This window comes from Haliotis rubra, unplaced genomic scaffold (assembly GCF_003918875.1).
Source record: "Haliotis rubra isolate DU_JTF1 unplaced genomic scaffold, ASM391887v1 Scf268, whole genome shotgun sequence".
NCBI lineage: Eukaryota > Metazoa > Mollusca > Gastropoda > Lepetellida > Haliotidae > Haliotis > Haliotis rubra.
Window position 1 is genome coordinate 98,235 of NW_025766758.1, and position 119,811 is coordinate 218,045.

The following is a 119,811-nucleotide window of genomic DNA, read 5'->3' on the forward strand; positions in this document are numbered from 1 at the left end:
GACGCACCGTGATATAATTAAAATTATGTTAGAAACAAACAAAAGTTACCTTAAACACCAATCACTCACACTACTCTCCAGTTTCCACATGAAACCAAGTTACTGTAATCGTCGGGAATGTTTCAAAGCAGCTCTTTGATATTGGGCCTAGACAGAACAGAGTACACTCACTCGCACACGCAATGATTATGCAATGAAAATCAATAGTGATTTGTACTGGCTAAGTCGAATGAGGCAATAGTTTATTATGTCACTTAATTAGAACGTGTTGTTCTGTGAAAACGTTTTACATTCTTGCGAGATCGGGAATGAATGTTACTTTGCAAGGGACGTGCGTTTTAATCAAGAAAACAAACTCATTCATTTTTAACCAAAAAGACTATCATCTGTCCAGCGAAACTTATTTTTCAGTTTTGTATTGTAAATCCCCGGCAGAGATACATTTGTCGGATGGAAACCTTGATGTCCTTTCAACCACAATTAATTGTGGAGCCAAATGATGCTCCCGGAGGAGGTGGGCATGATCTGCCCACTGCCAGTCTAGGCAGTGTGTAACACGATTTAGCTACTCTGCAGTCATCAAAGCAAACAAAGGTTTTACTCTATCCGTCTGAGGATTACGATATTTCCCATGCGTCGTCTTATCTCCAAGTTGGTTGACGAGGTTGCATTCCTGTTCTGTCATTTCTGAACGTGGTCACTCACTCATATTTGCTTGGCAGTTTCGCTAGTGTTAGACTACATCAAATTCGTACATGGCCTCCCAGCCTTGTCTGGCAGTAGTTAGTGGCTATAGGCCTAGCAGCTTCATCATTGTGAAGAGATTTGCAGCCTTGATGTCAAAGGAACGAGTAAATTATATGAAGATAAAAGTAGCAATTAATTGAGTTCTGATCTTTAACATTATCATTCTTTATAAATCATTCCATATTTGAGAACGATTTTGGTTTAATGTCTGCTATGTACTCAGAATGACCGCATTACAAATTTAATTCATTTGAACTATATTCATTTGTTTTAGTGATGGCCACTACAACTTTTGTAAAATTGTCTTATTTTGTTCATATATGACGCCGTTCACAAAATATTAACAATTGTGATTATGTTACAGTAACACTATGCATTTTATTCTCATTTTAGCTGTCAGTGTGTACTATGTTTATAGAGATTAATTGAAAAGTGTTTAGTATGATTAGGCAAACAAAATGATCAACACAAATTCAAACTATGCATATTCTGTGTTCATTGAACCATGAGCAACTCTCCAACTGATGTGCAACCAAAACCACAAACAGAACGGCATTTTGAGACACTGTGATATGTCAAAAATAGGGATAAAGGTACTGTGTCTGGAAATTAGACGAATGTTAGATCGAATTGATAGTGTCTAAATTTCATTTGAACAGGAACAATTCAACGGATCTCACCAACAATCACTCTTGTACTGATCAAGCAGCGACAATCAAAACTGATTTGTATTAGTTATGTCTGCAATGCGTAATCTCATTCGTGGTTTCAATAAGAAACCGTTCTTAAAGCAGAAAACGTTTGAAATTTCTGCAGTGGCCCTGACGTAGCTAAATAGATGGAGAAATACCCGTTTAATAACATGATACAAATTTAATTATATGAAAAAACATTCTTCAGTCCAGCCTCTGTGAAAGCAATGACAGATTACACTGCTCGGGTAGGAGAGTTCGCTTTCATATCAACGATGGAGATGCCCTTCATGCTAAGGGTAAATCTGTGAAGCCGAAGCAGACCCTTTAAGCGGCATTAATTATAGAACCAAATGGTGGTCCCTGGAGTTTGTTCTGCCAACTGCTGGCTCTTGCAATGTGTAACATGACTCAGCAACTCTACAGTCATCAAAGCCAACGAAACAATTTTATCCAATCACTCCGGGGATTGCATTATTTCCCATGCCTCTCTGTGTCTGCAAACTGGTTGACGTTGTACTTCTGTTCTGTCATAGTTACAAGGGCAACGGCCTCTGGGTGTATTGATGGTCGTGAACATCCCTTGGTTTATATGAACACTACTTGTGATCTTATGGTTTCACAGACTGCAAACTAGTTGGCAGTGGTATTCCTGGTCTGTCATTTTTTAAACATAGTTACTGAGTTTGTTGTGAGTTGGTTTCGTCTCTACCAGCTCGCTACATGGCCACATTGTTCCATATCTATACTTGAAAACAAGATGAATACTCCCAGCTGTAGGTGTGACTCTACTTCTAACCATTTCAAACTTTTGTTTGTGGGTAGAAGACCTGTGATTCTTAAGTTCAAAATCCATCTACGTTCTCTAATATGAGAGGCCTGAAATACACATAATATGTGGCGTAATACCCAACTCACTCACAAACCACACCTGATAGGTTCAGAAAGGCTATATCAGTAAGCACATCCACATATTACCTGTCGGCTTTCTCTCATTTCAACGCTCCCACCATTACAAAGAGATAGGCAGTTAAAGGGACGTGAAAATCACAAATACCAGAAGAATCTTTAACCAATTTATCTTTTATAAAATGAATCCATTTTTAAGAACGACTTTGCTTTAATGCATTTACTCAAAACGGTCGCATTACAATGTTATCTCAACTATATTCACTTGTTTCAGTGATCATCATAAAAAAGAATATAGAAACACTAATTTCGCAAACAATTCCTGTTGTCCTCTTTAACTCCCGTATTATGTGTCATTTGCCTGTATATTGCACTGACTATCTGAAACAAATGTTCACAGCATACCGATTAATTATTGATTACGTCCCATCTTTGCAAGTGAAATACTTTTTTATGGATCCATCACTATATCATTAACAAAGATATACTTCATACGACTGTAACATCAAAAACTTAATCAGAGTGACCTTTTTTCGCAGTGCAATTGTGTTTGACATTCTATGGAATGGAAACGCATTGTAACTTTCAGAATATCGCTCAGCAGCACAACCGTAGATGTAACTTTCACGTCTATGTAAATTAGACATTAACAGATCTCACATTCACACATCTAATTACTGAAGCAAGACAAAAGACATATTATCGTTCAAACTTCCAAAACCACTAAAGATATATATATATATATATATATATATATATATATGTGAGACAATGTATATGTATGTGTATATGTATATGTATATGTATTCAGATTACATATATGTTCTACTGACCCACGAATCCAACATGTATATGCATGTGTACACTGTATTTCAAAGACTGTTCTGGTACTGAATCACTGAAAATATTTGCTTGTCAGTTTCGTGTGAGCTGAGGACTATTGTGAAGCGGGATTATAGAGTTACAACAAAATGATTACTGCTGATGACAGATATTTATTAGTTGTAACCCAGTGGTTAAAGCACTGTTGAACTCCCGGGTTCCCTTCTCAACCATAACGGATAGAGTAAGTCCATTCTTGGTGCCCCACTGTGACGATTTAATGATGGTACTGAGGTGGGCATGGATTATCTGAATCTCCAACGTGCATCGTCAGGGATTCAACAGACAAATGACTGCAGAACCATCAACGTATATTGTCCTTTTATAGGATAAACGTCTAGACACACGACGACAAAACTGACGTTTATAATCGTATGATTGAAAGAATACTCATGAAACGCTTGTATGTGAAATTGGACAAAAGGGACATCGATTATTCAGTTTTACTTGAGTCAGTGAGTCTTCATATTAGATTCATTCATGTTAGTATTCCCCAAAGACAAAAGTAATTTGTAACCCGACATTTAGATAACACAATACATATCAAGGTGATTTAGGCTTTCACCAAAGCGAAAAGAATTGCTGCTGAATACGTTGTGAAGAACAAACATGTAAATATAATCTCACACATGGTAAACAGTCAACTGTGGAACGTCGAAGAAGTAGTAAGCAGTGCAAGACGTTTCAGATATATAAATCTAGAAATTGCCATATAAACATGTAGGGTAATGGTAGATGCATTATCGACTTGTCACAAAGCTACTGAATCGTTAACCACATGAATTGGCCCAATCTGTCTTGCCCATAGTAGTTAGATGAGTAAAGGCGACAGAGAAACCTAGCACTGATCAAGCTGTGTCACCAGGGTCCTGGTTAACTCTCTTTTCCCTCACAGACTGAACTGTGCTGATGATTATTGTTAAAGGAACCTTGCTGGGCCATACCTTTTGTGGTCAGCTGTTTGTTTTTTATGAGCTCTTACACTTAATTAGGTAGTATTGACCATGTACTGATTGATGTGGTTAGGTTCTGCAGCGAGGGGTGAAGCAGAGTGCACTCTTGGGCATAGGTTTTTTATCTAATTAGTCACCGAACACACGACAATGGTTACGCAAGTGATAACAGGCATTAGACGAAGACGTATTTACATCACTGCCCGGCTATACCATTACAAGCTGTCAAAAACGCCACTGTGGAGTATTTATAACTGAAAGTCGAAACTCATCAGCCCAGTTTGCTTCAGGTATCTGTTAGGTCTTACACTTGCTAGTTCATTTGAGTCAGAGAATGTTTCTATGAACCTAATTATGTCCCGCATTTAAGACATTGTGGTGAAAAAATGGTGGTTTGAGAAATAGAATTAAGTTACAGGAAACAATTCTTTATTCAGATAAGTTTAGAAAAAACACCGTCTCAATTTGTATATTTAAATGGTGATATACATTATAAAAATCTTGATTATCAACAACTGTTGGCTTCTTTCATGTTGTTTTGTGTTGATAATGTATATGTTTACTCTACATTACTGCGTTACCCACTTCCACCCACTGGGTGTTAAAATCATCCCAGTGTGGGATAAACAGAGAGCCACAGTAATCAAAGAACTGTTGAAAGTGTATTCAAGTCTCAAGTGTCCAGACGCACGTCTGGGCTATATTTACCTTACCTAAATTCATATCAATCATGTGAAAGAAACATGCACACCAAGCCTATTTCCTTCTAGGAGCAAATATGCATGTGATGGTTCGTCTTTTTCAAGTATGATTCTTTCCCAACAGTTTGGATGGTTATTCAGGTAAACCGATTATCCTTCTTCAGTTATCTGAAAATTTCAATTAAGAAAGCTTTTAGGTTCAAAGTGCAGCAAATTTGGACCTAACGCCACTTTGATCACTGTTTCAGTTGTTTCTCGCTGTGTCAACTTAATAGGGTTTGAATCGTTCAGACATTTTCCAATAGCTCATCACATTGTGTACATAGTTAAGGAATTGGGTAATGCGTCACGCCGATGACCTGGTTCTATCCCCACATAGGTACCATGTTTAGTGTCCCAGAAAATATTATATATATAATTTATTACTCACCCGTTGAAGATATCACTGTTTAATAAATTTACAATGTTATTACACATCGTGTGATGCCATACGTATGACGTCAACGTGGTTTACAGTTATGACGTCACAATGCTAATACCTCTGTCACAATAATATTAGACCTTGCTTGACTTGCGGAAAGTTGAGAGTCATCACACTCGTTGAATTCTTAGGAAAGAAGTACTTTGCTCGATATTATTTTGCTAATGTTGGGTGAGTCCTAAATAAAATACTAAACTATGTCCTGTATAATACCATATTTATGAAACTCGTGAATGATATTGGTATCAAACTCGCTTTCGCTCGTTAGATATTAAACCATTCACTTGTTTCATAAATATGGTATTACACGGGACATCGTTTAGTATTCTTTATATATAATATTGACAAAAGCTGGGTGACTCATTACTCACTAATTAATAATTAGTAATTGCCGAATTGTAACGTGCACTCTAAGTTTAAATGTCTATTATACAAGTCTTATTATCTGCATTAGTGTCTTTCAAGTCATTTTCATTCAAGATCGTCTGCAACCGGCCATATGGGTGAGCATTCTACAATTATATCTCCCCTTTTACAGGGATTGTTCCGTCATCTAAATTGTCATATTTCACTGTGGAGAGATGTGTTCCTCTGTGTTGTCAGAAGTTATCATTGTGGCATCGAATACCACATTTCTCCTCTGATTTTGACTGTTTATGTGTCTATATCAGTTATATCTTTCCAACCACATTACTTTGAAAGAACCCAAGAAACTCATAGCTGGTCTTCAGTAACCAAAGCTTGTAGTACGAGGCGACTTAACGGGATGTGGTGGTCAGGTTGGCTGACTTGGTTGACACATGTCATCGTATCCAAATTGCATAGATCCATGCTCATGATGTTGATCACTGGATTGTCTTGTCAACACTCGATTATTTACAGTCCGCCGCCATAAAGCTGGAATATTGCTGAGCTAAACAACAAACAAACAAACAAACGTTGAAACATTGATGTTACTCATATCCTGATGTTACATGAAACTTATTCACTCAATATCTGGAGCAAAACATACTTGTATTGTTGATTTTCTCCTGTATTTGATTCTATTTCTATTTCTACCACACAGATTGATCATCGGAATATATTGTCCTTTCGAGATTCATTAGATCACGTTAAGATAGAGGACGAAATAATTTGTCAAATTCCCGCTGGAAGTTCTTGAACTTCGATCAACAAACAAAATATGAAATACACTACCTCCGGTCACAAGGTATATATGTGCCCATATATCAGTCCTGTTTATCAATGATTGCCCAAAGATTCAATCGTATTTATATTGGACGTGGTTGTCTCTAATTACAACCGTAAACCGTTCGCAGTGTATCACAAACGAGACTCTTACTTACAAACGAGCCCATCTTGCTCTCTCTGCCTGACATAACGTCTCTTGATGGTGTTAATGCTTTACCTCTGAACAGTAAATCCGTCATTACAACGACGAGTGGGAGAATATAAATCAGGATTACTACCTATAATCATGCTTAGACTGCCAATGACGGCACATTGGGGTCATTTCCATCAGTAAACAATCTGCGTTATTGCTGTATTAAAATGTACGATGTTCAACCTAATTGAATGCGTTTTACTCGAGCAAACTGTAAGCATTTTTTTAAATGCCTGCATTTGTATGAAATCAACTGTTCAAATGTGTCTCGAATTTCTTTGTTGTGTAAATCTGCTGACGTCAGCAATGTATCATCGCACATAGATCATGCATAGATGTGAATGAAGCTGAAGGAAAGATATTCTACACCAGTTCCCAATGTATCTCAGCGACGTGATCAAAGCCAGACGCGTCTACTTGTACTCTGATAATGTGGATTTTACTTTCAGTTACTTTAGTGCGCCTCATAAAAACAGGGACGATGCTGACTATGAATGGTGTATTTGCATGTTCACTGTCACATTCGGGCTGAGCCAAATAAAGAAGGACGTTAAACATGGGCTTTCTTCAGGTAGGTTGATCTCTGGTGTTGATGTATTACGTCTACTTGAACTGGGTCGAATGTTTTTGCCTGTGGAATTAAGTTCTCCAGTTGCAATATAGGCAAGCAGCATTTATCTACCATGCCAGCTCTACAACTAAAGCTACTTTTCACCAAGACATTGTAATACTTCCCCCACTGTGAATACGAACATATTTCTTAAACGTTTTCTTTACTTATAAGTGGTAACATCTCTTGATTATTTGGGGTTTGACCAAAGTCAGTAAATCACTCATTTTCAGTGATCGTTTCATATAGCTTTCAGTACTGGACTGCCATTTCCGCGAAGATTTGTCTTCTTGGAAGATTATAGCGAATGGCTGTTCTCTGGCTTTGACTTTCTATATTTCAGTCACGTGAAGAAACAAGAACTATCATGGTTTCCTGATATTTCGCCAATCAAATGGTAATTAATGTCCCGAAAATGAAATCCTGCGGGTTTTTTATTTTTAGATATAAAGTGTGAAATTTATGAAATCAATACTGAGTTAGTTCCAGTATTTGGCAATGACAATTGTTTTAGAGTTGGATCCTAACGGAATACCCAACTTCATCCCCAAACTCTGCGCTTACAGAAGTATTGAAATATCTAGCCTTTCGTTTAATATCCAAACCTTACGTTGTCTGTACATACGATGTCAGTGATGAGGAAACTGCTTAACCTTAATTCGAATAGGAAACATTGTTCAACACGGATCGAATTCTGTACAAAACGGCTCTCTCTTGCCAATAGAAGAGAAATCATAATATCCCCTAATCGTTTTATATGAAGTAAATGTAAAAATGGTTGTTCTTTGCATCACATTGCGTCACATACCAACGACCGTTTTAAGAGTGATATAATATGTTTTCAACCCTGAGGTTCAGACCGTTCTGTGGTAGCCCTGCTGGAAAACATCTTTGCACTGTCTGTCATGCGTCAAGCACTTCATGGATATTTGTATTTTGAGACAAATGTCCCTTAATGTTTATTCATTGGTTCACAATCATAATGCCCTTTTTAGATTAAGTCTACGTTGACCTTAACATTATTTATTGACACATGTAGAATTAAACCGATCATAATTGAACACTAATTAAGTTTCCACTGACACTGACCAGACTGAGTTAATAATCACGGTGTTTCTTGTAAGCATTTTGTACTGGCGAGCCAGATCATTAGAATACAAGCTTGTTATCAAAGGCCTTTGACATTTTATTGGACCTGACTGACTGCTGCTTTGTCAAAGTGCCCTGAATAAATGAATGGCACTATAACACAACTTGTTCAGTCTGGGGGAATTGCAAACTGTCATTATCATCATTACTGATTTAACACTGTTCGTATTATCGAATTCAACATTGATGAATCGAATCTTCAATAAGTCTTACTAATCGTGCTTTCTTCCAATAAATAATCTGAGGTTATGTTTATGATTTAAACATGCCGATGCCCCAGGTGATGATCTTATATTGATACCATCAAATAATATTTTGTCAAGGAATATCAATGCTGTCAACATCGTATATGATCTCCAGTATTCATATAGGAAGGAAAAATTCATTTTCATGCTAAGTGTAGAGGAGGTCATCATCTCCTCTTAATAATTGTGTCTTAAATTCTGTTGGATCAGGGTTACCTAGACGCCAAAAATAACTATGAAGATTTTCGTCCCTTCGTCTTGCTAGGATCCACCATCATCCGTCCTTGCTTTTGATTATCCACGCTTGATTATTGTTCACACACGAACCTATGAGGTGAACATTTCAGACGTGCGTCCATGGGGCCTCCCTTTCACATAAGATGACAAACATTCATACAATTGAAATTATGTTAGAAACTACATGTACCTTTAACTCACTCACTTAAATGTGCTATTTTACCTAAAATTCAAAGGTAAACCCAACACGTCATAATAGAGTGTTAGGCAACAATCACTCACTTACTCTCCAGCTTCCTCAAGAAATCAAGTTATTGTGATCATTGACAATGCTCCCGAACAGACCTTTTATACTGGGTCTGTCCCTATACAGAACAGAATACACTCACTCGCTCACTTAATGGTTATGCATTGAAAATCAATACTGGCTATATATGTCGACTAAAACAACTATATGTGTAGTGAGTAGTTTCATATTACGTCACCTAATCAGAAAGCGTTCTTCTGTAAGATGGTTTTACACCATTTCAAGATCGTGAATAAATATTACGCAGCAAGGAATATATGCATTTTTATAAAGAAAACAAACACATTCATTTTAAGACTAAAAGACTAATTATAATCTCTCCAGCGACAGTTATTTATGTTCTTGAATTGTAAATCCCCTGAAAAGATGATTTTGTCGGATGGACAACTTGCTGACCTTTCAACCCCAATTAATTGAGATGCAAAATAATGCTACCTAGGGGGATGAGCCTGTGTGGCCCACTGCTAGCCTATGCAAGGTGCAACATGATTTAGCTACTACACAGTCATCAAAGTCAATGATTCAGCTTTTGTAAATCAGCCAAGGATTACGATATTTCCCATGCGTCCCTATGTCTCCAAGCTGGTTGTATTCTTGTTCTCTAAGTTTTAACGTAGTTACAAGGGCAACGGCCTTGGGGTGTATTGATAATTCCCATGTTTATCCTTGTTATATCCCTTGGTTTGTCCGAACAATACTTGTGATCCCTGGTTTCACAGACTCCTCCATCAAAGATAAATATCAACGAGCATATTATATCAAGATAAAAGTAGCAATTAATTGAGTTCTGATCTTTAATAAATTAATTGAGTTTTGATCTTTAATCTTTAGTCATCCCATAAATTCAAATTATGCATTTCTGGGTACTCGGAACATGGGCGACTCTCCTCCAAACCACAAACAGAAGGATATTTTGACACACTGTCATATATCTAAAATACTGTTAAACACAACTCCTTACTTACAGATGACTTAAACTGCTCCATCATCCCAAAGATTGGTGATGCTTAAAGCAACAATTTACACTCAGTATGCCATATTCTTATGAAACCAAGATATAGTTATTATCAACACTGCCAGGCATGTATTTCATGTACATGACCTACTGTCAATTTATATATTAGCCAAAGAGAAGAAACCAGTCAATCCCAAAGTAGGACGTAATTGTGGAAACTGTATCATAGCTTGCAAGTTAAGCAACCTCGTCATCAAACATGTGCTAGAACTAGCGTTTCTCCGTTAGTAATGATATATTTTCATTCTCAATGTATTGACTGATGGCAATCAGCTGTCTCTGCTGCGTAATAAGGCAGCCTTCATGGCGTGGGCAAATGCAGTTAGTCTGTTTGTGTTTGAGTTCTTTTAGTTTTTCAGGGTTTTTGTTTTGTTTATTTCGTGTGTGTTTTTGTCACGACCATCTTGCGTGTGGACTGTGTGAGCAGTCACGTCTGGTCATAGCTTAGTGTTGACATTTCCTGGATGTCACCCATCCACGTACTCTGCAGAGGAAGCTGCCATTGTGAACTCCTGCTATAAACACAGATAAAGCACAGACGTAGCGAGTGTGAAGTCAATTTAAGCATGTATAGGGAGTACTTTTAAAGCTTTACCTCTTTTGGCATGTTTGAAAGAAGCTGTCTTAGATTTGTAAAGGACATTTTAAAAAGCAGAAACAATTCAACTCATCTCACCAACAATGACTCGCTCTCGTAATGATCACGCAACGAAAATGAAAACTGATCCGTATTAGTTATGTCTACAATGAATAATCTCATCTCTGATTTACATTAGAAACCGTTCTTAAAGCAGAAAACGTTTGACATTTCTGCAATGACACTGGCGTGGCTAAATAGATGGAAAGATACGTGTTTAATAGCATCAAACAAACTTAATTAAATAAACAAAACATGCTTTCATTCCAGCGTCTGTGAAGGCAATGATAGCTTACACTCCTGAGGTTGGAGAGTTCGCTTTCATATCAACGATGGAGATGCCCTTCATGCTAAGGGTAAATTTGTGAAGCCGAAGCACACCCTTTAAGTGGCATTAATTGTAGAACCAAATGGTGGTCCCTGGAGTTTGTTCTGCCAACTGCTGGCCCTTGCAATGTCTAACATGATTCAGTTACTTGACAGTCATCAAAGTCAACGAAGCAATTTTATTCAGTCACTCCGAGACTTAAGTTATTTCCCAAGCGCCTACATTTCCACAAACTACTTGGCAGTTGTATTCCTGGTCTGTTATACTGAGTTTAACAGCTCGCTAATTTGTGAGTTGGTTTCGTCTCTACTAGCTTGTTACATGGCTACATTGATCCATATGTATTCTTGAAAACAAGATGAATACTCCCAACTGTAAGTGTGATATATTACTACCCATTTCAAACTCTAGTTTGTAGGTAGAACACCTGTGATTCTTGAGTTCAAAATCCATCTACGTTTTCCAATATGCGAGGTCTGAAATACACATAATATTTGACGTAATACCCAACTCACTCACAAACCACACCTGATACATTCAGCCAGGTTATATCAGTAAGCAATTCCACATATTACCTCCCGGCTTTCTCTCATTTCAACGCTCCCACCATTACAAAGAGATTGACAGTCATAATGTTAAAGGGACGTGCAAATCACAAATACCAGCAGAATCTCTAACCAATTTATCGTTTATACAATGAATCCATTTTAAACAACGACTTTGCTTGATGCATTTACTCAAACGGTGGTATTACAATGTTATCTCAACTATATTCACTTGTTTCAGTGATCATCATTAAAAGAATATAGAAACACTAATTTCGCGAACAATTCCTGTTTTCTTCTTTAACTCCCGTATTAATGTGTCATTTGTCTGTATATTGCACTGACTATCTGAAACAAATGTTCACAGCATACCGATTAATTATTGATTGCGTCCCATCTTTGCAAGTGAAATACTCTTTTATGGATCCATCACTATATCATTAACAATGATATACTTCATACGATTGTAACATCAAAACCTTAATCAGAGTAACCTTTTTTCGCAGTGCAATTGTGTTTGACATTCTATGGAATGGAAACGCATTGTAACCTTCAGAATATCGCTCAGCAGCCCAACCGTAGATGTGACTTTCACGTCTATGTAAAATATACATTAACAGATGTCAAATTAACACATCTAATTACTGAAGCAAGACAAAAGACTATTATCTTTCAAAGCTCCCAAAACACTGTTGATATATATAATGTATATAATTCAGATACATATATATGTTCTATTGGCCCACGATTCGAACATGTATTTGCATGTATACATTGTATTTTAAAGACTGTTCTGGTACTGAATCACTGAAAATATTTGCTTTTCATTTTCGTGTGAGCTGAGGACTATTGTGAGGCGGGATTGTAGAGTTACATCAAAGTGATTACTGCTGATGACAGATATGTGTTAGTTGTAGCCCAGTGGTTAAAGCAATGTTGAACTCCCGGGTTCCCTTTTCAACAGTAACGCAATGAGTAGGTCCATTCTTGGTGCCCCACTGTGACGATATGGAATTAATGGTACTGAGGTGGGCATTGATTATCTGAATCTCCAACGTGCATCGTCAGGGATTTAACAGACAAAGGACTGCAGAACCATCAACGTATATTGTCCTTTTATAGGATAAACGTCGAGACACACGACGATTCAACTAACGTGTATAATCGTATGATTGGAAGAATACTCATGACATGTTTGTATGTGAAAGTGGATGAAAAGGACATTGATTATTCAGTTTTATTTCAGTCAGTAAGTCTTTTATAACATACATTCGTGTCAGTATTTCTCAAAGACAAAGTAATTTGTAACCTGACATTTAGATAGCACAATACATATCCAAGTGATTTAGGCTTTCACAAAAGCGAAAAGAATTGCTGCTGAATACGTTGTGAAGAACACAGATGCAAATATAATGATCTCACACATGGTAAACAGTCAACTGTGGAACGTCGAAGAAGTAGTAAGCAATGCAAGACTTTTCAGATATATGAATCTAGAAATTGCCATACAATCAGGTAGGGTAATATAGTCCGTTTGGCTCAAAAGCGAACCGATGAATTGCAATTTAACTCGAAAACAAATAAACATACTACTCAAAGAAACGCTGATCATAATCAAAACATCAGACCAACTCTGTGATATTTTTGCAGAATTTATGTCCTAAAAATACAAAAGTTGTTTAACAAACCATCATTAAAATTTTGACACAATTCACTATCTCTTACGAAGGAGGAGTGGAAAGAGAGGAACAGCCAGGTGTGCGAGAAAGAATGGAGACGGCACAGCACAGGTAATAGCCTGTCGGCACTTGTGCTCGTGCTTCTCGTACAGCTGGCTGTTCCTCTCTTTGCATTCCTCCCTCGTAGGAAACAGTGAACTGATCCAATCTGTCTTGCCCATAGTAGTTAGATGAGTAAAGGCGACAGAGAAACGTAACACTGATCGAGCTGTGACACCAGGGTTCTGGTTACCTCTCTTTACCTTCACAGACTGAACTGTGCTGATATTTATTGTTAACGGAAGCTTGCTGGGCCATACTTTCTGCAGTGAGCTGTTTGTATTTATGTACTCCTCCCTTTAATCAGATAGCATTGACCATGTACTGATTGAAGTGGTTAGGTTCCGCGGCGAGGGGTGAAGCAGGGTGCACTGTTGAGCATAAACATTTTTTCTAATCAGTCACAGAACACCAGACCGTCGTTACACAAGTGATAACGGGCATTAGACGAAGAGGCATTTACATCACTGCCCAGCTAAACCATTACAAGCTGTGAAAAAATACGCCACCGTGAAGTAATTATTACTGAAAGTCGAAACTCACCAAGCCAATTTGCTTCAGGTATATGTAAGGTCTTACACTGCCAAGTTCATTTCAGTCAATGAAATGTTTCTCTGAACCTAGTTATGTCCCTAATTTAAGACCACGTGGTGAAAAAATCGGGGTTTAAGGAATTGAATTAAGTTACAGGAAACCATTTTCTATTCAGATAAGTTTAGAAAAAGCACAGTCTCAACTTGTGTATTTAAAAGTTGCTACACATTATAAAAATCTTGTCTGTGATTGTCAAAAACTGTTGGTTTCTTTAATGTTGTTTTGTATTCATAATGTGTATGTTTACTCCACATTACTGCGTTTCAAATGTATGATAACCCACTTCCTTTGGGTGTTAAAACGATCTCAGTGTTGAATAAACAGAGAGCCACAGTAATGATATGACTGGATCAAAATCAAGGAACTGTTGAAAGTGTATACAAGTCTCAAGTGTCCAGACGCATGTCTGGGCTATATTTACATTACCGAAATTCAAATATCAATCATTTGAAAGAAACATGACATTTAGAGTTGCAATCCAAACCTTTTTCCTTCTTAGAGCAAAATTGCATGTGATGATTCGTCTTTTTCAAGCATGATTGTTTTCTCAAAGTTTGGATGGTTATTCAGGTAAACCAATTATCCTTCTTCAATTATCTGAAAATTTAAATTAAGAAAGCTTTTAGGTTCAAAGTGCAGCAAATTTGGACTTAACGCCACTTTGAGCACTGTTTCAGTTGTTTCACGCTGTGTCAACTTAATAGGGGTTGAGTCGTTCGTACATTTTCCAAGGAAAATAAAAATGAGCATTACACGAGGGATGAATACGAGATTAGGATTATTTCAGGCAGATCCTGATAGCTCTTCATATTGTGTACATACACTACACGCCAAAAGACACGTTACCCTCGACCTACCTTTATGAATTACTGAAAAACTATCAAAGATATTTTAGAATCACGAAAAAATAATTCTCAAATGCATTCATATTAAGGTGAAATGCATCCTTTTCAGAAGAATTAAATTGTCCTATTTTCGTCCATGTCGAAATAAACCAACAACAGTAATTTGGTGTCCTAAAGAAATGTTGAAATATAATTCTGCTTTGAGACAAAGATAAACCATTTCAAGTCACCATTTTTCAACTGTTAAAACAAGAAACAACTGTAGAGTGTGTAAATTGGAAAATAATCATTCCTACGATTACAGTCTTTTAAAACATTTTCTGCTGATTTTCATTAGTGAATACAAGTAAAATGTGCCTTTGGTATTGTGAAAAAGTGTTTAGGAACATCTGAAATTAGCTTTGTTAACATTTTTGCTTGCAAAGTAACATTTTTCCATTTTCTGTGTACATATAGCAATATCAATCGCCAAAACGCAGCAATATTCAAGCGGTATTTGCATCCATTTCACATGTGAAATAATTCTATAGGGTATGAAGAGACACTAGAATGCATGATATGATACACAAGAACGAGAAATATGCCACGATTAACAGCTGAAGAGAGAGAAAGAGCCATTGGGATGGAGAAGATGGGGTCGACATGCAATGATGCTGCCAACGCCCTCGGATGCCACCGTATCACGGTTCTAAGACTTATTCAGGGCTTGAGTCAGACTGGGTCACCGTAGACAGACCAAGAAGTGGACGTCCACGCATCACAACGCAAGCTGAAGATAGATACCTCCGTCACTAAGGCAGGAGGGTAACGTTTCTTTTGGCGTTTAGTGTAGTTAATGAATTAGTATTCGATGCGATGGGGAAGCCTAGTGGGTAATGCGTCACGTCGATGACCCGGTTCGATCCCCCACTTGGGTATCATGTTTAGTGTCACAGAACATATATGATAAAAGCCAGGTGATTCATTACTCACTGATTCAAAATTAGTATATGTCGAATTGTAACGTCCACTCTAAGTTTAAATGCCTATTATACAAGTCCTATTATCTGCATCAGTGTCTTTCAAGTCATTTTCGTTCAAGATCGTCTGCAACCGTCTGTTTGGGTAAGCATTCTACAATTGTATCTCACCTCTTACAGGGATGGTTCCGTCATCTAAATTGTCATATTTCACTGTGGAGAGATGTGTTCCTGTGTGTGGTCAGAAGTTACCATTGTGGCTACGAATACTAATTTCTGCTCTGATTTTGACTGTTTATGTGTCTACATCAGATATATCTTTCCTTCCACATTACTTTGAAACAACCCAAGAAACTCCGGGTTATAGCTGGTCTTCAGCAACACATGCGTGTCATACGAGGAGACTCACGGGATCGGGTGATCAGGCTCGCTGACTTGGTTGACAAATGTCATCGTATCCAAATTGCGTAGTTCGATGCTCATGATGTTGATCACTGGATTATCTTGTCAACACTCGATTATTTACAGTCCGCCGCCATAAAGCTGGAATATTCCTGATCTAAACAACAAACAAACAAACAAACGTTGAAACATTGATATTACTCATATCCTGATGTTACATGAAACTTATTCAATCAATATCTGGAGCAAAACATACTTGTATTGTTGATTTTCTCCTGTATTTGATTCTATTTCTGTTTCTACCACACAGATTGATCATCGAGATTAATATATTGTCCTTTCGAGCTTCATTAGATCACGTTAAGATAGAGGACGAAATAATTTGTCAAATTCCTGCTGGAAGTTCTTGAACTTCGATCAACAAACAAAATATGAAATACTCTACCTCCGGTCACAAGGTATATATGTGTCCATATATCAGTCCTGTTTATCAATGATTGCCCAACGATTCAATCGTATTTATATTGGACATGGTTGTCTCTAGTTACAACCGTAAACCGTTCGCAGTTTATCACAAACGAGACTCTTACTTACAAACGAGCCCATCTTGCTCTCGCTGCCTGACATAACGTCTCTTGATGGTGTTAATGCTTTACCTCTGAACAGTAAAACCGTCATTACAACGACGAGTGGGAGAATATAAATCAGGAATACTACCTATAATCATGCTTAGACTGCCAATGACGGCACTTTGGGGTCATTTCCATCAGTAAACAATCTGCGTTATTGCTGTATTAAAATGTACGATGTTCAACCTAATTGAATGCGTTTTACTCGAGCAAACTGTAAGCATTTTTTTAAATACCTGCATTTGTATGAAATCAACTGTTCAAATGTGTCTCGAATTTCTTTGTTGTGTAAATCTGCTGACGTCAGCAATGTATCATCGCACATAGATCATGCATAGATGTGAATGAAGTTGAAGGAAAGATATTCTACAACAGTTCCCAATGTATCTCAGCGACGTGATCAAAGCCAGACGCGTCTACTTGTACTCTGATAATGTGGATTTTACTTTCAGTTACTTTAGTGCGCCTTATAAAAACAGGGACGATGCTGACTATGAAAGGCGTATTTGCAAATACACTGTCACATTCGGGCTGAGCCAAATAAAGAAGGACGTTAAACATGCGCATTCTTCAGACAGGTTGATCTCTGGCGTTGACAAATTGCGTCTACTTTAAGTGGGTCGAATGTTTTTGCCGGTGTAATTACATTTTCCAGTTGCACCACAGACTAAGCAGCATTTATCTACTTTGCGTACTCGACTACAAAAGATAATTTGGACGAAGAAATTGTAAAGCTTCCCCAGATGTGTTGAAAAGCAAAGATATATCTGATATGGTTTCTTTACTTATACGTGTTAACGCTTCTCGACCACAGTAGACCTTATTCAATTTAACAGATCATGTTTAATGCTCTTATATCAGCACTTCCGCAATCACTTGATTGTTTGGTTTAGTTACATGCAATAGGTCTAGATTGTTTCTCTATGGCGTCTCGCGGCAACAAACATGAGACACTTACATTTTAGGCAAATTTTGTGTGTTGCAAGTGCTACTGGTAGTACAGGGTATCTGTACTGCTTTCGCGAATAGTCTCTAGTATCGTGATCTACCTTCAGTTGTTGGCGATATATAGCCTGTGTTTATATTGTATTGTCCAAATAGTTCTATTAGTTTTAACTTTCCAAGCTAGTTTTAATTCTAATTGTGATAATCTAGTTGTTTTTCTGTCCTTTGACGACAGGTTTATATGATATCCACATGTTCAGTTTCAATGTCAAATAAGTTCTCGTCCTGAGATGGCTGAAATATTGCCGATGTGACGTTAAATATTAACTCACTCACTCACTTTCGCCAACACCTGGTGTCATCACTCATTTTCAGTGATGGTTTCATATACTAGACTGCCTCTTCCGTCTTTTTCGGAAGTTTATCGAGACTGGTTGTTCTCTGGCGTTAACTTTTGTATTTCAACCACGAGCAGAATCAAGATCTATCATGGTTGGTGGATAATTATTTCTGACTTCATCACGAAGATCGTGGTGCGTCTCCCAGCATCCGATTGCCAATAAGATCATAATTTGTTTACCTTTTGGACATCTCCTCTGAAACCACAAAGCCCAACGCGCTGACATATGGGTCATTCCAGCAATGACTTCCTTAAAACGAACACACAGATTTACAACCTATTTGGAAACATTTGCTATCACAATCTGATTACTCTCCAACAAATTATTCATGCTGATTTCTAACACTGAACTTTATGTTCCAACTGTAATAAAACTTTGTCATGATGAATTTCATATACAAGACATTTATATCACCTGTGCATTGTAAATACAGTTGAGGAGGCTCTTTGCTCTAGTTTCGTAACCCAGATGGCAACGCGAATTGACAACTTTTTCTTTTGTGTGGAATCCTTGTGAATTACCCCTGGCCATTACATCACATTATTCGAATCCTGATAATGTAAAACAAAAATGCAAATGTGTGGTTGCCTAACTGAGTCCAAACGGGTAACGCTACACCAAAAGAATTAAAGAAATTGATTTGAGTAAACATGTACATGGAGTCTGACGGAATGAGTGTTTTCCTCTGATATTCCATGCATGCATATATATTGATTATATCAAGATTAATGATTGTGAACATTCTACGTTTAACTATATTCACTGTTTGAATGTTATTGTTGAAACGTAATATGCCCCAACTCTTATTTTTCACATTACATCAAATTGAAAATATTGAATTCCGAGTACTTACTTGTTAAATGTACTAAAGCGTAAATGACACGTGATAGGTCGACCAAAGGGGGATTCTGATTTCAAAACAAGGACACATTGAACAGGAGGTCACATCTCTCGTGTTTGTATGGAGAAGACACAAGCATCCACTAAACACAGGAGCTCCCCAAAACAGGGTTATTTGCTTGTCATATTACAACCAAGGAATCTCGCTATAGATTCATTATTCACGATTAAACACGGGTATTTTAGTATCAACGTCCGCCATACACAATGCGTTCGCCCACAGAAGAGATAAAAATAATCGAAGTATATTTCAACGTTGTTCTAAGTTCCCATTTTCGTGGAGACGCCTGTTCCCTTAAAACCCAGCAACAAAGGCACTGAACGAGATACGATTAGCCACACACCGTTAAACGTCTGTATTGGGTTCAATTTGCCTTTGATGGTATACTCGGATTGGAACTCGGCGATTCGGTCACCGCTGTAAAAGGAGTAACTGTGTTTGTACGCAGTAAAGGTAATGTAGCCTTGAGAGGATGTTGAGATTTGTGACATCCTGTTGATCAGTTTCTCAAAATATATATGTTTGCCCAACGTGAATGACAACGTACGGAAGAGCCATTGATGGTCAGTAAATGCTTATTCCGTAACATCAACCAGCTTTTACGACATTCAACCCGCACGATTCCCATAGTGAAACGTATATTGCCGGTGTAAAGATGATCCTGTGAGTGGGCAAGCATTCATTTAATACCTTGACAGGCTTGTTACAAGGTACTGGAGACGATACGTGGGGTCACGGGGTATGTCGTAAATGTTCGTTTGTTTGCTCTTGAAGACGATGAGATTGTTTCCCTTTGTTGATGACGTATTTTCTTTTGTATTATGAGTGTAGGGATGGGCATATATCGATGAGTGGGTCAGAGAAGCGGACTAGGACTTACATTAAAGACCGCCATACGTTTACAGTTACTGTTTGTATATCGCATCGCTTTGAATAGGTTTACGCTAAGCTCAAGGATACGATTACTGATCAGATATAATACCGTTGTTTGTAACAGGTGGAATGTACACGTGTTTCCCTATGGCGATGACGTCGATTGTATATTTTGGAGGGAAAGGGTTGTTATAACTCCGTTTGAAGTTGTTTACAGCCCAAGACCTGACTTCAGGGGTAAATGGGTGTGTTTGTCTTTCTTCACTACTGGTTGATATCTATATGCAACTTTAAGCAATACTTCGGCTCAATTAATATATATGTATGACTAAGGTACACTTAAAAACTTTCTTCACTGAGTGTTATCATTGCAACAGGTGTTTCATAATCAAATAAGGATATATTGACGTACTCTACATCATCCAAAGTCTTCCCAGTCTTAAAGTATCTTAGTCGTTTGGTGTCTACATTCTAAAACTGTTGCGATACAATCGAGCTTGCTCTGTCTATTTCAAACACGACTGTTTATCAAAAGTCGTTAGGCTAGGGTTATACCATTCAAAGCACCACTAAAGCGTTTGAAAGGTATCATTGTTGACAAATTGTCATCAGTAACCAAAGTTTTGACTGATGTGATTCCTTCTTTTGACAAGTGAACATTTACCATGCCTTTGCATGTGTTTTGATATCAACTACTGGTGGAAACGCTCACCGTTTTGCTAAAACGTTGTATTTTCACAATGACAGTGATTATTAAAAATACATGGCTGTTGATTATACAGTAGTAAATCGTATAGTAAAAGATGACAGTGGTTATAGAAAGACTTTGTCGCGAAATACACTTCGTTCCGGTTATCTTCAGGTGGTGGAATTTCAAATTTCTCACGTTTCACTTCTGTATGAAACAAATAGGAGTGTTAATACCCCAAAGAATTTGATTTAAAGTTAGCGCACGGAGTGAACATTCAAGCAACATATTGAGTTAGTCTCGGTCTCACGTGTACCCTGGACGGTTGTGATCGAATTTAGATTGTCAATCCAGTGTTGGGAATCGATCAATGTTCATTATAAAAACTAGAAACTTGAATTGTAAATGTTGAACACAGCTGCTGAAACATCCTCAATTTTCCAAACCCCGAATACAATATGTGTAACTTATGTGTTTCTGGCATGGCAATTTGTTTGAAGAACCTGACAGAGAAGAGTTCTGTATGGTGTATGTGACTTGTCCTGTCGAATTGAGAATGATTGTTGACTTAACATCGATAGAGTGAGTGAGTGAGTGAGTATCCTCCTTTTTCGTTTTCGTTGTCCTGCAGACTAATGAAGACAGATTTCCAAATAGTGTTCGAGGTCAAGCATTCGATAGTCTCAGTTTCAGTTTACGAATAGCTCATATCAAAGCTGACGGGTTCAAATTTAAAATCTTACAGTTTCAATTTGCACAGAAAAATATAGCATTACCATAGCATTTATTTTATGCTTAATTTAGTCGTTGCACATAAACTCATTTTACCGAAATAGATCAGCAAGAAAATTTAACAATGACACAATGTTTTTGTCATATGAGCATAAATATTGATGTTACGCAAATGTCAAAGAACATTATACATCGTACATTGTATGTAGTTGCCCTTTCATTGCTGGACGATTACCGTTACTTCTGCTCAGGTGGGCATTTAGTATTACAAAATGCTACATTTACCAATAGTAGATTCATTTAGGTTACTGCACACTGGCATCTTAAAATGTTGAAGTATTATGTTTGTTTGTAATATAACATATGTATGTAGTATTTCACACCACAAATATCTATGTCAAAGCATTTATCATATGGCATAACATAAGAGTTAGGAGCCGGACTGCCATAGTTAAAATCGGAAGGCGGTTTTTCAACAATGTACTAATATCTTTGACTTTGTTTTGTGCTAGAGCGTATACGAAGGGAATTATAGTTGAATGAATTCTCTTCTTCTGGTACACGCCATAGAGGGGGGGAGCGGTGGTGTAGCCTTGTGGTCAAAGCGTTCGCACGGGTTCGATTCCCTTCATGGGTACAATGTGTGGAACCCATTTTTGGTGTCCCCCGTCGTGATATTGCTGGAATATTGCCAAAAGCGGGGTAAAACCCAACTCACTCACTCACTCATAGAGGGAGGTGGAGATTAATATAACTCTTTTAACAGAACCATGTGTTTTGCTCGCTTCATTCTATAGCTAACTTCTATTAGCAGACGTCAAGATAACACAAGACCAATTCCAGTGTGGGATTTGTCGCCGTTGTTTATGAATGTCATTCATATGAATATTTTTGTCAATGCTCAGACGATATACTGTGGAACAGTGTATTGTCATGGATGAACATCTGTGGCATCTACTTGTGGGGCGGTACATGTTTACTTGAATAGATTGAAAAGCTGTGACAGGCATTTGTGGGACAGTACATACATAATTGGAAAGATGAACTACCCTCTCTCCTCTACACACACACACACACACACACACTCTCTCTCTCTCTCTCTCTCTCTCTCTCTCTCTCTCTCTCTCTCTCTCTCTCTCTCTCTCTCTCTCTCTCTCTCTCTCAACAATCTCTCTCTCTCTCTCTCTCTCTCTCTCTAAGCTCTCTCTCTCTGCACAAGATCTCTCTCATCTGCACACACTCATCTTTTAGTTATCAAATTTTGATATGCACCTGCAGAAATATATATATCTATTGCATTGCACCTGCAGAAATATATATACATATATATATATATATATATATATAGAGAGAGAGAGAGAGAGAGAGAGAGATATAGATAGATATAGATAGATATATATATAGGTAGATAGATCGTGTGTGTGTGTGTGTGTGTGGCCACGAGGATGAGAGCGCTGGTCAAAAACGTCATGCAGCTGGTCTCAGTTTACCTGCTTTAATGCAACTGGCCATCACCTTTATGACGACAACAATGCATATTTAACCTACTTCGGTGGCGCCAGTATCAGATGCCTCACAACTGTGGTAGCAGAACGTGAGTAGTTCGGCAAATACAATACAAACGTCCGATTCGTATTCAGCAAACTAGCACCGGTAGTCAAGGCCAGCCGATTACGGAATAAGCCGACTGGACCAAGTGAGTCACATCTGAAACCTTTTTCATATGGTAAGTCGATCCTCTGTGATGAGCAGCCAGGAATATCGCATAATGCAGTATTGTCGTGCCAACGCCTAACTGTACACTGAATCCATCTACGCATGTATTAATCGGATTCGGATAGTATATAGCAAAACATACTTGTATTGTTGGTTTTCTCCCGTATTTGATTCTATTTCTATTTCTACCACACATTTTGATCATCGGGATTATTATATTGTCCTTTCGAGCTTCATTAGATCACGTTCAGATAGAGGACGAAATAATTCGTCAAATTCCCACTGGAAGTTCTTGAACATCGATCAACAAACAATTCAAAATAAGAAATACCCTACCTCCGGTCAACAGGTATATATATAGCCATATATCAGTCCTGTTTATCAACGATTGCCCAACGATTCAATCGCATTTATATTGGACGTGGTTGTCTCTAATTACAATCGTAAACCGTTCGCAGTTTATCACAAACGAGACTCTTACTTACAAACGAGCCCATCTTGCTCTCGCTGCCTGACATAACGTCTCTTGATGGTGTTAATGCTTTACCTCTGAACAGTAAAACCGTCATTACAACGACGAGTGGGAGAATATAAATCAGGAATACAACCTATAATCATGCTTAGACTGCCAATGACGGCACATTGGGGTCATTTCCATCAGTAAACAATCTGCGTTATTGCTGTATTAAAATGTACGATGTTCAACCTAATTGAATGCGTTTTACTCGAGCAAACTGTAAGCATTTTTTAAATGCCTGCATTTGTATGAAATCAACTGTTCAAATTTGTCTCGAATTTCTTTGTTGTGTAAATCTGCTGACGTCAGCAATGTATCATCGCACATAGATCATGCATAGATGTGAATGAAGCTGAAGGAAAGATATTCTACACCAGTTCCCAATGTATCTCAGCGACGTGATCAAAGCCAGACGCGTCTACTTGTACTCTTATAATGTGGATTTTACTTTCAGTTACTTTAGTGCGCCTCATGAAAACAGGAACGATGCTGACTATGAATGGCGTATTTGCATGTACACTGTCACATTTGGGCTGAGCTATATAAAGAGGGACGTTACACATGCGCATTCTTCAGACAGGTTGATCTCTGGCGTTGACAAATTGCGTCTACTTCAAGTTGGGTCGAATGTTTTTGCCGGTGTAATTACATTTTCCAGTTGCACCACAGACTAAGCAGCGTTTATCTACTTTGCGTACTCGACTACAAAAGATAATTTGGACCAAGATATTGTAAAGCTTCCCCAGATGTGTTGAAAAGCAAAGATATATCTGATATGGTTTCTTTACTTATAAGTGTTAACGCTTCTCGACCACAGTAGACCTTATTCAATTTAACAGATCATGTTTAATGCTCCTATATCAGCACTTCCGCAATCACTTGATTGTTTGGTTTAGTTACAAGCAATAGGTCTAGATTGTTTCTCTATGGCGTCTCGCGGCAACAAAAATGAGACACTTACATTTTAGGCAAATTGTGTGTGTTGCAAGTGCTACCGGTAGTACAGGGCATCCGTACCGCTTTCGCGAACAGTCCCTAGTATGGTGATCTACCTTCAGTTGTTGGCGATATATAGCCTGTTTTTATATTGTATTGTCCAAATAGTACTATTAGTTTTAACTTTCCAAGCTAGTTTTAATTCTAATTGTGATATTCTAGTTGTTTTTCTGTCCTTTGACGACAGGTTTATATAATATCCACATGTTCAGTTTCAATGTCAAATATGTTCTCGTCCTGATATGGCTGAAATATTGCCGATGTGACGTTAAATATTAACTCACTCACTCACTTTCGCGAACACCTGGTGTCATCACTCATTTTCAGTGATGGTTTCATATACTAGACTACCTCTTCCGTCTTTTTCGGAGGTTTATCGATACTGGTTGTTCTCTGGCGTTAACTTTTGTATTTCAACCACGAGCAGAATCAATATCTATCGTGGTTGGTGGATATATTATTTCTCACTTGAACCCAGCGAATATCGTGGTGCGTCGCCTAGCATCTGATTGCCAATAAGATTATAATTTGTTTACCTTTTGGACATCTCCTCTGAAACCACAAAGCCCAACGCGCTGACATATGGGTCATTCCAGCAATGACTTCCTTAAAACGAACACACAGATTTGCAACCTATTTGAAAACATTTACTATCACAATCTGATAACTGTCCAACAAATTATTCATGCTGATTTCTAACACTGAACTTTATGTTCCAACTGTAATGAAACTTTGTCATGAAGAATTTCATATACAAGACATTTATATCACCTGTGCATTGTAAATATAGTTGAGGAGGCTCTTTGCTCTAGTTTTGTAACCCAGACGGCAACGCGAATTGACAATTTGTCCATTTGTGTAGAATCCATGTGAATTACCCCTGGCCATTACATCACATTATTCGAATCCTGATAATGTAAAGGATGTGTTGAACAAAAATGCAAATGTGTGGTTGCCTAACTGAGTCCAAACGGGTAACGCTACACCAAAAGAATTAACAGAAATTGATTTGAGTAAAGATATACATGGATTCTGACGGAATGAGTGTTTTCCTCTAATATTCCATGCATGCATATATATTGATTATATCAAGATTAATGATTGTGAACATTCTACGTTTAACTATATTCACTGTTTGAATGTTCCCAACAAAGCGAAAGTGATGTTATTGTTGTAACGTAATATGCCCCAACTCTTATTTTCCACATTACATAAAATTGAAAATATTGAATTCCGAGTACTTACTTGTTAAATGTATTAAAGCGTAAATGACACGTGATAGGTCGACCAACGGGGCATTCTGATTTCAAAACAAGGACACATTGAACAGGAAGTCACATCTCTCGTGTTTGTATGGAGAAGACACAAGCATCCACTAAACACAGGAGCTCCCCAAAACAGGGTTATTTGCTTGTCATATTACAACCAAGGAATCTCGCTATAGTTTCATTATTCACGATTAAACACGGGTAGTTTAGTATCAACGTCCGCCATACACAATGCGTTCGCCCACAGAAGAGATAAAAATAATCGATGTATATTTCAACGTTGTTCTAAGTTCCCATTTTCGTGGAGACGCCTGTTCCCTTAAAACCCAGCAACAAAGGCACTGAACGAGATACGATTAGCCACACACCGTTAAACGTCTGTATTGGGTTCAATTTGCCTTTGATGGTATACTCGGATTGGAACTCGGCGATTCGGTCACCGCTGTAAAAGGAGTAACTGTGTTTGTACGACGTAAAGGTAATGTAGCCTTGAGAGGATGTTGAGATTTGTGACATCCTGTTGATCAGTTTCTCAAAATATATATGTTTGCCCGACGTGAATGACAACGTACGGAAGAGCCATTGATGGTCAGTAAATGCTTATTCCGTAACATCAACCAGCTTTTACGACATTCAACCCGCACGATTCCCATAGTGAAACGTATATTGCCGGTGTAAAGATGATCCTGTGAGTGGGCAAGCATTCATTTAATACCTTGACAGGCTTGTTACAAGGTACTGGAGACGATGCGTGGGGTCACGGGGTATGTCGTAAATGTTCGTTTGTTTGCTGCTTGAAGACGATGAGATTGTTTCCCTTTGTTGATGACGTATTTTCTTCTGTATTATGAGTGTAGGGATGGGATGGGCATATATCGATGAGTGGGTCAGAGAAGCGGACTAGGAATTACATTAAGGACCGCCATACGTTTACAGTTACTGTTTGTATATCGCATCGCTTTGAATAGGTTTACGCTAAGCTCAAGGATACGATTACTGATCAGATATAATACCGTTGTTTGTAACAGATGGAATGTACACGTGTTTCCCTATGGCGATGACGTCGATTGTATATTTTGGAGGGAAAGGGTTGTTATAACTCCGTTTGAAGTTGTTTACAGCCCAAGACCTGACTTCAGGTAAATGGGTGTGTTTGTCTTTCTTCACTACTGGTTGATATTTATATGCAACTTTAAGCAATACTTTGGCTCAATTGATATATATGTATGACTAAGGTACACTTAAAAACTTTCTTCACTGAGTGTTATAATTGCAACAGGTGTTTCATAATCAAATAAGGATATATTGACGTACTCTACATCATCCAAAGTCTTCCCAGTCTGAAAGTATCTTAGTCTTTTGGTGTCTACATTCTAAAACTGTTGCGATACAATCGAGCTTGCTCTGTCTATTTCAAACACGACTGTTTATCCAAAGTCGTTAGGCTAGGGTTATACCATTCAAAGCACCACTAAAGCGTTTGAAAGGTATCATTGTTGACAAATTTTCATCAGTAACCAAAGTTTTGACTGATGTGATTCCTTCTTTTGACAAGTGAACATTTACCATGCCTTTGCATGTGTTTTGATATCAACTACTGGGGGAAACGCTCACCGTTTTCCTAAAACGTTGTATTTTCACAATGACGGTCATTATTAAAAATACATGGCTGTTGATTATACAGTAGTAAATCGTATAGTAAAAGATGACAGTGGTTATAGAAAGACTTTGTCGCGAAATACACTTCGTTCCGGTTATCTTCAGGTGGTGGAATTTCAAATTTCTCACGTTTCACTTCTGTATGAAACAAATAGGAGTGTTAATACCTCAACGAATTTGATTTAACGTTAGCGCACGGAGTGAACATTCAAGCAACATATTGAGTCAGTCTCGGTCTCATGTGTACCCTGGACGGTTGTGATCGAATTTAGATTGTCAATCCAGTGTTGGGAATCGATCAATGTTCATTATAAAAACTAGAAACTTGAATTGTAAATGTTGAACACAGCTGCTGAAACATCCTCAATTTTCCAAACCCCAAATACAATATGTGTAGCTTATGTGTTTCTGTCATGGCAATTTGTTTGAAGAACCTGACAGAGAAGTGTTCTGTATGGTGTGTGTGACTTGTCCTGTCGAATTGAGAATGATTGTTGACTGAACATCGATAGAGTGAGTGAGTGAGTGAGTGATAGAGTGAGTGAGTGAGTGAGTATCCTCCTTTTCCGTTTTCGTTGTCCTGCAGACTAATGAAGACAGATTTCCAAATAGTGTTCGAGGTCAAGCATTCGATAGTCTCAGTTTACGAATAGCTCATATCAAAGCTGACGGGTTCAAATTTAAAATCTTACAGTTTCAATTTGCACAGAAAACTATAGCATTACCATAGCATTTATTTTATGCTTAATTTAGTCGTTGCACATAAACTCATTTTACCGGAATACCTCAGCAAGAAAATTTAACAATGACACAATGTTTTTGTCATATGAGCATAAATATTGATGTTCCGCAAATGTCAAAGAACATTATACATCGTACATTGTATGTAGTTGCCCTTTCATTGCTGGACGATTACCGTTACTTCTGCTCAGGTGGGCATTTAGTATTACAAAATGCTACATTTACCAATAGTAGATTCATTTAGGTTACTGCACACTGGCATAACATAAGCGTTAGGAGCCGGACTGCCATAGTTAAAATCACGAAGGTGGTTTTTCAATAATGTACTAATATCTTGGACTTTGTTTTGTGCTAGAGTGTATACGAAGGGAATAATAGTTGAATGAATTCTCTTCTTCTGGTACACGCAATAGAGGGGGGGAGCGGTGGTGTAGCCTTGTGGTCAAAGTGTTCGCACGGGTTCGATTCCCTTCATGGGTACAATGTGTGGAACCCATTTTTGGTGTCCCCCGTCGTGATATTGCTGGAATATTGCCAAAAGCGGGGTAAAACCCAACTCACTCACTCACTCATAGAGGGAGGTGGAGTTTAATATAACTCTTTTAACAGAACCATGTGTTTTGCTCGCTTCATTCTATAGCTAAGTTCTATTAGCAGACGTCAGGATAACACAAGACCAATTCCAGTGTGGGATTTGTCGCCGTTGTTTATGAATATCATTGATATGAATATTCTTGTCAATGCTCAGACGATATACTGTGGAACAGTGTATTGTCATGGATGAACATCTGTGGCATCTACTTGTGGGACGGTACATGTTTACTTGAATAGATTGAAAAGCCGTGACAGGCATTTGTGGGACAGTACATACATAATTGGAAAGATGAACTACCCTCTCTCCTCTACACACACACACACACACACACACACACACTCTCTCTCTCTCTCTCTCTCTCTCTCTCTCTCTCTCTCTCTCTCTCTCTCTCTCTCTCTCTCTCTCTCTCTCTCTCTCTCTCTCTCTCTCTCTCTCTCTCTTTCTCTCTCTCTCTCTCTCTCTCTCTCTCTCTCTCTCCTCTCTCACACACACACACACACACACTGCACAAGATCTTTCGCCAACAATACCTTTTGCAGACAAAGGAGTTTTGATAAGCAGAAATATCTGGACTCATCTTTTAGTTATCTATTGCATATGCACCTGCAGAAATATATATACCCCTTGTTTACATAATATATATATATATATATATATATATATATATATATATATATATATATATATATGGAGAGAGAGAGAGAGAGATAGATATATATATATAGATAGGATATATATATATAGGTAGATAGATCGTGTGTGTGTGTGTGTGTGGCCTCGAGGATGAGAGCGCTGGTCCAAAACGTCATGCAGCTGGTCTCAGTTTACCTGCTTTAATGCAACTGGCCATCACCTTTATGACGACAACAATGCATATTTAACCTACTTCGGTGGCGCCAGTATCAGATGCCTCACAACTGTGGTAGCAGAACGTGAGTAGTTCAGCAAATACAATACAGGATGTGTTGAACAAAAATGCAAATGTGCGGTAACGGGTAACGCTACACCAAAATAATTAAAAGAAATTGATATGAGTAAACATACACATGGATTCTGACGGAATGAGTGTTTTCCTCTAATATTCCATGCATGCATATGTATTGATTATATCAAGATTAATGATTGTGAACATTCTACGTTTAACTATATTCACTGTTTGAATGTTCCCAACAAAGCGAAAGTGGTGTTACTGTTGAAACGTAATATGCCCCAACTCTTATTTTTCACATTACATAAAATTGAAAATATTGAATTCCGAGTACTTACTTGTTAAATGTACTAAAGCGTAAATGACACGTGATGGGTCGACCTAAGGGGCATTCTGATTTCAAAACAAGGACACATTGAACAGGAAGTCACATCTCTCGTGTTTGTATGGAGAAGACACAAGCATCCACTAAACGCAGTAGCTCCCCAAAACAGGGTTATTTGCTTGTCATATTACAACCAAGGAATCTCGTTATAGTTTCATTATTCACGATTAAACACGGGTATTTTAGTATCAACGTCCGCCATACACAATGCGTTCGCCCACAGAAGAGATAAAAATAATCGATGTATATTTCAACGTTGTTCTAAGTTCCCATTTTCGTGGAGACGCCTGTTCCCTTAAAACCCAGCAACAAAGGCACTGAACGAGATACGATTAGCCACACACCGTTAAACGTCTGTATTGGGTTCAATTTGCCTTTGATGGTATACTCGGATTGGAACTCGGCGATTCGGTCACCGCTGTAAAAGGAGTAACTGTGTTTGTACGCAGTAACGGTAATGTAGCCTGGAGAGGATGTTGAGATTTGTGACATCCTGTTGATCAGTTTCTCAAAATATATATGTTTGCCCAACGTGAATGACAACGTACGGAAGAGCCATTGATGGTCAGTAAATGCTTATTCCGTAACATCAACCAGCTTTTACGACATTCAACCCGCACGATTCCCATAGTGAAACGTATATTGCCGGTGTAAAGATGATCCTGTGAGTGGGCAAGCATTCATTTAATACCTTGACAGGCTTGTTACAAGGTACTGGAGACGATGCGTGGGGTCACGGGGTATGTCGTAAATGTTCGTTTGTTTGCTGCTTGAAGACGAGGAGATTGTTTCCCTTTGTTGATGACGTATTTTCTTTTGTATTATGAGTGTAGGGATGGGCATATATCGATGAGTGGGTCAGAGAAGCGGACTAGGAATTACATTAAAGACCGCCATACGATTACAGTTACTGTTTGTATATCGCATCGCTTTGAATAGGTTTACGCTAAGCTCAAGGATACGATTACTGATCAGATATAATACCGTTGTTTGTAACAGGTGGAATGTACACGTGTTTCCCTATGGCGATGACGTCGATTGTATATTTTGGAGGGAAAGGGTTGTTATAACTCCGTTTGAAGTTGTTTACAGCCCAAGACCTGACTTCAGGGGTAAATGGGTGTGTTTGTCTTTCTTCACTACTGGTTGATATTTATATGCAACTTTAAGCAATACTTTGGCTCAATTAATATATATGTATGACTAAGGTACACTTAAAAACTTTCTTCACTGAGTGTGATCATTGCAACAGGTGTTTCATAATCAAATAAGGATATATTGACGTACTCCACATCATCCAAAGTCTTCCCAGTCTGAAAGTATCTTAGTCTGTTGGTGTCTACATTCTAAAACTGTTGCGATACAATCGAGCTTGCTCTGTCTATTTCAAACACGACTGTTTATCCAAAGTCGTTAGGCTAGGGTTATACCATTCAAAGCACCACTAAAGCGTTTGAAAGGTATCATTGTTGACAAATTTTCATCAGTAACCAAAGTTTTGACTGATGTGATTCCTTCTTTTTGACAAGTGAACATTTACCATGCCTTTGCATGTGTTTTGATATCAACTACTGGTGGAAACGGTCACCGTTTTCCTAAAACGTTGTATTTTCACAATGACGGTCATTATTAAAAATACATGGCTGTTGATTATACAGTAGTAAATCGTATAGTAAAAGATGACAGTGGTTATAGAAAGACTTTGTCGCGAAATACACTTCGTTCCGGTCATCTTCAGGTGGTGGAATTTCAAATTTCTCACGCTTCACTTCTGTATGAAACAAATAGGAGTGTTAATACCTCAACGAATTTGATTTAACGTTAGCGCACGGAGTGAACATTCAAGCAACATATTGAGTCAGTCTCGGTCTCACGTGTACCCTGGACGGTTGTGATCGAATTTAGATTGTCAATCCAGTATTGGGAATCGATCAATGTTCATTATAAAAACTAGAAACTTGAATTGTAAATGTTGAACACAGCTGTTGAAACATCCTCAATTTTCCAAACCCCGAATACAATATGTGTAGCTTATGTGTTTCTGTCAAAGCAATTTGTTTGAAGAACCTGACAGAGAGGAGTTCTGTATGGTGTGTGTGACTTGTCCTGTCCAACTGAGAATTGACTTAACATCGATAAAGTGAGTGAGTGAGTGAGTGAGTGAGTATCCTCCTTTTCCGTTTTCGTTGTCCTGCAGACTAATGAAGACAGATTTCCAAATAGTGTTCGAGGTCAAGCAATCGTTAGTCTCAGTTTACGAATAGCTCATATCAAAGCTGACGGGTTCAAATTTAAAATCTTACAGTTTCAAGTTGCACAGAAAACTATAGCATTACCATAGCATTTATTTTATGCTTAATTTAGTCGTTGCACATAAACTCATTTTACCGAAATAGATCAGCAAGAAAATTTAACAATGACACAATGTTTTTGTCATATGAGCATAAATATTGATGTCAAAGAACATTATACATCGTACATTGTATGTAGTTGCCCTTTCATTGCTGGACGATTACCGTTACTTCTGCTCAGGTGGGCATTTAGTATTACAAAATGCTACATTTACCAATAGTAGATTTATTTAGGTTACTGCGCACTGGCATCTTAAAATGTTGAAGTATTATGTTTGTTGGTAATATAACATATGTATGTAGTATTTCACACCACAAATGTCTATGTCAAAGCATTTATCATATTGCATAACATAAGGGTTAGGAGTCGGACTGCCATAGTTAAAATCACGAAGGCGGTTTTTCAACAATGTACTAATATCTTGGACTTTGTTTTGTGCTAGAGCATATACGAAGGGAATTATAGTTGAATGAATTCTCTTCTTCTGGTACACGCAATAGAGGGGAGCGGTGGTGTAGCCTTGTGGTCAAAGCGTTCGCACGGGTTCGATTCCCTTCATGGGTACAATGTGTGGAACCCATTTTTGGTGTCCCTCGTCGTAATATTGCTGGAATATTGCCAAAAGCGGGGTAAAACCCAACTCACTCACTCACTCATAGAGGGAGGTGGAGTTTAATATAACTCTTTTAACAGAACCATGTGTTTTGCTCGCTTCATTCTATAGCTAAGTTCTATTAGCAGACGTCAGGATAACACAAGACCAATTCCAGTGTGGGATTTGTCGCCGTTGTTTATGAATGTCATTGATATTCATAAACAACGGCGACAAATCCGACAGTGTATTGGCATGGATGAACATCTGTGGCATCTACTTGCGGGACGGTACACGTTTACTTGAATAGATTGAAAAGCTGTGACAGGCATTTGTGGAACAGTACATACATAATTGGAAAGATGAACTACTCTCTCTCCTCTACACACACACACACACACACACACACACACAGATACACACACACACACTGAGAAATATATATACCCCTTGTTTACATTTTATATATATATATATATATGGAGAGAGAGAGAGATAGATAGATATATCGATATATGCGTGCGTGCGTGCGTGCGTGCGTGCGTGTGTGTGTGTGTGGCCACGAGGATGAGAGCGCTGGTCAAAACGTCATGCAGCTGGTCTCAGTTTACCTGCTTTAATGCAACTGGCCATCACCTTTATGACGACAACAATGCATATTTAACCTACTTCGGTGGCGCCAGTATCAGATGCCTCACAACTGTGGTAGCAGAACGTGAGTAGTTCGGTAAATACAATACAAACGTCCTGTTCGTATTCAGCGAACTAGCACCGGTAGTCAAGGCCAGCCGATTACGGAATAAGCCGACTGGACCAAGTGAGTCACATCTGAAACCTTTGTCATATGGTAAGTCGATCCTCTGTGCTGAGCAGCCAGGAATATCACATAATGCAGTATTGTCGTGCCAACGCCTAACCGTACACTGACTCCATCTACGCTTGTATTAATCGGATTTGTAGGCTGCAGAATGTTGTATTTTTCAGAGTTTAGCAGATCAGTTCTTTATCCTAGTACGGATTTCTCTTGTTATTGTCACTGCGCCCACGGTCTTGTGTAGACATTTAAGTCATAGTCTTATCATGTGATGATCTTATCCAGTTCCCACCTCTCACACGTTTACACCTGATTGCCAACCACTACATACATACTTTCTTATTTCCACCCACACTACTCACGCAAGCCTTACAATTCACACCAACAGACCTCTTACACATCCTGTGCCCCACATCAACACTGCTCGTACGCTCCATACACTTCACACAAACAGATCTCTTACACATCCTGTGCCCCACATCAATACTACTCGTACACTCCATACACTTCAAACAAACAGATCTCTTACACATCCTGTGTTCCAAATCAACACTACCCTTACACTCATACACTTCACACCAACAGACCTCTTACACATCCTTGCTCTACATCAACACTACTCGTACACTCCATACACTTCACACAAACAGATCTGTTACACATCCTGTGCTCCACATCAACACTACCCTTACACTTCATACACTTCACTCAAACAGATCTCTTACACATCCTGTGCTCAACATCAACACTACCCTTACACTCCATACACTTAACACAAACAGATCTCTTACACATCTTGAGCTCCACATCAACACTACCATTACACTCCATACACTTCACACAAACAGATCTCTTACACATCTTGAGCTCCACATCAACACTACCCTTACACTCCATACACTTCACACAAACAGATCTCTTACACATCTTGTGCTCCACATCAACACTACCCTTACACTCCATACACTTCACACAAACAGATCTCTTACACATCTTGTGCTCCACATCAACACTACCCTTACACTCCATACACTTCACACAAACAGATCTCTTACACATCTTGAGCTCCACATCAACACTACCCTTACACTCCATACACTTCACACAAACAGATCTCTTACACATCCTGTGCTCAACATCAACACTACCCTTACACTCCATACACTTCACACAAACAGATCTCTTACACATCTTGAGCTCCACATCAACACTACTCGTACACTCCATACACTTCACACAAACAGATCTCTTACACATCTTGTGCTCCACATCAACACTACCCTTACACTCCATACACTTCACACAAACAGATCTCTTACACATCTTGAGCTCCACATCAACACTACCCTTACACTCCATACACTTCACACAAACAGATCTCTTACACATCTTGTGCTCCACATCAACACTACCCTTACACTCCATACACTTCACACAAACAGATCTCTTACACATCTTGAGCTCCACATCAACACTACCCTTACACTCCATACACTTCACACAAACAGATCTCTTACACATCCTGTGCTCCACATCAACACTACCCTTACACTCCATACACTTCACACAAACAGATCTCTTACACATCTTGAGCTCCACATCAACACTACCCTTACACTTATGCCATTAAAAAAATACGTCTCTCACATATCAAAAGCACTCACACATGCCTTACACGTCACACAAACATACCCTAACAAACATCCTTCACTCATAACAAGCACCTTACGCACAACCTATACTCCAAATTCCAAATCCACACGTTGGTTTGTTGGTTGTTGTTTTACGCCGCACTCGGAAATAGTCCAGCTATATGGCGGCGGTCTTTAAAAAATCGAGTCTGGACCAGACCATCCAGTGATCAACTGCGTGAACATCGATCTACGCAATGGGGATACGATGACATGTGTCAACCAAGTCAGGGAGCCTAATCACCCGATCCCGCTAGTCGCCTCTTACGGCAAGCATGGGTTGCTGAAGATCAATTCTAACCCCACACCAAAAATCACCACACACAAACCCAGTACTCCACATCAACACAATACACACACCAGACACACACATCAAATAACTCACACAAACACACACATCAAACACCCCACACCAACACACACATACCAAATACCCGACACCAACACACACCAGAGATATATACCCAATATTCAACACCAGCACACCACACACACCAAATACCCGACACCAACACACACCACAAGCAAACCCAATACTCCACACCTACACAACACACACACCACATAAAACCCAATGCTCCTGACCAGCACAAAACACACACCACAAACTCCACACTAACACAACAGCCACGCCAGACACACACATCAAATACACCACACCAACAAACACAAACCAATACCCCACACCAACACACACCACACACAAACCCAATACTCCACATCAACACACCACACACACACCCAATACTCCACATCAACGCAACACACACACCAAACACACATACCAAATACCCGACACCAACACACATCACATATATATATATACCCAATACTCCACAGCAACACACACCACATACAAACCTAATGATCCACACCAGCACAACACACACACCAAATACTCCACACCAACACACACCACATACAAACCTAATGATCCACACCAACACAACACACACACACCAGATACTCCACACCAATAAACACCACACACAAACCCAATGCTCCACACCAACACAACACAACGCACACACACCAAATACTCCACACCAACAAACACCACACACAAACCCAATACTCCACACCAACACAACACAACGCACACACACAAATACTCCACACCAACAAACACCACACACAAACCCAATACTCCACACCAACACAACACAACGCACACACACCAAATACTCCACACCAACAAACACCACACACAAACCCAATACTCCACACCAACACAACACAACGCACACACACCAAATACTCCACACCAACAAACACCACACACAAACCCAATACTCCACACCAACACAACACAACGCACACACACCAAATACTCCACACCAACACAACACAACGCACACACACCAAATACTCCACACCAACAAACACCACACACAAACCCAATACTCCACACCAACACAACACAACGCACACACACCAAATACACAACACCAACAAACACCACACACAAAACCCAATACTCCACACCAACACAACACAACGCACACACACCAAATACTCCACACCAACACAACACAACGCGCACACACCAAATACTCCACACCAACAAACACCACACACAAACCAATACTCCACACCAACACAACACAACGCACACACACCAAATACACAACACCAACAAACACCACACACAAACCCAATACTCCACACCAACACAACACAACGCACACACACCAAATACACAACACCAACAAACACCACACACAAAACCCAATACTCCACACCAACACAACACAACGCACACACACCAAATACTCCACACCAACAAACACCACACACAAACCCAATACTCCACACCAACACAACACAACGCACACACACCAAATACTCCACACCAACAAACACCACACACAAACCCAATACTCCACACCAACACAACACAACGCACACACACACCAAATACTCCACACCAACAAACACCACACACAAACCCAATACTCCACACCAACACAACACAACGCACACACACCAAATACTCCACACCAACAAACACCACACACACAAACCCACATCCACACCAACACAACACAACGCACACACACCAAATACTCCACACCAACACAACACAACGCACACACACCAAATACTCCACACCAACAAACACCACACACAAACCCAATACTCCACACCAACACAACACAACGCACACACCAAATACACAACACCAACAAACACCACACACAAACCCAATACTCCACACCAACACAACACAACGCACACACACCAAATACTCCACACCAACACAACACAACGCACACACACCAAATACTCCACACCAACAAACACCACACACAAACCCAATACTCCACACCAACACAACACAACGCACACACACCAAATACACAACACCAACAAACACCACACACAAACCCAATACTCCACACCAACACAACACAACGCACACACACCAAATACACAACACCAACAAACACCACACACAAACCCAATACTCCACACCAACACAACACAACGCACACACACCAAATACTCCACACCAACAAACACCACACACAAACCCAATACTCCACACCAACACACACCACATACACACTGGTATACTCATACACAACAGTCACTAAACACCACACCTAAGCTTCACATCCACATTCCTAACGTAAACACTATGCTCCAAACACACACACACACATGCAGTTCACACACACACACTGTACTTCACATTCACACACCTACAACATACACCACACTAATACCTCACACACACACCAAATAATGTTCACCAACATTCCTCACACACCCAATACTCCACACAAAATCACCACACAAACACTCTGCATTCCACACCCACACTGGGATGCTGGGACTGGACTTGATTTGTTTACAAACAACATCGTACAGCTGTAATACTGCTGAAACAAATATATACTCATGATATAGTCACAATTGCACAATCCACTCGGATTTTAGCAGAGATTTCTTATAAATGTGTAAAGGGTAAGGGTCTTGTCGCTTTTATTAAAACAGTTCCCCGTCACCTCTCGTTTTTATCCACTGGTTTTATTACTGAAATCCAGAATATTTACATGCCGCAGTCATTTAGCTGCTGTGCTGCTTACTCGGTGGAGAGGCTGATATCCATGCCCTTTTATTGCTATCGATTATGGGCCAGAATTTCACACTGGTTGAAGATCGGAAACTTCACAAATGAAAGCGGTAATATATGTATGTAAGCGGAAATATGTATCTGAAACAGCAGGTGTCCAGAGAGAATATCGGTGATGTTTATCTTTACACGTTTCATCGAAAATGGAATCAGGTACAGGTGTATGCTATTCATTAAATATTGTCACGCACAAGCAGATTTATGTAAATAAAAACGACAAAACCCTTTCCACATTGATAAGAAATCTTTGTAAAAGCAGAGTCTATTGTACATTTGTGACTATATTATGAGCATTTATTTGTTCCAGCAGTGAAATGCCACAAGTAAGATATGCTTTGAAGTCGTGAACTGTCATCTGCAGCAAATTTTCGGGAATTTAGCCATTTGATAAAGAACGTCAGGTCATGTCTACCCTTTTCGCAAACACCTGGTGTCATCACTGAATTTCAGTGATGCATTTATATAATTTTACAGCTATTTTCCCTCTTAACCAAAAAATATGTCTGAGGGTAGTCAAGACTGGGTATTTCTTGGCACTGACGTTGAGTATTTGTATCGGTAGTAGAAAATTTCATCGGCGTTATATCTATGACAGTAAGGATGGGTTTCTCGGGTGGTCTGGAAGTGGCCTCAACACTTCGAAGGATCAACGCGTAGGTATGTGCAGTGGCAGAACAACCTCATTTCTCCCTGCATCTGTTAACTTCCTGAACCTACAGTATATAGCGTTTATAAAGTAAGTCATCCGGCGTGGTACGTTGATTCCTTCAGGCACAGTTAACTGCTCGAGTCGTGTACATCATAACGCCGCTGAATAAACACTATAGACTATAAAGGGTTGTAACTGGTGCTTACATTACCCCACCAGGCGTGGAGCCTCTGCTCAGGTGAGGAGACCAGTAGGCTTGGTAAATCACCCGCACGTCCAGCTGATCGCTTTATGAGAGAGAGCGCTTGCTTCGATCGCTGCTAAGTCTCATCTCCACAACACGAACGCGGTTTGCAGTGCCAACCGATGTCAGAATCCCGAGTAATTAGACACCGAGGGTCGACCAATCAGAAGACGTGTTGTTAGCGTGATTGACAAGTGACGATTCTTACCTCGTGTATTCTTCTCGCAACAAGCATAGGATAGCGTTGGTTCGATACGAGTTGATTCACATCTGATTCTGTTGTAGGTTCATCTGAGACGCTTGAAAGACAGTACACGGACTTTCTTGAGACAGCTTTAAAGGAAGGTCGACGACCACAGTGAAGTCTACACATACATGGAATACCAAATGAACGTGTTTGTGAACTAACCTATCGCATCATGTTAATACCTCATGCGGATGAGCCACAGAAGAAAAAGTGATACATAATTCTCATCGGATTACAGATCGGAGTAGCTCTTTATCACTCAGCTGATACAGGGTAATATATCGTGGTCGTAAATATTTGTGTTGAGGCCATTTATGAGACACTCTTTTCTCATATGTAAATGGAGTTCAGTTTTATTTCAGTAGTTTGAAAAAGTTTACGTGTGAATAATTGATTCATAAATACTTTCCTGGAGGAAAATACTTCCTATTTCGAGGACATTGCAAAAGACCAAGATGGCAGGAATTACCCTTAATCCTCCGTTGCCAAGCCATCCTGGCGACATGAATATAACTTACATACTATCCACTGGTACGGAAGGGGAGACGGGACATAACATCTCCCTTGACTCTGAAACAAATCCTCAGTCGGACTACGTTGATCAGTGCACAGCTAAGGTACTGCCTCACCTTGACCTTACCCAAATAACGTCAGTGGCGTTAACTATAGTAGTGATATACAGCGTGATTATTTTCCTCGCCGTCACCGGCAACGTTCTGGTTATATGGACGGTTATACGTAACAAATACATGCACACTGTGACTAACTACTACATCGTTAACCTAGCGATATCGGATTTGTTGGTGTCGTCGATTGTCATGCCGTTGAAGTTGATGGAGTACACAGCTCCGTGTGAGTGGCACGTCTTCTCCAGTGATACGCTGTGTTCAGTTCTTTCTTATCTTCTCCCCATCTTCGTTTTCACCAGCGTCCTCACCCTCGTTGCCATCTCTTTGGAAAGGTAAGGAAAACTATATCCAACATCTTTAAGGTTTGACAATACCATTAAAATGTGCTTTCCTTTCACACCAATTAGCCATGTAACCTACCGAAATAATTACCATTTTAAATGCATTGAGTTCCTCCAATTATAGGTAATGAGTGAGTGAGTGAGTTTAGTATTACGCTGCTTTTAGCAATATTTCAGCAATATCACGGCGGAAAACACCAGAAATGGGCTTCACATATAGATAATGAAGTTTATTCTGTGAATGTACGTACGTATGTATGTGCGTATGTACGTATGTATGTATGAATGTATGTATGTATGGATGGATATGACGTCTCTCTCTCTCTCTCTCTCTCTCTCTCTCTCTCTCTCTCTCTCTCAAAGTATCATATATACATACATATATACACATCATACGTTTCATTATCTACAATTGGAGGAATAACTATTATATTATATAGTAGGGTATATATATTTATATTTATATTCAGAGAGAGACAGCGATACCAGTTAACTAGCAGCCGAAGTTTTTCAGCTTTATTGACGATGTGATAAAGACAAAAATTGCTGACTCAGCTAAATTTCCTTTCCTTTGTAATTCACTTTTTCATTCACGAATATCTGCTTTGTAGATATCCGTGTCAGTTCATGAATGATATTCCACTCATGGTATCTGGGATCAATATAGTCGCAAGTGATTATGTAGCAACACGCATGAGGAAACATTGTACATTACAATGAAAGCAAATGAATAAATTAGATGTAACAAATCTCTGATTTAATGTTCTCACGAGATTGCAATGTTTACATGAATCTATTCAACGAATGTCAGCGCTCTTTTGCGTACATAATGCCATATGATGTTGACAAGCCTGTGTATCACTTGCGTTCAGATTAATCTGAAATTCGTAACACGATAATGATCAGGTAAATATGCGCTGATATGCAGCTTAGACTGTCAACACTTAAAAAACATATGCTTCTAACGAAATGTTTGATCAAGAAATTAAACAGCATAGAGCAAATAGTCATCCACAGACAAAACAATTCCTGAGGGAAAGATTTAAAATCAATGACCTAATTGCTTTGTAAGTTTCATTTTTTTTATTGCTTCCAACATGCATATATTCAATAAGATATAAGAAAACAAATATCAAAATATGTATTCAGTGTATTCATGTGTTCTATACAATCGCTTTTGCCTTTGCTTCTGGACGAGGATTCGATCTTAACCACAATTTGAAGTGATTGAACACATAAAATTGAATGTTATAGAAATGAAATGTAAAGAAGTACAAGAAAAATGTAAGGTTTCTTTCTGCTGCTACCGACTAGTAATAGAAACGCTTCTCTATCAATGTAAGTAGGGCAACAGATAAGGAACTCATTTTGCTTATCGTTGTGTGTGTGTTTGCCTTCAAATATGTTATGCAAAAGAAATGAAGAAGTTCAAACGTGAGTGTACATCTCAAGTAACATGACCTTCTTATTATCTGCTAGTAGCATTGCACACTTCACGTCTTTAGATGTTCTTCCTGTCATAACACATCTCCTTCACGTCTACTCAGTAGCTATTCCGTGATGCGGGGAATTATCTACCTCATTCTTTTCCTGTAATTACCAAGGGTTACGATGTAGTAAGTAGTCGAAACTGTTTGATGTCAGAACTAATTCAGTATACAGTGATACAGAACTCATAATAGCCCACGGGTTTGAGATTGAAGAAACATATGTGTTTAATAGCTGCTGTCTGGGAGTTATTTGTTTAAAAAATTGTTTTGACTTTGTTAGGCTGAGGAAGAGAGTTTTTATGGATGTCAACTTCTTTATTGAGAGGAACACAACGTTTTGTTAGGCTGGTGATTTACGACTGTGTTCTTTATACAAATCCTTGGCATTGAGGTTTGTACACGTGTTTGTCTATAAATTTTCAAAGATTGTTAAAATAAAGAAGTTGATCATCCATAAAGTTGTGTCATCTCTATACATTTTCACATGGAAACCATTGTCTATTAACTTTATATAATGCAACCATATGTTCAGTACATTATTTTAATTTATGTTGTACCGTATGTTTAAAATACTTTAAGTTTTAGGATAAAAAGGACTATGGAAACTGTATGTGATAAATCGATAGTGTCGATATAAGCCTGATATCGCTATTGCTATGTTAATCACTTCCATCATTTACCGAGTATCATATAAAAAAAAGTTATATGTATAGTTTTGTCATAGGTATGTTGTTCAAATGTTATCAAACGCGGACAATTCACCAATGTTTTGACGGAAAACATTAAAAAGTAACAACTTTTCTAGAGATTTCAGTCGAAAATGCATGCAGGATATCTAATCGTGTGAATATATTGCACCTTACTAGATACCCGTGAAGATCCGGTTAGAATTGGTCATCATTAACTCATGCTTGTCGTAAGAGGTGACTAGTGGGATCGGGTGGTCAGGCTCGCTGACTTTTTTGACACGTGTCATCGTATCCCAATTGCGTAGAATGATGCTCATGATAATAATCACTGGATTGTCTGGTCCAGTCTCTATTATTTACAACGAATGGGACAGGATGCGCGATAGTAAGTGGAAAACGCGCATCCTGGCCAAATGTGTCACCGTCACAAACACACGCGGTGGCAAGTCAAATTGTTAAATGAAATATAAACTGACAGTACAAAAGAAAATCCTGTCTTCAAAAAACAGGAACGGATGATGTTAATCAGCAGAGCAATTGGCACCATTTTGACTGATGTGTCAAATTTGGAAATCAATATGCGTAACCTTTTTCCAACATCTTTGGCGTAAGAGCAATGTGACGTATAAAAACATGCACGATCAATTATACGTCAAAGGCTTGCGAAATGTAAACACAAAGGCAGGAGCTGTTGCAATATTGCTCAACTTCCAGGCAAAATTGAGTATTGGAAAGTTGATGTCATCCTTTTTGTAGAGCGTGTTTTTCACTCCGAGTCTGCATGCATTGAACTGAAGTTGAAACAGAGACGGTTTCACTTGGTTCTCTGATTTCCTCATCAGACAGGTACATCAATGGAATGGATCTGACTATTTGACAGTTAACGATATCCGATCCTCGAAATGCTTAAGGATTATTTTAATTTGTTGGCCAAATTACCCTTGTAGAAATTCCGATTCTTATGCACAATGAAGCACACCAGATTGGACAGATGCACAACTGAATATTATTGGTATACCTAACTCTTATCTTAAGGTCTTACCATTATTTTTCCAGGAAAATGTATCATCCCGCTTAGTGTATCCTCAGTAAGTGTATGATGGCGTTTGTGTTCATATTTGACAAATTGTGCTCAATGTAACTAGATGTAACTTTATTTGTGATCACCTCTTTACCAAGTTTGTTGTGAAGAAATCCGTTTAAAATCACATTGTTTTTTACGTTATTGTACGTAGCTCTTTCTCATGTTGCAAAACTTGAAACAAACCCTTGATCTTGTCTCAGATAGTTTCTAGGAATATAAGAAAATCCTTCGCTGATTGTATTTAGAATTATGGTTAATCTTTAGGACAGGAGTTTTGTTGTACATTTGCTGGACACAAAAGTAATTAGTGTATATATCCCTTTGTATGGACTTTTGATGAGATTTAGAATGCAGTAAAAAGAGGAATGGATATATCAAATAACCGATTGATTATTTTTGTAATTTTGTAGTGGCGTTATAAACTTGAGATAAAATTTGAAATATAACAAACCTAGCGTCACCAATACGGAGTAACGACGAACATTTAATATCGGATATGCAATTATGTTTCGGTTTGCGAAAATATCATTCTTTGAATTACATTCACCGGTACAGAAATTCCATGTCAGGTCGATAAAGGCAAGGGAAGACTCTCTGAACGACCAGCACATATACTTTACCTGCAGTGTGTCCATCTTTCGCTTGGTCGGTTGGCCTGAAAAGTGAAACAGAAGGCTTTTTTCAGTTCAGGATCAACCACTTCCTACTCGTCCATGCGTGATTTAAACGGTAAACAGAAAATGTAGGTAATGCAATGTATTTGACGAGTCTGTCCAACACCTTGTCAGCGGATCACCAGCATTGCCACAATCACAGCATCGTAAGTGACATGGCATGGCTCGATCTCTCTATTACCGTCTTCGTCATGCTTTGGGTTGTGACTCAGACACGTCCGTCCTTGGTAATAACCAGAATATATAGAGGGCATCCTGGAAAATGATAATAATCATCTGCAAACTATAATAATCACAATAATAACAGAAATATATCGGTGCCATTGGTTTGGTACCTCCTGATCTCTTGGCACAGATCAGGAGAGTATCCGGGTTCTCCACCGGGAGCACAGCCCTTCTGACACTCTGGGTAATGCAGAAGGCTGTACTGTTGTGGAGTCTGCATATTCTCCGGAAAGTTCTTGGTGGGTTCAACTAGTCAGTGTTCGACTAGGCAGTCCCATTCGCTGTCTGGGCTGCGTGTAGAGGGTGCAAAGGCCCTGAGCTGATGATGAGCCTTACCAGCCTGACTGTGCCAGGATCACCCGAACCCTCTCAGCTGCCTACTAATATTTAATCTGTAAAACAGAAATATGATAAGAGCATGCAATACACAAGGAGAGAAAACATCGTCCACACATTGAACACAACGAAGCTGTAGCTGGAGAAATAAATACCAGGATAGCATCTTATATCCTACTTGTTTACGGTATGTGTTATGAGCTCCGTGCTTCATTGACATTTATGTAAGATAACCCACGCTTTCATTTCCGCAGACAGATTCTCTGGAATCTAAGTCGAGATTGAGTCGCTATCTTGTGAAGCAAACCCAAATTGCGTTCCGCTGCTTCATCTCCTGATTCCAGTGCTTCATCTCCTGCACGGTTCTTCTGAACATCTACATCCAAAACCTTCCGGTGATATAAACAGATTAATCTGCAGACAAGAAACGCATCGGAGTATGAAACATTCTCTCTCATATTCAAACATTGGATCTATGTTTTATCACATAACCAAATGCAAGATGGGTAAAGGCTATCTCGCTGCTTGATATTAAAAATGTGGTGCTCGTGGAAGTATTACCCAGCCTAATCTACGGATTTGATGCAATCATAACGCTTTTATTCGTTCAATCACTGCTCTTATGCGAAGCGGGGATATGTTACAGGGGATGTCACCACAAAAGACAGTTTACCATATTGATGTCAGCTTTCAGTGCCATCTGGACAGGGGGATACATTTCGCCTAAGCTTTTTGTTAAAATAATCTGTCAATTCCTTGTCTATTGTAATTGCATCTAAAAGCATTGCAAACATTTATCTTACTCTCAACAAGATAAAATCAAGTTGTAAAGGATACATGCTCTGATGGAAAGGAATTTTCACTTACATAAGTCATCGAATTTCCTTCTCGAGGTAACAAATAGATGTCCTCAGGCACATTACAGCACGTTCAGTTGACCTCAGTTGTGTCAGTAAAACAAATCATGAAAGAGCTTGCGTTTAATGTATTTAATTAAAATTTTGAATGGGTTTCTTTGAAGTTTGTTTCGCTGCTTGATTAAATATTTTCCGCTGTGCTGTGTAAGTAAATGAAGGGATAAAACAAGCAAAGTGGAGGTGTAAATAGTTGTTCCAGCAGTAATACTTTCTTGAATGCACTTTTTCTTATTCTTGTAATCTGTCTTCCCTTTGCCTCAATGAAATTGATTTCACTACCAATATTTATCAATGTTTGCAGCGCACAATTGAAACACTTTAGTCATATTGCAACGTAAAGAGTATTTTCTCTGCGCCATTGCACAAAAAATAAGAATTGGCATTTCTGTAAATGTAACGTTCTAAATTCAATTTGTACGATTCCGACTATAGCATAAGCAGGTGTTTATGATCACTATCAAATAGTGATAATACCAGGTATTAGTGACTTTATTCAAATATTTTTGTCGGTATATAAACTACATTGTGAGAATGTATTCCTATGCGCTTAGCTGGTAGGAGACTGGAATGTTTTGAGGGTCTTTATTTTAATACAACGGAAGGTATATAGAGATTTCAGCTTTTTTGTGTGAAATATACATTTTGCCGACATGATACAGACTCCTACCTCGCTGGCACATATATTTCTTGCAATCTTGTGTAAAAGACTTAATGGTAATAAAATTATTGTTTACAAAATATTTGTTCTGCTGTTGTCATTAAGGTCATTATTATCGGTAGTCTATAACATATTGCCTTTGGCATTGATAATAGGGCAGTGGCATTGCCCAGCGGTTAAAGCGTGCGCTCGTCACGCTGAAGACCCGAGTTCGATTCCCCACATGAGTAAAATATGAGAAGCACATTTCTGGTGTATCCCGCCATGATATTACTGGAATATTGCTAAAAGCGGCGTAAAACCATACTCACTCACTCATCTAATTCTACATATCTGCAGGACCAAATGGTATTGAAGGTCGGTATTATACAGCCAGGCTCATACCCAAATAACTACTAACATAACCAGCCTGCTGACTGTACACACTGACCTTATGAAACAACTGTGTATATAACATCTGATATCTATGGAATCCGAGAAGGGACATTGTCGCTATGTCGCATTGTCGCCCTCTCAAAAACAAGTAAAGTGAGGCAAAATAAACCAAAACGCGACACGCGATGTCGCGTGTCGCGTTTTGGTTAATTTTGCTTGTATTTGAGAGGGCGATAAAACGACAATGCCACAACGCGACAATGTCCCTTCCAGGATTCCATAGATATCAACATCAGGACTAACGAAATCAACATTTGCAGGTTAATAACAAGGATGTAAAGCAGTCCATGTCTCGAAATACATTCACATTGCAGCAATACAGACAAACAACAAGGGAATCTTTCGTATTGATCAAAGCACAAGAAATGCACTGTGTCATTTCCATTCCCGGACAATAAACACTCGTGGTTGAGCTAAGCTTCACGTGGAGTAGCTTCAAAGATCAGCTGTTTGACTGTTTGACAGTTTCGTTTGATCCACTGTGTCAGCCACAGGCAGTAGAATGTAATCCCGGACATGAAGTTATCTGTAAAAGATATACATCAACAAAATTATTAATTAAATCCAAATGGAGCACGGGACTGATTCTAATTTCGGGATCTTGACTTGGGTAATGTGTAGACTTCAGTTGGCTTCATTTGTTTAATCTGTTCACTTGGGTCTGGCAGACAGCTTATCAGCCAGCTATCCGCACTCTGCTGGTCCCCGTCGAGATACAAGGGAGATTATGTCCACAGCTTCCATCCTGCTTGTCGGATAGTTAACATAAGGATCCGGTGTCATATTTGATGTGTAACATCGAGTGAAGTCAGCGTTCTAAAACAAGCGAAGGAGTGTAACGTCGTACCATCACAGAGGGCATCGTTGCTCCTCTACGTGTAACCCATTGGTTTGCCCTGACAAAATTGGACTACCATGCCTCCTGTGGCAGCAATGTCATGGCTGGGGACACCAGAAATGGGCTTCACAAATTGTAACCATGTGGGGAATCGAACAGAATCAAAGAGATGCAAGTCCAAGACTCTGGTTATGTCAAGTTTATTTCTGAAGTGGGGAGGCCTTAGGCCCATATCACCGTTACATACATCAGAGACATTATCATTTCATACAATGAGGATATTTTGTCGGACAAGCATTGTACACATAAATAGCTATGTTGATCAGAGTAGTTTTATTATTTGTCGACATCTCTGTTGAGATTTATTTGCCCAGGTATGGAGTTGACAGACCTAGTAACATAATCGAGGCGAATACACATATGGCCAGTGTGCGAAATAGTTTTCAAATTTTGCTATCCAGTCTAGCTAGCTATGCCTGAAAGTTACTAGCCCACAAGATAATTCACTAGCCCGACATTTGAATGTAGACACGGGTTTCATCATTAAACTGCTAATATGATGAACATTTTTATCTTAACAAGTCGGAGAGAGTGAGATATATTTACAAAATACGACCCCATGAAAATTCACAAGCCAGTCGGGCCAGTGACTGTGAAGATTTACTGGCCCGACTGGATTTTTACTAGCCACGGGCTAGCGGGCCAATGGCTATTTTGCACACTGTTTATGGCGTGCTGAGGTACGCAGATCTGCACAATAAATTGGCGCCTAAGGCGATTGGACCACTCGTAATGATACGTGAAGCTGAAGGTATCACGTCGCCAATGAGCACGTCATGTGAAATGTCCAAACAGTTGCAGTCTGTTCTGTTCACGCATGATTTTCATGGACAATTCACGGCGGTCGGTGTCGTGTTTATGAACATGGAAGTGTTTGATACAAGTGGCGGCAGGTGAGGTATGGTTTGAGGAGGGTTTGTGTCAGCCGATCAAGTAGCTTGACATCATACGGAATGGGACTTGAATGCTGCACGATATAGTGATGGCATCTTCCTCGGATTGTCAGACGGTGCCAGCCAATATGTAACAGTATGCTTGTTGCACGATATCGTGAGGGTATCTTCCTCGGATTGTCAGACGGTGCCAGCTAAGTTGTAACAGTATGATTGTTGCACGATATCCTGTTGACATCTTCCTCAGATTGTCACACGGCCAGCTAAGTTCTAATGGATGAAAATGACACGGCAGTCAAGGAAAATCTGCAGTGGGAGATATTGCAGCGGAATGGTCGTCGTTCTGCTCTCCATAGATGTTTGCAGTATTACAGTTACAGTGCCTGAGACAGTGAGAATGAAACTTTGAAAATTGAAGAATGTACACTGGAAGACTGGCTGAGTGAGTATGGTTTTACGCCGTTTAAAGCAATAGTCTAGCAATATCGCGGCGGGTTGCACCAAAATTTGGTTCACACTTTGTACCCATGTAGGGAACATAACCTGAGTCTTCGGCGTGAAAAGCGGACGCTTTAACCACTAGGCTATCCCTAAGTGGAAGAAAATACTTTTACAACCACACGATGCAACTGGAATGGAGGGAATAATCTGAGGCTTCAAGAAACATTCTCGTCAACGCCATACGTTACAGATGTGTTCTGGCAATGTATGGAAGTGGAGAAGCATCCCTTAGGGTTTAAACTGGCCGGTATATCACCTGTTGTAACTGTTGGGATTTGATTTCCATAATCAGTTTGAAAGTACCCTTCCAACAGTTTGTCAAAGAATTAATCCTCCGATACTCGGTTGTGAATATGTTTGTCTGAGATTGTCATCAGCCTCGTTAAGGTGCCAAACATTGACCCTAATTGTGAGTGAGTTGGGTTCTTAACACAACCTTGGACGGTACTTTAATCATATCACAGCGAGTCAGCATGGTATGGCAAGAATGCCTGCAGCCATAAAGGTCTCAGCATTTTGGTAAAACTCACGAGTAGGGTGCTGACAAAGCCTTGAAACACGCACTCGAAAGCATGATCATAGGTTTCGTGCGTACCAAAGGGAAGCAGCCTTTCACAGGTGTCGTTCTTGATAGCTGGACCTTCTTTCCCTCTTTCCCATAACGTCCACATTAGTCTTTCTTGACTGTTTCATTCATTTTAGTGTATTCTGACATATCCAACCGACCCGTGAAGATCCGAGTTAGAATTGGTCTTCACCCATGCTTGTCGTAAGAGGCGACTAATGGGATCGGGTGGTCAAGCTCGCTGGCTTGGTTGACACGTGTCATCATATCCCAACTACGTACATCGATGCTCATGCTGTTGATCACTGGGTTGTGTGATCAACACTCGATTATTTACAGACCGCCGCCATACAGCTGGAATATTGCTGAGTGCTGCGTTAAACAACAAACAAACAAATCAGACCTCAGTGAAGCATATATTCCTGTAAAACAAATTGTCTCTAGCAATAGCCCTTGACGTCGATGCCTCAGTGAACAGGGCGTGCCTATCTACGAGCGGCATTGCCAACACAGACACACAGACAAGACTCCGCTTTGCTTCATGTTTGTTTCTTGGCCATTAATCTCACATCTGCTGTTCAGAATTGATTATCCTGCTTCAAAAAACAGTATGATATAATTCGTTCTGACAGACAAAAGGTCCAAAGGTGTCGATACAAGTTGTTAGAACAAACGAAACTTTGTTTTCCCCGAGTTCCTGTCGCAACTGCCAAGTCTCTGCCACGCGGCTGTTGGTTTATTGAACGATGCCACCAGTCTGCAATGTGATATAGCATTTGAGAGCGCACTTGTGCAAATGTAACACTATTCAAAAATGCAAGATAACTTTACATCGTGAAATGTCAAAAGAAAATTGTTCTTACGAGAAGGTTATTTTTTGCTGATAGTTCAGTAAGACGATTTCGTGAAACATCGTGTATTTCTTTTTTTATGCAAGAATAATAGATAATGGAGCGCCTTGAACAATGGCAGGATAAGGGTGTGTTTCTTAACCTACGTGGTGGTTTCCAGGGCTTCATTATAATTTCGGCGGAGGGAGATTTTGCGCTTCTGGCGGGTATGCTGTCGGGTCCATATATGCTGGGGATTGGCCGAGGTCCATAGTGCTATTGGGGAAGGACTTCCTCAGTGAACGTAGATAGGGTATGGAACGTGTAGGGTAGGTACCATGTGGATTCTAGAGTGGCACAGGGGTTTGAGTGGCTCGGGGGTGGGGTGGGGTGGGGGTGTTAACGCTTTTGGGCAACTTCGTCTCTTGGTCTGTGGAAGGCTTGTTGCTCAGCTGGGTGTTCTTGCCTCGTTGCTAGGCGTCAGGACCCGGTTTGTAGGGGTTCAGGTAGCATTACCAATACATAAAGATCCAGAATGATAATGACTATCCATAAGAGGTTTGTCAAGGTTTGTTTTCATGTGTCAGATAACACGGCCATATTGCAACATTTGTGTTGGTGAATGTGATCATTGTATGTAAAGAACATACATGTCCGCGTAAATTAGATGGTCAGAGTCTCTACTTGTCTAGCTTTATGTATACCGTGCAACCTGAGCAGTCGTGTGTCGATGTGCTCTTACAACGAACATAATTATTTTCAGGTACCAGTCTCAAACTGCCGTAATGATGCAGTTTGGTACCTAAGAAGCTGTTATTTCATTTCGATCTTATGAAAGGTCGCTTCGTAACAGTAAACGTGAATTGTCTTGCCTCACATTACTCTGAAAGTTGGGCGACCCGGTCACCAGACTGCAGTCCAGTCCAACATATCGCCAGCGCGCTGCAGCTCGCCCTCTAAAGACGCCCGTCCTTTCGGCAGCTTTGTAGGACCTCGGCAATGTTCTTATTGAAGAGTGGAACAACTGTCCCTTCAGACACGTATGTGGAGCATGAGACGACGGTGCAAGATTCCATGGTGCATAAGATATTGACATTCCTACTCGATTGAAAGTAATCACGCGATGTCGTCAAAATGCCGCATTCTGTTACTACGTTGACATTACGTAGTGTTTCAATGATTGTTGGCTGCTGTCGAACGTCAGCACGTTTTCACATTGTGTTGTTGAGTTATAGGTTTCCTTTAAAATGTTCTCAAAATATTTTAAAATAAATTTGTGACATATTGCTGATTGTGCAGTTCTTCGGTGATAGAGTTAAATAAAGTTTTATCGTTGTATGGCCTTTTGTAGTCTTGACATCACTGAAATATTGCCGACATGACTTGACTCACCCACTTTGACTAATATAGTAAAAGGCATGGCGCGTACTCACGACGAATAGCAACGACCAATACGTTATATGACGTCACAAGAGCATATGTCAAAGCCTTCATATCAACTTGTTTAGCTCCTATTCATATATGTATACGTCTTTCACAAAACACAGAGGGTATCGATGATGTAGCTTGGTGGTTAAAGCGTTTGGAAATCCGTACAAAGTGCAATCTACGTACGTCCAATGTGTTGGGTAATGTCATCTCATTAACCCGTTAACGTCTTCTACATCGTGTAAGCACCACGAGGCGCTGGCAATATCGCAATTTGATACGTTGTGTTTACAAACTGTTTGTGACTTGTAAGTAATGTTCAAACTACAAGTTCACCGTGTATGGATTGAAAATAATCCCCAAACACCTTGTGTGTACTTTATTTGTATGCCATGATTAAATGATTAAAAATTCCAGTTTCGTTTCAATTTCCAAACTATTTTTTTCTTTACGAATATAAAAGCTACTGAAGGAATATGTATTTTTCGCCGTCTGTGTGATGGAAGACTTCCTCCAACGTGGCTAGCTGATGAATATCTGTAGATTATAGCAGCATGGTTATTGATGATATGCCAGTCGGAACTCATATATGGTTTCAAGTGTAGAGACGGAAACCGTTCAACATGTTGCCTTCTTGCAGAGGAGTGAGATGTATATATTCTATCAATGTTCGGATCCCGAGTGGGCCAATCAAGACTGAACACATCCGAAGACGGATGCCGCTTGTAGATTCATGACTTCCTGGTATGATATCTCTAAAATGGATTTGTACAAGCTGTGGTGTTAATGAAGATGGATCTTACTAACGGACATCAGCTTATTTCTTGTTCCATGCAGCAAACATCTGTACCGAAACGTTACGTTAAATAAAACAATAATTTGAATCCTTTTTAATTCATTTCTTCAATTAACTAGTTTTCAATTACTTGTCAATGATTATTTGTATTAATTTAAATTTGATTGTTTTACGACATTGTGAGCAGGAATATTTTTATCAGACGTTTTGGAACATTTTTGGACAGTTTTCTGTATACATGTATAACATTGTGCACTGTTGTAACATGATCCTGCAGTCTACTTTAGACGATGATGTTTTTTATGTTTAAAGGTTAATCTTAAGACTGAATTAAATATTGAAGTATTGTATCTTTTTTTAATCAATTCCCTCTGCTACCTTACACTTTAACTATCGGATGATCCTGCTAATGACGTACACAAAGAGGTTGGATTGCATTGTTTGCTGATGAAAAACAGGACCAGATTAGATATACAACTAAGAACCTATTTTAAAAGAGAAATGTATATATCAAATTTAAACTGTGGACATAAGCATTTAATTGTTCCATTTCCACCCAAGCCCTTTGAATACTGCCTGATCGTTGTATACATAATTCTTCATGCCAACAATTCTCAGGCACATAATACTAGTTATCCTGAAGAATGCTCATAAAATATCCTGGAGTCCATGCTTTCTTTGTTGTAAACGCATATCCACATCATGTATTAGGACATTGTGTCTGTGTATATTTTTCTAATCTTTCACATTGCTTCTAAACACTTTCAAAGGTGTTCTTTTCTTCTGTGGAAATAACCATATTTTATGTTTTCAAAGTGTGTCGTTTATACAGAATTAAGACGTAACGTGATTTGTGATTGACTTTAGGATAAATCTTTTTTATTCCTCTTTGACTGAATAGAATTAAAGGCTCGTTAAAGAATATGGAAATATCTGCTATGAGACAAAACCCTTTTACATTATCACAAGGTGCATTGGACGATTCAGACATGGGTTGATGAAATACTATCAGATACCAGGTGTTCGCTAAAGCCTTTCCTCGACGTTGAATGACGTGTTATTGTTCGTTATTGAAATCAAAACCACAATGGAATGTGATGTTTCTCAGGTGAAGCAAATGGGGAATACTTTCTTTTATGCAATAACACCATGGGTCCCGATCCAGAAAAGGTTCATAGCGCTACGACATTCGTAAGCCTATGATAAACTACAGAGTTACGACAGGTCGTAACGTTACGAACGCTTAGTGGACAGGGTCCCTGATTCTTAATTCGCAGATGATGAGGAACCGTTGCAGGAACTGGTGAAACCTGTACCCCTTGCAAGGTTTAAACAGTATTAAACTACCATTTGTACTTCCACGACCAATTTACTGGTACGTAATTACCGTTGGAGAATTAGGTGTCTGGGGCGGATATTTATCTTTACTAAAGTGAACTTTTTTCGGTCAACGGGAAATTGAATTTTTAAGTAATGTACTCTTCAGACAATACTGGTAGTAAACTGGCACCACGAAGACGAATTTATCTCTGGCGCCATGCCTTGAGAGGAAATGAGATGGGAAGAGAACTAATCGTGCTGTTGTCTCGGTAGGAATTGTCAAAGACATGTTCTGCGTTATTTGTTTGTTTTGGGGTCATGGTGGGATTTTACTAACTGTAGAAAAGGTTTCGTCGAGAGTCATCGCCACTTTGAACATGTTTTTGGAGTGTTTGCTGGATGTAACAGGAACTCCTGAAGCTAAATCGTCTATCATTTTGGTACAAGCCACAGGCACTGGTTCAATGCAGGCAAAGTTAGTAAGTTCGGGACGAATCGGGATTCAAACCTCAAATATATATGTTCCTGGCGTGCCCAAGAAACGCATCTCTATGCTCCCAATGGACCATAGACGGCTGGACCATCAGTAGCCCCTTCCAAATATAATTCCATCTGTCTCTCATACCATGTTTCAGTTATTTTAGGGTATTGTTACATACCCATGATCATTAAAGAAATACTGGTACACATTTTACCATACCAATAACCTTTGCTGCCTCGACGAAGAGGGTGTGCGTTCGTATTTGCGGAATTTCCAACGCATATAATTACTCCAGCTTGTTTTCTTGTTTGGTTTTTGGATCTCAAACAGCCGGCGAGACGACATATCTTTCGTTTTCAGAATTGATTATCGTCAGTTTAAAAACAATATGATACAGTTCGTTCTGACAGACCAAAAGTCTGAAGGTGTTCACAGGTGTTGTTAAGAGATATGTAGCCTTGTTTCCCCTGGGTTGTGGACGTCTCTCCTTTAACGTCCCTGCCACGCGGTTGGTTTATTGCACAATACCGTTAGCCTGCAGTGATTTGACAGGTGCATTCTGTTTAAAGAAACGGTATGACAGTACAGTCGTGATATTTACAAAATTGAGCAACCTGTAGTTTACAACCCATGTTTCCAAAAAAAGTTTTACATCCATCTCACACATCCTACCGGATACCCATATACTGCTTGGTGAACAGATACCTTGGGTGACACCAGACGTTTTGACCCTTGTGTTTGTTTGGGGATTTTTAACTTCGAACTCAGCAATATTCCAGCTATATGGCGCCGGTCTGTAAATAATCCAGTCTGGACTAGACAATCCAGAGATTAACAGTATGAGCATCGATCTACACAATTGGGAAATGATGACATTTGTCAACAAAGTCAGCGAGCCTGACCAACCGATCACGTAAGTCGCCTCTTGACACCCGTATTATAGGACAAGTGGGTTCTTTAAAGTGTAAACACTAGGAGTTGTTTTAAGACCTATGCACATTGTGGGTCCATAGGCAGAATGACAACCTGGGCAAGCGCTATACGATCTTAGCACTTTGCGCTTCAAGCAGCTCGCAAATCCCCGGCATCGTAATCATATGTAATTCTAATTCCAAGTAACTCCAAAAGTCTTTCAAGGCACAATGTCACACATTTTCGACAATATTTGGGCCTGTATTATATATATCGGGGCATATGCACTCACATTAGCATTAACGTTGCTATAATTCATTCGAACTTTTTTATTTAATATTTTAATCTAAATGCGTAATTTGGGGGGAAATATATTATATTGTACCTTCCCTGAGTGCTGATAGTTTGATTTATTGAGAGAAATGCATTATTTATTTTTAGAGAAGTGTGATGTGACATAGTGCCTTTAAATCTGATATTTATATTTATCCCCACTCCGTAATATAAACCCACGGTCTGTATCTGACTCTCCAAGAGCGATATACGATTCAAACCGAGGAACCAGCGGATCCTATTCCGGAGGAGGCATCCTTTTTGGGACATACTTTGTGTGGAATTTGTGTGAATAGTGGGTGCCACCCAAAGAACAAGACATGCTTACCCTTGCGAACACCCGGTATCATAACTGATTTTCAGTGATTGTCAGTTAATTACATTGTCAACGCTTCTTGTGCTTTTCAAACTTGATAAAGTCGGAGAATCGAAACGTTTTTTTCTGTCTGTCTACTGTTACGTTTTGTATATATTCAGTCATGGAAAGTAGTAGACTAAACAAAAACTAACATCTCGACAAATGTCAAATCAAAAGGGTATCCTATTTACGAGTATTTTGAGATCAACATTGTTTGTTATTTTTTGTTTTGGGTTTGTTTTTTTTTTGTTTTTGTTTTGTTTTTCAGTATACCTCGATATGAAACTGATTATTGTAACAATATCTGCGGATCTGTTTCTTTTTCAAAATTCTAATATTCTCCTATTGAAAAAAATCCCTGCTTTTTGCTTTGTGACAGGGAATTGTTATCGAGTGGAATTGGTGGTGATACCATCTTGTTAATAAATATTTTATCACACACAACGTAACCTCCTGTTCAGATAACAAACACCAGAAATTAATCACGAACGAACATATTTTCATCGCCACAATGATTCGATGCTTAAGGAAAATATGACGAAGCGATAACCGTTAGTAATCAGGTAACTACTCAACTATTTCAATAATTGATTGGCATCCTCGGAAGCTCCACCTGAGCTTGTAAATATCAACCGCTGGGTTGTCAGTTTCAGCATACAGAACGTGAGCTGAAGGTCAAAGGTTAGTATTGTGGCTGTGTAACATGATGTCAGTATGTTAAAACTATGTATCCGTGGGACTTGTCGTAAACTACAAAAAAGGCACACTATCACGCCACACTTCTCTAAAAATCAATATTGAATTTTTTCTCATTAATACTAACCATCAGCCCCCAACGAAGCTACCATATAATTTAATCCGAAAAAAATTACGTATTAAGATTATAATATGAAATTAAAAAGTTCGAATGAATTCTTGCAACGTTGCATTAAATCTACTCTCGCGCCCTCTACCGACCGAACTTTATTTCAAGCGAACCCCACAGAGTTATACCCTTTGGAACGCTCTTTACGAATATCCTATTCCTATAACGCAACTTGTGATTGAAGCCAGTTCGGCAAACACCGACAACACCGCGTGCGACAGTTACCGACTTACGGAGCAATCGTTTACATTCCATATATGGCAAGTGTTATCTGTTTGGAAGCTGTTCGCCTCGAAGTTTCAATTATCGATTTCAGGCAAGTCGTAAGGGTTAATAGGTATTTTATTGCATCAATAGGAAGCTAATGTGAGTGCAAATGCCCCAATATATACTGAGTCAAAAAAGAAACTTCACAAAATGTAATTTGAAAAATAATGAATAATCTTTCTCTGATGATACATCTATGTATCCGAAATGGGATCCCTATCTTTCGACTCTAGAAAAACGTTAGCAAAACCCACTCAAACCCATCCATTCGTCGTGCAAATGACGTTAGTGCCAAATCAGGTTTTGCACGTGCAGTCGATCACGTGATCTTCTCATCGAAGTTTTCTTCATATGCACGTGTTTGCATTGGCCTCAAGAATTGAAAAAACACTTTCAAACCACAGTTCTAACGGTACTTGAAATGCCACGATTGTCAAATGTGCAACGTGAACGTGCCGTTGGCATGTTGCAAGCGGGAAGATCAGTTATTGACGTCGCAAGAGCAATGGGATGCAGCCGTCGTACTGTGTATGACTTGCGAGGTCGTCTACAACAAACTGGCACCACTTCTGATCGCCCAAGGTCGGGTCGTCCACGTGTGACGTCACGAGCAGAAGACCGTCAAATCGTCCTACGTCACCTACGTGACAGATTTCTGCCGGCTACACGAACCAGGGTGAGATGTTTAGAGGTCGACTGTCCTCACAGACCATTCGAAATCGGTTGCGGGCTGCCAATCTCCATTCTCGACGTCCATATCGTGGGCCAATATTGACGCCGTTTCATCAACGTCAACGTCTGCTGTGGGCCCAACGTCACCTCCGATGGACCCAGAGAGACTGGAATCGAGTCGTCTTTAGCGATGAATCCAGGTTTACCCTCAGATTCGCGGACGGCAGGCATAGAGTCTGGAGACGACGTCGTGAACGGTATGCCCAAGGTTGTGTACAGGAAGTCGACAGATTCGGGGGCGGAAGTTGCATGGTGTTGGGTGCTTTCTGTGGGAACAACCGTTTCCGACTTCTGGTCATCCGTGGAAACCTCACAGCTGCTGCTTACCGCGACCAGGTGCTCACCCCTGAACTCCTTCCTTTCATGGCGGCTAATAGCCCAGGTCTACAGTTCCAGCATGATAATGCTCGGCCGCATACCGCGATGTTGACACGAAATTTCCTTCAAAACGCTGGAATCAACGTCATGGACTGGCCATCGAGGTCCCCTGACCTTAATCCAATAGAGCACGTTTGGGATGCACTTGGGAGAAGGCTTCGTGGTCTTAGGAACCAACCTCAGAATTTGCAGGAACTTGGCGCTGCCTTGCAAGAGCAATGGCGCAGAATCCCCAACCACGTGTTCACAAGCATCAGGCAGTCGATGAGGAGACGGTGTTTGGCAGTGGTGAATGCGCGGGGCGGCCATACACGATATTGAACTGAGAAATTTCTCATTTTTATTCTTGTGACTTGACATTCTGTATACCCATGTTTTGGAACGGCGGTGTAGCCTAATGGAACTGATTATGGCACTGTCAGTGTATCGAGTACATCACACAGATCTCAGCAATGACATTATAACAATTTAACCATCTTACCATCTCTTGTTCTTTTATAGTGCCCTGCAGAAAGAATGTGAAGTTTCTTTTTTGACTCAGTATATATATTATAGATCAAAATATTGTCAAAAAAGCGTGATATTGTGCCTTTAAAGGGTCGAGCAGCCAATTACCAAGATTTCGTTGATTGTGTGTGCACAGCTCTCTCACGTAGCGCCATCGTAAGTCCGACAATATCCTATATGTTTGAACATTTGTGATTTATAAGCATATCATTACAGTTGGATTCATCATTCATTGCCAGAAAAATTATTCATTTCATGCTATTGACAGGCATCAGTTGCATCCTTACTCTGTTGACCTATTTTCTACTTGACACCAAACAATCCTTAACACGATGACATAAACATCATAACAATGATAGTTCAGCAAAACAACACACGAAATAAGTGGAAGGACCACATGTTTGGTCTCTTAAAAACCGAAATTGTTTAAGCAAATAATTTCTTTGCAAACAACATTTGCTGTGATTTGCTGTAGCTTAAAGAAAGCGACACACCATTGCAATAATTACAGTTTGCTTCCGATTCTTTCACGAACATCAAAGCAAACACACACACATTTAAAACACACTTCTTGGTTAACTATAAATTTGGAGTGTTATGGAAAATACAAGTACCAATTAATCTGATAGTTTCGTGGACTGATATGGGGTTTTAAAAAACATTTCAAAGCAATCACTACCATGTAACATCCAAGTATATACAATCGCCTCCGTGGTGTAGTGGTTAGAGCGTCCGCCCGGAGAGCGGAAGGTCGTGGGTTCGATCCCCGACGGCGTCATACCAAAAGACGTTAAAATATGGTACTTGTTGGTCCCTGCCTGGCGCTCGGCATTAATGGGTACAACAAGGACTGGTCGGCTCGGAGTCAGTATAATGTGTCTGAGTGGGGTATTCATGCTTCACTGCGGCTTGGTATCTCAGTGGGCTAGCACTATAAAACCAGCTTAAGTCTGGGCTAGTACAAGCAGCCGCACATACACATACACACGCATGCACGTCGTCATATGAGCAAAATATTCTCAAGTACGACGTAAAACCCAATTTCACCTCACCTCACCTCCAAGTATATACCATTTTGAATCTCCTATCAAACGGTCATCGTTTCTTGACAGTCCCCTTGTCTCTTTAAATCACAGTTAGTATTACAATTGTTAAACTGGACTTTAGATAGACACTACTTTCATATAAATTGTGAGTTTAATACAAAGTATATTTAGGAGATAATCTTATTGTGTTTTACAGTTTGGAAGTGATTATAGTTGGTCAGCGTTCAACCAACTATAATCACTTCCAAAATGTAAACACAATAGGATTATCTCCATTCACCCATGACATATGCACCATGAATAAAACGCGTTATAAATATGCACTCATTACCCTTGCGTAGTGTTTTGACACTACTGCGGATAGAGCCTTCTAAATGGTTTCGCCCATACTCGGGGTGATACAGGAAAAAGAAACAATTTACTTAGTGTCAAATGTTTTAACTATTTCGACAACGAAGGTTTCTTCAAATACATTGCAAGTTGCAACATCTGTAACGGCATTCTACTTCTTATGTTATGGACAACTTTAATGGAATTAGTTATATAATAAGGAACACCCCTCTAATTTCAAAAATAGATTCGTCTGGTTTGACCTTCGTTCTGACGTCATTGGCGCGTGTCGTTTTCGAAACGTGGCTGTCCTGGATGCGTGTCAATTTTGTAAAGACCAGACATCGAAAACGAAGAAGCAGTGTGTGATTCGACAGTTTCAGACGACATGTTTGTTTACCTTTGTAAGGGTTAATAAGTGCAAAATATTCCTACGCGCAGTGAACCGGCTCTCAGAAGTGGTTATTGAAAAATTTTCACTTCTAATTTTTTAGCAACAGCCAAGCAAAAACGAACATACTTCAATGTCATGGTATATTTTCCATTTCAACCATAGTAAACTACGGTTGTAACGAACCAGATCGTTATAAACGTAGTCTACTGTGGTTTATTTCTTCATTTCGATGCCCTATTACCAGTATCATATAAAAGCTTGAAAAACGACACTCTATGTTCTAGTTTGTTCATCTAAATAATTAACAAAATGGTGAAAGAAATATAAGTTTCCTTTTACAAACTATGCACAAAACACGACAAAAAAGCTGTTGTTTTTTTCTCGAGAAGGTTCTGGTTATTTTAATAGAATCTAATACCATAAAAAGACATGATATTATACTTTTTATTGAATTTCCCAGAATTTATCCATGGTGAATAGATTTGAAAGGAATTTCCATTTATCTCTTGTGCCAGACTTCCATCAGTGATTTGAGAAGTTTTCTCTATCAGAAAGTTTTCATATCAAATTAAATGAAACCACAAACTGCGATCCCAGAATGAGGAAGTTGTTTTCATTTGGTAACGATTTCTTTTCATGGTTGTTACCAGACTATGTTTAAAAGAAATGAAAAATTACGGTGGATGAAATATTGCTTCCCGTCCAATTTTATTTCGTTGGATTTTCTGAAGAGTAGGAGTGACCTGACTGAGGTCGTTCATTTCATCGGTGCAATCAGTCCCCAATGTGTCATTAGCATGAACACTGCTTTCTTTACGACTGCTTGTGTTTGGGGAGTCATTAAATTGCTTGCTCGATCCATATGAGATTACTGAGTCCTTCTTTGATAACATGTGGGGTGGTATTTCTTTACGAAATTAGTTCATTTGCTGATGTTAGTCAGCTGAACTGAATTTACGTAAATGTTAAAGGGTTATCTGTTTTCCTGTCCCATGAAAAGACACATACAAATACAGTTGGAAGGACAACGTCATAAAACCGCCACTCAAGAATCTCTGTAAAATAACAATCATGAAATGGCGTGTTTGCGGAACTGGGGAAAATGTCGCGGGTCATTACGTCAGTACTCAGCGCACTAGCACTTAATTTAATGGATGGGGTTGTCGGGCTTGGAAACTTGATTGACAGCGTGGCTCGTGATCCTTGATCGTTATGCTGATAACTGGATTGTCTGGTCCACACTCGACCTTTTAACATGGCAGTTGTGTGTCAGGAGTAAGCTTGTTGCGCAAAAACGCCAATTTTGTTAATAAAATCTGTGTGTATTGTGGTGTGTGGTTGTTGTTTTACGCCGCACTCAGCAATATTCCAGCTTTATGGTGGCGGTCTGTAAATATTCAAGTCTGGACCAGACAATCCACCAGACCAGCATCGATCTACGCAATTGGGATACGATGACCGTGTGTCAACCAAGTCAACGAGCCTGACCACCCGATCCCCATAGTCGCCTCTTACGACAAGCATTGGTTGCTGAAGATGAATTCTAGCCCGAATCTTCGCGGGTCTTTTATCTTTAAAAGGCATTATTTGATCATTAAAAGGACCAATTGCAGTTTCTGTTTTGTTCAGCATGTGTGCTCTATTTCATTGTGGGCTATGTTTCACACACACTGATATTATGTTGAGGTTTTCATGAAGCATATTTTCTGACATTTCAATCAAACAAGATTTTGCCCAAACTACTTTGATGTACATTTAATTCGTACGAATATCTGAAGGGAATGTGTATTTGATGTCACGGAAATGTGTATTGTTTAAACTGCCTCGACATTATATATAAAAACATCCGTATGGGTTATAGATACCCAGAATATTGTTCAACAGAATAGTGCTATTATTCTTATATGAGTATTTATATAGCGCTATAGTCCATCCCATAGCATGCATGCTCAAAGTGATGTACATTTAATTCGTACGGGTATCTGGAAGGACTGTGTATTGTTTGATCCGCCTCGACATTACAGATAATAGCACCCATATGGTTATATATACCCATTGTTCAACAGAATCGTGCTATCATTATAGCTTTTCCACAGCATTTTGAAAGTACTACGAAACTTTACTACTTTACAATATGACCAATCCTTGCAAGAAAGAATTGTCTTAATTGCAGCCACTTCTCGTCAAACCGAATTTTACCACAATATCCCTGACTTTTCTGTGAAAGTTTGTTATATTAATATTCACAAGGTCTCTGATTTTAAAGACCCTTGAAGATCCGGGTTGGAATATTGATGTTCCGTAACCCATGCTTGTCGTAAGAGGCGTCTAACGGTATCGGGTGGTCAGGTTCGCTGACTTGGTTGACACATGTCATCGGTTCCCAATTGCGTAGATCGATGCTCATGCTGTTGATCACTGGATTGTCTGGTCCAGACTCGATTGTTTACATATAGCTGGAATATTGCTGAGTGCGGCGTAAAACTAAACTCACTCGCTCTGATGTTAAAGATCTGTGAAGCACAGTCATTGTAATAAGCAGTTCTTTAAGTACGAAATCTGTGATAAAACGACAGCGCCAGCGCCAGAAAATCGTTTCCCCTATAATGCTATCAGAGATTGCCACATTGCCAGGTGTGTCTCGGGCAACAATGTATTGAAAGGTGAGCCTCTGCAATAAACACTCTTGCTGATTCCATAACGATAGTAATGACTCTGCAGCTTTGCAAAGTAACCCGGGACCGCTAACATGAACGTTTGTCAATAACGCTACTGGAATGGATCATTTGGTTTTGTAGTAGGCAAATCTCTTGTGACCAAATCACCGTGGGAGTCAGTGGCAGAATGGTTGGCTGTACTTCATGTTCTTCGTGACAACCGAGTTATGGGAATCGAATGGCAACAATTTGTGATCTGGGCCTAGTTCTACGTAGTTACGACTCTTGTTACGCCGTGTTTAGGTTTCCGATTGTCAAGGTGCTGATGTCGCTAAGAGGAGCGGAGGCATATGTTGACTGTGTTTCATGCTTTGACTTCATTGATCGGTGCGCATGCTCTGCTTAGTGTGACACTGCGGCCATTAGTAACTCACTCACTCATAGAAGCGTTGCCATGTAACGGAAATACTCACTGACTCATATATACGGAGTGATGTAATTGAAATATTCATATGAACGTAGCAATATAACTGAAATAATCGCTCACTAATATACGGAAACGGAAAGGAAACGCCATACTGAGAGATGTTTCATAAAGCACACACTTTAATTTGGTCTAATTAGCAATCAAAACGGAAGATTGAGTTCAAACTTGACTATTATGGTTGACACATGTTCGGGAATCGCACTTAGTGTTCACACAAACAAAATCACCTAAAATGGTACCATTAGGATACCTCAAAGTCAGTGTCATCTGTGGCCTCCATGGACATCGATGACAGCGTTGCATCGTCGGTACATTGTATAAATTAGCCGGTTGATGAAGGCCATAGGTACTTGGGTCTGTGAAATGCCTGATCGAGTCCAGGCGCAGTTGTCGGCCATGGTCGGAGGTCATTCAGATGCTGTTAGTGGCCCGATACCGCTCCTGCAGTCGGTAGATGAACTACTCACTCATATAAACTCGTATAAACGTAATGATGAAACTGAATACTCACGCACTCACTCACTCAATGTTGTGTACGACAGCAAGTTATACCATGCGGCTGAAGGGTAGCCTTGGTCAGTAAGGCGTTCGACAGTCAAATCAAAGACCCGTGTTCGATTCCCCCAAACCTACAAAAGATGACGATCACTCTTTAACTCAAGAACGATAATTTGCTGCAATACCACTGTCATTCTGATCCTTCCTGACCCGTGAAGATCTTCAGCAACCCATGCTCGATGTAAGGGGCGACTAACTGGATCGGGTGGTCAGGCTCACTGACTTGTTTGACACATGTCATTGTATCCGAATTACGTGGTGTCCTCCCATTACGCAGACAGCCAGTTCGCAGACACCTTAAAACAACAACATTTATGGTTCAGTGAACAGATTATCTACCACCTGTTACCTACACATTATAATGGAATAGTCCAAATAAAAACACAGGAACAAACTGAAGCTATACTATTTATTTTGAAAGATGGACGAAAAGACAGTGATTTGAATTTGTATTGCTGCAATATAAAAACAGTTTATTTTCATAAATATTTCGGTTTAACCTTCTAGTCTGACGGGAGTCGGCATCATCATATTGAAAACATTAGCTTAGCTATTAGAAATTGCGACAATGTTGTATCATATAAATCAAATAAAGACAAATGTGAACCTAAATATTATTCATATGGAATAAAGAAGTTATATGTTTTGCACACACAACTAAGATATATGACGAGTGCACTCAATTAGGATTTATATAGAATAAATATTTGAATTCACTCACTCACTCACTCACTCACCGAGCCTTCCTAACTGGGTCCTCCATAACACACTATAAGTGTCCCAGCACTTCAGAAGATAAATGGTCCATGGAAAAGCCGATTACCTTCACTTTCGCCTGAGAAGAATACTAATAGCCAGTCCTTTGCATGGTGTCAAACGGCAGCCCACAGATACGGGAACGACGCATTTGACAGAATAATAACCAATCTTATCGATGTGTGTGTGGGCGAAAGATATTATGCAAAGGAGATGAAACGGGTTTTTTCGTCCGCGTGTGCACAAACAACGTCATTGTGCTTGGATATCATACTAAATTCAGATGAAGACTATCTTGCCACCATGTCCCTTGTCATTCTTGTCAGCCTTCTATTTCTAACGATTTCTACGAAGCTCTAAATTAGTATAGATTTTACACTGTGAAATGAAATTAGTTTCACATATAATACGTCGCCTTAACATAACTTTGTAAAGATCCGAAAACATACTTTCTTATCAGGTTTAACCAAACTTTCGAGCCGGAAGGGGACTACTGCATAAGCTCGTTAAGCAACATAGACAATTTAAACTTCCATGCTGTTGCCCTTTGGCACACAACATTGAGAGACACTACCACGCACATCTCCAATCTCCTGGGCGTTTAACATTTAACACTGAACGAAAGTGATTCTACATCGGGATACTGCTAGTAATCAACTTGAGGTGAATCTTTTTCCTCTTTCCGTTAGAACTGCAAGCGATTAGTTTCCTTTGTCCATGGCAATAAATTCCAGACAATCTAATTCGACCTGACGAAAGTTCATTTAACTTCACGACGAACATTCCACACTGACGCTGAAGAATATACTGGTAGAATGTCCATTATGGAATCGCTTAAGATAACTGTTTATGTTCCTGGAACGCCATTCTCAACAGTAAAGAACACAGGAAGTTAACGTTCAGCAGAACACATTGGTATTGATAACGAGAATGCACCAATTTCTCACCGGTGGAGTCATCCCTGGAAGAAACATTCCGGTCGATTAATATCTGGTTGATGCCTTGGAAGAAGACAGCGACTTTGTGATAGTGCCAGACAACTCCGTTCGTAACTTTCAAATCACAGAACCTATATTGAGTCTGGGGAAATGTCATTTATCCCACTTGACAGATTTCTTGCCTTTTTTACAATTTATTTGCATAATGGACAGACATGCTTATCGGTGCGAAGTTTTGGGGCTGTGGTTGTCAATATTGTGACTAAATGAGATCTGCCATAATCGTAAGGAGATTACACTGGCGTAAAGGATTTATGGGTTTCCTGTTTACAGGACAACTTTTGTTCTACAGACGGAAGTTTAAGTTGCTGGAACAAAGTATTTTATCGCTCACAGCTATACATATTCATCTGGGGTTTATTTGCAGGGAATGAACGAATTTGGTGGCGGCCTCGGTGTGTTGGGTTAGGGGCATGGGCTGGAGTGAATCATTCAGATGGGATTTGGGGTAGCCTTGTGTTTAAAGTGTCATGCTAAGTTCCGTCTTTGTTTTACTTATGAGCGTAATGTCTGGAGCTCATTTCTTTTGTATTTCCAGAATATTGCTAAAAGTTGCTTAAAACCAAACTCATTAACTCATCATAAAGTGAGTGAGTTTGGTTTTATTCCATCAGTATCACGACAACAGAAATGGGCTTCACACATTGTGTTCATGTGAGGAATAGAACCGGGTCTTCGGCTTGACGAGCGAATGCTTTAACCACTAGACTACCCCACCACCCCTTATCCTAAAGACAACACTGAACAGGTTTACAATAAACTGATAAAAATGATAAACCTACTTGTATATGATTAAGTAAGTCCGATTCTTGGAAGTCATGAAGTCATAATGTACACTGACGCGTGTTTCATTTTCATTTGATTGTCGAGAACATCTGGTGTCATCACTGGTTTTCAGTGATCCATTCGTATAATTTACACAGCTATTTTTCTCTTTACACTAATAGGAAATTATTTCGGAAGAAGCAGTTTTATAAATGGTAGACCAAGGCATGTTTACACTCTTCAAGACCACCCGGTGTCATCAGTAATGGTCAGTGTTACATTCACATATATATATATAAGTTTCTGTTTTCCATTTACACCAAACGGCATTTGCTTCTATGAGAACAGTGAATGAGTTTAGTTTAGTTTTACGCCGCACTCAGCAATATTCCAGCTATATGGCGGCGGTCTGTAAATAATCGAGTCTGGCCTAGATTATCCAGTGATCAACAGCATGAGCATCGATCTACGCATTTGAGATACGATGACATGTGTCAACCAAGTCAGCGAGCCTGACCACCCGATCCCGTTAGTCGCCTCTTACGACAAGCATGGGTTACTGAAGATCAATTCTAACCCGGATCTTCATGGGTATAGTGAGCACTGGGTCATCTATTGCACTGACTTTCTATATATTTTTCAGTATCTGGCGGTGTCTTTGTTTGTATTTGTTTGTTTGGACCTTGACACGCCACTCGGCAATATTCTGGTCCAGACAAACCTGTGATTGATAAATTGAGTACAAAGACCCCAAACAACCAAGCCTGTCCAATACGTCGCTCTTGTACCAGCATACATTGCTTGGACCTAACCGGAAGTCCGACACAGTTACAGTGTCATATGTGATGCATCACCCGGGATTGAAATGAAACTCTCTTAATCGGCTTATTGAATCATTTCATCCTTTCATAGCGAGGATGGAATAAGCGTAAAACTTGCTTGCTTCGGAAATCGAGACGGGGTCTTCGGCATGAGGAGGCAAGTAAACTAGCGTGAGTGAGTGCGTTTCGCTTTACGCCGCTTTGAACAATATTCCAGCAATATCACGGCAGGGGACACCAGAAATGGACTTAACACATTGTGCCCATGTGGGGAATTGAACCCGGGTTTTCGGCGTGACGAGCGAACGCCTTAACCACTAGTCTACCCCACCGCCCCAGTTAACTAGCGCATCCAAAGTACTCTATAAAGAAGAAGCGCTTTACGTGAACATTAATGTGTTCACATAAGGAACAAATAAGTTCGGGATGACGAATATTTTGGGTATGTTTTGTGATATTGTGTCCTCAGTCTTCAGTATATCTGCAAACCTTTTTGCAACATTATATCAGCATAATTTGTGTTTCTGTTCCTGATGTGCAGAGGAAAGAAATTCTAGTTTTGGTTCAACCACAGAAAAATATTCCAGAAAACATCCTGTCAAACATCGGTGATGTAAGGGAGATATAAACTGGGACGATTATGTCCCATGTTCATATCCCATTCAATTACCAAGGAATTCTAAATTAATGGCGTCATGTTTGCCGGATCATTCCCATCGGTGCCGTACTTCTCTGACCTCAAATTATAAACACGCAGTGATTTGAGGCATTGTCTGGGCTCCAGCAGCTTACCTTAAAGCCCCCATCGAGCATCTCGGGTCATGAGGTATTCCACAAGTCACTTAGAATACTGCAATTTCTCTCCTATTTCCTTTGAGGGCAAAAGACCAATTATACGAGTAATTAAAGTGGAGATTGATTTCTTTCGCGATCGTGAACCGTTTAGTTGCAGTAATGAATTGTTTGTCCAACCATGCATTACAGTATCTATTAACCGACATTAATTGTAGGTAAAATATATAAATATTTTGGTTCATGTTGGAAAATCCTCCTATTTGGATGTACGGACGACAAAGTGGCGTCCATTAGGCGTAACATAATCTTGTTATCGTGGGTTCGAAAACAGATCCGTCCTGTTATTATGCGTATATGAATCCTTGACAATTGTTTTGCCTTTGCATGTGTTTGTGGCAACGGATATGCTAACATTAACCAGTACATCTACTATGAGCACTATTTGTTTCATGAACATATACTTACGATATAGACGTAAGATTGGATGCTGCTTTTGGTACAGGTTATGGATCCAGTTTTGTGGCATTTATTTATTTTTTGTGGTGACACGTGGTCCTGTGCATAGATCGCAGATCACCAATCAGGTGAAGTGAAGCAACGATGGGCGCGGAGGGTTGTTGGATGAGTGACCGTGTTAGAGTTTCTGGACTTCAGTCCCGCCCCACTATGCCCACAACGAAGCACGTGTGATACATGTGGTCTCACCTTCGGCAAGTGAGTTTGTTCAAAATTACCTCTGTTCACCCAGCAGAAACTGGGTACCCGGTGGGATAAAGTCATGTGACAGGCAACTTGGGTTATCCGGGGTAACAATAATCAGATTGTTTGGGCGCTTCGATCATGCATTGTGCATGGAGCAATGCGCATGATAAATATTATTTATTTTACCAAAGTGCTACGCCTTAAAGATCTGTCACTGCAGACTTTCGTCCAACATTTCGCCGAACGTTAACATTTAACTGAAATACTGCACTCATTGGCGTTAAACGCAACTCACTTCCTATGGATCTGAACAGTCGGGTTGGATTTTGCAACATTCCACTTTGGCATATACATCTCATTGAGACCTTCTTAAGCACTGACTTTAATCTACGACTACAAGATCAATATCAAAACGGCGAGTGATAACCGTCGCTCATGTAAATGGTGGAGGATAATTATAATTCTTAATTAACTCGAAACCTGCATCCAGTTTATCAAAATGACCAGGCTAGCATACACGTAAATATAAAGGATTAGAAGTTTCATTTTGATATGTGAAGTGAGAAACCAACAAATGTTTACTCTTATTCTTAAGAAAGTAAACAAATATAGAAAAGATCTATCAAGAGCAAGACTAATGTTCGCAGCGATCATCTTTTTATCGATCTTGACGAACTGAATCACATACAAAAAATCTGTATCTAATTAACAGAAAATCTCATTTCTTTCAACATATTAATTCTCCTTCTTTGATGTTCATCGTTTTTGCCAATATTTGCACAGCAGGCATCACAGGAATATATCAGAATAAAGGGCCTGAGGAATTTCTAGAGTTTCAGAAATACTTTCCTCTTTGATTGGTCAAGGGTTCTGTTGTTGACGATGAATCACAATGTGTTGGTATGACAACGGTACTGCCAAACTATCTGTATTATATGTCTTTATGACATATAAGAACCCGTGGAATGTTCAAAGACACAATTAATGCCATGTATCCATGCAGCTTTGGGGATTTTTGATTGAATTTGTCTGGAAAACAAATCCATCGATGGGACAAATTTGAGAAGGGCAAAACATCCTTGGAATATTTAGAGAACATATACCGCCCATCAAACGTTTAGACTCACCTAAAGCGCTCACTATATGTTATGTATATATATATGGTAACATCGAAGATGAATTTCTCCACTAACTTGGGGGAACCAACTGCAATCTTTATGCCGATGAAATGTTCGAGGATCATGCATCAAATTGCTAAAAAAAATGTGTAAATATCGGTCATGTGAACAGCTGCGTTTGGGTGTAAAGTTTTGTTAAGAATTCGCCAATTTTCACTGATTTTCATCATTTACTGAACTCACGACAATAATCTTTTCAACGTTACGAATTTGTTTTACAATACTGTAGTTCATGTGTAAACAGTACCTTTAAACTGAATGGAATATTTTGCAAAATCCAGTTAGAACAGTTGATTGAAGTGGCTACATTTACACTAGTGAGTCTGAACTTTTGATGGGAGTATATATGTCACAGATTCAATATTCTTTATGAATCTTTACCGCTATCCACCCGTGAAGATCCGGGTTAGAATTGATCTTCAGTTACCCATGCTTGTCGTAAAAGGCGACTAGCGGAATCGGGTGGTTAGGCTCGCTGACTTTGTTGACTCATCGTATCCCAATTGCGTAGGTCGATGCTCATGCTGTTGATCACTGGATTGTCTGGTCCAGACTCGATGATTTACAGACCGCAGCCATTAAACTAAACTCACTCACTCATTTATTGTTATCCGTGATTCAGGGTTGTATTGGAACAGCGGAATGTGTCGCTTATCGCTAAATAACTTTTAAATTGACTTTTAACATGATGTGAGCATTCTGAAAATATATATCTGTAGACTTTTATCGATCGCTTTTGATGGAGGATGTAATATCTTGAAAGGTTAAACTTAAATGTCACTGTCTTAAGAACCAGTCAACAATAACTTTGTAGATTCATGGTCGCCTGTGAGATAGATTAGTTCTGTACAAAAAAAACGATGTTTACGGATGTTACAAATGAAAAATGGCAACTAGCAGCACAAGTAGATATATTTAGTCGAATCGTAAAATATGCCCTGAGATATTAAGACCATTTAATAACAATAGATCGGGGAGAAAACAATGTCTTCATACAGCATCTGATGTATGGATGTAATCAGTTGTCTGTCGTACTAATAATGTGTTCAGGAATTCTTTGCCTGTATTGCATCATATCGTATTTTATCATGATAAAGTTATATACACTTCAAGACACTTGAGAGTCTTTCGATTATTTCTACATCAAATTGAAATAAAATGAATACATTTGATGTTTTGATAAATGAGTACATTGATAGCATATTTGGGGTAAAATATTTAGCAGTCTAAATTTTGTCATCAGAATATATGTACGCATACATTCATGGACGTGTTTCGGGTGAAACTCAAAATACTGGCTAATCAATTTATTAGAAGTCAGAGTTCACATAGGTAATATGAATTTGAAGAACTACTCTAGTCCGGGACTGAGGAAGCATGGAGTGAGTGAATGAGTAAGTATGGTTTTACGCCGCTTTTAGCAATTTTCCAACAATATCACGGCGGGGGACACCAGAAATGGGCTTCACACATTGTGCCCATGTGGGGATTCGAACCCGGGTCTTCGGCGTGACGAGCGGACGCTTTAACCATTAGGCTACCCCACCGCCCCGAGGAAACATGGAACGAACAGTCCTTGGAAAATTTCCATTTGCGGAGTAACCCTGTTCATGTTTGCAGTGACTTCCTTTTCAAGCAAATCCCGAGTGCGGACTCAAGGGTTTTCGAATATATTTGTTTGTTTTGTTGTTATTGTTGTTGTTGTTGTTGTTGTTGTTGTTGTTGTTGTTGTTGTTGTTGTTGTTGTTGTTGTTGTTGTTGTTGTTGCTGCTGCTGCTGCTGTTTTTACATAGCCGCGGTTTTCCAGCTGTATGACGGCTGTATGACGGCGGTGTTTACAAACAACATCGTTCAGCTGTAATACTACTGAAACAAATATATGCTCATGCTATTGTACACAAATCACTCTGCTTTTAGCAGAGATTTCTTATAAATGTGGAAAGGGTTTTGTTGGTTTTATTCAAATAATTGATTCAGCCCCAACAATCTAGTGATTGTTCGTCATCATGAGTATTGATCTACGCATTTGGTATACAATGACACATTTCAACCATTGAGCTATCCGTGATGAGAATATAAAATATACAACGATAATTTGAAACGAAATTATTTGGTTTGAAACTGCGTCATTCCAGCTCACGATAGAAGGGAAAGTTTTGAAGAAAACTTTTGCTATGTTGTTTAAACGGGTGACCACGTTGAAAACAGGAACCTATTGGGTAAACCGATCGATCAAAGTGACAACATAATTCAGCTGAGAAATACCATAGGACTGATCGATCTCGTATTTCTGTCTGATGAAAAAGAGTGCTGGAAATTGATTGCAGTGTGGGTGATAACTTCGGGTGTTCGCGAAATGGGAAAGCATGTACTGTCCAACCTCCAACAGAACACGTTTGTGATCTATGGCCAACTTAACGCCGGGCATAGCTCCAGCGGGACTCTCAAAGAGAAGGGGCAGGTCGAGGCCCATGTTCGGCATACAAATCAGCCCATATATCTCGCCCGTTTGCATGTCCTCATTGCTAGACCAAACGGAGATGTCACAAATTCCAAATAATGATGGCTTATTAGCGATTTGGGGAAAATCTTTTCGTGCAATTTGCTGTAAATTGTAGCACGCAGAGTGACAGGTGGTATAGTGGGTCAGGAGATGCGCCTTAGATGAAAGGAACGATGTTCCAAAATTGTGTCCCGACATGTATGAAAATGGTGTTGCTTTCATCTTTTCTTTATTGGTTGGTAAGTTTAAATCAAGGCTCGATTTTGAGTAATAACCCTAGTGTTCAAACGTGTTAGTTACAAGATTGTTTTTACATTGGATATGACAATATGTTCACCGTTTCAGACAAAAATGATGATTGTATTGTGGTGGTGGTGGTGGAACTGGGTTTAACGTCGTGCTTGAGAATATTTCGCTCATATGATGACGTGCATGCGTGTGTATGTGTATGTGCAGCTGCATGTACAAGCCCAGACTGAAGCTGGTTTTATAGTGCTAGCCCGCTGACATACCATGCCGCAGTCTAGCATGAATACCCCCTCAGACACATTATACTGACTCCGAGCCGACCAGTCCTTGTTGTACCCATTTATGCCGAGCGCCAGGCAGGGACCAACAAGTACCATATTTTAACGTCTTTTTGGTATGACGCGGTCGGGGATCGAACCCGCGACCTTCCGCTCTCCGGATACACATTAGAAGTGTAAATATAAATGATCTCTGGATAACAGATATATCTTTTTATATATGTTTTTACTTAACTGAAGACAGGCACAAAACGAGCTAAAAATGTTACACGTTAGACATACCTGCTCTAAACTGAGCTAGCGAGACTGGAATATTGTACACTGACACAGATACTAGTGTAGATGTTCTACAAGGATATAGTGTTGTTAGAAGAGAGTAAAGGTATATGTGCATTTCCTGATGGTATTTTCAATATTTAATTACACAATACTTTGACCTTTGTATTGGAAAATAACGACACAAGATACAGCTCGCAACTCGTCTCCCCCAAGGAATTCTGCCTTTGTAGAAGCTCTTTGCCAGCTAACAGATGCGCTTTGCAAGCACTGCTGTTGAAGGAAACTCGCTAGCGACTACAAGATAGTCGCGATGAAAGCAACGCGCAGAAACAACAAGGGCTGCCTCTATGGAGTTTGCCTTCGACGGACGTATATGTATGTTTGATTGAATACGCAGCGGTGACTACTGATAAAATAACCTAAACGTGTCTAGTGTTTGTTCGTCTCTCTGGTGAGGCTCTATTCAATTCTCAGAAATCTAATTAATCTCGCTGGGATTTTTTTCTTTGAAGTTGCAACCATTTTTGCAAATATTTGCATTGCGGAAATTACAGACAAGTGCATCGGTGACAAAGGTTTTGAGGTTGTGATCCTATTGGGGACTTCGTTGGTCAGTTACGAGTATCAAAGGGGTTTTCTCAAGCCATCGACCAGAACAATTTAAATTTTCCTCAACAGTATTTGGGTTAGATAATATCGTCCACTTGTGTTAGGAAACTATTAGGGCCTGAAATTTAAAAGTATGACGATCTTAGCACTGTAGTTTGCTCAGGAAGTTCAAGTTAAGATTGTTCAACTTTTCTGTGTCACCGTGGCACCAGAAACTAATGTTAGAGCTAGAAATGTCAAGCACTCTCAGAAAATGGGCCTGTGTTTTACGAACTATTTTACATGAAATTATAGGAATATACATGACATTTTCATACTCAGAAATTGCATATTTGTAATTTGCTTTTTAATGAATTTTTGTCGATTATTAATTTGGAAGAAAATAGTTATATATATCATTAGCAGATGAAATAATCAAAAGGAGATATTTAATTAAAACTTTTTCATTCCCACTTGCTAAATTTGTCTGTAGAACACTGATAAATATGATGTACAAATGGCTTATGAATAACACAGTTCGCTCAAACATCGATTAACACTCCTTTCCTCATATCTACCTTTATATCTACCATTTCTCACCCTTTATTCACTCACCTATTCACTCATTCACTGAAGTCGCCCATGTATTCTTCCCCTCACACACTCATTCATTTCTAAATTTCTTACGACAGAAGATGGAATTGACACAACCATATTCTTTTTCGACCATTTGTTTCCAGCTTAAGTCTAGGCTATTACAAGCAGCCGAACATACACACACACACGCATGCACGTCGTCATATGAGCGAAATATTCTCAAGCACGACGTTAAACCCAATTTCACCTCACCTCACCTCACCTCACCTCACCTCACCTCCTTCACCCTTACAACCTTTAGCATCAAATGTCTTCTTCTCTTTACTTATTCATTAATACAAACACTCCCACTGGCGTGGAAGACCCACTGGAGCCGAGCCAACTTCTCCTGATATACACAAACATACGGCTTATGTCACGGACGCGATTCACACCACCTGAATGAAGTTGTACTATTCTTATCACAGAGTCAACAACTCGATCATGTCAGTCACCTGTGGCTGTCACGAACACGTTAAAAATATATATTAGCACCACTTTCGGAAACCAGATTCAGTCCACAAGAGGGACTAAGTACTTAATTTCGGGGCGCCCGCGCAGTGATATCGAGCCCCTATCGAGCAAATGGGCTTCTGTTACCTGTAATCCTGGTGATTTATTACCACTAGCTCGAGAGGAATTTAATCATTTCTCTGGCTGAAGCGCACGTGGACTATTACTCTGGAGAGGAATTCCAAATGACGGTGTAAATAACTGACCTTTCACCACTTCGGACGTTATTTTAGATGCTTGTTTAGTTAGAGCATTCATTGTTCCGTGTGTTACCGTTCTGCGCTGGTTGTTTTACATAATTTATTATGATTTCATGGCGTTCTCACCTTTTTTAGGGTATTGATATGTAAAATTGCCAGTTTATGAGCAGAACGAATTGTGTAAGTCAGGGCATTCTAGGAGAAGGTAATCCAATAAATATTGTGAGTTTATGGGGGTTGGTTTAACGCTTTGGAACATTCATAAAAGCTGAGACGTAAATGTTTCACTTGTATTTGCGGAACAAATTTAGAAACGAGGAACTTGTTTATAGATGTTGTGTTTCAGTTCTCTCACAGATGGAGATCCGGGTTAGAATTGGTTTTCAGCAACCCATGCTTGTCGGAAGAGGTGACTAAAGAGACTGGATGGTCTGGCTCGCTGATTTGGTTGACACATGTCATCGTATCCAATTGTGAAGATGAAGGAAAAACCTCAACCTTGTCAATTGTATATACTCACTATGTAGTTATGTATATATTCTCCTTGATTCAACGGGGCGGTGGGGTAGCATAGTGGTTAACGCGTTCGCTCGTCACGCCGAAGACCCGGGTTCGATTCCCCACATGGGTACAATGTGTGAGGCCCATTTCTGGTGTCCCCGGCCGTGATATTGCTGGAATATTGCTAAAAACGGCGTAAAACTAAATTCACTCACTCACTCACTCCTTGATTCAACTCTTTGTATCACTTGCTTGATAACGGTGTTATACCTACACCGAAACGTCGCACTCATTGCAATAAAGAAGCTAACTATCCATAGAACATGGTTTTCCGTCACATCTCAGACGTTTGCAACTTTGACGAAACCCATGGGCACAGTGCGGTGCTGTTTAACCAGGTGTCAGGGCGAATCTGGGATTCAAACGATTGATCAGAGCGCCTCGTCTTGATTACTCATACCCAACAAGAATAGAAGGGCAATAACATTTGGGCTTGACAGAATCAGTAAAAGTTCAGAATTCCTGTAAAACAAACATTTATGTTTCCTGGTTTTGTATCAGAGTCATATTGATTATATTGACTGACATATATCACATATCCCACCTGGGACTAAGTGGCATTTACAGCCCACCATCGACAACAAGCGTTGTACAGCAAATGAATCTGTCATTACAACCTGTGATCGTTGCTTCTCTCTGGACAATCCATACACTCCCATCAGCAGCACCTGAGGAGGAAATCAATGGCAGAACAAGACGTTTAATATATTTTTCTGCCAGTTCGGGAACATCCCAGACATTCATGGACTCTTCTTGGTGACCACAAGGACGGATCAATGTGCTTGAGATTGAGTAGGTCTCAATTAAATGGGCACAGGTGCAGGTGGTCTGACGCACTGTCATAATTACGGAGGACCTCACTGCTGATTTATGACATTTTGCGTCAACAGCCACCTTTGACGTACATACGTAGCTCTCACACTGACATATCAAAGGATGTAGAGGGGCAGTATTATACGGAATGTGCTCTCAAGTGGTCTGTGAACGGATATAGATCTGTTATTGGTTTACGTCCTTCTGGAGAGATGATCTCGAGATGAGGTAAAGAGATCAGGAAACATAGAATAAATCATATTGATGATTTAATTTCTATTACGTACACAATCCGTGCTTGTTACTGTTGTTATTAGAAATTAAGGAAGGATTTAATTGGATTTACATTCAATGTTGTATGGGTGGAAGATGCTTTTGAACTGACAGAGCACTGTGATAATCTATATTGGTTTAAGCGTCTTCTTAAGGAAAAATATCTGGATTTATTTGAAGACATACGTACAGCGTATTAATCACATTCTTAGAACGAACCCACAGAATAGGCCTGGAATATTTTGTTAAATTTCACTGTTTCATTTCTGAATTGAAGTATTCGGGTTTTAGAATTATGAGATTCATAGTTCTGTTAACAGGAAACATGGTTTACAATGCCTCATGTAAATCCTAGTATTTTTCAACAAAGGGCGATTAATTAAGACTAGCCCTTCCCATGTCCCTTCCGTACATACATTAGACCATGAATGATTAACCTCTAATGCACGCATTTCGCGTGCCAGAGGATAATAAACATAGTGGGTACAGTGTGACCAATGTATCATCAGCTAGTTGCTCATGTATCCTTACTTTGAGTCACGTCTTCCTTGTTTGGTGGTCCGATGATCGTACTGCAGTTGGATGAACTTGGGCAAGCTATACGATTCGGTGATTGCTTCTTCATAGTGTCATCTCTGTTTGCCATAATCATTTATCCCCGCTCGCAAAGGAAATGTACATCGTGCGCATCCAATATGGGTCGGTAGACCTGTCCATTACAAGTCATGCGAGAGGACAATTACAAATCATGTCTTGTCCGAAGATGAAGGGCAAGCTGGTGCTCTGTAATTATCGTATAGTATCATATGGAATTGTGTTGTTATTGAGTTGTGAGACTAATTAGAAACCCGCATTTGTGGTGTATTGGTTTAACTGTAATGCTACTCAAAAGAAGTGGAGGATCACCCGCTTCTGTCGTATTACTGTGGTTCATTTGTCATTGAGGACCCACCGATGGTTTCAATAACTGTGGTTCATCTGTCATTGAGGACCCACCGATGGTTTCAATAACTGTGGTTCATTTGTCATTGAGGACCCACCGATGGTTTCAATAACTGTGGTTCATCTGTCATTGAGGACCCACCGATGGTTTCAATAACTGTGGTTCATCTGTCACAGAGGACCCACCGATGGTTTCAATAACTGTGGTTCATCTGTCATTGAGGACCCACCGATGGTTTCAATAACTGTGGTTCATTTGTCATTGAGGACCCACCGATGGTTTCAATAACTGTGGTTCATCTGTCATTGAGGACCCACCGATGGTTTCAATAACTGTTGTTCATCTGTCATTGAGGACCCACCGATGGTTTCAATAACTGTTGTTCATTTGTCATTGAGGACCCACCGATGGTTTCAATAACTGTGGTTCATTTGTCATTGAGGACCCACCGATGGTTTCAATAACTGTGGTTCATCTGACACTGAGGACCCACCGATGGTTTCAATAACTGTGGTTCATCTGTCACAGAGGACCCACCGATGGTTTCAATAACTGTGGTTCATCTGTCACAGAGGACCCACCGATGGTTTCAATAACTGTTGTTCATCTGTCATTGAGGACCCACCGATGGTTTCAATTACTGTTGTTCATCTGTCACAGAGGACCCACCGATGGTTTCAATAACTGTGGTTCATCTGTCATTGAGGACCCACCGATGGTTTCAATAACTGTGGTTCATCTGTCATTGAGGACCCACCGATGGTTTCAATAACTGTGGTTCATCTGTCATTGAGGACCCACCGATGGTTTCAATAACTGTGGTTCATCTGTCATTGAGGACCCACCGATGGTTTCAATAACTGCGGTTCATCTGTCACAGAGGACCCACCGATGGTTTCAATAACTGTGGTTCATCTGTCATTGAGGACCCACCGATGGTTTCAATAACTGTGGTTCATCTGTCATTGAGGACCCACCGATGGTTTCAATAACTGTGGTTCATCTGTCACAGAGGACCACCCGATTGTTTCAAATATCTATATTTCATCTGTCATAGCGGACCATACGATCGTTTCAAATACCTATAGTTCATAGAAGACCACCCGATTGTTTCACATTACTACAGTTAATATGACATTATTTCACTATGAGATAATACAATTATGAAAGAACAGTGTAGTTCTTGACGTTTCCTTGAGTTGTATAACAACACCAGTTGAAGAAAGCGTTCAGAGGATGTGGAATTGAATGACTGAAATACCTTTAGAAGAACACACTGCGACTTCAAGGTTCTCCAACAGTATAAGTTATCACATCGTGTCGTGTAATACAACCTTACTCGGGACTGATAAAACCCCGTATTTCCCTCGACACGATGTGATAACGCATTTATCTAGCCGAATGTTTTGCTTTAATTTCATTCTCAGTTGTTGTTGCAAAACGTTTCCTTGCTGCCATGTTGACAACAGCTGATCGATTGACCTCAATGCAGCGCACCTTACTAAAGGCTTGGCGATCCACGCTTTTCTCACTTCGCGTGGTCACCGAGGCGTGGCGGGATGATATGACTTTTGTACTCCCTGCTCGCGATTCGTGTCGGGTGTACATGGTATTTTATCAGACTCACGTGAACCAATCAAAACTCGACATTCTTACATGAGGCTGGATAATGTATTTTATATTACTCACAGGGGGAGGTTCATTTTGTTTTTCATAAGGATGCCACGTATTTACAAAGTGACACTTAAATGTCATATTGATGTGTCGTTGTGTTGAGTTATTAGCAATAGGAGGGCGAGTGACGGCGGGAAGGGGATTCACACATTGTCTTGTGTGAATTCGAACTCAGGCCTTCTGCGTGCGGTAATGGAAACACTATTAGATAAACATGGAAACGATATCATCCTTACAAATGATTTGCAATACACAGGCAACAGCGCACCTGTACGTTACACAATAAACCACGGCAGTATCGAACTCAAAGGAACAATTAATTCTAGTTCGTTTTAACTGTTCACTATACGCAAATTGACTGTAATATACAGCAAATGCCCGGAACAAAAATATGAGTTGTGATATCTGCCAGTTCTTTATATCCATTAGATATGTACGTGTCCTAGTTTACTGTACAGTGGAAGCTGTCAAAACCGGCAGCTGTCCAATCCGGCAAGTTGTCAACACCGGCATAATATCTCAGTCCCACCCATGGCTTGTACATTTATCATCATTTAAACGCTCTGCAATCCGGCAGCTGTCAATTCCGGATCTCGGCATGAAATGAGCCACCCGAATATGTGTTTATACAGTAATGAGCGCTGTCTAATCCGGCGCATGGCGAGGAGTCAGCCGGATGTGTATTGTCACTAATTAATCCTGCGTTGAAACTACATGGTTGTCGACGAAGATAATTTAATCTTAGTTCATTATGGGTATACTTGTACATGTAATTAGTGAGTTGAATCAATGTGTGCAGTAACTGAGAGAACCATGTGATACAACAATGTTACAAAACTGGTTCAGTACTTTCAAAAACGATAGAAGCTCGTGGGGGGACAATGTATAAAGATTCAGCCATGGATATTACTCTACGCTTTGGCTACTTGGATTAAACATATCTATGGTTCCTGTAGAGTGCTATATTCAAAATGTAATATTTCCACAAACCATGGTTAATTAATCACACATGCTGCCACGTGGACAATTATTTTGCCAAGTTCTAAATTCAATTTCACAGGCAAATAAACAAAGTGTTAGGATGAAATAATTATAATATACAACGTATGTTCTCCTAACAACATCTAATGAACAATCTTTACAATGACAAAAACATATTCGCAGTGGCAACAGACCTCCCAGACGTTCAAACCACCACCGCATTCCTTCCCCTGTCTATTCATCATAATCAGTTGCGGGAAGCTGACGCAGTAATCGTGAAATCGTCTCACCATTGCTAGAAGCTTGTTGGCAATGACAACCTGACAATAGGATCCTGATGAATTGCTAAACCTTTTAAATCCTTTAAACATCAGGAAATAGAATAGATTTACCAGACGCAGAACACGTCCCTTCTTCTTTTCGCACGAGTGATTCATACGTTTGGTGTCGGTTGAAGTCCCTGAAAGGAATCCAGAAGATGGGAGAACATGAAGACATGACAAGTTTTATGGAGAACAACTTCCTTTTTTTATTCTTTATGGTGACGTTTCAGAGATAATTCTATCTCCTTCATCAGGCGAATGCTGAGTAAGTCCATAAAATTTGTCATGTATTCATGTTAAATCAGGGTCATTAACAAAATGCGTGTTAAATATGTATATGTGGAAGGAGGTTGTTATGTCTTACCACATTTTAAACCATATTTCACTGAACTAATACTCTTCCACGGGAAAACACTTTAAAATGGCGCATCCGGGTGACTATTAGACACAAAACTGAACAGAGAGTTGTTTTGTTCATCCCCAAGCCCAATTGTCAAATGAATATATACCTTGAATAACGTTCGTGTCGAAACTGTTGCTGGTAGAGCTTGTCAATGATGTCACGTTTAGTGTACTCACGCACTCAATGTGGTTCAACCAGGCTCTGTTCATTCAGGAACTTTGCAAAAGATCCACTTCCGCTAAGAACACTTTCAACTATTCAAATACGCCATGTCCGTTTTCTACTTCCGGTAGGTGTCCGATGCCCAGCGCGTTACCTCCCTTGATGTGTCACGTTTACCATATGTTGTTTGCCATGATGAAGTATTGCAAGTGTTGTCTGTTGTGGTCCAACACTCAACAATTGATGACCATCAGCACAAAGCAGCCGGAAAGATGCAGCTTGCCCTTAAGGGACAATTAGGAGTCAGTGATAATGCAAATGTTACCTGGAGCTGTTAGCTTGGAATTAATGATGACAAGAATGTGAAGCCGTATTGCATCACTGTTGGCTAAAGTGTTTACGTCTAAGTTAATGAATACAAACATGAGTGTTTAATGCAGCCCATGCGTCATTTGGTTAACTGGTGTTTTCTTTTTGTTTGCATTGTCAATACTGTCCGCTTTGCAGTGATGGAAAGATTGGAAGGGCATATAATGTCAGACTTTTGAACATACCCTTTGCCACAAGTTGTAATTGTACAACAAAAGCCTTCCAATATTTCGTAGATTCGACAGTCCTTGGAACAGATAATGTTTTGACAGATTTTGTTTTCTGTGACTCTTGGACAGTGTTTGGAACAGATAAGTTTTTGACAGATTTTTTCTCCGTGACCCCTTGACAGTCTTTTGAGCAGATAATGTTTGGACGGATTTTGTTTTCCGTGACCCCCTCGACAGTCTTTGGAACAGATAATTTTTTGACGGATTTTGTTTTCTGTGACTGCATATCAACAAAAAATATACTATCAAAAAAAGAAACGCTTAGGCGATTTGTATTTTATAAATCTATTAATTACCTATTGTTTTCAAACAATCGTCAAAATATGTAACAGAAGTGTTGATAACATAATTTTACACAATTGCACAAGTAAAAAAATGATTTTACCTGAAAATGTTGATTTTGATGAGATTTCTTACAAGGATTAAAAGGGCATTGTCACAACGCAACAGAAATCACCTTCCAGTTGAAATTATGCAGCAAACAGCATGCAATGTGTGGCAATAAAAATCCAGAATACTTTCGGAAATTCGTTTTGAAGGAGTTTCAAGGTCAAATCACCACGCCACGTGTTGACTCTGCGGCAAGGAACATCGCCATTGAAAGAATGCACGCTCGAGATTACCAATCTTCTGTTACCAGGCGTCTGAATGTTAGTCTGAGCACGATATCACGGCTTACAATTCGTTACAACCAAACATGTATAACAAATGACCGTCCCCGTACAGGCAGACCTCGAGTCACCACTGCAGCCCAAGATAGGTACATCCGGGTACTGCATTTGCGTGATCGTACTGCCATGGGTGAGAGCACAGCAGCCAGGGTGCCTAGACTTCGGAGGATATCCGGTCAAACTGTACGGAACAGGTTGAAAGAGATTGGTCTGACAGCCAGGAGACCCGACGTCGGGACCGTGCTACGACGTCACCATCGCGATCAACGTCTCCGTTATCTAAAAGTATCCACTTGGTTGTATAGACATTTCCTTCTTCTAAACTGGTGTAAAAATTCATGCACTAAAGCCTATTTGTGGACGAGTTATACATGTTTGAAAATACAACATTTTCGCAACAGATTTCTGACCTATGCGTTTCCTTTTTGGTAGAGTATATATGTCGCTTTTCACTTATTTTTGTTTTGTTCTATATGTTGTTGTGATCTTTAGTCTTTACATCTCATTTTGAACATATACCAGGAGCAATATACGGTTAGTGGCCTTTGTATGTTCATCCCAAAACGGAAGTAAGGTCTAACGCCATTTTGAAACAGTATTTTAGCAAGCTGATACTCATCGACACGAATCTCTCAGAATCTGAAACGTTCTACAAGCATTCTGATGGGAAAGACTAGGACTCACAGCCTCATGAACACACGTGCGATGTGCGTGTTTGAGAACTGATCCACAGATAAGGTCATAAATATTATCTCGCCCCATAAATTGAAACACGCAATCTTTGGAGTGGAACATCAGTCGGGGATACAGTCATCAAAGTAACATATAAATACACAGAAAGGAGGGGGATGGATGACGGATGTCGGGACGTATTATGAACGACCCAGTGGGATTCAACGTGTTCTTTGTTCGTAATGCCAGAAAAGGTTGAACTCCTTATCGTTGACTGTCAGGCTGTGTCGAATCCGGGTAGGCGTGGATCAGCCTGATGCATTATTAATACAGTGGGCTTACCTGCAAATATCACAACAATTACATGACATTGTTTACTTCAGCTTGAATTACTTTAACGGATCTGGAATTTAATACCAACTGATTAGTAACCAAGGGCAGAACAAATTGCGCAATGTCAAGGTAGGTGAAATTGACCAATGTAGGAGATCTGTTGTGAGGGCAAGAAAACATGCATTTTTAATGAAAGGTGTGTGACTGGTGGGGGTTAATGGCAGGGCGGGACACCCTTACCCATTTCGCGAACACCTGGTGTCGTTTTTGTAAGTTTTCACCGCTGGTTTGCCCTTTGCACCCCAAGGAGTGTGTGTCAGCGAGTAATCGGGACTGGTAAGTGTTTTTGTTCGTTTTTGTTTTGTTTTATGTTTGTATGTTTATCGCCGGATGGCGGTGGTCTGTAAATGCTCAAGCCTGGACCAGACAATCCAGCGACTGTAATCCAGTCGCCTCTTACGACAAGCATGGGTTGATGAAGATCCGTGGGTGTTTGTTTTGTCTTTCTTTCGCTTGGTGTGAATATTTTGTTTGGGAACTAGACGGGAAGTGAGAAGTTTGATTTCGAAAGTGGAGTTATCGCCCTTTGGAACACAAAGATCGCCGATTCAAATCCGGATCTTCGTGGACGTGCCCTGTTAGTACTATTAAGGATTTGTCATGCTAATAACGGATGAGCTTCTACATTCGACCACATCAATACCTTGTTTGTCATCACTTCATTCGTGTTTTATATCTGTGCATGCTAAATTATGTTCCGGTTTAGCAATTCCATGGTTGCACGTTTAAATGTTCCGTTGCCTGGCGACCAGCAATGCATTTTGGGAAATTTGCAAATCGGATACGCTGTCAGTAACAGGAGTATTGGAGGAGCGTTTTGGTGCATTTATTTCACAATTTGCAGGTTAAATTTGATTTGGCGTTCGACAGGTTTCTTCAAATGGGCTGGTTTCGAATTCCCTTCAGCGAATGAAAAATGATTTGTTAAATTGTATTTCTCCATTTCTTTTATTAAATACGTAACAAACAATTACAGCGGATTCTTACAGTCAATACAGTCAGATAGACAAGGATTGGTGCAGAGAGACATCGATAACACGTACCGACCCCAGCATTTGTGTGCTCGTGAGAACCTCGCACGTGCTTCTATATTTGTATAAAGCTGACAATCTACTCTTTTATGTAGTGTGCCAAATAGATTGACCATTAATTAATTTTTACAAAGATTAGTGGGATTAACCTATTGATTTTTGTTCGGGATGTTCGCAGAGAAGAAACGTAATTGGTATAACCAGATTATACCGATCTATATTTCCATCCTTTAATACGTATATATGGCCATGAGGGCAACAGTACAACATGTGTAAACAGCATGGTAAAGACATGCATATGCGCTACACTGAGAATGTAGATCTTATTACAATTGATACGATTAAGTGTTCACAGAGATTTTTTGTTTCGATCGAAATACAAACACTTTTTAAAGAAAGATACAAAGTCTCAATAGTCTATTCTTATCGCTTGTTCTCATCAGTTCAATAAACATTTGAACATGAGGGTAATTACGACAGTATTCTGGTAAATATTTAGCACGATACTCATTATAAAGAGGACATACTAATGTAATATTGAATTCATCTTCTAGTTCAGTCACACAGGACTGACTGACTGAGTTTGATTTTACGCCGCTTTTAGCAATATTCCAGCAACATCACGGCGGGGGACACCAGAAATGGGCTTCACACATTGGACCCATGTGGGGATTCGAACCCGGGTCTTCGGCGTGACGAGCCAACCCTTAACCACTAGGCTACCCCACCGCCCCAGTCACACAGGAACTACAAAACGCAGTTTCATAGTTTTTGGAGTATCTATACGAATTAACATTACAATCATGTACATTACAACGAAGTTTTGTCAAACATCTCCGTAAATCTTTTGAAGTGATAGTTACAAGATATTTTTCAAGAAAATAGTCAGTCTTTATGGTTGAATCGAACATCAAGGATTCGGTAAAAGCTATAAAGTGATGCCACTCTTGATAATAAATGTCTTTGCAACGCAGTTTAAAATTCTCCAGAACACTTACCGGTATATATAGGAACTAGTGAATGAATTTCTTCAACGCCACAAATTACAACATTTCAGCCGCAAGACTAGCAAGACAAGACAAGACAAACAAAAATGTTGTACCTTGGGCCTCAACCCATAATGCAACATTATTGGCAAATCTTATAACCTTCTAAGGGGCGATAGGGTAGCCAAGGGGTTAAGGTCACGCCGAAGACCCGGGTTCGATTCCCCACATGGGTACAATGTGTGAATCCCATTTCCGATGGAATATTGCTAAAAGCGGCGTAAAACTAAACTCACTCACTTACTATTGTCTTAAAAGCCACTCGACTGTCAGGAAACGTACGACTGGTGGCTAACAGGATGATGAAGTATCCAAATCTGTGCCTGAGAACAGACACGCACCATGTGTGCCTGAGAACAGACACGCAACATGTTACGAATTGCAAGCACCTGAAACACTGTTGAGACATGATGGATGCACAGGCATCTACGTCTATTCTTCCCGGAATTGTCCCGTGAAGATCCGGGGTAGAATAGGTCTTCAGCAACCCATGTTCTTGCCACAAAAGGCGACTATGCTTGTCGTAAGAGGCGACTAATGGGATCAGGTGGTGAGTTTCGCTGACTTGATTGACACATGTCATCGGTTCCCCATTGCGTAGATCGATGCTCATGCTGTTGATCACTGGATTGTCTGGTCCAGACTCGATTATTTACAGACCGCCGCCATATAGCTGGGATATTGCTGAGTGCGGCGTAAAACTAAACTCACTCTCTCACTCACTCTTCCCGGAATTACGTCAGTGGTCTGTATCACTGGATGCGGACTACTGACCGACAAGGAGGACAGATCCAAGATTAAAGCATTGTATGTCTGTATGTGTGTTCCTGAATATGTCAAAAACAGATGGATAGATGGATGGATGGACAGATAGACAAAGGTAGACTGACAGAAGACTAACTGGACATTCCCTTTGTTTTAGCAGTATTTTGAAGTGTTTTCGGTATTTCATGGTGTTACACGAAACATAATAAAAAAGAACATAGGATTCAAACCCACGACTTCAGGATACGTCCCGCACAGTGGATTGTGGTACTTTATATATCGAGAACCGGAAAGAACAGCTCAGTTCTGATTTTAAAATAACTGTTTATGTCCTTCTAGGAATGGTACGACTACTGTCTTGTATTAATGGCAGCTGCTTCCCCTAACACAAAATCAAAACAAATTAAGGTAAAGCAATAAATTACTTGACCTCGGACAGTTCACATCAACCCTGCATTTTTAATGCGTTGTACGGTAGGCTATTACATGACAGTTGTATCTCACTCTGTTCTGTGATGCAAGAGACATGAAGTTTGCATACAATTCATATACATACACAAAACGTGCTCTCTGGAGGAGCTATTCCTCAGTATCTCAAAACTCTTCAGTGTCAATGTCAGTGTGCGAAATAGTTTCCAAATTTTGCTAGCCAGTCGGGCTAGCTGTGCCTGAAAGTTACTAGCCCACAAAATAATTCACTACCCCGATGTTTGAATGTAGACATGGGTTTCATCATTAAGCTGCTAACATAATGAATATTTTTATCGCGTTATAATCGAACATGATTTAAATTATTATAACTTAATTAACAAGTCGGAGAGAGTGATATATTTAAAAAATGACCCCATGAAAATTCACTAGCCAGTCGGGCCAGTGACTGTTTCAGATTTACTGGCCCGACTGGAGTTTTACTAGCCACGGGCTAGCAGGTCAGTGGCTATTTCGTACACTGGTCAATGTCCTCGTTGGGAAGTCAGAGTGCATATAATGTGTGTTACCAGTGCGGCTATTAAACTGCTACCTTTCAATCAAGTGCGTGCTTTGACTGATTAATGCTTTAACAAATATAACAGCAATACTATTTTGGGGTTGTACCAGAGGCACTCTCTGATTGATTAAAACATGTTACACTAATATTTAATCTGACGACTATAACACTTCGATTAATGTTATCATGAACTTTATCATCTCCTAACGATAAGTACAGGTTGTGTGTTTGAATCGCCATCAAGAGTTTTTTTTAAACCTAATATTATGTTTTTTATGGAAAAACAATCATCCCGAGGGCTTTTTTGGTCTTGTCAGTTACGTTAAAATTAATATGTCACCGCTGATCCAAATTTGAGAACGTTTTGAATGTGAAAGTAAAAACAATGATTTATAAGTTTTTTCAAACCGTCCTCCATACATTGCCTTTCTAGCAGTGACGTTTATGTTGTGGGGGATTGTAAGCGTACAGATTCGGAACGGATGTAATTATCAGCCTGTCGCGATTAATCTACACAGGCAATTTTCTTCGTTTGACCATAGTCTTTATCTTGGGCCAGAAAACACGTCACGTGGAGAATTGCCTCTGTCATTGGTGAAGCACCATTACAAAAACCCCGCTGTGAAATTCTCATTAATTAGCAAATCTGAGAGAAGTGCCGGTACAGAGATGCTGGTTCAAGACTTGAGCTGATTACTCCTCGTTGAGAAAGGATACTCGAAATATCAAACTAGCTTAAGCCCTTGCATAAATGCATGCTTCAATATTCATGTTTGTGTTAAAATGTAAAGCGGCACGAACGGCGTTTTCATGTTAACTTGGCTATGGAAACTGGAATTAACGCGGTATTCAGAATGCACGGTGTAATGACATAATTCTGCTTTATGCAGGATTGGATATGAGAAACATACGACAGCGAGGAGGGATTCGTTCATCAGTATTTCAGATAAATGACAACGTGTGAGTTTTCATGGCCATGGATAAACTGCTATGACAACTGACACGGGCATGTGCATGTTAACATATGTTATATTTGGTATTACACTTTCTCAGTAAAGTACAGATTCTAGTATTTAAGTTGGGTTGAGTCCCATCCGGGAAGGAAGCCGCGGTGTCCCCCGCCATGATATTGCTGGAATATTGCTAAAAGCGGCGTTAAACCATACTCACTCACTCACTCACTAATAATCAGATGGCATTATCACAAGCACACTAAGTTCCGACTAATGTGAAAGGTTGTCAGTAATTCTACTTCTCACTTACTGTAGATATGACGTCACATTGACATACTCTTATGACATTGACTGTGTCTAACGTCATATCGGTCCTTATCAACTGATCCCGACGGATTTGCATATTGTATAGGAAAAGAATGAATCTACATGTAAGCCGTTCAGATATTTATATATTAAATACAAAATAATAGCTTTTCATTGTGCCATGTCTCAAAGGAAATGTCCATTTTTGTCTTTTTAGGGAACAGGCTGGTTCAATAAAATCGACTCATGAAACATATATTAAATATTCAAAATATTAAGTACACATCCAGACGATTTACGAATTCCAGTCAGCCGATCAGATTGACGCACATGCTCCTGTCTATCAACTATGGAAGTTAAACCAAGAGACTGAGCGCATGCATGGAGTTGGTCTATGCGGTTGGTAACGTCTTTGAGAGGCATTTAGAAGTTCGTATGATGTACAACGGGGAAGGTTCTATGGAAAACAACTTCTGTATTATCAATGTAAGCGGTGTTTCGGTGTACCTGCTAACGGAGTTATCAAGCAAGGGTTTGAAGTATTCGTCTCTGGATGGGGAAGTTCGGGTGCCAGTGGGTGGTCTGAACCTGTTAAATTTTGTGATGTGGGTCTTCTTAGTCAGCGCATCTAGTTCTGGTTGGCTCTTGTCTGGTGGTTGCGGAGGCTAGATTAGTTATCAGGGAGGAGGATGTTTTGGAGGTGTCGTTGCTGTTTTACAATGTTGGTCAGAGTGAGGGCCTTGGTCTTGCGATGGTGCTAGGCTTTCTTGCGCACTAGAAGACTAGATCTATGCCTTCTTGAGGATGTTGCTGGCTGCTGGTGTGTGGACTAGGTTTCTTAGTCTTGGACCTTTAGGGATGAGCTGATTGTCTCGGCATCTCACAAGGAAGGTGAGGTGGTTGGATGACTAGATAAACTTCTTCTCTAGGTTGTTGAGTTTGTTGATGGCTGAAACTGCCACGTCTCCATGAAGACGACGGATAACGTCTTCGAGTGGCATTTGGAAGTTGGTGTGATGAACAACGGGGAAAGTTCTAGGGATAGACAACTTTTTTATTATCAATCTAAGAGGTGTTTCGGTGTAGCTGCTAACACCGTTATCACTCACATTGATAATAAAGAAGTTGTATATCCATAGAACTTTACCCGTTGTTTATGCAGCTGTTATTGTGCGGCCTCAAACCGATGGACCACCCGTTCCCTCCTGACAAGCTAAAGATAATTATACTCATTTGTAAATATTAATATAAGTTCTCTTTGAACAGCATTTGACATGCTTAAAACCCGCGCCCCACCATATTTCAAATATTTATGTAAGAGTGCGAATCCCACTGAAAATATAGAACAGATTTCTATTTACATTTGTACATATTTGAATAAACATTCAGTAGGCGATGATTAAGTTCTACCGCCTGTAGAAATCCTGCACTATACCGCATAGAGGATATGAAGAGTGAGGGATGGCCTGATGATGCGGTTTAACTATCATTTCGCCTGAAGCAATACCTCACTATAACGTGTAGGGATATCGAGAGTGTTGGATGGAGTGAAGGATTGGATAGGATGTGGTTCATAGAGTGAGTGAGTTTGGTTTTACGCCGCTTTTAGCAATATTCCAGCAATATCACGGCGGGGGACACCAGAAATGAGCTTCACACAATGTACCCATGTGGAGAATCGAACCCGGGTCTTCGGCGTGACGAGCGAACGCTTTAACCATTAGGGTACCCCACCGCCCCAGATTCATAGAAGAGTAAGACACTAATATTAGCAGCTAAGGGACACAGCTCTTGCGTGCAACTTATGGCCTTTAAACGATGTGTCAGAACGGAATTTCGGCTATTAAAATATGTGTAAAATCCTGAACCAGCGGTTTTGTTTTGTATTACAATTATTTTTTAAAAGTGATAACTTTCTTTTGCCCAGTAGTTTGTATCCTTCCATAAGAAAGCTTCACAAACGTCAGTGAGAAAACGACATGATCTTTGGGCTTTCTAATATTCATATTACCATTTTGAACTGGAATTGCCATGAGAGTATTTACAAATATTTACGGCACAAGTATGTTTTACTTTCCCTATTCATCCTGTTGCCTTCCGCCAATAGCACATGTTCAAAAAACATAACGTACGATCATTATTTCAAATGGGCACAAAGACTTTTTCTTTGAAACCTTTAAGCAAACACTTCAGACGTTATTGCAATTTTCCATCAGAGGTGAAGCGTGCTTATTGATAGATTATTTTTCACTGCCAGAAAAAGAACAGGTGTATGTCGTAATCAAACACGCATTTCCTTGTTCCACAAATGCAATTAAAACCTCGTTCTCTGGAGAGTAATAAACTTGTGCATGTAATATTGTTCGCAATTCGATGTGAGGAATATCATTCACTACAGTACACCCAAATAGGGGGACTATCCCTCGCTTGTTTTTACCAAACATTACCCATAATATTTCATCACACCGTTCTTTGATGTTCGCCTCGTCCTCTGAGACATTCATAAATGTTTGTCAGAGTGGCAATTGAAGACTAACACTTCAAAAGCGGTTCTGTAGGAACATGTGCGACTGAGCACAATCATTTGGTTATTATGCTACAGATAAACTGGGGGTAAACAGCGTGGAAGATCCTCTGACAGAATTCCCTTCCAAAAGTGACACTGAAATTGCATCGACTGCGCATCTGCGATATAGCTTTTTCATCATCTTTCAAACAGCCCACAAGCATTTGGCGTATACCCGATTGTTCTGTATTGATGTCTGACATTTGCATCACTGAGATGCACTATTTGATGTACTGATGGGCTGGAGCTTTTTTACTGACAGAATATTTTGCCGCTCAGACGGATAATTTAAGACATAAAAGTTGATGCACTTTGTAAAAAGACACGTTATGCCATGGATGGTAATTGTTCGTTTTGAAGTTGAATAAATATAATTAACACACACAGAGATGTTGAAGGTATGTGAGCACGCGAGTGCGTGTGTGTGTGGATGGATGGATGAATGTGGATAGATAAGTGTGAATAAATTACATGTATGTTACTTAACACGCTTGATGATGTCATAACTGATAAACCCGTGAAGGTCCGGGTTAGAATTGGTCTTCAGTAAGCCATGCTTAAGAAGCGACTAACGGGATCGGGTGGTCAGGTTCGCTGACTGAGTTGACACATGTCATCGTATCCCAATTGCGTAGATCGATGTTCATGCTGTTGATCCCTGGATTGTCTGGTCCAGATCCGATTAATTACAGACCGACGCCATATAGCTGGAATATTGCTGAGTGCGGCGTAAAACTAAATTCACTCACTCACTCATAACTCATAATATCAACAATCATCTTTATGTTAAACAATTTTTCACTTAAGCTAAATATCTATTATGATTTAGGGTTCACGCATTTGTCCTGCTCAGAGAAAAGAGCTCGTGATTTCATTTCAATTTATACATTGAACCTCCATCCAACAATTTGATTTCATATACTGATGACAAAACAAAGGCCAGACTGGCTCCTTCTATTGGGTGCAATGAAATAGTTCAGCATACAATTAGAACACACAGCTGACACCTTAGTAAGGGGCGGTGGGTGTTCTTGAGTGGTCAATGCGTTCGCTCGTCACGCCGAAGACCGGGTTCGGTTCCCACATTGGTAGAGTGTGTGAAGCCCTTATCGGGCGTCCTCCTCCGTCATACGATGGAATTTTGTTAAAAGCAGCGTAAAACCCAACTCAGCTTCTGGCTGTCATGTTGTTATTCAAGACCAATGTCCCTCCATCTCAGAGAAAGATAGTTCTAAAGGTCAGATGGACAATATGCCTTAAGTGTGATACTGAAGACACCATTGCTGTCCGACAGCAGACGATGCCTGAAGATAGACATCAATGGAGGGGGAAATTACGCTTTCCGGAAAATTAGGACACATCCCACTTGACCAGCTCCAACCATTGTTGCAGAGCAGACAGGACTCGTTGTAAGGATGCTGGTATGATGTTGATGACCATCAATGAATCAAAAGGATGCTCTTGGCGATAGGCGAACAGGATAAAGGTCAGTTTTCCCGAAACTATAGCCATTGTCCAGTTTGAATAGCTCGTGGCAGCTGTTGGACATGGGGCAGCACATGGTAAGGTTAAGGATGGCGTAGAATGTGTAAGCTTTTACGCTGCTTTTAACAATGTTCAAGCAATATGAGCTTCACACTAGTTCGTAGTCAAATGTTCACTACTAGTTGGTAGTCAAAATGTTCGAAATGTCCAACTCAAATGTTTTGTGGAATTAAACTACTCGACATACTGGACGCTCTGAAAGTAGGAGGGGTGGTGGTTCAGCCTCGTGGTTAAAGCGTTGGTTCGTCACGCCGAAGACCCGGGTTCGATTCCCCACATGTGTACAATATGCGAAGCTCATTTCTGGTGTCCCCCGCCGTGATATTGTTGGAATATTGCTAACAACGGCGTAAAATAAAACTCACTCACTCACACACTCACTCACTCACTCTGAAAATACGTTCGGTTCCTTTCAGTGATAGGAAAATTCAGTTTTGAGCATCCTTAAGGTGCTGAGGCCATAGGCCGCTATTTTCCTCAGAAACTTTGGTGGTATATTATTAACGGCAGCGTAAAACCTCACTCATTCACTAAGACTCAGTTTGTCTGCAATATGATTTTTAAATTTCAACTCTCCTCAATGCAAATGTTGCATTCCTATTTAGAATGTTTACAAGCTAATACAAACTATCATTTATTTAACCCGACCGTGTCACTCCAAGTGTTATCAGCGAGCGTTAAAGGCACATAAACAAACAGACCTTATCTAAATGTATTTCTGAAAAGGAATGGTTTTTAAACATGTCTCTTAAAACAAACCAAAATAAATGGCAAGGATATGTCAAGATTTGTCAAGATTAACGATAATGGATTATTATTGCCAAACACAGCTGATTATCTGCTACAAAAGAAGAGAGCTTCATAAGACATCTTCGTCATCAGTCAGGAAGTAAACTTAACCAACGCGCCTGAGATCTTTGATCTGAATATTTTTAAGTTGTTATCCGCAGTGAGTTGACACACCGATAAAACTGAAATGTTGTTCAAAGCTACGCTAAAACCAACTATCTCAGTGATTGAGGGGTTAAATAATATGTGGCAAACACCGCATTAAAGATTTAATACCAGGCCGTTTTATTTGCTATCATTTTTATATATTATTAAGGTGACATTGATTACACGCTAGTCATTGCATTTTTATGTAAGGTAAAAATATTTTAATTTCCGCTCATTAGTATGGTAATGTAAAATAGTAATTTAAAATCATGTGCATGTCCACGTATGTGAAGAACCAGCTAATATTGTGTATGCTTTGTAACGCCGAACTGAACACTATTCCAGCTATATGGCGGCAGTCTGTAAATAATCGAGTCTGGACCAGACAATCCAGTGATCAACAGCATTGGCATTGATATACCCTATTGGGATACAATGACATGTGTCAACCAAGTCAGATCATCCGATCCAGTTAGTCGCCTCTTACGACAAGCGTGGAAACCACTCCTAACCCGTATCTTAACGGGTCGCTAACTTAGAGGATACACTGATTGAATCTTGACATTTACAAGAACTTCAAGTGATGTCGGTCAAATCGTTATAACGTTTACTCTTGAGAGTACTGGCTGATTAAATACATACAGGGTGATTAAAGGATCAAGTACCGTCTCGTACGTGATATGTTTGCTATTTTATGTAGATCAGAAACATACTGATCAAAAGTCTGGGGAGAAAACTCACATTACAACACACATGTGTCGTGCTGTGTTGATGTTCAGTGTACGATATATACACATGCTCATTAATGCATGGGTCATGGGCTTGCGTCTTGCCCGACGAATTAGGACAGTCATCACAGTTATTGGTCTTCTTCTGTCTTCGAGGTCCAGGAACTTTACTTTACTTCATTGGTGGCCACATGCTTCCCCACAAGTCGACAAATAACCAAGTGGTTAATATTCAACTTAGTACCGATCTTGCCACGAGACATCCCTGGGTCATGCATGCCAATAACTTTCTACCAATAGGCGACTAACGGGATCGGGTGGTCAGTCTCGCTGACTTGGTTGACACATACATGTCATCGTATGTCAGTTGCTTGGGTCGCTGCTCGTGCTGTTGATCACTGGATTGTCTGGTCCAGACTCGAGTATTTACAGACTGGAATATTGCTGAGAGCGGCGTTAAACAACCAACAAACCAGCCAACCTTACAACCATCACTGATCTACACAACTGGGATACGATGACATGTGTCAACCAAGTCACCTGACAACCAAGTCGCCTCAACTAACGAGATCGGGTGGTCAGGTTCACTGACTTGGTTGACACATGTCATCGGTTCCCCATTGCGCAGATCGATGCTCATGCTGTTGATCACTGGGTTGTCTGGTCCAGACTCGATTATTTACAGACCGCCGCCATATAGCTGGAATATTGCTGAGTCCAGCGTAAAACTCACTCACTCACGTTAGTCGCCTCTTACGACAAGCATGGGTTACTGAAGATCAATTCTAACCCGGAACACCACGGGTCAATGAGTGAGAGAGTGTGTTGGGTTTGACGCAGATTGAACTGTTGGTATCACACAAGATGTCAGTATCGAGATGTGTCGGTGTCGGGAAAGCCTAAAGTGATGATAGAGGTCAGATAAAGCCTGAAATAGTGATGCAGATCTTGAAGTGATGATACACGTCTTGGAATGCTAGAATTAATGACACAGATCTTTGCCAAAAAGATATTTCCACCTTTGGTGAAATCCATGTGTATATGTGGGATATAAGCATGTGAAGTCGATCATAGGATTCTGGCCATCTAAGGGACGCGACTCTTCAAACAACTGGGCCACTCGGGCCATAATATGCGGCAATAATGAAGGTTTCAAGAAGATTATATTTGTATTGTAACAATAGAATAATAAAATAACTACAATAACTTCCTTTTGCCTCCAGATAATGTTCACTCGCCAAGCCGAAGGCATCATCGACTTTCCGTGGTCCATTCAACCACTTTGATGTGTCGAACCAGGGGCACCTTTCCCCACCCCCACCCCACCCTACCCACACACACACTCCTCCCCCGAAATAAATTCCCTGTGGAGCATTTTCCCCTCACCTTTAGACTTCATGATTTATGTGTTTCCCCTTCTCCAAAATCCTGGATCCGCCCCTGCGAGCTCACAATGCCTCAAAGGGAAATTTTGGTCCCTTCGTATTCCTTCTTCATTCATCATTTCGTGGTTGTGTCGAACTTTGCATAAGTCGATTTATTTACGTAGGTCAATTCTGTCTTCGACACAAATGTGTTTGTCAGTATCTCATTATACATCAGAATCTCAGCCCCTTGGGAAGGGATTAATTTGATTGATATTTTTTGTACCTATTCCTGAGATATCGGAATAAAGAAATTCTCGAGATGTTTCGGATGCATCACGTCATACTTTAAAGGAAGTGTCAGGGGCCCCAATAAAAATTACAATGAAGCCTATTTACCTGTCCAAATACTTGGAGGAAAAAGTGACAGCGTGTCATTTTCAATTCCGCTCTTGCTTTCGCAGATGCAGAAGACGAGAAATATTCAAAACGACTGAAAATGTTCCCGACTTGAAATTGTCTCCTTAACTAGCGAGCAATTAGGATGAGTGTTCGTGAATTTCCTGTCACACAATCTCGGTCCGGCAACCACTTGGCGTGTAATTTGACAAAATGCTTGGGGTGAACCCATCACGAAGTCATTGCCGCAAACCAAAAACATTACAAACAGAATTAAGAAAAAACACAACCTAAGGTTTTCTGCAGCGCAACAGTTTTCAAAAACTGGCATGTTTTGAAAGGATGAACATTTTTACTTTTTAAGTTTTGGTCGAAACTTTCATCGCCCCTTTTGACCTGAAGGGTTTCTCTTCTAAAAGACGACAAAGAAAACGACTCTTCCGAAAAGGGACTGTGTCTTTCATTTCAAGTTTAAATAGAACCTAATTACGTCGGTTTTATTATGCTTTCATTAATATTAAGGAACGTGGACGTGGTGTTTTCACATAAAACATTGATTTACCGTTAGTCATGGGTGTCGTGCCCAGTGACCACGGTATACACCACTTCCCACTTGACGAACTAGAGGGAGAACGTCGATACTTGATCGTTGGAGAATATTTTTGGGCAAGCATGGATTGCTATCCTGGATCTGTCACTGTGCGAACCATCTGTACGGCTACGTAAGGTTGGTTGGTGTTTAACGCCACACTAAGCAAAATATTCCAGCTATTCGGTGGACGTTTGTAAATAATTCTCTGCGCCGGTCCAACTTATACTTGTTTGACATTAGTTTAAGTTTGTTATGAGCGAATTTGGATCAAACGTAGTTTCTTGTACATCCCTATGTCAATCCGAAACACAGTTCTAACTATGTATACTATGTCAGCTATACGTCAGTGAGTGAGTTTACTTTTACGCCGCACTCAGCAATCTGTCTGTAAATATTCGAGTCTTCATCACACAATCCAAGGATCAACAACATGAGCATCGATCTCCGCAATTGGGATACGATGACGTGTTTACCAAGTCAGCGAGCCTGACCACCAGATCCTCTTACGACAGGCATGAGTTTTCGAAGACCCATTCTAACTCGGATCTTCACGGCTCGACCACATAAGGAGATCAGACACTACTAGTGAAATTCCCTGCAGCTATTACAAATTGATCTTCTGTCTGCAAAGTCTAACGGAAGTAGTCTGTATCTAATGCAGATGACTTCTATCTAATGTCAAGACCCGGAGGCCGAAATGTGTCCTTGATCAGCCAATATGCGCATCCATGTAAAAAAGTTTCACACAAATAACACACCTACGGAGGGTATCCTTTAACAGAGCCGCAAGATGCTATGCCCTTATGACATGGATGCTTAATCATGCTGTGAACAGAAAAACTTGCATCCCAGAAAGATACATCCACGTGGCTTGATTGCAATAACCTTCCTCAAGGCTAGCCGTGTTTGGGCTGAAGTTAATAATAACTATCTTTAGTCATCTTTATCTCCATATAACATTGATGTAAACTAATAATCATAAGTATATTTTCCCCTTCCTTTGACGTGGAAAGTACAAGCACGTTGGGCAAGCATTCAGCAGTGATACATGCAGTTGAAATGCCCTTGGCATCTCGTCCGCCTTAGGTTGTCGGAATGAGATCATATAGCCTATGTTATAGAACGAGTAATGGCCGGCCACGAGAGAGGGGAAATAAGTATTAATGACATTGGAAACCCTGCGGTTTTCTCATTAGAGTCGGTAATTGCTTTATTTAAAAGCAACTTTAGTTGGTGACCTTTGAGATCCACGAGGGAAGTTTATGTGGATTAATTATGGATGTAAAGGATGTGTGACTGGTTGAAGGTCTGACTTGTATGCCATGTTGTCAGTAACGGTAAAGTGGTTTACACAGGTCATGGTGTTAGGAAAAATAATTGCATTAGGACCTAGATACACATGGTAGTCTATACATGCCCATGCTTATAACTATTGTCGTCCTGAGAAAAATCTGTCTTAGGGGCGAATGCAATTATGGGCATGAGTGAGCGAGTTTAGTTTTTAAGCCGCTTTTAGCAGTGTTCCAGCAATATCACAGCGTGGGACACCGAACATGGGCCTCACACATTGTACCCATGCGGGGAATCGAACCCGGCTGTTCGGCGTGACGAGCGAACGCTTTAACCACTGGGCTACCCCACCGCCGTTTTGGGGCATGATGATATAGCTGTTCATGGCAGATGTTACCGCTCAACGACATGGAGAAGTGTATGTTTGTTGTTTAACGCCACACTCAGCAATATTCCAGCTATATGGCGGTGAGTACACTAACAACTAGTCTCTGAAATGAACATATTTTACTGAAAAAAGTTCATAGTAAAAAAACATATATATATAATGAAAAGGAGCCCTGAGACTTTCTTCATTTTCAGAAGCTGAGGAAATCTAGACTTGCCACATTTTCTAGACTTTCGTGGGCTTTCTTGGATATATTTGCTTCAGGGTCTGTACGACAGACTAGGCGGCGAGCTGAAAACAATCAAGTCTGGACCAGACAATCTAGTGGTTATTTTTATACCGTGTGCACAACCGTGCTCCTAAAATGGCCTGCGTCCACGTTTCATCCGTAGAAAGTCTTGACAAAAAGCGCAAAACGTGTCAAAACCTTGATCAAAACGTGAGAAAGGTTAGGGAGCCTATCAGAACGCGACAGACCGGGAGGAAACGTAATGGCATCCGTAGTGGACTGCGGGACGAACCCTAGTGCGCCTTTGAGCTTCCGGGACTCAGCAGCCCGTTTTTCCAACGGCCCTACGCGGACACCGTGATAGACCGTGAGAAAACTTAGCAGGAGTTGACTTTGGAGGGGAAAAAATGGCCAAAACCCCACAGCGCACTACGTTTCGAGGAAACGAGGCTGCCGTGGCCGCCAGGAACATAGTGTAACCCTAGTATTAGCTTGAATGCCAAGACCCTACTGTTACCGTAGTTTGAACGTGGTTGACCCTAGTTCTCCCTGGTAGACCATACCTGACCCTACTGCACCGTTGTGTTGACCGTAGTACACCGTGGTATCATGGCACTACGATCAAACTATGGTTGCCTACCACTACGGTCCTGTAGAACAACTTTCCTGATCTGTATATGCGTAAGATGTGAACTGTATATACCAATCATTTCCTTCAAGATGCATATGCATCATTAATACGTAGAATTACAATTAATCAGGCGTTAAGCACATAGGTCTCGCAATACTTGAAGCACTTTCTATTGAACATCTTCTACGCTGTAAGGCTTAACAAATATATACCCATGGTGCATAGGTACTAATGGTTTCTCTGAGTCAATGTTTTGAACAAAAACAATATGGAACAAAATATCATCAATTACTCCTTGTAGATTGTAAAATAGAGAAATCTTTTATTCTCAAGTCAAACTTGTAGTCTTTATTCCCATTGCCAACAAATATTGGTTTCAGCCAATCAAACACGTCATTAGTGGCTTGTGGAAGTGCTGTGTTCTCTGTTGAACTTTGTTGTGTGCTTAAAATCATACGTACAGTTTTAATTGAAGTTCTTCATATTAAATCGCCAAAATCGTGAAAGGAAAATCAATTTCGTTTTTCACGTGGACAATTTGTTTGAGAAATTGATCAGAATATTAATAAAATAGCAAGTTCAGATTGGAAAATATGGAGTACAATGGCAATCATGTTACAAATATAATACTAATCCGAATAAATGCTACAAACGAAACAGAAATATAATGTTCTGAAGAACAGTATACCAGGTTCGATCAAATCTATAGATTTGAACTTACCCGATCTTACAAATATACGTCCACGATGAAATATCTTTATCGTACTGTTCGTTTCATGCTCTTTGATGAACCTGAGCATGTTGACAGTGGCTTGTCCAATCGTTATGTGGAAGTGTTGAGAGCAAAGCGAAGGTCTCTACTGCTGTTCATAAGAAGGGACTTCAGTTTACAACCAATTATAAAGCATTGATCCGTACGTTCCTGCGTTCACTGTTTCTATTAATAACCATACGGCAATAAAGGCGTGTGTGTAGCAATCAATGTGTGTAGCATATTTCAAGTATGAGTATAATTGACAATTTGCTCATGCTTCGTATGTTGTAACCTTTGGCGTCATGTTTGGAAACCGGTAAATAATGTTTGTGCCACACTACCATCTCATACTTCTACTGAACGTGTTTGGGGCAGTTGATCAGATACAGACCATTCGCTAATGCATTTTATTGACAATAACGAAAGTGGAAGAATTCGTTGTTATTAATGTAATCAATTTAAAACTGGTTCCTTGCAAATATGTAAAGATTACGTAATGGATTTCAGCCAGGGCCTTACGGACGTTTCGGTCTGTACAAACAGTGTGGAAATCTTATGGTAGCACGGGGATGTGACAATAATCGAGCATATTTTGAACGTAAGGTATCAATGATATTGTATTTAAACTGACATTTTCAAAAGTCAAGGTGTCTTATTTTATGAGAATCAATCTTTGTCGCAAGATTTTTTGGACCTTTTTCTGTTTTGTAAAGTAATCAACGGGAAACGTATTTATAGCACCTTTAAGATGATTGTAGTAGATTATTAACCACAACCAACATAAGACATAAACAGACACCGTAGAGAAGACTGTTAACGTATTTCTTGCGGAGTGAACAATATCTTATGTACAGCTGACCCGTGAAGATCCGGGTTAGAATTGATCTTCAGTAACCCATGCTTGTCGTAAGAGGCGACTGACGAGATCGGGTGGTCAGGCTCGCTGACTTGGTTCACACGTGTCATCGTATCCCAATTGCGTAGATCGATGCTCCTGATATTGATCACTGGATTGTCAGACTCGATTATTTACAGACCGCTGGAATATTGCTGAGTGCGGCGTAAAACTAAACTCACTCACTCACGTATAGCTGACACAGTATACATTGTTAGAATTGTGTATCGGATTTACATAAAGGATGTACCAGAAACTACGTTTGAACGAAATTCGCTCATAACAAAATTAAACTACCTTTTTTGACCTGGCCACTTGACCTGGCCCTGTGTATAAATTGTGTAAGCAAGACCTGTCGTGATCACCAGTTACTAATATTATCCATTTATGAGGAGAGATCATTGGGAAGAATATGTAGTAAACGCTGATGGATATCAAGGATCGTGTAAAGTTAGGGTTAAATATGTATGTCAATGAATTTTGGGAAGAAAGGATATTTGTCTCGGAAAAAAAGTTGGTTATTTGTAGCTGACTGGAGTGATAAATAAATAAAGCTCATGATAAAACTCGCAGACTTCAGCCCACCAGAAGAAACAGGGAAAGTGAACGGATATCTAGCTGCAGATATGTAGAGACTTTAACCTTCTTCTGTAAGCTTTTAATTCAAAAGTTAACCTCAACAGAGGTTATTTGCTTCCACGATATCTTGAACGGGATGAGGGAAATAAAGACATTCAGACGTATCAGAAATAGAGACAACTTAAAGTGCGCATGACATTTTCTGATAAGTAATCTCCGGGAACGCTCTAGTATCTCCGGGATGAAATGACCCATTCTAATCCATTTCCTTTATTTCCAGGTATTACGCTATCGTGCATCCTTTGTCCGCCATGAAGATCAACAGCAAGTCACGAACCCGGAAAATTATTGCTGCCACTTGGCTTATCCCCATTGTGCTAGCATCTCCGTACCTCTATTGTCGCAGCTACGCCTTCGCCATTGGAAGCCGCCTCGGTCAAATCTCCAGACAGATATGTGTTGACCGCTTCGACGACATTGACGTCGCTATGTATGGAGAGGAAGCGTGGGGGACGGGCAGGTTCCGACAGGGCTTCTTCATTTTCCTCTTCCTCGCTATTTATCTCATCCCGATGATAACGATTCTGGTAACCTGCATCATGATCGCCATTTGCCTGCTTCAACCAATCTGCATCAAACGGTCTCCCCAGCTGGGCCGGAAGGACGCACGGCGCAGGCACGAAGAGAATAAACGGAAGGTAACCATTGGCTAAAAGCCATTATATGTTGACAATACTTTTCATCTGACATACCACAGATGCTAATGACAAGCTGTCTGTATCCTGACAGACGTCACAATGACCATTATCATCAGGTGAGAGTGATAGATAACACAAGTACAGGTAAATGACAGCCAGACGTTATAATCTGAAGCATCGAAACTGGAAGAAGATAATTTTGATTGTCAGTGTCACTGAATGTGAAGGAGTCAGTCAGAATAATTGCAGCGTGGCAACGCTGACCACAGGAAGAACACACTGATTATACGTCTACACGTTAGACATAAGTTATTTCCGGACGAGCGATCTACATTATTATATAGATTATTAATACATATTGTGGGCTTCTAAAGAACCTCGGGCTAGAATATTGATCTTCAGCAACCCATGCTTGTCGGAAGAGGAGACTAACGGGATCGGGTGGTCAGGCTCGCTGACTTGGTTGACATATGTCATCGGTTCCCCATTGCGTAGATCGATGCTCATGTTGTTGATCACTGGATTGTCTGGTCCAGACTCGATTATTTACAGACCGCCGCCATATAGCTGGAATATTGCTGAGTGCGGCGTAAAACTAAACTCACTCACTCTAAAGAAGTCTAATTGTATCTAAAATGGCTAGATCAATAGGGAACGAAGGAAACAGATAGCATTATTGCACTTTGTACCTGAAAATATTAGTTTCAAGAGCATAGTTATGGCACGCATGATGGGAACCTAATTAAGTTGGTTGTGGATAACTCGCACTGTCAGGACACTGTGAGACACATTGACAGTATTTCAGCCATATCATGATTACAAAAGTTATGTATTATGACACATAAACTCGGAATATATAAACCGGTGGACGTGTTACAGTAAAAACAACTAGAATATCATTGATATAGGTGTAGAACTGGCATTTAAATAAAAAAACAACTATAGACAATGCAATACAGAACATGCTATAGTTCGCGAACTAAAGGTAGATATTAAGGACCATGGAGACTTATGGTACGTTTGCTTCCTCCGTGGACCCAAGCTGGATTCAAACCATCACTTCAGCCGTTATCGATGGTGCTATTGATCTATTTCCAAAACATGTTTGTAAACAAATATTTCAAGCAATTTTATTCCTTTAAAAAACAATAATTAAATGGTGTAATCCTGTCCACTTGGTAGAAACAGACCGACACTAGGTGAAGTAGAAGAAAGAGCAAAGACGTAGTTTTGGACCGCTTTTAGCAATATTCCAGCAACATCACGGCGGGGGACACCAGAAATGGGCTTCACACATTGTACCCATGTGGGGAATCGAACCCGGGTCTTCGGCGTGACGAGCGAACGCTTTAACCACTGGTGTATCCCACCGCCCAATAATTAAATGAAACTGAAATTATTAAAAAGATCCATGACTGTTTTCACACTCAAATAGTTATCCCATGTGATCAAAACGGACATAACAGGTAACTGGAGACAGGTCTATATTTTGCTTAAGCTCTCTTGCTACTTTTCAATGAAAAAATACAACTGCAACATGGACGTCAAAAAAGAAATGCGACGAACATTAAACAAAGGACAGCTGGCGTTGATGTTGTAACTTTATACAATGCTATAAATACCAGCCCTGATAAACATTGGTTCAATACACTTTATACGGTGAGGTAGCCTTGTGGTTAAAGCGTTCGCTCGTTGGGTTCGATTCCCACATGGGTACAATATGTGAAGCCCATTCTGGTGTCCCCCGCCGTGATATTGCTGGAATATTGCTTAAAGCGGCGTAAAACTAAACTCACTCACTCACTACCGCCAGTACATCTAACACGTATCATGCCGACACGAACCTCACTGGGAATCTGTGCTTAAATCGAAAGCTACGTCATTTCACCTTCCGGCCAAAAGAAAAGAAAATGGACCCAACTGACTTTCTGTTGCAGTAATGATGTTCCTTTTGACTCGATTCTGATGTGAAACCAAATTAAACTAAAAAAATCCATTTATTTCCATCTCGGTGTCTACTGAAACTTGATACTTGTTGATTACTATGTATGTTTTTAGACAAAATTACAGCCATAAAAGCTTTCATGACTAATTAGATGTTGTACAACCATTAAATGTGATTGCAAGGGGAAAATGAGGTTTTCAAATTAAAAGCCGAACTTAGGATTGACATCTTTCCACGAAACAAATCACATCACAGAAGAATCCTTTTCTGTGAAGCCCATTTCTGGTGTCCCTCCCTTGATATTGCTGGAATATTGCTAAAAGCGGCGTAAAACCAAGCTCACTCACTCACGGGATGGCATCTTTTTTTATAAAAGTGAAGTGATTATTGATAATTAGTGGCTCAAGAAGTTTTCGAAGAGTTTACACAGAAAACGTTATCTATCAATACTTCTTTGTAGTGTGTTTGTGCAGTTTGGGTACAAAACAGTTTATCAGCCAACTCAACTCACCTCAATCCCAAGGTCATCTCTGTCAATATTTGGTGGTATCCATATTGGATCTTGATTTGAAGTTCAAGTAAATCCCATAGATTGTTTCTTCTACCATTTTGAGGTAATCTATTTTGGAACCAGTCTTGGGTTTAACGCAATCTCTGGGTTATCTCTGCTTTCATTGGGAGAAAACCCCAATGGAACCGGATTTCGGGTGAACTCAGTCTTGTAGATTATTTTGCTAACATTTTGAGGTATCCATTTTGGAACCGGATATCATGTCAATTTCGATTTAGTTCAATCCCTAAGTCATCTCTGGTAACATTTCGGCTTAGCTTAATGCCAAGGTTATGTCGGTTAACATTAGGGGGAAGGCAAACTGAAATTGAATTAACGAGTTAACTATCGATATATCGTGACTATCGTGCCGATTAACACAATTAACAATAGTATTACACCAAATCAACATAATTATATAGTTTACTTATGTCTGAAAGAGCTACGTCCTAGGGGAAGATTTAGTATGCGGTTAACAGTGACATGATGCACTACGCCCGAGGCGTTACGGAGGAAGTCGGGAAAAGCCGAGTGGATCCCAATGTGATCGAACGTTTTGCTAGAATTCGTTGTCATCCCTGGCTGATGGTGATTCAAAACATATGTTATGATACTTTCGGAATCTTAGAATGGAATTTGCTTTAGACTGAGATTTCGAAGGATTATCGAAATGGTTTTCGTCGCCGTTAAAGAACAATATGTCTTTAAAATCACAGACATGAATACAAAAGCTCTTAGTAATTCGACCCAGCAACGTCTCCATAAACATTAATAATGCATCATGATTCTGTACTGCTGAAACAGGGGTTACGATTAATGCGGGATTGGTTCAAAATAGGGATATGTGAGTCGTCGATCACGAGGCAGTTCGGAGCCGTTTTGATTCCTTAATTCACATGATTGATAATATAAGTACGAGGACAAAATGTAGGTATAAGTTTAAAACCACATTTAACAGCTTCCAAAATCACTGTCTGCCGAGAGCCAAATGGGACGAGGTCGTCTTTTGCCACTTAAAGGCGCCTTAAGCTCTGGAAAATTGCCAGTCCCATCACGTTAGATTCAAATCCTTCCAGCACAGCACGTCTGTCCTCTACTTCAAATTGTACATCAGTCTCTCATGATTACACTAATTACATTGACATAATGGGCTGAATCTGGGCAAAGTGGCGGCCGGAATCCGCAGGAACATTTTCGGGCAGAGCCAGTTTAAGCGCTTCGGATTACTGGTTTCGTGTCATGATGGTGACAGGCCTCCATAGTTGTTTCACGTCGCTTTGAAAGATGAAAACTCTTTCGTGTCTTCAGTAGTGGTGTGACGATTCATCGATACGCATCGATGCATCGATACATGGGCCGCCGTGGGGAAAAGGGTCTGGTCCACGGTGTGACAAGCGAACGCTTTAAGCAGTAGGCTAGCCCATCGCCCCTGTATCCACAGGGAATACGTCGAGTAGGAGTGATAACTTTAACCATAGGTTGTCCTTACACACGCTAATTTGCTCTACTCGAAATGCTTAGAAATTATGTTCAGCAACACACGCCTGTCGTATGAGAATGACCCGTGAAGATCCGGTCAGAATTGATCTTCAGCAACCCATGTTTGTCGCCTAGTCGAGGCAACTAACGGCATTGGGTTGTAAGGCTCGCTGACTTGGTATCCCAACTGCATCGATCAGTGCTCATGATGTCAATCTCTGGACTGTCTGGTCCAGACTCGATTATTTATAGACTGCCGTAACTGGTTTATTCCTGGGTGCGGCGTTAAACGACTAACAAACAAACCTAATTTGGCCAGAGCGTATATAATGTATGGGTGCACAGCTGATGTGACCAGTCCGCTGTCGTGATGAATGTGATTAGTTCGACTTAATGTCCAGATGGTGTGGCTCGGTTTGCTCAGATCTTTACCACAGTATGTCTGCCCTAGGAGCACTGTTATCACTACACTAAGACGGTATATTTCAGTTGATAACAGCATCTGAGTTCGGCCTTTCATCATTTGGTTATTTAGATCAAAATGGACAGTTATTTTGTTTGATCAATTTTTAACATGTAGTTTGTAACTTGTCACGAAAGGTAGGGCCTAGGGTTTTTTTTCGGGCATTTTGTTTCTATTTGCAAGACCGAACACGGCATGTTGACAACTACTTATTTCAATTTTCACATTGTGTTAAACCCTTTTATTGTGTATGACCCCCGCACTCGGGATTCTAGAAACTCAGGCAACTCAAAGAAGTTATTCCGGTTGATCATTAAGAATTATATCTGACTAATCGACTGAAATTACTGGATTATAATTCAGGATGAGATGCGAATGTAAGTAGGTTTCATTTATATTCAGTACTTGTATTACAGAGTGTTGGTCCGACAAAAATGTGCCTACCGCCTTGTATGTTCCAAACTGTTATATTTTATGGGCGCTTGTATTCATCTTCGTTTTCCTGCAGATCACTTATCCTGCTCAGGGGTCATTTGACACTCAGTGATGTTTTGCTTCACGTCCATTGAAGAGCACCTTGTAAATGCTTAGTAATACTCAAATCCATTTAACAGCTCACTATTTTAATTACACAGCAACAGAAACCCCGTTTCGATAATTATGACTCGTCGCTGTAGGTTGATAACGTACATAGTCCCTCCACTGACAACTGCGAACATTTTACTGAAGAGAAAGTCTTTACAAGAAACAAACGCTAACTAAGTCTTCACGAGGAACATGTCTGTACACTCTGTTGAAATAGTTTACACGCCGTTTTCACCTGACAATGTTAATCACTGGATTGTCTGGTCAAGACTCGATTATATACAGACCGCCCCTCTGTAGCTAGAATATTGCTAGGTGCTTCATTAAACAAAAATAAATCAGTCAAATTCTTTCTTCTTTGTGCAATAGGGTACCCTAGAATTAAAGCGTTCGTTATCACGCCGAAGGCCCGGGTTCGATTCCCCACATGTAGAATTGAGTGAAGCCCATGGCTAGTGTCCCCCACCTTGATATTGACGGAAAAGCGGTCCAAAACAACCTCTTTGCTCTTTCTTCTATTTCATCTAGTGTCGGTCTGTTTCTACCAAGTGGACAGGATGGTCAGGATCGATTGAAACGGTGTGAATAGTTGTTAGCAATAACAAACTGGATTGTCTACTCCAAACTACTATAGATTATATACATGCACCTGAAAAATTGCTGAGTGCGGCATTAAATATGTTCAACAAAACGACTAGTGGTGTCTTAAACGCCTCTGTGCAAAAGCGTTATTTTAAGCAATAAGTTATATCATGAATTTAAAAGTGACTTTCACAGTGACATCCGATCTTTTAGACATACTTGACTTCACTCAATCCATGGATTCTTTTTTGTGGTATTACTGACGGTGTTAAACAACAAAACAGCATCCTTACTTACAGTAAGGTTTATGACCAACACGCTTTACCGAGTGAGTGAGTTTAGTTTTACGCCGCATTCAGCAATATTCCAGCTATATGGCGGCGGTCTGAAAATAATTGAATCTGGACCAGACAATCCAGTGATGAACAACATAAGCGTCGATCTACGCAATTGACATACGATGACATGTGTCAAGCAAGTCAGCGAGCCTGACCACCCGTTAGTCGCCTCTTACGACAAGCATGGTTTACTGAAGATCAATTCTTGCCCGGGTCTTCACGGGTTCGCTTTTAACGAACTGACGGATATATGGAACTATTTTGTTAAGGGTCTCCTTCTTTTTTCTTTTTTTAGCCAGTTGCTGTGTATTTTCGTTGAATTGTGTATAAACAAACGTAAAGTTCCCTTTGAATTCCTTATATATAACGGTAGTTTACTGTATTGTTGTTTCGTGTTGTTTCAGGTTGCCCGGATGGTCATTGTCATAGCAATTGCTTTCATCGTTGCCTGGTCGCCTCAGTACTGGGTCAGCATCGTTAGTCAGATCCAGGCCTCCTACAACAACGGCAGCAGCTTCCTCCACAAGAGCAACTTCCTCTTCACGATGCTCATGACCCATCTCAGCGGCTTCCTCAACAGCTGCATAAACCCCTTCATCTACAGCATCATGAGCAAAAAGTTTCGGCGCAGCTTCAAGCAGATCATCGCCACGTTCCTCTGCTGCTGTGTCTCCAAGCATATCTTCCGTTACCAGGACAGCATGAACGCTACGGCTTCTCACAGCTATGCTCAAACCACACGACAAAGCATGACGGATGTTCGAGACACGCATGACTGTCATATCAGCGAAGCGGCTTCTTCCGGCGGAAGTAGCAGTGGTGGCGCGAGCCAACATGGCCGCGGTTCCGCTTCGAGCAGGAGGAGTAGGGAAACGAAACCAAATCTTGATAAATCGGGCAAGAAGTCCACGGGATTTGGTCGGTCGTGGACGGCGTATTCCAAAGACAATAAACCTGGTTATAACATAATGTTGAAGTGTTTGAAAAAAGAACCAGTTCAGAAGAAAGACGCTGAAAAGAATCAGAAAAGCTTAGATAAAAAAGAACCTGTTTCTAAAAAGATCACCGACTCTGATACGGATAATGTTCAGTCAGACACGTGTCTTATAGCTTCTGGAAGTTCAAAGACATATCGATCTAATGAATTTCTTAATGCACATATTGATACGTGTTCGGATTCTATAGATTCGGACGTAGAACTCGCTACATCACGTGATCAGATCAATGCCATACGGGAAGAACACGAAATGACCTTGAAACCCTCGAACGGCCATTCTTGTGAAGGGGCGAAACACTCACATTATATCCTAAACGGCAAAACATCCAATGGAAACTGTGTACGGTTATAAAGCTATAGGCATATATCCGCCATTCCGTCCGAAAGGATGTATCATACTCGGCAAAATTCGATGAATTCCGAGATACACCTTGGATATCGGAAATATCCGATGTGTTCCAACTACATGCTGGTGCTGTTTTCCGTTGCCTTGTAATTTCATTGTGGGAGGCGATTGGTTTGAATATATTCCAAGGATCATTTAATATGAAGGAAAGATGTGATTTCTCATACCAGAACAAAAGAGGAACTGTTCTTCGCTTGGATAACATCTCAATTCCAATTCAGAATGTATGAATTGGTGTAGTGAGGTACAGTGTTACGATGATTGGATCCTGAGAGCTGTGACTAAACGGAATCCCTTAGATTTCACTTGGGATCAGGGGCGGTGGGGTAGCCTAGTGGTTAAAGCGTTGGCTCGTCACGCCGAAGACCCGGGTTCGATTCCCCACATGGGCACAATGTGTTAAGCCCATTTCTGGTGTCCCCCGCCGTGATATTGCTGGAATATTGCTAAAAGCGGCGTAAAACTAAACTCAGTCAGTCAGTCACTTGGGATCACCAAGAATTTACAACTGGATGCGTTAGGTTCATAATTGCCTTGGGAGTATTGTTTATAGCCGCTTGCAGAATCAAAAATATATTGTCCTGTTGCTTGATTTTGTCGTAAATTGTTTCGTTAATTCTTGATTTATTACCATGTTAAACAAATCATTAAATTATTGTTGATGTAAATATACAACAATGAATGCTCAAATAGCACTTTTCATGAAGATTAAGGTTTACACTGAAATCGAAGTATTTTGTGTTTGATGTTTATTGATTCCCCTCAGTACTGACCAGCAACATCACTGTCACCATCTTCGAATTCAGGGGCTGTGATGTGGCCTAGTGGTTAAAGTGTTAGCTCACGCCGGGTTCGAGTCTGAAAGGGTCTATTGTGCCAAGCCCATTTTTGTGTCCTTGCCGTAATACTGCTAAGAGCGTCAAAAATCAAGCATTCGCTAATTCTAGGACAGAATATGAAAGTTCTTTAAAACAAAACACATGCACTGGCAGTACTACGTTGTGTTACATTCAGCCTTCAGATAGTATTACATATGGCACGCTCTACTGTTGATATACTATATATCCTCTAAGTGTGCGTCATGTACCCTCTTAACATAAACATTTGCATGTTTTTCATACGTGGTACTGAGCAATTTCAAAATGCTTAAACTTATGGTCAGATAGAGATAAAGATTCGCAGTTCTTATCGCCATCACTACTGAAAACGATTGCACATATAGCTTAAGGTTGGAAAGAAAGAAATATGAATTGTAAATATTGTCTGTCTGTGATATACTTAAAGTAGGCATGTTAAAATGGAGTGTTGTAAATTCACAAACATGTACTGTAATGAAATATCAAATTTATAACAACAGCGCCTGTGCAAACTATATTTGTACATTGAGAGCTGAGAGGGTTTTGTTTTAAAAGGAACTGGATTATTTTCCTGAAAATGTAGTTTGCTCGATGTTATTTTTTAGATGGCATCAGTTATATAAGATTGATGATCCTCGTGTTAGCCAGGGTTAAAACAAGTGTCCTGCAACTGTTGGTGTACGAGGCAACTTAATAGGATCGGGTGGTCAAGCGCTGATTGTGTTGATCGTGTGTCCAGGGGCGTTGCTCGAAGTATCAGCCTCTAGCTTGTCTAGTTGTGCAAATATACGTCTCCATCTCCACAACTGACAAGCAAAAGACGACGGCGATGATGATGATGGTGACGACGACGATGATAGTGATGATGATGATGATGACGACGACGATGATAGTGATGATGATGACGATGATGGTGACGACGACGACGATGATGATAGTGATGATGACGAGGAGGAGCAGGATTGTGATGATCTTATTATGTGCAGCTTCGTAAATACACGATAACCATTCATAACACATTTAACGATTGACAAATATGTACCATGATGTATATCATTCCAAATTATATAATATGTTGAAATGTATATCACTGTTTTGTTATGTTTGTGCTTCTGTTGGAGTATGATTACTTCCTTGCCCGGTGAGGAAATATATTTTCACATAATGTTGGCATATAGTAGTTGACATATTGATCGCATTTGTATTGTACAGTTCACACACTCATCATGTAAATGTAGATATGTACAGGCAATAAGGCTTACTGATGCGGCTTAATTACGCCTGTAAGAACAACGTTCCGCGATGTCTATGTAGTTGCGACACTGTATGAGCATCTTTGAGTTCTTTTTCTCCTTATATATTTTACAGAAATATACCGAAATAGCCATGAAATTCGAAGTGTAATTACATAGAATATGAATAATTAATTGATCATTGTCACCAGTTTGAAACATAAAACATTTCAAGGCTACGTTTGAAATTTAGAGTTATAGCTCTAATCGACAGCAAATCCTGATTATGAAATAGACTGTCGCTTATTGGTAAAGTAGACCTCGAACCAAATGTAAAAGAGAGGTTTTCCTTGAATAATTATAGGTCAATACTTGTAGTTACTTTCTTGATCGTTTAATCAAAAGTGTCTATCCCCCTCACATAGTTCACATTATCGGACATTCCAGAGTAGACATTTTAAGATCTCAATAATATCGTATTTCGACATTCGAACTTTTTCGAGTTTAGACCTTTGACATAACGGAGCTTTGAAATTTACGGAGTTTCGAGCTTTGGAGTAAACGGAATTAATGGATTTGAATGTTTAATATCAGCTCGGAAAATACATTGGAATTTTTTTCAAATAGAAGTAACGTGTAACAGCAGCAATAGGTTGATAGTTTGAAGGAATACGATAGGTAAGAAACTGCCATTAGTTATATTGAAAGCACCAACTTCGGGTAAAACAATAATGGTCCATCACTTAGTGTTATTACCAATCTTGAGATGAGGGCAAAAAAGAACATTTTGGTTTCCTGGGATGCACCTTGAAGTATTTCGAGTATTTATTAATACAATGTCACTAACGAAATAGCGTATTGACTCATACTGAAAGTTCATTCTGTGATGCAGCACATCCTGTAAATTGCACACAAAAATATGCTATGGTTATGATATAAGTCACAAAAAACTGACAGAGTGCATTATCTTAATGCGACTGACAATTTTTCTTACACAAATTGCAATTTTCATATCTTCAGGAAATTCGATATCAATATCTGGAGAATTAATAACTTCAGTCTTCAATCTTGTATTGTTGATTTGTGTTTGCAGTTATGAAAATGGGCGGTGGGGTAGCCTAGTGGTTAAAGCGTTGGCTCGTCACGCCGAGGATCCGGGTTCGATTCCCCACATGGGCAGAATGTGTTAAGCCCATTTCTGGTGTCCCCCGCCGTGATATTGCTGGAATATTGCTAAAAGCGGCGTAAAACCAAACTCAGTCAGTCAGTCAGTTATGAAAAATCACAAGAATCCTTTCGTAGCTCATATAGATCTTATAAAACATTAGATGCCAGTGCAAGAATGCTAAATGGTAACCGGTAATCATATCCACGTCATATTCATGCTCAGTCCACCACTAGTCTAATGTGTGGTTTCAGAACAATGGCACGGCTAAAAGACGTTAAGCTTCTCAGGCACCGTCACGTCAGTTTAAATCCTGCCGGTCATTTTTATTGCCAGTGTAATGACTGAAATTGTGTTAAAGAGTCGGGTTTCATGAGTCCTGTTGTGCTTGTTGGTATTCTTGATGTGGAAAAAACAAAAACGTGTTTCTCCCTTGCCACTTATGTTTTCAATGAAATAGAGAAAACGCATTGCCTTTTTGCCTTGGCTGGTTGACGAAAGACAAAAAGGTCCATTAAACACAAATTTATACAAAGATGATCATCCAAATTTCCAACTGATCAAGTACGTTACACCAATCGACAAACTATAAATACTGACAACTGTTAACAGTATGAAGAGTTTCCATAGCGCTTAATCGCGAGAGAGTTTGTTAAGTCAGGTTAACTCATTACTAGATGGAATTCAGCAAATTCTCTGAACAAAGGTTCGTTTGGCAGGATTAGAAACGCCTTGCGCATGATATTCACAACTGCAAGACCATAACTTCCCAGCACAAACGTCTTGATTCAAATTATCGACATTCCACTTTGTGAAGTAATTCTGTCTGACAACTGGTAAACGAGCATGTAAACAGCTCAATTATTTGGCCATGTTTGCTGACGAGTGAAAGTAACTAAACGTTTCCTTGTACATCAGTGATATTGTTTTGTGAGGTCAATGCTTGCCCTTGTCTCCAATGAAGCATAAAACTTTGTTTATTGATTTTGTGTGAATTAAATACGTTATAAGAATCCATTGTATCGTGTTGTTCATCAGCCTTAGATAAGACTCCACTGGGCCTCGGTGTTCCAGGACTCCGATGTCTTTTTAAGGGGCCGTTCAGTAGTCTAGCGGTTCATGCGTTCGCTGTTCAGGCTGAAGGACCAGTTCAGTCCCCAATATTGGTATTACATGTGAAGACCATTTCAGGTGTTCCCAATATGATATTGCCTTATCCTATTTTGGTACTATATGTGAATGCCATTTCTGTCGTTCCCTGAGATATTGTTTACATTGTGCTAAATCTGGTAAGACAATATTCAGTCTGTTCCTTGAAGATTTGATGTTAATTCTGCTTTACTGCAGGCAGAACCAATTATGACGAGCGCCAGACAGGGAAACCACCAGGACCAGTGTTCGAAATAGCCACTGGCCTGTGGCTAGTAAAAGTCCAGTCGGGCCAGTAAATCTCCACAGTCACTGGCCCGACTGGCTAGTGAATTTTCAAGGGGTCATATTGTAAATACATGTATATCACTTCTCCGACTTGTTAAGTTATAATACACTTTTTTAAATCATGCAAGATTATGGCATGCTAAAAATGTTCATCATATTAGCAGCTTAATGATGAAACCCGTGTCTACATTCAAATTTCGGGCCAGGGAATACTTTTGTGGGCTAGTAACTGTCAGGCACAGCTAGCCCGTCTGGCTTGCAAAATTTGGAAACTAAACACTGACCAGGACTACCTTTGTAAGGCTTTTAATGTATTCTGGTATGACCCAGTAGAGACACGTGTCACAAATCCGTCAGTGTTGGCATAAGCCTGACACATAAGATACCTTCCCGAGAGATCATTGGCCTCTGCTCTTGTCCCACACTGAACCGTGTTAGCCTCCCTCTCCAAGTGACTATGTTCAAAATACCTCTCCCAACAACCAGTGATGTGATTGATTACTACCGTGAAAACCCTACAGCCTAAGCTGTATCAGATAGGCACAGCTTAGGCTGTAGGTTTTCACGGTTTGTTTTGTTTGTTTGTTGATTAACGACCCACTCAGCAATATTCCTGCTATCTTGCGGTGGTCTGTAAATAATCGGGTCTGTACCACACAATCCAGTGATCAACAGCATGAGCTTCAATCTGCGCAATTGAGATATGATGACACCTGTCAACCAAGTCAGCGAGCAGGTCCACCAGATAGCGTTAGATCCTCTTACTACAAGCATGGGTTGCTGGAGATCAATACTAGCACACATCTCCACGGGCAAGGATTCTCAAGGAGCTGAGAATGTATTTGGAACAGATTAGACCGAGATTCATTAGACCCAGTAATAATACCACACGCTTTGAGCACACCTATCCACACCCTGTTATCATCAATCATAATTTTTACATGTACTGGCATCAGAATTAATACACTTTTCAGTGTTAAGAGGCATTAGTGGTCTCTCATTAACACCATCAATAATCAATATACTTAGGTGATGTGTGCTTCCAAGTCCCAGTTCTTCAACACCAGGGGCTCCTTTCACGAAGCAACCTTTACTAAGGTTAACCTTAAATCCCATTTTTTAACATTGCACTAAGGTTACCTTAGGGCCTGTTCGATTATTGCGAAACTGGTTTTGGTTTTTGAAACTGGTTTCTCCTGTTATAAACGAGTGTCTAGTTTCGGATACATGGTTTCAAAGTGAAACTAGTTTCTAGTTTTATAAATGAGTGGATGGTTTGACCATCCGGTTTCAAAATGGATACCAAATAAATGTCTCAGCTACTGTATATGTGGAACGAATTGGATGACAGCATATGTTTTTCATTTCATCAGTGAATTAACAAATAATAAAGATATGAGATGCTTTTGGAGGTAAATATTTGCGTATATGTACTTATACCGTTACAAGTAATTATATATATACAACTTACATATAATAGTCATGTTCAATAGACTAGTCCTAGTTGTCAGTTGATTTTTATCATTATTTTGGTTCCAAAAACTGCTGCTCTATTTTGCCACCATGATCAGCTGAACTTGGCGCTTTCGTTTCCGCCATGTTTGTTGTAAGAGAATGCGAAACTGAAACTGCGAAACCTGCCTCGGAGATGGTTTCGAAGTTTCAGAGACCAGTTTTAGGTTTCGCCATAATCGAGTGCATGGTTTTCCCGAAACCAAAACCGGTTTAGCATAATCGAATAGACCCTTAGTGACTTTCAATCACCTTAGTGCTTTGTGAAAGGAGGCCCTGATCCGTAATTGCAATAAAAGACAAGACACGTCATTCCAAATACACATTCTGTGTCAGTTTATATCATACACACGCACACACATTACAGCTTCCATACAGTCAGTGAGGGTACATCTGTAAGTTCTCCATATTTATCCATACACTCTCACAGACAAAATTCCATTATGACAGACATGACAGTGATTAAACAGATGTGCTGGGGGTAGGTGGACATGATGAAGAGTGAAACAAAGCAAGCAAGGCAAAAAGTTCTGTTTCCCTAATCTCATTTCAGCATGTCAATACCTCATGGGCTAGCATACACAACGTTCTTCATCAACTGTGAATACATATGGCCATTATGTAGTAAAAAGTGAAGTGTCTGTCTTAAGGTAAGGAATGCGGTCGTCCATGATTTAAACTTGCCTGAACCACAGATGCGATGAAAGCAAAAATTAGCATCAAGGTATAAGCCTTTATTGTGACTGTTGGGGTCTTGTCACCATGCATAGGATCATTTTCTATGGAGCTTAACCTTCAGGAGTCACAATAAAGGCCCACACATTATGCTAGTTTTGGCATTTCAAGCACCTCTGGTCTGAATCCTGATACTGAAGCAATGGATAGATCAGATAATGATAATAATAAGTGCATTTATAATGCGCTAAACTCCATTCACGCGGTGAATGCTCGTAGCCCTAACAATCTGATTATTATTATTACCCGGATAACCCAAGCTGCTTGTGAGGCGCTAGAGGATACCCATTTTCTGCTGGGTGAACAGAGGCAATTTTGAACAAACTCACTTGCCTAAGGTGAGACCACATGTATCACATGTGCTTCGTTGTGGGGCAGGACTGAAGTACTAGAAACTCTCAGGAGTCAAGCTGCCAAACACAGTCACCCATCCAAGGACTCTCCAGCTCAGTGTTGCTTAACTTCAACTATGATTTCAATCTCATGTTTCACTATTTCAATTCAAATTTTCTGCCCTGCTTGAACCAGGCCGTATCGGAATCCATTGGTTTTGGGCAACCTTTAGAATTTCAGGGAGTGGCGCAATGGAAGGTTCTCACCCTTACTCACCAATACACCACAAATTAGCCACATGTAATCACAGTTGACAGAGGGAGGAAATAAGTGTATACAAAAGCTGAGTGGTATTGAAAATGAACAATGAATTCTTAATACCATGTAACATTCAATTATCCTTATGACAAGGAGTCTCCAATCCATCAACATATACACATACTATGTGGCACCAACACAGGATCAAAGCCCAGAGACACGTGGTTCAATACACCTACATTTTTTCAGCTTAAAAGCAAAACACAAAAACCTTCTAACATGACTGACACATAAACAGAAAGGACACCTGTCCAAATACCAGTGCCAATATTCGATAAATAATTATGCTCTTTTCACTCATCATTTTCATATCATAATTAAAAAAATCTCCATTAAATCAATTTTTCATCATCACATGTAACTCTTTTTCTGTTTAGTTTGTACACCCAGCTACACATACAATACAACCTACAAAAATTAAATAAAATAAATAAATCCCCATCAAAGAATAGCATGTGATAGTCAGAGGACACTGCCTGTACTCCAACAGGCAAACAACTTCTTAGATCGAATATTTACAATCTTCAAATGGTACTACAATCACGTTTATCTCACCTCACACATAAATGCAATGTTCTGATTGGCTGAGCCAATCAATGTACCCTGCCTACAAGCGAGTAACATTTTCAGTGTTACCCGCTGGAAATGCCGAACTGTGGGAATTCGTTTGGTACTTTGTGTTAGTAGTGTTTGGGTTGTTGCCTAACTCTGGTACTCAATATGATCCAATACCCATGCTTCAAACTAGTGTTGGGAATTGGTTAAAATCTCATAATTGATGATTGGTTCACATTCCAACCGATCAATCATCGAAAATAATTGGTTAGCGTCATTTATGAAATTTCTTAATGCAAAAAAAATAAGGAAAAAACATGTAGTTCTTTTGGGTTTTGGGGGCAAAATTTCACATCTTTAAAGGATGACTAGTATGTTAGGAACATAAATTTCTTAGAGTCTTTAAGATAAATTCAGTCATGACATGGAACGAGCTTTTAGTGCTTATGAAATGTAACAGACAAAACCAACCTAGTGAAAAATACTGTTAATGAAAACAGGTGTTCCAGAATTGTTTGTGTTTGATTATGACAAAACATGATCGATTGCTTGGTCACTGCGACCAATCTTCGATTATTTCAATTAATCGGACTACCACTACTTCAAACAGTTCAAAATTAACATTGAGGTACATGTATTTGGTGAGATAAATATGTTGTGCACTGGTCCCTTGGAGCCCAATGGGTTGATGTACCCTCTATATTTGTTTATGTAACAAACAGAGAAAACATCAATCCATGTCCCCCTCGTGACCAGTGAACCAATAATAATAGTATAACCCAAGCTCAACATGA

The 119,811-nt window shown here is 39.9% G+C and overlaps 2 protein-coding genes across 2 annotated transcripts; one reads left to right on the top strand and one right to left on the bottom strand.

Annotated features, from left to right (window-relative positions):
- Positions 1-34,840: 34,840 nt before the first annotated feature.
- On the bottom strand, positions 34,841-35,719 carry LOC124280478 (keratin-associated protein 10-6-like). Its single transcript, XM_046716419.1, has one exon. The coding sequence runs from the start codon at positions 35,717-35,719 to the stop codon at positions 34,841-34,843; it is 879 nt and encodes a 292-aa protein (XP_046572375.1).
- Positions 35,720-40,118: 4,399 nt separating this feature from the next.
- On the top strand, positions 40,119-110,819 carry LOC124280463 (galanin receptor 2a-like). Its single transcript, XM_046716398.1, has 3 exons — positions 40,119-41,063; positions 103,111-103,528; positions 109,875-110,819. The coding sequence occupies exons 1-3, from the start codon at positions 40,558-40,560 to the stop codon at positions 110,817-110,819; spliced, it is 1,869 nt and encodes a 622-aa protein (XP_046572354.1). The 5' UTR covers positions 40,119-40,557.
- The last annotated feature ends 8,992 nt before the right edge of the window (positions 110,820-119,811 follow it).

What these genes read in the sequence shown, in the direction of transcription:
- LOC124280478 (XM_046716419.1), bottom strand. Translation starts at nt 35,719, where the DNA reads ATGTGTAAGAGATCTGTTTGTGTGAAGTGTATGGAGTGTAAGGGTAGT.
- LOC124280463 (XM_046716398.1), top strand. Translation starts at nt 40,558, where the DNA reads ATGGCAGGAATTACCCTTAATCCTCCGTTGCCAAGCCATCCTGGCGAC. An exon ending in GTTGCCATCTCTTTGGAAAG is followed by an intron (nt 41,064 to 103,110) that starts GTAAGGAAAACT and finishes CTTTATTTCCAG; the next exon opens with GTATTACGCTATCGTGCATC. An exon ending in ACGAAGAGAATAAACGGAAG is followed by an intron (nt 103,529 to 109,874) that starts GTAACCATTGGC and finishes GTGTTGTTTCAG; the next exon opens with GTTGCCCGGATGGTCATTGT.